A 141247-nucleotide genomic window follows, 5' to 3' on the forward strand; every position below is an offset into this window, starting at 1 on the left:
ATGGAGGTGTAGGTGGAGGTGGAGGTGCAGGTGTAGGTGGAGGTGGAGGTTCAGCTGGAGGTGCAGGTGTAGGTACAGGTGTAGGTGGAGGTGGAGGTGGAGTTGGAGGTACAGGCGAAGGTAATGTGGAAGTGGAGGTGGAGGTGGAGGTACAGGTGGAGGTGCAGGTGTAGGTGGAGTTGGAGGTGCAGGTAGAGATGGAGGTGTAGGTGCAGGTGGAGGTGGTGGTGTAGGTGGAGGTGCAGGTGTAGGTGTAGGTGTAGGTGGAGTTGGAGGTGTAGGTACAGGTGGAGGTACAGGTGGTGGTGTAGGTGGAGGTGCAGGTATAGGTGCAGGTGGAGGTGGTGGTGTAGGTGGAGGTGCAGGTATAGGTACAGGTGGAGGTGGAGGTGTAGGTGTAGGTGTAGGTGTAGGTGCAGGTGGAGGTGCAGGTGGAGGTGGTGGTGGAGGTGGAGGTGCAGGTGTAGGTACAGGTGGAGGTGGAGGTGCAGGTGTAGGTGCAGGTGTAGGTACAGGTGGAGGTGGAGGTACAGGTGTAGGTGTAGGTGTAGGTGGAGTTGGAGGTGCAGGTGTAGGTACAGGTGGAGGTGGAGGTACAGGTGTAAGTGGAGGTGTAGGTGGAGTTGGAGGTGTAGGTGTAGGTGCAGGTGTAGGTGCAGGTGGTGGTGTAGGTGTAGGTGCAGGTGTAGGTACAGGTGGAGGTACAGGTGGTGGTGCAGGTGTAGGTACAGGTGTAGGTACAGGTGGAGGTACAGGTGGTGGTGTAGGTGGAGGTGCAGGTGTAGGTACAGGTGGAGGTGGAGGTACAGGTGTAAGTGGAGGTGTAGGTGTAGGTGGAGTTGGAGGTGTAGGTGTAGGTGGAGGTGCAGGTGGAGGTGCAGGTGGTGGTGTAGGTGGAGGTGCAGGTGTAGGTACAGGTGGAGGTACAGGTGGTGGTGCAGGTGTAGGTACAGGTGGAGGTACAGGTGGTGGTGTAGGTGGAGGTGCAGGTGTAGGTACAGGTGGAGGTGGAGGTGCAGGTGGAGGTGCAGGTGTAGGTACAGGTGGAGGTACAGGTGGTGGTGTAGGTGTAGGTGCAGGTGTAGGTGCAGGTGGAGGTGGTGGTGGAGGTGGAGGTGCAGGTGTAGGTACAGGTGGAGGTGGAGGTGGAGGTGCAGCTGGAGGTGAAGGCAGTGCTCTCTGAGGCACAGTGGACAGGGCTGAGAAGAGAGGTGCAGCGCCCCTTGTCTTATGTGCCTAGCTGCAGGGCACTGCTCTTCCTATGTGGACCTAATGGAAGACCTTGCCATTGTCCCCACTGGTTACAATGGTGAGAATTTTGAATACTGCCCACTTTACCCCATGGGTCATTTTAAATGCTGAACCCGTGGCGGAGTCATCATGGTGATAATCCTCAGTGGTGGGAACTGTCATGGGGATGGGACATCATAATCAGGGACGTGACCAGTATCCTCTCTTGTCCTCCAACAGTGACCTTCTTATACTCTGCCATCGTCTTGGTGTCCTGAAGTCCTACAGAACACCCACACACCCCAAGTGCTGTGCCTGCCTGTGACAGAGTTTCCAGGAATCACCGACCTTGCCTTGGGGAGGCCTCTTGGGTTAAGGAACCAGGTGGAGCATGTTCCGTCCCCAGTGACTGGGCTGGGCCACTCCATAGGGCTGCTGGGATGGCACCGACTCTGGTGCACCTGCTGACACCATCCCCCAATCCTGGTTAGAGTTGCCAAGTTCTCTCTCTCTCTCTCTCTCTCTCTCTCTCACACACACACACACACACACACACACACACACACACACACAGTCTCAGCACCCTGGCAGACAGCAGCCTTCACATAGAGTCTGTCACAGAAGGACATCAGCATCTTCTCTTAGTAAGAAATTTCATAAAAACAAGTGGCTGAGTCTCACGGGATGGCCCACACCACCTTGACATTGGGGTCGGCCACAGAAACCAGGCCTCAGAACTTTGTCCATAGACCCAGGATCAATCATAGTTAGTCAGGAGGCTGAGGCAGGAGGCCAGCCTCAGCAACTTAGTGAGATCCTCTCTCAAAATAAACAGGCCTGGGATGCAGCTCGGTGGTAAGGCACCCTGGGATCAGTGCCTAGTACTGGGCGGGGACAGGTGGCTGTGACCTTTGCCTCCTTGTCTCCACACATGGTACCACCGAGAATCCACGTCTCAGAGAAGCCATCCAATGTGTAAGACAAGGCGCCTTCCAGAAAGCCGGGCCCAGTCGGGGCCTCGCTGAGCCTCCACGGCCCCTTGCCCACCTGCCTGCCCACCTCCAGGTGTGGCTCCGGAGTCCTGGGACCTAGGAGGGGCTGATGGATTTCGGAACGACTCCTTGACAAGGAAGCGTGGACCTCCACCCCACCCCCTCCCCAGCTTCCACCTTGGAAAGCCAGCACCTGGGGTCCCCCTTCTCCAGCTCCTCCGTCCATGCAGGGCAGGGGGACGGGAGACGCAGCATCCTGCCAGGAATGGGGACTCCTGATTCCCAGGCCAGCTCTAGGAAGGCTGGGCTTTCCCCGGGCAGGGGCTGGACAGGCGCTTCCCACCACAGCGGGAGGGGGCTCGGCTTGCTGCTGGGTGGGGGGCAGCGGGAGGCTGGGCACGGACAGCCCTGGGCCCGGGACCTGCCGGACAGGGGTCTCAGAGTGGGGGAGTCCCAAGATGGACAGTGGACTCTCAGCCACCACAATGAGACCGACCTTCCTTCCTCTTTCTTTCTCTCTCTCTCTCTCTCTCTCTCTCTCTCTCACACACACACACACACACACACACACACACACACTGTCCAGGGCTCTGCCTCCCTACAAGGCCATCTGCTCCCTCAGACAGCAGGTCCCCCGTCCTGTGTCCTGGTAACGTCCGTCTGAGACCCGCCCACAGGCACATGCTCCCTGCACAGAGGGGTGGCTGGGTGATCCTGGCACAGGCTCCAGGAGGTCAGGGCTGCAGGGACCGTGGGCACCATGCACTCCTGGGCTTGAGCAGGTGGAGTTCCATGGCCAGATACACCAGGGACACGGGTGGTCCCAGGAGAGCAGCTTCTTCACGGGACTCTGGCCCTCCACGTGCTGATGGGCATGGGGCCTCTCCAAGAAGGGGCAGAGGAGCACTCACCCCAGACTTCAGGAGACCATAGGCTCTCCTCAGAGACACAGTGCATGCTGGGAAACGTGGGTCCAGCTCCAACTCACACAAGGAAACCTGAGGACCATGTCGCAGAGGGGACCAGATTAAATGACCCGTCACCAATAATACGGCATCTTTGTAAAAATAGAAAAGGGGACTCCCTCATCCCCAGTCACCTCCGTCTCGGGGAAAATTGACAGCACTGTATTGATTTTATTAGAACAAGACTCTGCTGCCATCTGCTGGAAACAGTCCATGCACAGCTCCCTGCTGCCTGTGGGTGGTGCCTCGCCTGCTCGGTGGGCTGCTGTTGTCCAGTGCGTAACCAGCCCAACCATGCATGGCAGCCCTTCAGCCCTGTCGCCCTGCATACTCTTCTCCTGGCCCAGGTGAGGGCTCTGGACTGACCCCTCCGCTTCAGCCCCGGGAGGTGTCTTCTGCACGGGGAGGCAGGGATGCTGGGGCCTCTCTCAACCCATGACCCAGCCCCTGGCAGACTCAAATGAGCCTTGAACAGATCCATGATCCTGCATGCGGGCAGCCCGACAGCACAGGGCCCAGGTGCAGAGCCAGGGGACTCACTCTGGGTCGTAGGGAAGTCCTTTTCCCTCTCTGTGCCAGTTTTCCGTTCTGCACAATGGGTGTGATCATGTGCAGGGCTCAGAGCTGAAGACCCACAGTGCCGCCCCTGGCCTTACAGAATTCTGAGAGGAACAGGACAGTCCTTCCCGATTGCTGGTGACAGATGTCAAGAAGACAGCACACGACCTGGACGTTTTTATTAGACTAGGAAATATAATTTATTTCATAAAAATCAATTCTGTTACAAGAGGAACGATCAACGTTATGTACAGGTTGGAGTTTACAGAATCAACACGGGGGGTGGGGGCCGTCCCTGGGTCCTGTGCCCCTGGGGACATAGAACGGTGCCCACGGCCCAGGCAGGGGTCCAGCCCTTTGTCCCCAGGACAGCGGCCCCCTTCCCGGGCTCCCGGTCACCTGTCCTCAGAGGCCTGGGAGCTGGGGAAGGGGACTGGGCGGCCCCTGGCCCGGGTGCCAAAGCCCGGGGCAGGGAAGGCAGAGGCACGTAGGAGATGCACTGACACCCTGTGGACTGGGGGACAGAGAAGGTCCCCACCTCCAGGTGTGCAAGCCTGGGGCGGAGAGGAGGCCACGCCCCCACGCAGGTGGGGACAGGCGCAGCTTCCCAGAGGGGCATCCTCTGTGCCCAGGGAGAAACGCAGGCGCACACACACCGGAGGGACGAGAGACGGGACACCCCTGTGCGGCCCTGAGAGGCCCCTGCGCCCACGCTGCTCCTCAGGAAGGAGTCAGAGCTGCCTCCGACCCCACCCCGAGGCGGCCGTGTGGGGGCGACTGCTGGAAGGGCCCGGCCGTTGGTTCTGAGCTCCAGGCGCTGGTCCACAATTTCTGGAAGTCAGATTGGAACTGGCTGGCTGGGCCCCCCCCACCCCCACCAAGATCCCCTGTCCTGGGAGGCGGAGGGGACATAGCAGGCAGATTGTGGCAACTTTATCCATGAGGGGTCACTTCCAAAACCCAGAGAAGGGTGTGGGCCCCAGACAGCTGCAGGGCCTTCGAGGCATAAAAAGGATGTTAGGCCCAGAGAAGGCAGTGATGTGCCTCAGGTCACACAGCAGTTTCACGGCAGAGATGAAACTCAATTCCTGCTCTTGAGCTGCAGGTGGGTGTTTGGAGCCTGTGAGGGGGCAGCACCAGCAGAGCCCACCATGGACTGTGACCTCCAGACAGAAAGAGGCCCTCAGCTGTGCTGGTAAACAGTGGCGTGGGGCGGGGACAACCCACAGGAGCGGGTTGGTACAACAGGCTCACTGCAGCCCTGAGGCAGCACCACAGAGCCACCTGGGCCAGAGCCCAGAACCCCGCCCAGGGCAGGAATCCCCTCGACAGCCTCCAGCAGGCCTCCCCTGCCTGTGGCCAGCCCTGCTCCAGTGGTGGGTGGAAGGAGCCCCAGGAGCTCCCAGGTGCACTGCCGGGAGGCCAGGCTGGGGACACCCTGGGACCACAGCCCTAACACCTGCTCCCCTCTCAGGAGACCAGAGTGGCAAAGGCCGAGGTGCCAAGACTGGCCCCTGCCTTGCCTCCGGGACCCAGGGGGAGCAGCCTTGGATGAACCCCCTGTCCACTGTGAGGTCCTGGTCCTTGCCCTGTGGTCAGGCCAAAAGGGGCCGGGAACTTGTTTCTCCTTAGAGGCCCTTGGAACATTCCAGAACAGGCTGGGGGGGGCAGCTCCTCCATCCTGGGAGCCCCACCCACTTCCACGCAGCAGTGATGGGGGTTGAAGGAGGCGCCTGCTGGGATCAGAGGTGGGGCTGGGACTCCCTCCACACTCCTGGGGACACGCGGTCTCCCCACCCAGGCTGACAGCAACACCTGCCCCAACGCCACCCCAGAGCCACGTGGGGTGACAGGCCTCTGACAGCCCCTTCCGTGGCACGGGAGCAGAGGCTGGGCAAGGGCAGACCGTGGGTCCTGGGTGGCAGGAGTCCCCTGGTCTGAGGCTGCTGGCTGGGTGGGGCTGTAGTGACCCAGGCTCAGCTCCCGGGGGCCACGCCAGGCCACACGCCTCCCAGGAGCCACCAGACCAGGAAGACAGAAGGGCCTTCGCCCGGCCACAGCTGCCCGGCCCCTGACCTGCTCCTCCCGGGGTCTGCGGGCTGTGGGAGGGCCCTGTCCTGGTCCCCGGGGGCAACTCGGGCCAAGAGCCTGCCTGACCGCTCCCTTCACCACTGGGAACTGAGGCCTTTAGTCCAAAAAGATCCCTCAGCAGCAGAGAACCTCAGTCTCAGAGTCCACTCAGTCTCTCCCTGACACACGCACACCCGCGTGCACACACACACACACACACACACACTCGGCCAGAACACACCCACTCTCACCTGTACTGGGGGAAAAAAGTTTTCCATTTTTTTTTGTTCATTTTCTTTCTTTCTTTTTTTTTTTCTTAAAAAGGACCTATCCAAATATCTGGATAAAAAATGGTTTGCGTTTCCTAAGAAACTGGGCTTTCCCTTCCCTGGGGGGCGTTTCTCTTCCCTGGGCCCCGCTGGCCGGAGGCGCCTGCTTGCCCTCCTTCCCTTCTTGCCTGTGGATGGGGAGCGTCGGTGGGGACCTGGGGGGAGAGGGTGAGGGAGTGGGCTGGAGGAGTCCGCAGCGGAGGGAGAGGGAGAGGGAGTGTGAGAACGGAACTGACCCCGAGGGACCTGGAACAGGGCAGGAGGTGGGTGGAGGGAGGGCCACCTCCTGGCCCCGCGAACTGCCCCGGGCCTGCCCCAGCTCCCACGGGGAGTGAGGCCAGGGAGGAGCACCAGCCCTCTGGGCAGCGCAGGGCGTGGCTTTTCTAAGGCTGGTTGTGGTCGGACGGGGGAGGAGCGGGGGCAACTCCAGCTGTCAGCCTCCATGAGGAGGCTGCCCCGGCCTCCAGGCACGGCCACCACCTGTCTCTGATGGCCCGTGGTTCTGGGCACTCAGCAGTCCCCGTCAGTGGCCATGGCCACCAGCATCTCGCTCTTGCCCATCTCCTCCAAGGCACTCGCCAGGCTGTTGAGGTCCCCGTCGTCCTGCTGCAGAGCTTCCCAGAGGTCCAGGATCACGCCCGTGGGGCTCGCTTTGGTGGCAAAGTAATTCAGGTACCTGGAGTGGGAAGGAGAGGGGCATGTGGCACGTGGAGCGCTCAGTGCCTCCCAGGAGCCTGGGGTGGAGGAAGCACAGGAGGTAGGGAGACTTGGGCTCCAGTGTCCCGTAGTCCTGGGTCTGAATCCCAGCAGGCTGAGGGGCCCTGGCAAGTCAGTGGCCCTCTCGGAGCCTCAGTCTCGTCTCTTAAATGGGAACCTGTCAGTCAACTCCCGGCATGGCAGACAGGATCCACGCTCACACAAAGCAAGGGTCTAGCCTTCTCTCGTCCTGTCCACAGGACAGGCTGGGGGCGGGCTGGGGGCGGGGCGACACGGCCAGTCTCTCCTCTGCCTCTGCCCGGTTCTCTTTTGGTACCAGATATTGAACCCAGGGGCTCTTTACCACAGAGGCGCATCCCCAACCATTTTTATTTTGAGTCAGGGCCTCACTAAGTTGCTGAGGCTGGCTTTGAACTTGCGATCCTCCTGCCTCTGCCTCCCAAGCTGCTGGGGCGACAGGCCTTCGCCATCCACGGGGCTTCCTCCCCCTCATTCCCTGCCTGGTCTTGCCCCATGGACTCCCGAGAGCAGGAACAGGGCCTGCGCCATCTGAGAGTCCCACTCGTCATTTCCAGTAAGATCTGGTCTACAGCACCTGCTCGGGGCAGGGTGGACATTGAATGAGTCACTTTTGTCATCACAGGCCTCTAGCATGGGAAGTTCTCACAAAGAGTTTTTTTTAATTAAAAATATTTGTTTTTAGTTGTAGGTGGATTATCCTCATTTATTCATTTATTTTTCTGTGGTGCTGAGGACCGAACCCAGGGCCTCCCACGTGTGAGGCAAGTGCTCTACCACGGAGCCCCAGCCCCAGCCTCACAATGAGTTTGACACCGAGGTGTGTTCTGTCACTGGGCAAGTGTTTTGGGGACATCTGCTCTGTCCCTGGCACTGAGGTGCTGGAGGTGACCCCACCTAGCTGGTGCCTGGGCTTGGTCTGATTCTCAGGTCGTCCCCCAGATGGGCAGGTGGGGCGTGTTGCAGACCACGGTGGGAGGGCACAGCCTGGAGAGTGAGGTGATCTGCAGCCGGCCTGGCTCGGAGGCTGGCGCTCGGAGCTCAACCCTCCACCCTGGAGCAGCACCCCCAGACTTAGCGCCTCCACACGGAGCTCCTGACCTGCCATCAATGGTGGAGACTGATGCCACCCCTGTCTACCAGACCGAGGACGAGGCCACCTGGGCTCTGGTCCCGGACACTCACCGGTCCATGGAGAGCTTCTGCGCCAGCAGCCGCCAGTCACTGCCCCGCGAGCTGGGGGCGTCGAGGCTGTGGCATATCTTTTGGCGGATGGACAGCGGGATCTTGAAGGCATAGGGTCCCAGCTGGGTGGTGACGGCGCTGCCGGGCGCAGAGCAGAGGGCGTCCAAGGAGCCAGCAGGAGTCTGGAGGGGAGGAAAGAGGGCCGTGGTGCTGGGCGTCTGCTGCTCTGGGCTCCCTGCCCTGGCCAGCTGCTCAGGCCAGGACCTCTTCCCCCAGGAGCAGGCTCCTTCCCAAGCCCCAGGACGTGTGGCTGCTCCCTGGCCCTCAGGGGCGTGTCATAGGCTTCTATTGTCACGGTAGGTGTCTGCTCCTGGCTAAGGCTGACGCGTGGTCAGGAAGCCTGAAGAGCCCACTGCAGTGCAGCCCACGCAGACCAGTTTCTATAATGAGGAAACTACAGTCCAGAGGGGGCAGAGCCCAGGGTCCCCTGCGAGTGGGGGGCAGAGCTGGCGCAGGGCTCTTTCTACTGCACTGAGAGGAGGAGCAGCATTGTCACCCTGGGTGGCCTGGGCTTTTAAACCTCAGTCTGGTTGTACAGTGGCTGAGCACGGTGGCTCTGTCCTTGTGCCGACCTGGGTCCCATTGCTGTCGCGACTGTGGGATACCTGCCCTCCCTAAAACCTGCTTCCTCCTCTTCCAGACGTGGACCATCAACGGTCTCCCTGGGGTTGTGCCGATTTAGTGAGGTGACGCGTGTCACCTGGTCACATGTACCTTGCACAGGAATGGCACACAGTGATGGCTGTTAACCAGTGCTGCTCTGACTTGGGAGGTGAAGGAGAGGTCTTTGTGGGAGACGCATTTCTGCCCACGGGAGGGGACCCTGGGTCCATGTGCCGCAGCCCGCCTCACCTCGGCCAGCGTGGTGTGCAGCTGGACTATCTGGCCCTCCCCTTCCACCTGCCGCACGCAGATCTTGCAGGTGAGCTCGGTGGCGGCCAGGCTGTGCCGCTCCAGGGTGAATGTGCAGTGCAGGGCCTTCTGGCTGCCACTCCAGATGTGACAGAAGGGGATCTCCTGCGGGAGGCAGGGGTCAGGGCCCAGCCAGTACTCTGGGGCCTGGAGGCCAGGAGGGTGGGGCCCTTGGGTGCATTCAGGACTCCCCTCAGAAGGAAAGGGGAGAAGAGCTGTGAAGCGCCCCGAAGCTGGCTGGCTGAGGGGGTGCCGGGGTGCCGGGGTGCCTGAGCCGGACACCTCGGGGTCCCCCGCTGCAGGGTGGGGCAGAGGCTGTCAGGACAGTTGCACACTCAGGTGGCCAGGCCTCTTTGAGCACGATGGGTGTGGGCTCTGTGTGACATGAGAGAGTGACAGGCTGTCACGGGCCCAGAGGCTGGGGTGTTCCTGAGGACGCATGGAGACCGGCCGGGCAAGACAGAGGGCGTGAGGGCCGTGAGGGGCGAGGCTGGGACGGGGGCAGGAGCAGCCGGGTGCCCCCAGGCCCCCCAGGCCCCCCCCCGCCGCCTCACCTGGTACTTGGCCAGCAGCTTGCTCCTCCAGTGGGCGTGGGGGACGTCGTGCAGGGAGAGGCGCAGGTTGTGGTAACTGTCCTTGAACAGCAGGGGCTTGGGCTCCTCCACCAGGTAGCCCCCCAGCGTCCGCTCCAGCTCTAGCACCTCCTGCGCCGGGGCGGGGGCAGGGACTGCATCAGGCTTGGCCTTGGGCCTCTTCCACTAGCGGCTGAGGGGTGGGGCGCAGGGACCCTCCTGAGCACGTGCAGGACCCGGGGGACCCGTGAGCAAGTGCTTTGGGTGAATGGACGTGTGGGTAGATGGATAGATGAACAGGACAGCAGATGGACAAACAGACAACCAGACAGTGGGAGAGGGGAATGGATGAGTGGACTTAGATGGCTGGGCGGTGTGGACAGAGGGATGGAGAACTGTGGACAGACAGGAAGAGAAAGAAGGCTGTGGAAGTGGGTGTGGAAATGGGAGGAACATGAATAAAGGGATATTAAGCGGATGGAAGGGAGATGGCGGGGGACAGTGGGCTGTCACCAAGTAGGCCCATGAACAGAACTCAACATGGATGGACAGACAGACGAGGGGTTTAAGAAGCAAGCCCATCAGTAGACCTTTCGTCTTGATCTCCACACTTCTCTGGCCAGAGTGGACCAGCCAGTGCCCAGCACCAAGAGACCCAGGCCTAAGAGCATTCCCCAGCAGCCTCCAGCCCTTCCCGGGCCGCCTGGGCTCCAGACGGGTGGTCCCAGCAGGAGACCCTGTCCCCCCGGCCCTTCACCTATGGTGCCTCAGCCCACAACACGGGACGGACCACAGCCCAGGGAGGGAGGGGCAAGGGGCTGGCATTCTGCTCAGGCTGGACGCCACACCTGGGTGGCAGCCCTGCTCTGTCTGGATGCCCTTCCCTGCTGTCTTGGGCTCAGGTATGGTCACCCTCCCCATGTGCCCTCCTGCAGACCAGGAGCCCCGAGAGCCTCTGCCTGTCTCCCGCTTGAGGCTGCGGCCTGGTGCTGCGGCAGGAAGGGAGCCGGCAGCTGGCTGAGGCCTGGCCGTACCTTCAGGGCCACGGGCGTGTCCTCGAGGCAGTAGACCCTGAGGCTGTACTCCAGGGAGGTGCACAGGGCTGGGGCGAAGACGGCCAGCTGCAGCCGCTTGCAGGCTGCGCGGGAGTAGGACTCGCCCGTGAAGGCGTAGGTGCCCAGCTGGTCCAGCAGGATGTGGCAGGACCTGGCCTCCAGCTGGCAGTAGCAGGGGGTGTTCAGGGTCTCCTCGTCCAGGGTCACCACCTCCTGCAGGGCACAGAGGGTTGGCGTGCACAGGCCCTGGGCATGCTGGCGGGCCTCTGCGGGCCTCCCCGGCAGGTCGGGCAGCCTGCGCTCCTCACCTCCCAGTGGCCCTGGTGGGCCTGGGTCTTGAGCTGGAAGATCCAGTCACCAGCAGTGACCTCGGCACAGTGGGGCACCGTGAGGATGACCGGGCGGCACAGCAGGAGGCCCGTTGGCCCGCAGGTCACCGCGGGGCTCAGTACTGTCTGGGTCCCTTCTGACAGGGGGCTGGGGTCAAGCAGAGGGCAGAAAGGAGGCTGTGAGAGGAGGCTGAGGACTCTCAAGGGCACAGGCTGCTCTGGGCCTCCAGCTCTGCCCACAGCCTGGGCCGAGGGCAAGGCTCTGCCACCGAGCTCCAGACCCCGAGGTTTTGGGGACGGAGGAGGCAGAGGAATTGGCGCACCCTTAAAGCTGTTTCCAGAGTTTTGCGGTCACACCAGAGCACTCTCCACCAAGCCTTAGCACACGGCTTCAAAGGTTCTGCAATTTGGGGAACTTTTTTTTTTTGGTACCAGGGATTGAACCCAGGAGCGCTTAATCACTGAGCCACATCCCAGCCCTTTTTATATTTTTATGTAGAGACAGGGTCTCGCTGAGTTCCTTAGGGCCTCAATGATAAGTTGCTGAGGCTGGCTTTGAACTCATAATCCTCCTGCCTCAGCCTCCCAAGTGGCTAGGATTACAGGTCTGCGCCACCGCACTTGGCGGGAACGTTCTTAACAGATATGGCTACATCACCCTCCAGAGGGCTGGTACCAGTCTGTGCTCCCACCATCATGCCATGGAGGGCTAAGTGCCTGGGCTCTGGGAGGATGAAGATATTATTGTTTGGAAAAAAAAAAAATCCTTGTGAATTCCTTAAGCAAAAATAATTCCCAATATCTCACAGATATTCATTAATTTCCACTACGAATTAGGTAGAATGTTTTCTCATAAACTACAGGTCACTGTGTGTGGTGGGGGGGAGGAGAGAGAGATCCCTGGTTCATATCCTTTGCTCATTTTCATCTTGAGATATTCAATTTTTCTTATTAGTTTATAAAGGCTTTTTACATAGTGAGGATATTAGCCCTTTGTCCTATTTGTAACCTGTCTGTCAACCACTCTCCACTTCTATGATTTATGGGCAGGTGGTGGGGAGGGAGGCAGAGTCGGGCAGCCGGGGTAGGGTGGTTCTCTACTCACAGGGTGCTTTCCGCCTTGTTGATAAGCAGGTACATCTCGTAGAACTTGCCCTGGGGAATGGCTCCATTGGGCACCAGCAGGCTGACCCCTGGGGGGAGAGGGAGGTCAGCAGGGAGGGGGCAGGGGGGAGGGAGTCAGGAGAACAGGGCTGGGAGGTGGCTAGCACAGGGCAGAGAGGGAAAGACATCCGAGTGCCAAGCAGTCACCAGCCAGCGTCTGGGGTCTGGGGCCTGGATGCAAGGAGAGGCCCAGTCATGGCCTCTGCGGGCCTGTCCACTACACAGGGCTGCCGACACTGCCTGGGGCCTGAAGGTGTCGGCCCCTCACCCCTAGCTCAGGGCAAAGGCGGGACGGTGCTGATGACCAGTTTTGCACCGAGGTGGGTGCCCTTTCTCCACTGGAACCTGGGACAGTGCTCTGCAGGGCTGCTGAACTGTCCCTGACCAACAGGATGGTGAGGCTCTGCGAGTGGCTGACCCAAGGTGCCCCTGGCCTAGAAGGAGCAGAGGAGGACTGAACCCTGGGTCTTCCAGTTGGCACCTCTGTTTTACCGTCCCCTCTTGCCCTTGAACCCCACTGTCCCCATCTGAGAAATGGGGGGAGGGAAGCCCTGTCCTCTGCTGGCTGGGTGGTGAGCTGTGTAGGGACCGGCCGAGAGGCAGGGGACAGGCCCACCTGTGCCCGGGATGCTGAGCCTCCCGCCCAGGCAACCGAAGGTGCCGCTGACACTGCTGCCCGGGTCCCGGGGCAGGCCCAGGGGCTGCTGGGAGCCCAGGCTGGCGCTGCGCAGGTGCAGGAAGTGTGCGTCCCGGGAGAAGTCGCCAGGGTAGGTGCCCGGCGGGTAGGTGACCCCCAGCAGGTCGGCCCCATCTGGCCGGCCGGGCCCGGAGCTGGTGGTGCTGGAGCTGTAGACCTTGATCTTGAGGCTGGGCAGGGGGTCGAGCAGGGGCGAGTTGGTCATGGGGATCTTGTCGGCCGCGTCCTGCAGGGCGTACACGGGCCCGCGGTAGGCGCCGGCGCTGGCTGTCAGGTCGGGGGGCACCGAGGGGTGCAGGAGCTGAGGGTTGCCTGTCGGAGGGGGGTGACGGTCAGTCAGGCATGCCCCGCTGGCCGGGTCCTGCCCTGTCTGGGCTAGGTGCCCTCCTGTCCCACCCAAGGTCCAGCTGCAAAGGCTCGACGGCCACCCACTTTGGGAAGCTCTGGGCAAGCTCCGGAGAAACCCTGGGAGGGAGGAGGCAGCCCAGGCTCTGGTCACCCCTGGGCACCCCCAGGTCCCCTGCCTTGATGCCACCCCGGCTGCCCGGGTCCTTACTGGGCCTTGCTGTCTTGAAGTTGACTGGGTGAAAGCCCCCAGTGAGGGCAGCAGACGAGTCCGTGATGTCCGTGTCGAAGTCGCGACAGTTGCGGCGGTACACCACTGCGCCCACGGCCATGAGGACTGCCACCACCACCAAGATGGCCACCACGAGGCCCGTGTACAGGGCCACATCTCCCGAGGCCTCCAGGACTGCGGACACAGGAGGGCTACGTGAGGGGCAGGCCCGCTGGTCCCGTGCTGAGGTCAACTGAGGTCTGCCGTGGCAGGCTGGGGACTCGGGCCAGCCTGGGAGCCTCTGAGTCAGTCACTCTCTCTCTCTCTCTCTCTCTCTCTCTAAGTATTTTTATATGTTTTTAGTTGTGGATGGACCTTTATTCTATTTACTGACACGCGGTGCTGAGGATGGGACCCAGGGCCTCCCACAGGCCAGGCAAGTGCTCTGCCACCGAGCCCCAGCCCAGCCCCCAGCCCGTCTCTACACTAGTAAAATGGTCTCCAGACCCCGGGCAGCCTCCACCCACCAGTGAACTCACTGCTTCCTGCTGGGGAGACAGGGACTGTGACTCGGTGACACAGGGAGTGCGACTCGGGGACGCTGGCCACCTGATCTGTCCTATCAGAGCTGAGGCTGAAACCACAGTCTCACTCTGAGCCTGCTGCACTCGCATAGAACCAAGGTCCTGGTCCTCGGGATCTTCAAGTGCCCTTCCAAATGCTTTGCTGGGGGCGGGGGCGGGGGGGGGGCTGTGACATGAGCCATGGAGTGGGAGTGGTGGAAGACGGATGGGATGGAGGTGACCCATGTGACACGGGGAGGCTGTGGCTGGGAACACTCTCCAAGGCCATGTCAACAGAACCTTCCATGATGACGACAATGTCCTATGTCTACAGTGTCCGCCCACAGCCACAGAACATGTGGTCCCTGAGCAACCGAACGGGGCTGGAGCAAAAGCCCCATCGGTTCACTAAAGCTGACTGGGGGCTGGGCGCAGCGGCAGACACCTGGAATCCCAGCAGCTCAGAGGCCGAGGCAGGAGCATGGCCAGTTCAAAGCCAGCCCCAGTAAAAGTGAGGCCCTAAGCGGCTCAGCCAGACCCTGTCTCTAAATAAAATACAAAAGAGGGCTGGGGAGGGGGCTCAGTGGTCGAGGGCCCCTGAGTTCAATCCCCGGTACTCCCCTGATTTGCGTTTAATTTATTTAAATTTATTTAAATATAAGCTTCAAGAGCCACATGTGACCAGTGGCTATCACACTGGCCAGCTCAGGCAAAGCCAAGGTGGCAGCCGTTGACATGGCTGCCCTTCCGCTGGCCCTTCTGGGAGCTCCAGGAAGCACCCTGTGCTGTGGGCCTCAGTTGTAAGGCCACTTCCCTCTCCGATTCCCCCAGCCCAGGGGTCAGCTCGAGCCTTATGTCGCAGTAGGCCATGGCCTTCCGCCTGGACGTCTGCTCACTTCCGACAGCCGCCTGGCCCCTGCCCCCCAGTGGTCCACATTCTTGGGCTCCCCCGTGGACCACAGGTCCCTCGAAGGCCTGGGCTCCTACTTCCCGAGGCTCCTGCACTGCTCCCCACGTGGTGCGGCTCTGAACCTGATGTCCTTGCCCACACTGGGGCCACTTGCCTCGTGATTTAAACTCTGGTCCCCTAGGGGGCTGGCCAAGGGCCTCACTGCTGGTCTCAGGATTCCAGAATTACGTGGACGCTGTACTTTAGTTACCACGGCCAGCCTGCCGGACGCTTTACTGCTCTGGACTGTGCAGTTCCGTGGCCATGGGGACCCGTGGGGCGGGGGCACAGGGCTCTCGGGACACAGGGCAGTGGGCATCTGGGGTGACTTGGGAGGTGCGGCCCAGCTGCCAGGTTGCAATACAGGGCACTGGGGTTGACAGGTGGGGCCCTGCCCGCTGGCCCTGCCCCACGGAGGGAGGCCAAGGGCACAGGGCTAAGAGCACCAGCTTTGGCCACATATTCTGGGCTCAAGCTCTGGTTCTGCTGTTTCCAGGGGGTCCCCAGGTAGGTCCCTCTGAGACTTGGTTTCCTGCCGGGCACGGGGGAGCCAGGGGTCTCTGGGGGCCTCCCCGTCAGCCCAGGGCCCGCCTGCCTGCCCACGATGGAGGGCAGATATGAAGCGTCCAAAGCAGGAGGAGCCCCAGGAGCTGGGCACGGTGGGTGCCGTCCACCTCCCTGCCCTGCCCCCACACCTGGAACCCCAGCCAGGGAGGACCGTGGGGCGAAAGAGGACAGCCGTGAGATGCACTTACGGTGGCTTTTGGGGTCGCTTAGAGTCCTCTTATCTGTTGAGGGAAATAAAGGGAGAGCCAGTGACACAGATGACAAGAAAGGATGCAGAGAGGGCGATAGACACGGCGCAGGTGAGGGTCAGCTGTGGGGGCGGAGGCAGGGCTGGCACCGGGGCGGGCTGGGCGTCCTCCCCGGTCCCTGCCTGGGACTCACTCTGCATGCACAGCCCGTCCGTGCAGTTCTTGGAGTCCAGCAGGGTCCCGCTGCAGTCGCGGCCTCCGTTCTGGGGCGGGGGCGCCATGCACTCGCGGCTGCGCCAGTGGGCACACTCGGTGCTGCAGGCCGACCACTTGCTCCACTCTGTCCAGGCCCCGTCCACTGCACGAGCAGGTGCAGGCGCGGTCACCCCGCAGCACACACACAGCGGCGCTCACGCACACACCTCCACGGCGGGACAGGGAGACAAGCCACAGGCAGGCCACTCAGAGAAACCCACACCACAGCCACGCAGCCTCGGGCCAGCAAGTGGCCACGGGCACCAGGTGGACAGAGAACACAGAAGTGCTCAGACACAACCCGATGCACAACTGCAAACCCAGAGGACAAGCCCCGCCGCCACCTGGATCCACAGCCACAAGGAGAAAACAGCCAGACACGCAGGGGCAGGCAGACGGGGATGTAGGAGACAGAGGGTTAGACTGCTAGCAGGACAGGGCCCCGCGGACGGAGTGCATCGACACTTGTATATGTCAGCTCTGGAACCCTGGCCAGGGGCAGGTAAGAGGCCCAGGCTGCAGCCCAGAGCCTCCACCTCAATCTCAGCTGCAGCCCAGGCCCAGCAAGAGGTCAGAGAGGGGAGCACTGGGCCAGCCTGGGCGGCCCCCTTCCCTGTGGACACAGGGGAGAACGTGGCCCTGACTCTGGCATGTCATGCAGGTAGGTGGGGATGGGCGGGCTGGTGTGGGCGGGGTGCCACCTGGCCAGCGGCCCTGACCTGGGCACACGGTGGTGCAGGCGGTTTTCTGGAAGGCCTGGCCCTCGCAGAAGGCACCTCCATTGAGCGGGGCGGGGTTGGTGCAGGTCCGGGTGCGCTTCTGCCAGCCTCGGCCACAGCGGTTGGAGCAGGGCGACCACTCGGCCCAGCTGGACCAGCCGCCATTCACTGTAGGGACAGCAGTCGTCACCCAGGTGGCCTGGCTGTGGGTCACAGTGGCCCCCAAGCCCATGCCCACTCCCGGTGAGGTCTCTCTGCTGAGACCTCCATGGGGAGGCTGAGCCGTGACACGGGCACCAGGAGGACCTGGGGGTCACTGTCTGCTCCCTGACCCATCATGCCGGGAGAAACAAAGGTCCAGAGGCCAGCACTTACTCAGGTCACCCACTCACAGCGGGCGACCTGGGACTCTTTCTAGAACATTCTAGAACCACCCTAGCTGTGGCTCTTTCCCTTGCACTCCTGAGGCCAAGGGGTCAGCAGAGAGCTGCACACAGTCCCGGCAGCAGTCCCCAGTCTGCCAGGACAACAGGCGGGGTGTGGGGGTCCTCACTGGGGCCCCTGACCTGGCTGCCTGGCAGAGGTCTTCTTCAGGTGGCCAGGGGCTCTGGACCAGGGTCCAGTTCCGACTTGGAACCCAGGAAGGTCTGGCTTGGCCACTAATTTTTTGCTGTGTGACCTCAGGCAATTCACTTCCCCTCTCAGGGCTGCCCCCTCCCCGCCTGTTCAGGGGTCCCGCTGGCCTTGGGTTGGGGCAGGGTGGTGGGACATAGAGCCCCAGGCCCTCTCCCCCCCTTGGCCGTTCGCTCCCTGCAGAGCCCCACCGTAGACGATGACGGTGGCGGTGGTGCTCCGGCGCTTGGCCACGATGTTCTTGGCCACGCAGGTGTAGTTGGCCGTGTCCGACAGGCGGGCCTGGCGGATGATGAGGTTGTGGTCGATGGTGATCAGGAAGTTGGTGTCCTGGGTGGGGTCGATGACATCCTCATTCCTGAGCCATTCCACCTGTGGGGTAGGAATGGGGTGGTGAGGACTCAGGGCCTGCCCCCTACGGGGGTGGTGTGGACCCACCTAGAGGGACAGGAGGGGTCTGGCCACCAACAGAGCTGCAGTCCTGTCTGTGTCCATCCCACAGTGCTGACCCAGGGAGGCACCTCCACCGGGCCGGGCACCAAGCTGGGAGCCCCGTCCTCCAGCGAGGCAGCCTGGGAGGAGACCCACCCCCAGGGCCCGAGTGAGGACAGGGAACGTGTCTGGAGCATGAGGACGGTGGCGTGAAGGGACCCAAAGGGGCACTGCCCTGGATCCAAAGGCCGTGTGGCGAGGGCAAAGGTCACCAGCCTTGGGGCTGGTGCACATGGGGACACACTGAGACCTCTTGGTATCCATAAGTCCGGGCCTTGGCTCTGGGTGGGAAGGCCTACTGGAGATGGGGCCCAGGTGCCCAAGGAGCCCTGGTGTCCCCACCCGTGGAGGGCCTGCTGGGGTATGGCCTGTGCCACCTTCTGCAGGGGTGATGGCTCCCCTCTCAGTTCAGAGCCTCTCCCCACCTGTGACATGGGAGGCTGAGAGGCTATGGGCGCAGCGGCTGTGGCAAGCGTGAGACTCGTCTGCTCTCAGCCTGACCTGGCATTGCCACGTCCCCACTCACCTCGGCCACAGGCACCCCCTCTGGGGGGCGGCACTGCAGGAGAACCTCGTGGTCCAAGGGCACTTCCTTGCCCAGAGGCTCCTGGTCGAAGTTCTTGCGCAGGTCTAGAGGGCAGAGGGCACAGTCAGGTGGGGGGCAGAAGGGCACCCGAAGTACCCACCATGGCCACCAGGGGGCAATGCAGCCAAGGGAACGGCTGACTGCGCTGGGGGAACTGGGTTCCCTCCCTGAACTGGGGGTCCCTGGCCCAGGCGGCCCAGGGCGGGGAAGAAAGCTGGCAGTTTCCCTCTGTAAGATGAGGAGGGCCACCGGGAATGCCCAGTTCTGGGCTAGGAACCCTGTGAGCTGCGGGCGGGTTCCCAATGTCCACAGAGGGCATCTCCAGCCATAGAAGTGGGCTCCTCCTCTGGCGTCCAGGGGAAGGGAGAGGCCCTGGAGGGGCCAGGGAGCTTACAGGCGATGCGCACGTAGGCCCGGCGACTCTTGGTGGTGCCCGCGGAGCTCCAGGCCACACACTGGCACCAGTAATCCTCCAGCCCAAAGAGCTCCTCCACCTGCTGCCGCGACACCTCGATCTGCACCTCGCGCACCCGCAGGCCTGGGGGGGGAGCGCGGGTCAGGGGCAGGCCACACTGCCACAGCCACCAGCTGGTCACCGCACCAGCTGCGACTGCCCGCCTGGCCTGGATCCCGCATGGACCCAACAGCCCAGAGAGCTGGCACTCACCCCGGGACTCATCTCCAGACTCTTCAGCAGAAGGACCCAGACCCTCCATGTGGCCTCCAGGCCCTGCAGGTTCTACTCCCTCTGCAAATCTCTTCCCCAAAGCTCGGGGGAGGACCAAGACCACCTCCTCCAGGAAGCCTCCCTGTCTGCCTCCTGTTTCAGAATTCCTAAGGCTGCACCCCCTTACCAGAATGGATCCTACCCAATCCTCACATGGATTGTTAAGTCCCTGAGGACACGACTGTAGACCTTGCTGTACATGGCATGGTGGTTAGATGGCTGGCCAGGTTTGAATCCAGGCCCCATCTCACTCCCCAGCTGTGTGACCTTCACTATGTTACTTAGTCTCTCTGAGCCTTGATTTCCCATCATAGTAAAACACCAAGGATAAACTCTAAATGACTCATGGCAATTAGCTTGTCAGAACCCAGCCCAGCTGGGCACAAAATGACTCTGGCAAGTTGTTTGGATCTTATTTAGCTCTTCCTTTCACATCAGAGAAACCGAGGCCCAGAGAGGGTAAGCGGCAGGCCCAAAGTCCCCCAGCAAGCTGCCAGTGGAGTGGGGGTCAGCTGTCTGGTATCTTGCCCAGGTTGAGATCTGTCCCCTAACAAGCTACTTCTCTGGATCCATCCCAATAAAGTCATCGCTGTCACTCTCCCATATTGTCACAGGTGGGCTCCCAAATAGCAAGGAGAGCCCCAGTCCCAATGGCAAAGGAGGTGACAGTGGTGTGTCAGAGAGGGTGGCCTGCCGTGCCGGCTGCCGGCTCTGAGATCAGAGCTGCAGGGCCCACAGAGCAGGCCGCACCCCTCCTTCGCCAGCTGGGAATCAGGTGCAGGCCAGGGTCGCCCAGTGGAGGAGGTATCCGCCGCACCCCGTAAGCCTGGCACCCTGTCCATGTCTCCCAAGCATGGTAGCTGAGTGGCAGGCCACGTGTGGCCGGGACACCCAGGGGGACCACCTGCCTGAGTTGGCAGGAGCTGGGGAGTCCCCTCCTGCTGGCCTGGCCCACAGCTCTGTGCTCCCAGGGCCCCAGGAGCACGGCAGGGCTGGGGTGCAGAGCAGGAGCCTCGGCCAACCCAGCCTCACTGCTACCTCGACGGTGGCCTGTGAGCTGCATCCACAAGTGCAGCCGATGGGGACAGTGTGCCCCAATTTCTGTGTGCCTGGTGGCAGGGAGTGGGGGCCATGCCGTTACCGTTACCCACAGCCACGGGCCGTTATGACTCCTGCAAGTCATCCGAGAGGGGCCCAGCAGGCAGGAGGCCGCCAGGCTTTGCCTGGACCCCCTGGCTGACCTCTAATAAAGGCCAGAGGACAGAGGAGACTGGCGTTCAGATGCCTACCATCTCTTGTGCTGGATATGGTCCACTGTCACCGGGGCTCAGATAGGTCGGTGACTTCCCCACAGCCACACAGCTACAGAGTGAGAATATCTGGGGGGTGTGAATGTGTGTGTGTGTGTGTGTGTTTGCACGCATGCCTTTAAAGTGTTTTGATATGGGGTAGGAATGGTAGCTTCAATCTATTTTTTATAAAAATGAATCGTGGTAAAACGCACATAACCCACAATGTGCTGTCGGAACCCTTTTCAACATCCAATTGGGCAGCCTTAGTACATTCTGGGGTTTTTAGTCTAGGTGAACCCAAAATCCAGGTTTTTCATGCAAAATAGAAATCAAAGGAGGGAGGAAATAGGAGGGAACAGGGAGAAACAGAGAGGAGGAGAGAGGAAAAGAAAAGAGAGACACAAGGCAGGCTGGACAGACACACGAACACACACACACACACACACACACACACGTCAAGGGAGGGCCGGGCAGTGGGGAGGAGCTGGGAGCTCAAGGAACCTGCAGACACCACAGTCCACTAGGGCCGGGGACACCCTTGGCCTGGGGCTGCTGCAGGGACAGCAGTGAGTGTCCCCTCGGGGTGCCAAGCCTGTCACCCAGGCTTGCTGCGCTGTGGACGGGGCTGCTGGCCCCGGGTGTCCTTGGGAGGTGAGGAGCGGGCTCTGCCACCTCTCCCTCCTTCCTTCCTGGGATTTGGGGGCACCCAGCACCACCTGCACGACGTCTGCTTCTCATCGAAGCGTCGCGCCTCCCAACACTCAGGAAGTCTGGGACTTTGGGAGACGCTCAAAACTGGCGACGTCCATGTAAATCCCCAGCCCCGCTGGCCCCGAGCACAGAATAGGGGTCTGTCACTTGTGTGCAGGGAAAACAGTCCCTTCCATCACAGGAAGGGCCTGGAAAGTTAGGAGGGCCCTGGATTCTCTTGGGTGTCCCAGGGCCCAGGGTTGTGGATGGGGCTCCCCTCTCTAGGTGGGGGCAGAATCTCAGTCCCCCCTGAGCTGACCCCTGACCTGAGAAAGAAGGTGGAAAGAAAACGCAGGTGGGAAGGGATGTGGCAATGTCACCCCAGGCCAGGCGGGGACGCGTGGCCTGTCTTTGGGGAGATTCCCATCCAGGGTGACGCCCAGATGGGAATCTGAGGACGGAGGGACGCGGCTGGGTCAGTGCGCGTGGAGCCCTGGCCAGAGCCTGGGCCGCGGGACCCACCGGTGGCCTCGTCCAGCCCCTCCTGCGTGGCGTGGTCCTTCTGGCCGACCCACTCGCCGTTGCACTTGAAGTAGACCTGCGTGGCGGGGCGGGCGCGGCAGCGCAGCTCCACGGGCTTGCTCTTCACCAGGTAGGCGTCCTGCGGCTCCTGCAGGAAGTGGGGCAGCGGCTCGGCCGGCGCCGATGGGAAGGAGTCGGGCAGCACCTGGCTGCCGGGGTCAGGGCCTGCGGAGTGGGAGGCAGACGGCCGTGAGCCCAGGGTTGGGGCCCGGGGCCCTCTGACACCCTGGGGACTCGGGGGAGGCAGAGGACCCGCTGAGTGACCTAGCGAGCTCTTCATGCCTCGGGCCTCCGCCTCCCCATCGTCCTGCTCTTCAGAGGCGGAGCCTCTGGCAGTCCCAGGCTCCAGCTGGGAAAGCCAGGCAGCCCAGGGAGGCCGGCGCAGGGAGGCTGGCCCAGGGAGGCCGGCAAGGGCAGTCCCCAGGACCCCCCAGCGGCCCCTGCCCTGGCCTGCCGGGCCTCGCTTCCATTCCCCATGGTGAAGGCACAACACGGGAGCTGGAAACCCTCGGAGGCTGGGACTTAAACCAGGCCAGCTCTGTCCTGGAGCCACAGCTGCCCTTTCAGCCCCAGCCAGCCCGATGACGAGGTGGGGACAGCCAGGGCCTGCAGGGGCGTGGCGCGCTGGCTCCCTGGTGCTCAGCCCCCACAGGCCTCCTCCTCTAGGGAGCCCCAGAGGCAAGGCCCGTCCCCATGGGACTCCACCTGGAGCCCTGCGGCTGGCCCCTCCCAAGGTGGCTCCCACCCAGCGGGTCCACGCCCACCCACGTGGATGAGGAAACTCCGGAGAACAGGCGAGGCTGTGCCCAGGGCAGGGCTGCCCAAAGAGGCCAAGTGGGAACGCCTGGGTCCCTGGAAAGAACAGCGCCTCGGGAGGGGACAAACAGGAAGGGAGTGGCCAGGCCGCGGGAGGAGGAGACCAGGCCCAGCCTGCGATTGGCTTGCCAGGCACTCAGGAAACTGGCTTTCCAGGGCCAAGTGCCAGACCATCAGGAGGCTGGGACATGCCGTGGGGGGCCTGTCCTCTGGCTAACTGCTCCAGAGGACCCAACAAAGGACGCCGTGGGATGGACACATCTGCCCGGCCCTCCACCAGCTGAGCCTGCCTCAGCCAGCACTGGGGTGGGAGGCCAAGAATGGACCCTGACCTGTCCACTCCAGGAGGCTGTGGTGACCTTTGGGAGTCTCCCTGTAGGCAGGGCCTAGGGGACACCTGGTTTTCCAAGAGCAAAATGAATAAAGCAAGTCTGGAGACCCCGATGTCACTGTGCTCCTGTCACTGGCTCCAGGCCCCGGGGGTGTGTGTGAGAAAGATGGACAGATGGACCCAGGGACCTGAGGGAGGGAAGGAAGCCAGCCAAGAGCCGTGTTCCGGGTGACCCAGGGCAAGTGCCTGAATCTGCCCTGTCACCTCACCTCTGAAGAGGGCCAGGAGGCAGGGGGGCACTCAACCTCTCTGGGCTCTGGAGACCCCGTGACTGCCTCAGAGAGGGGCTGGACACAGGAGGCACCTGCTGCTGCATCTGGACCACAAGGGCTCTCCAGGCAGCAGGCGCCGTTTTCTGCCCTTTCAACAGTTAAATCATCTCGTTTCTGAACAACCCTGTAAAGTGTCCTCTGTTCATCCCTATTTTATAAATTGAGGCTCAGAGAGATGAAGCAACTTGCCCAAGGTTGCACAGCTAGCAAAAGGCAAGGTTTGAATCCAAGAAACAGACTTCCGTGTTTGGGTGTCACCCAGAACTCCTTGCCTTGTGGCTGAGGTAGCTCTGTGACACTGTGGGTGTTCCTGCCCTTGGGGATCCCAGGAGGAGCACCCTGACACTGGCCGGGACTTGCAGCTGATGGCCTCTCTCATCAAGAGCAGGGCTGGGACCATCATTTTCATTCAAAACTGGACAAACTGAAGACCACACAAACAGGACCAGTGACTTGCCCTAGGCCCCCTGGTCTGGGGGGCAGCTAACCTGGAAATGGCACTGAGGATTCCTGAGCCCAGGCCTGGCTTCCCGCACCTGCTCCCCTCTACAGGCTGTCTGTCGGAAGGCGCGTCAGCAGGCCTGGGGTGGCTGGGTGGCCGGCTTGGCCGCGCTCATCCCCCTTCTAAACACGCTGCCCGGCCCCCGGCTGCCTGCTCTCTGCGGCACTGCAGGCCGTGTTTACGACGGTTTTGTAACCCTAATGCCGCTCATTTATAAAGCGGGCGCAGATGCGATGGAGGAAGCAAACATTAGACATCCATTAGCGCAGGGCCGCGCCCGCAGCCCCGCCCCGCCCCGCGCTCTGCCCGGCGCTGGCGCAGACATTCATCTCTGGCTTGGGCAGGGACACAGCCCGAGCTCTGCCTGGTGGCACGGGATGGCTCGGTATGGAGCTGGCTCCCCCTTGCCCACATCCCCACGGTCCAGGGGATAACGAGGCAGGTGCAGACAGGAGGCCAGGGAAAAGAACCAAAGGACAGCCAAGATTCCTCACCAGGGGAGCCTGCGGGGACGCGCTAGCTGGTACACAGTAGGTACGCAGCCGGTGGAAATAAAGCGCCCTGTGGCTGAGGGAGGCTCGGCCAGTGGTCCAGGTGGAGGTGACCTAAGCCAGGCCATGTGGTGCTGGGGCGGGGGGAGAGTAAAGGTGCCCAGGGGCCCGTGGGCCCTATTTTGCAGGGCACCATTCAGAGGACACGTCCTGTCCCCTTGGCGCATCCCAGGACAGCCCTACATGGAGGTGCTCGGAAGTTTTTGTCTTTAGTACCTCAATAAGTTTTTACGGCGTTTCCAGGTCCCAGAGAAAGTCCCCAAAGCTGGAAACTGATTAAGTAGCTACATCCCAAGAGAAGTCTTTATATCCTAAACGCTAAGTAGCCTTTTGGAAAATGCTTAAATTGAGACAGAAACAGAATGTTTTCGCCCCATTCCTAAGTAGTCACAATGACATGCCGACGGGGATGTAGGCGCCCATTGGGCACAGTGCCACCTCCCAACCACAGAAGCAGAGTGGACACCGCCACCCCTACGACTTGGGTACTCCAAAGGGCCCAAAGCTCAGCTTTACAAAATACGGTGCCAAATCCAGGAGAGCAGTGACATAATGCTGAAACTGGGAGCCACCTTCCGAGGTCGTTGCTGCAGAGTCCAACAGTGTCCCTTGGAGTATGGAAATACCCTGTGGCACCCTGGGGTGCCGTGGCATACAGCTTGGGAATCAGAATCCTGCGGGTATGGCACTGTGATCATCCCATCTTACAGACAGGGAAACTGAGACCAAAGTGTCTAAGTCATCGGTTGGGGGCTATGACACTGGCAAGAACAGAGCTGGGGGCAGATTCAGGGAACCTGTCTTCTAAACTCCACTAGGTGGAAATTGGCACTTGTGTGCGCAACAGCCTACGTGCTGCGTGCCTACGTACCCGTGGGCCTACGTGCTGCGTGCTTACATACCCGTGTGCCTAGGTGCTGCGTGCCTACGTACCTGTGTGCCTAGGTGCTGCGTTCCCACATACCTTTGTGCCTACGTGCTGCATGCCCACATACCCGTGTGCCTATGTTCTATGTACCTGTGTGCCCATGTGCTGCTTGCTCACGTACCCGTGTGCCTACGTGCGGCGTGCCCACGTACCCGTGTGCAGGGGCTTCAGATACTCTACCTCCTCCCAGTCCTCAACGTGGGGATTATGTGCCCATTTTACAGAGGAAGGCACAGGCATCGAGGGACTTCAAGGGTTCCCCGGCCAGTGGGACCAGTTCCTAATAACACAGCTCACTTGGGCCTACGTTGCAAACCCCTAGCCGTTAAAGTCACCTGCGGGCTCGGAGCCACACGTGCTTGTTCCCACCTCCTGGCTTGGGCACACCTCTGCGCATCTTTACTAAGGGCGCCCCCGGGAGCCGGCCCAAGCCCCTGCCAGGAGGGACATTTCCCACATACAGCGTGCGGCTGCGTGTGTCTCCGCGAGTGTCCTAATAGCAGTCCCAGACACAGTGACAGACGGTGAAACACAGGCAACCCAGCCCTGAAGGACGGAGCCCCAGCCTGCATCTCAGGGGACTGACACTGCCACGTGGCCTTTCCCTCTAAGGCCACCACCTTAAAACGAGGAGGCGGGCCAAGTCACTGCCTCAAGGCCCCCTCTGGCTCTAACGCTCCCAGCTCTTCAGACCCCACGTGGGGTCTCTGTTCCCCTGGGAAAGCGTCCTCCTTCACAAAGCACGTGTGCACAAGGTTGGGTGTCTTTCCTGCCATCGCCACTCCTGCGTGGCTCACCAACCCAGCAGGCTGGCTGGCCCGGAGGCGGCTGTGGGTGGCCCTGGAAGGCGACAAGAGGCATTTGCAGCAGACCCTCCAGCCACGCCCCACCGCCTCCCAAGCCTCAGATCAACATGAGCACCAGGGCCTCTGGGTGCTGCCTCCTAACTCACCTGTACACCTGCCTGTGTCCACAGAGGTGACTTAAAGGGCCAGCTCATCCAACATCCCCTGCCAAGCCCCCATCCAACTTTAACTGGCACACCCCGGGGCTGGGCACGCGCTGCTGCCCTTCTCAGCCAGGTCTCCTCCGGTCGGACTCACCAGTTGGAAGAGTCTTCCTCGCTATGGCTGCCACCAGCCACTGCGACCTCTCACCTTCGAGGTCACACTGACCTGCACATCCTCTTGCCTGGGACAGTGCCCAGCGTCTGGGGGAGTAGCTGGCCCTCCTGACCTGCCCATCTTCTTCTGAACATACAAGACAGTTTTGCACGCCCACTCTCTCCTGGCTGCATCATGGCCAAGGTCCCCGACTGGGGAGGGGAGGTGCCAGGATGCATCTGGCCGTCACCTTCTGCTTCTGGCAAGAGCATTTGGAATGGGGAGTTCCAAGGCTCCTTAACGATTCTGGTGGCTGCTCTTGGAGCGCAGGGACATACCACAGCCTTCTTGGTATCCCATGAAGTCCAGGTCAGGGTACCTGTCTGGAGGGACCGTGGAGCTGGCAATCACGAAGGACAGGGCTTCTTCCCAGGGGCTGGCCTGAGCCGCGCTCACAAGCCCCGTGGAGCAGAGGTGGCAGAATCCAAACCCCTAGAGCACGCAGGCCGAGGACACATGCAAAGGGGACTCTGGGAGGCGGAGGCAGCCCCCAAGGTTCTTTTTTAAAAAAAATTTTTTAGGTGTAGATGGACACAACACCATGCCTTTATTTTTATGTGGTGCTGAGAATCGAACCCGGGTCCTGCCCGTGCTAGGCGAGCTCTACCGCTGAGCCACAATCCCAGCCCCAGCCCCAAGGTTCTTGAATGGGAGACTGTCACAGCCCCTAGTGAGAACCAGAGGGGCCTCCTTCCATGACTGAGACTTGACCCCGGGGCCCAGGCTGGGTGGGTGTGCAGCAGAACAGGCTGCCTGAAGCATCACCAGACCTGGCTCAGGTCCCAGCTCAGCCCGGGGAGGTCTCCGGAAGGTATTTCCCCTCTCAAGGCCTCAGTTTCCCGACCTATAGACAAGGGGAGAGCAGTTCCTGGCCTGTCAAGTTCAAGGTGCTGTTGTGAAGGTCATCTGAAAAACATGTCAACCTGCAGCAGTGTGTGCACCAGAGAGGGGCAGCAGGCAGCCGCTGGTCCCTCACTGAGCTGTGTGAGGGGAACCCTCAGAGTCCACACTGCATGTCCCTTAGTCTGCTGTCACCTGAGCCCCCAGGACCCTGTATTCTACCTGCTCAGAGAGGGAAGGTGACTAACGTGACATCACACAGGAATTGAATGGTTCAGCGCTAGAACCCAGTTTCTGATTTGGGGTTGAGGTAGGAAGATCAGATCCAAAAGTAAGTACAGTCACCGTGGGACGGGGGACAAACGCTTGGGCTCTTTCTATTCCAGGTCCATCTCTGGTCGGCCCTGATGTCTAGGGCAGAGGCCTCACTGCGAGGCAGCAATTGTGGGACAGGGAGGGCCTTGGCTGGACAACCCCATGGCTGGCTTTTGTCCCTGGTCCCCCAGGCTCAGCACTGGGGGGAGCAACCTGGGGCTGAGCAGGACAGGGAGGGGAGAAGGGGGCCAGGCGGGGGGTGAGGAGAGAGAGACACCCCTGCTGGGCACATTCATCATGGGCAGTCACAGTCTTTCTGGAGCCCCTGGACACCCGCTAATGCTCCGCAGACTGACCTCCCACTGCATGGAAAGTCTCCTCCATTCACCACGAGGCCGTGTGCGCAGTGGGGGTGCGGGGAGCTGGGGGAGAGGAGCCCGCTGATTATTATGTTTTAAAAACACACAACCCCACGCGGTCGGACCCCTCCCTGGACACAAAGCCCTTCCTCCATCTGGCCCTGGCTCCTGCGGCTGTGGGGTTCGGGCTGGGGCCCCCTCAGAGGCAGCTACAATGGCCGCTACTGATGACAAATGGGGGCTGGTGAGCCTGGGGGGCTGAGTTTTTCCTAACAAAGAAGGCCCCTAGCACAGCTCTTTCCCACACCCTCCACAGACCCGTCCATGCCCAGGACGTCACTTCCTGTGCAGGCTGCAGGAAGTGGCCCAGCCAATGTGGGCAGCTGGGGCAGGGGCGTGCATCCTGAAGGGGGGTCCAGACGCTCCTGGGAAGCAAGCCGCTCCCTCCCAGGATCAAGGGGCTAGCGAAGGTGTGGACGGGGGGCTGGGACTGGACTAGGCCACCCACTCACACTGGTCTACCTGACTCACGGTGGCAGCTGGGGAGACTGACCCCCACGCTCTCCTTCTGACTCTCAGCCAGGCCTGGGCCCCTAGGGCCATTTTAAGGCCCAGGTCTGATGGGGTCCCCGCAGCTGGAGGCCTGGGCCCCGAGAAAAGCTTTCTGTCCCCCTGTCCCCATCCCCTCCCAGGCGAGGAGCTCGGAGCCCTCTGGTCTGCCCCGCTCTGGATACCGACCACCCATCCCACACCTGGCACTAAGAACCTGGGGCGGCACACATCGCCCACACCACAGGCTGCTCCATTGTACAGAGGGGGAAACTGAGGCTCGGGGGAGTCAGAGGCATGCTCAGTCAAGGTCACAACCACCAAGAAAGCCAGCAGCTCTTGCCATGAAGCCATGATGGCCCCGAGGGACCAGCAGCTGCTCCCTGTCCTCCCAGGAGTTCCCAAGGGGAAGGGTCTCAGTTTCCTAATGACCCCCCACGGCCTGGACTGGTTGGGAGTACCCGTGCCCAAGAGGTCTGTAGGAGAGGCCTGGTGGCAGCCTGGTGCAGCCCCCCCAGGGAGCAGCTGGAGGAGGGGGACACTGGTTAGGCTCACTGGGCCACAGGAGCCCGTCCATCCTCTGGCATGCCACTGTCTGATGGAGCGTCTCCTAAACACTGCCCTCTAGAAAAACTGGGCACTAGACTCCCTGGGGAGGAGAGGGAGACTTCATTTTTAAAATCCTTCCTTTGCCAGGTGGGTGCACTGGCACACACCTGTAATCTCAGCAGCTTGGGAGGCTGAGGCAGGAGGGTTGAGAGTTCAAAGCCAGCCTCAGCTAAAAGCGAGGTCCTAGGCAACTCAGCGAGACCCTGTCTCTAATAAATACAAAATAGGGCTGGGGATGTGGCTCAGTGGCCGAGTGCCCCTGAGCTCAATCCCCAGTACTGCTCCCCTCAAAATCCTTCTTTAGCTTCTAATAAAAACCCCAGCCCCTTTGTAATTACAAAGAAAATAACCTGGTATTGTCATCAATTTAGAAAAGATGACCATGAAAATAAGTCACCCCACTCCCAGCACAGTCGAATCAACACTGTGTGTTGATGCTGTGACTTCTTTTAGGTGCCCAGATATTATTTAAACGGGTTCCGACCGCGTGCAGTTGTGTAGTCCACGATTTCTTTTCAGAGCTCTTCACTAAATTAATAGCTATCAGCTAAGTTCAGCTGTTAAACCGAGAGCAAGGTGCACGGGGATCTTGCTGTCCCGTGCTCTGGGGGTCCCTCCATCTCGAGGTCAGTGGCACACATGGGGGTGAAGGCCTGCTGGGCTGGCTGCTCCTGACCTGGCTCTGGGGCCACTGAGCTGCGGCGGCATGCAGAGCCGGCACGGGAACTGGCTGGGCAGTGACCTGACAGTGGCAGGTTTGGGTGCTGGGCAAAGATTCCCTTTCTCCTGGCAGAGTCAGACCCCCATGGAATGTCCTCTGACCCAGCAGCTGCCCAGGGCTGGGCTGAGCAGGACAGTGGTTCCACGCCCTCTCCACACCACCTGGGAAGCCCAGGGTCAGCCTGCCTGTGAGCGCCCAGCACAAGCCCTGGGAAGGAGGCCCTTCCTTGCAAAGGGAGGTGACCTCCAGCATGTCGCCCGGTGGAGGAACGCTGCCCTCCTTGCCCACTGCACCAGGCCCTGGGCTGCGGGGTCCTCAGACCCGAGTCTAGCGCCTTTGCTTCAGATGGGGGTCCTGAGGCCAGGGAGGGTTAACAACTGCTCCAAGGCAAACAGTGGCCTGCGGCATCACAGGGGCCTAAAGGAAGACAGAGGCGCCCCGACCCCAGCCTTCACCAACCTGTGGGAAGTGGCGTGGGAGAGGGGGACCAGGGGGGCAAGACGGGCAGAGGCAGAAATGGAGTCACGGGAGAGGGGCTGAGAAAGAAACCCTGAGAGAGCCCGGCAGGGGCAGGGAGTGGGAGGGGTCTGCAGAGCTGGGGAGCAGCCTCTCTTCCCACTTTTCTGAACCCAAATCCATGGCTTCCTAATCGGGCCCCAGGGCAGAAAGAAGAGGGCAGACCTCTCTGGTCTCTCTCCACAAGGTGGGAACTGGGATGCATGGGCCCTAGGAGCACCTGAGACCAGAGGAGAGGAGTAACTTGCCTCAGGTCACACAGCAGGTTGGAGGCAAAGCTGGACTGGGCGGTGGCCACCCCGGAACCCAGTCTCTCTCTGATCCCATGGTGGGGCAGACCCTGGCCCTGGGTGTGGGTGATGGGCTAAGTCTTTGGCTGATGGGGATGAGGAGGCGGTGGGTGGCGCTGGCCAAGGGGAAGGCCCCTGTGGCTGTGGAGATGCCTAGGAGGGGTGGGGGTGGGGCTCGCACTTCAGACATTTCCTGAGGGTCCTGCTCCACCAAGCCCACAGTGGGACCCAGAGCCACGCCCACACCAGTGCTCAGTCAGCCTGCGGCCCAGCCCCGCGGTCACAGGTGGTCCCTCTGCCTGCCGGCCACCACCCTCGCCAATTGGTGCAGCTACGTCTCAGTGTCCTCCTGGGTGGCAGCCGGGCGCCCTCCTCTGGCTTCCACAGCCACCACCTGGGATTCCTTGTTCAGGCCCCCCACACTCTGCCACCTGAAACGCACTGCTCTGTCATGACGAACTTGGGGACACCACTTCCCTCTGGGCCTCAAATTTTTTGGGGATAGGGTACCAGGGACTGAACCCAGGGGTGCTTAACCTCTGAGCCACACCCCAGCCCTTTTAAATATTTTATTTAGAGACAGAGTCTCGCTGAGTTGCTTAGTGCCTCTCTAAGTTGCTGAGGCTGGCCTCGAACCTGTGAACCTCCTGCCTCAGCCTCCAGAGCTGCTGGGATTGATTACAAGTAGGAGCCACGGAGTCTGGCTGGGCCTCAGTCTCTTGGGGAAATGAGACCATTTCTACTTGCTTTGCCTCTCAGGGCTGTTGGGCACATCAAGGTCACAGGTGTGGAGGTATTTCGCCAGCTGGGCAGCCCCGTGCCTGCACTGGTTTTCATGATCACTTCTTGTGGTGGGAACTCGTGGGCGTGCCCTGGGGGTGTGGGGTGCAGCCTGCCATCTTGACCAGCGGCTCCCCACCCCCACCCTGCGCTCTCGGCTGGCCACCCGGAGGACAGGAGCTGCAGAGGCTGATGCAAGCTGGGAGGAGGGAAGGAAACAAGACTCGCGTGGGGGGACAGCCCCGGGGGACGCCGCTGCCCTGCCCCTGGCTTGTTTGCTCCTGCTGATGTAACCAGCCGGCCTGCTTGGCTCAGGGAGGCCGCTCCTCACCCCCCAGCCGGCAGCCAGAGGCAGGCAGGGCAGGGGGCGGTGTGCAGGAGGCAGAGGGGCCCAGGCTGGCACGGCACAAGGTCATCCAAAGAGCAGGACCCTGGGGCCGGTGGGAACCACCCTCAGGGCTGTCCCTGGCTCTGAGCCTGGGACCTAACAGGCCCTCAGGTGGGGTTCCTTCCCTGGATTCTTGAGGGGATAAGGAAACCTGAGGGGGAGGGGAAGAAAGGGTGAAAGCTGGATCCTCCAGAGGAAAACCCCAGTGCCGCCCTGGGTCAGCCGCCAGTTCCCTGGGCGCCGTGGGCCAGTGCCTGACTCCCAGGCCTTGGTTCACTTTCTATAGATCTTAGTGGCGCTCCACGACTAAGCGTGTCCCCAGGCCCCTTTGTTTTCTATTTTGAGACAGGGTCTTGCTAAGTTGCTTAGGGCCTCCAACCTGTGATCCTCCTGCCTCAGCCTCTGGGATTACAGGCATGTGCCACCACACTGGCCCACTCATCTTTAGAATGGGCATGATGTCACTGTGCCCACCTCAGAGACATATGAGGCCAGAAGTGTAAAAGGGTGACATGACACTAAGGTATGTAGAGGGCGAGGGACTCAGGGACAGCTTGCAAGTCGGGTGGGTACTCACTAGGAGCCTGGGACTCTCTGAGGCTGGACAGGGGAGGCAGGGCCCAGCAGCCATGCTCTCTGCCTGGCCGGGTTCCAGGTCTCCCCCTTTGGGGAGGAAACCTTGGAAGAGGAGCACGTGGCTCCCCAGAGGCCTCCAAGGAGCCATGGAAAACAGGCAGGAGGCGGGGGTGCCGCTGCGTGGCAGAGCACCTGCCTTGACTAGCTCATGCACACACATCCCATACTCCCCTCCACACACACACCACACCATACACACACACACACACCACACATACACACACACACACACCACACATACACACACCACACCACACATACACACACACACCACACACACACACACACACACCACACACACACACACCACACCACACATACACACACCACACATACACACACCACCACACACACACACACCACCACACACACACACACACACCACACACACACACACCACACACACACACACCACACATACACACACACACCACACACACACACCACACCACACATACACACACACACCACACATACACACACCACACCACACATACACATACACACCACACATACACACACCACACCACACATACACACACACACCACACACACACACACACCACACACACACACACCACACCACACATACACACACCACACATACACACACCACCACACACACACACACCACCACACACACACACACACACCACACACACACACACCACACACACACACACCACACATACACACACACACCACACACACACACACCACACACACCACACACACACACCACACATACCCACACACACCACACATACACACCACACCACACATACACACACACACCACACATACACACACACACCACACATACACACCACACCCCCACACACACACACCACACACACACACACACGCACCACATACACACACACCACACACACACACACACACACCCCCACACACACACACCACACACCACACCCACACACACCCCAAACCCCACACACACACCCACACACACACCACACACCCCAAACCCCCCCCACACACCACACACACACACACCATACACCACACACACCACACACACACATAAAACAACAAAGGAAGACTGAGAAAGCACAGGGCCTAGGGAGCGGCCTGGGTCTGTGGCGCCCATGCCTCCCGCCTGCAGTTGCCGAGGTCGGCCTCCGGGTGCCCCCTCTGGCTCTCTGGCCCGGGGTCTGATTCTCAGGCCTCTCGCTTGGCGTCCAAGCTCCCGAGACAGCAAGCCTCTCCGACCACCACAGGCCCGCTGGGAGGGGGTCCCGCTCAGCCGTCCCCAGCCCCCTTCGCCTGGGGGAAGAGCCCCTGTGCCCCCTGCCCGCCTTGCCCAGTTCTGCCGGGCTGCCCCGAGGGAACTTGGATTAATGGGGTTCTCAGGCCACGAAGACGCCCCCTTTCTTTAGCCGTCCTCGGGGCTGGCAGGGGTCTGGCTGACCAACTGCAGCTGGTGGGCAGCCCTGGCCAGACCCAGGCTCTGTGCCAGGACTCCAACAGGATCCAGTGGAATCTGCCCAACGACCTGCGGGCAGACGCTCCTACCCTTGTCCCCAGTGTGGCGGGTGAGAGAACGGCGGCACGGGCCGGTCAAGACGGTGCCTAAAGTCAGGGCCGGGAGGAAGGCTTGCAGCATCTGAATCGCGGTCTCTCTGACCCATGTTCTTTAGCCCCTCTGCAGTGGTACCCACTGGGCTGTGGGCTCCCGCCCCGGCTGGGACTCAGGGGTGCGCTGGGCCTGAGAACGTGGGTTCCCCATCTGTCCCCAGGGCTGCCGCCTGTCCACCGTGAAGCCACGGAAGCCTGGGTGCCCACCAGGGCGCTGAGCGCAGGCAGCTCCCCCTGGGCCCTGGAGACTTCTCCCAGGGACGGAAGGAATCGCAGGTGGCTGGCGGAGCCGTCAGGACCCAGGTGTGGTAACGCAGGGTGATAATGACAGCCATCGCCTGGGTCTCACCTGAGCCTCCGGCTCATCTGCAGGCAGGGGACCGCACTGTGGTGTTTCTAGTGGGGACCGAGCGCGATCACACACGTGAAGGGCCAGGGCACTGCCTGGTGCGTCAGAAGCCGCGCCGCCGTGATACGATGACCAAGGTTTATATCTACCCCTGCGCATCACCACACCCCAGACCCTGCGACACGGGCATCAGCCACCGCTACTGTTTACCCAAAGTCACATGGTTACTAGGTGGCAGAGGAGAGAACTTAAGCGGGTCTCCACCCCACTGGCGAGAACAGCCCTGGCAGAGGTGACCCTGCCCGCCTCCCCGGGGAGGGTGGGTGCTGTTTTCTTATATTTCCTGCCACCTTTCACCTTTCAGTGCACCCCACTCCCAGGTCACCCAGGGCACCATGTCACCCGTGAGGGGAGCACATCTGAAGTGGGGGAACCTGAGGCTGGCAGCCACCACCCTTGGTGGTCCTGGACGCCAGCTTCCCTCCCTGGCCGTGTTCCCTGGGCACCTTGCTGGGCATCCAGGAGGGGAAAGAGCTGGCTCTGCTTTCGACCCCCAGGTCACCAGTCTCCTGAGAGCCCTGTCCCCAGGCTCCTGGGATCCCAAGTTCAAAACAATAGCGGCTCCAGGTGGCCCTCCTGGAAGGGTTTCCAGGTGGCTAATTTTAGCTGAGGGACAGCTATTTTCCCAGCCAGCGCACCTCACTGGACAAAGGGCCTGGGGTTTCCTCCCTGATTGTTCTCAGCCGGGGGCTGGGGGCTGGCTCCAGCTCCAAACAATTCCCTTTGTGTCTGCTTCCGGGTGGCCCTTACTCACAGAAAGGAGACACCCTTAGGTTCTCAGCCCCCAGCTCGCTGCCCCCGCCCGCCTGGGTCCTCCTTGCTCCACAGTCAGGGACCTCCCCCCAAAGTGGCTCTGTAGGTTGCAGGATCTGCAGTCTCCACAAATCCTCAGGATTGGGGCAGAGAGGAAGGGAGGGCTCCTGGCCTCAAGGCGCCTCCCTGTGGACAGATGGGAAAGCTGTGGCCCAGAGATGGTGTGACTGGCCTAAGGCCACACAGCACTCTGGCAGAGCACTCTTGGACTGTGTGACCTGCAGAACTCCCACTGCTCCCACCCAGCGCAGGGACACCTGGGAGGACACCTGGGTCCTGACAGGCTCTGGCCCAGGCTGCAAGCCTCCCGTGGACACACCTGGAGTCTCAGAAGACCTAACACCCGTGTGGGCACCACATAGTCCACCAGGGCTCCGGGCAGGGTCCTGCCGCCCCTGCTGTGCTGAGCCCAGCAGGCCCCAGGGGGGTGACTGGAGTGACGGGGGGGGGGCACTCAAGGCAGGGGTGGTGGCCCTCTGCCACCCAGGGTGCGTGTCTTCAGGTGTTTTTACCTGGGCTTTCTGCCTGGACTCCATCACTGAGTGCCTAATGTTGAGCCCCCAGGGCCAGCTGTGCACACAGTAGATGCTTAATGAATGCTTCTTGAGTGATGAATGTCCTTCCTGAGTTCCTCTGTGTCCTCTTCTCCCTGAGCAGTGGCCTCAAATCTTCCCTTGCCATGGAAGCCCGAGAAATGAGGCCCTTGAGGAAGACCCCGAGGCCCAGGGTGGCCCCCACCCCCAGCTCTGCCCCTGCTCCCCCCAAGCTCAGGGGCCCTCCCTGCCTCCACAGGCCTCCTCTGTAGCCTCCCTGAGCCGAGACCCAGCACGCTATAATTAGAGTCCTCCTTCCAGGCCCTGGTAATGAGGGGGTGTCGGGTGCCAGCCGTAATTACAGCCTGGTTAAAATGAACAGGAGCCGCCTCCCGCCAAATTACAGAGTCTGCAGCCGGACTCCCTCCTGCCCGCTCCCTTTTTATGGGGCTGGTTAAAGGAGGGACCGGAGTTGATGGGGAACCAGCTCGGGCCGGGGCTGCGGTCTTGGGAGAGTCGGGAGCTGGCAGTTTGGGCCTGTGCTGCTTTGAAGCCACCTTCCCACCTCCGCTGGCCCCACCCTGTCAAAATTCCCACGCAAGAGGCCGCCCAGCTGACTCCCGGCCTTCCCGCGGGAGGCCCCAGCGAGGGGCTGTGTCTGTTCCGGCCCGGGTCACGGACTTTACAGTGGAGGGGCACAGCCACCCACAAGTCAGGCCCCCACCCCGTCTCACCAGCCAGGGTCAGTGCTGCAGTCACTCGCCCTGAAGCGCACGGTGGGCGAGGGACACGTCAGTGCTCGGGCCAGGCCCCGCGGGGGAAAATGCTGGAGCGTGGGCACCCTGCATGCTGTGCCCCACTGCAGGGCCCGGGCGTCCCAGTCATCCTGAGAGGGATGCAGTCGGCAGGCTGTGGCCCGAGAGGCCCAGGGGGGTCACCCTTCCCTTTTAGGGATAGAGCTCGGGCTGGGTGCAGCTCAGTGGGGGCCCTTGCCTAGCTGGAGGCCCTGGGCTCCTGCAGCTCTCCCATGCCACCTCAGGATCCATGGAGGCCGCACTGCCGCCCGGGGGGGGCGGGGCTTTTCCACCCCAAGCTGGGCCTTGGCTCAGAGCTCCAGGTGCCAGGGCGTGAAGGGCGACGCAGAGCACTGAGGCCAGGCTCCTGCCCGGCACCCCCAGGCTGGGGACTGGACAGGGCCACAGACTCCCGGCAGAGGACGCTACAGGGCCACGTGGGTCAACGTGATGGAGAAGGGCTTCTCCCATCCCTGGCCTGGCTGGTCCCCGTCCCCCAGGGAATGGCGACCTCTCCCCATGGCCACCAGCGCCTGGCAGCCCTCCCTGCCTCTTGGCCGGCTTTCCTCCCAGCTGGAAGGCCGGCTCCTGCCACCCACTGCCCACTCGCCACGACCGGCCCGGGGTGACTCAGTCTCCCAGTTGCGCCTGCTCCTCCTCCCCCTCCTGTCCTCGGCGCTCCCGGGCTTCAATAGCGCCTTTGATCCCAGCTCCCCAGGCCCCTGAACCAGGGCAGCCTGTCGCCTCAGCAAGGTGCCAGGGACAGAGCTGTGACGAGGACAGGGTGGGCACAGTCCCCCTCACCGGGACGGCCCAGGTGCTACACCCAAAGGTGGCCCTGTTTAGAAGGCCCGAGACTCTGGGGAGGCGCCTGGCTCACCTGGCTCTTCTGGCCAGGACCTGAGGGCATCTGCAGAGGACACCTTAATTAGGGAAGAGGGCGGACAGCCAACGGGCTGGACACACCCACACCACCAGGGGCCTCTGCACGTCCAGCCCGGCCCGGCCCTCTTGCCTGCTCCTGCGGCCTCCACCTTGGGTCTCGGGAGGCCCCCTGCAGCAGCCCTGCTCGCCCACCTGGCGGGAGGCCCCTGTGGAGAAGTCACTCTGGACAGGGGCAGAAGCAGTGGCCAACCTGTGCTGAGTCACAGAGGGGATGGGCACCGTGTGGCCACCCTGCAGACCCCAGCGCTCTCCACCAGAAGGAGCAATGGCCAGAGGCCTGCCTGGCTCAGACTGCTCGGTCCCAGGAGATGTCCCCAGCAGGCCACCCTCCCACTCCCACGTGAGGAGGGCAGACCCAAAGCTGCCCTGGGCTGTCTGCCCCCCAACGTCAGGAGGGAGCCGGGGCCTGGCTGGGAGTTGGCCGTGGCACTGTGCTCCACCCTCCTCCCTGTGTGTCCCCAGGCAGGTCACAGGGCTCCGTGCCCTAACTTCCTCCTCTACAAAGTGAGGTGATCCAGTGTCTCCCAGGCTTGATGTTAAGGTAAACAGAATCACAGGTGAAGGTAGTCAGTACAGGGTCTGCCCAGGCACTCGAGAAGCTCATGCTCAACTTGGTTCAGGTTCAAGTTCTCTCCATAGACTTCTGTTTGTTTGTTTGTTTGTTTGATACCAGGGACTAAACTCAGGGGCACCACTGAGCCACATCCCCAGCCCTATTTGTATTTTATTTAGAGACAGGGTCTCACTGAGTTGCTTAGGGCCCCTCTAAGTTGCTGAGGCTGGCTGTGAACTCATGATCCTCCTGTCTCAGCCTCCCGATCCACAGGATTACAGGTGTGTGCCACCGGGCTGGCTCTCCATAGACTTCTAATGCTGTGTGATCCTGGGCCAGCCACTTTACCTCTCTGAGCCCCACTTTCTTAATCTTTGGATATAACTTCTTATGGATACAAAAGTGCTTATATAAAGGGCTTTACGAACTATAAAGAGCTGTCATTACTCCTTTTCTAATGAACACTTCACCTCCCTCCACCCTGCCTGTGAGGGAAGGCTGGGCCATTTCTACTCCAGCTCACCCTGGGGGATTCTGGTGACACCTGGCTCACGTGGTCACACATGGGTTGCCCACCCTAAGCTCAGCTCCTCCTGGACAGGGAGGTGACATCCTTGGGCAAGAGGAAGAAGTGGGGCTTGGGTGCTGGCTTGGAGGAGCACCTTCAGCCACGAGGAGGATGACCCACAGGGCGGGGCCCCACCCCTTGAGAAAGGGCCATGTTTCGGGCGGGGGTGGGGACACCTCAGTGGCCCGGGGGCAGGCAGGCCTGGGCAGGAGCTGCCTGGGCACAGCCATCCTTGCTTCTTTGCCCTCCTTTGAAGAACCCCACAAGTGTTCCTTTGGAGGCCCCAGGCTGTGTGACTCTGGACAGGGCCCCTCCCCTCTGGGCCTCCTCCACGCTGTCCCATGTGTGGCTTGTCCTGCTCCCCTGGGCTGCTCTGAGCAGAGGGTCCAGGACTGGCCCAGGGCAGGGGGCCCCGCTCACGGCTCAGAGCAGGCCAGGCCACCTAGAAGAGCTGCAGGCTGGGTGAGGAGGGCGGGGTGGTCTCAAAACCCCCCAAAACCAGGACCCTCAAAACAAGAATGGGGAGCGGGCACAGCGGCGTACCCCTGAAACCCCCGCGAATCAGAGGCCGAGGCCGAAGGATCACAAGTTGGAGGCCAGCCTCGGTGTTTAAGTGCCCCTGGGTTCAATCCCTGGTACAAAACACACACCATACACACACACTCCAAGAACGAGTGGCAGCACCAGGCCTTCCCCAGGCTCCCTGACCTGCAAGCTGTCCCCTGCCACCCTGGCTGGGCAGCATGTGGTCACCCGCAAGTATGAAGCCACATAGGTTCCTCCAGCCCAGGCCGAGAGGAGGGAGCCCGGCCTCTGCCCTGTGCAGGACTGAGGACACCCATATCGCCCGGAGGACTGAGGGCCGGCTCTCGGTGGAAAGGCCCGACACGCTCAGGACAGAACCTCCACATCCACAGGTGGCTTCGCCCCTCTGGGCCTCAGTTTTGTTTCCTTTGGGCACCAGGGATTGAACTGGGGTGCTGGACCACTGACCCGCACCTCCGGCCTTTCTTTTGTGTGTGTATTTCATTTGGAGACAGGGTCTCACGGAGTTGCTGAGCACCTCACGGTTACTGAGGCTGACTCTGAACTCAAGAGCCTTCTGTCTCAGCCTCCTGAGCTGCTGTGCCTGACCGGGCCTCAGTTTCTTTACTTGTGAAATGCAGCTAAAGGGAGAGGGGGAGGGAAGAGTGCGGGCTGCAAGTCTTACTTCAGCAGCTGCACAAAGAAAGCTCTCACAGTGGTTCTCGGGATGGCATGCTTTCCTGGGGAGTGCTGTCCAGGTCTCTGGCCTCGGTTTCCTCATCTGTGAAGTGGGTATCAGAATATCGCCTACTCCATGAGAACACTGGCCTGGCTCCCAGCCTTGGCAGGCGCTGAGTGTTTGTTGGAGTCACTGAGACCAGGAGACCTGGCGGAGTCTCCTGCACACCTGGCCACAGGCTGCCCAGTTCCAGGGAGGGACCCAGCCTCCTCTCTGCCCTGCAACAGGCTCCTTGTTGTCGCGCCACAGATGGCTGCAGGGCCCCAGCCAGGGACAGCACCTTCCACACCCACACGGCACCCCGAGCAGCACCTGGCATGAGGAGGAGGAACGGGCACCCTTGCTTCTTCCCATTCCGCCGTGGGGACTGTCACCGAGGGACACTGTCACCGAGGTGACTGGTCGGGAGGCCTGCAGGAGACAGGGCTGAGAGGTGGAATCGTAACTGAAGCCAACATCTCCTTGCGGAGGCTCAGAGCTCTCTGCCCAGGCTTCCCAGTGCTCTCCGGGCCCCCTGCCCCGGGAGGTGGCACAGGGTCCACTTAACAGAGGAGAAAACCGAAAACCGAAGCTCAGGACAGGCGGGTGGGGCCGGCTTGCGCCCTCGCTGCCCGGGGCTGGCAAGGCGCCTGGTGGAGGCTAGCAGAGAGAGAAGGCTGAGCCCCAGGGAGCTGGTGGCCCTTTGCCTGTGCCCCTCTGCACTGGGAGGGGCACCCGACAACAGGTGCTGGACCCCTCCCAGGTCCTCCTGCCAGGCCTCCCAAAGCCTCCTCCTCAGAAGGCACCTTAGTCCCTGCCTCCCGCCTGGCCACCGCCCTCCTCTTTGACCTCCTAAGGCCTCCCTCTGCCCCACTGCTCTCCATGTTGCCTGGAGTGTTCTTGTGACACCCCAGGGAAGTGAGGACCTGGGCTCCTGTCTCAGCTCAGTCATCAACATGCTGTGTGACCTTGGACAAGTCCCTGACCCTCTCTGGGACCTTAGTTTTCCATCTGTCATTGAAGGGTTGCACGAGAAGCTTAGATGTTCCATGAATATCAAAACCCCCTCACCAGGCACGGCTGGGCTGCTGCTGGGCAGCTGGGGCCGTGGGCTCCTGGCTCACCTCTTGGCTCCCCACTGGGTCCCTGAAGAAGCTGGTCCAGGCACCGGGCTGCCAGGCCCTGCCACCCTCTGGACTCCTGATAACCCCCTGGGCTCCGCCTGTTCTCTCGGAGCCTTCTGTGCCTGTCTCTGGCCTCTGCCCAGGCTCCCTCCCTCCCCAGCCCACCCTCGCCTGGGGCTGGTGGTCCTCCTGTCTCTGGGCCAGAACTGCAGTTTCCATCGGTCAGTAAGTACAGCAGGTGGGGGGCGCACGGGGGACAAGTGGCCATAAATCACGCACCCTGCCCCCAGCGGCTGCCAACAGTCCAGCGCACCCAGAGTGCTGCTGGCTCAGCAGGGCCTCCCTTCCTGAGGAGCCGGCGGGCTGAGTGCTGGGTGGGGGGCAGCGGCTGGGAGGTGTGACAGAGGCAGCCACCCACCTGGCCACCTCTGGGCATGACACGGTGACCACAGCATCCTGGCTCCCTCACAGCGTCCCCTGGCTGTCCAGAGGAAGAAGCAGGGGCCATGGCAAGTTACAGAGGCTCAGCCTCAGTCTCCTTATCTGGGAAATGGGTGGCTGCCCCAAGTGCAGAGGGCTCACGGGAGATAACCTGGGACTCTGTCGTCACCAACAAGGCCCAGTGCAGAGCCGGCCAGAAAGGCCCAGGACGCCACGGCTAGCCTTGCCCCAGGGGACTGGGCAGCGAGGGACCACCGATGTTTAAAGCCATACTTTCACCCCTTACTTCCCGCTTGCCTAGCTAGACAGGAACAGTGCTTCTGTTTTGGGATGGGAGGACCCCGGCAGAGCTGTGGGAGTCAGACCCACCGCGGGGAAGGGCGAGGATGCCAAACTGGTTAGCGGCTGGCGGGGCGCAGGCGCCTTGGGCTTCCTCCGTGAGAAAAGTTTGGTTGAAAAAATTAAATGAGATCACAGGGGTGAGATTAAAAGAGCAAATTACTCTAAAGGGCTTCCGCTCATTCCAGATCCGGCTGCAGATGGATGGCGCTAATTACCAACGAGGAGTGGCCCGCCCTGCCCGGGCAGCGGTCCCCAGGGTGCGGGGGACTCTGGCAGGGAGAACCCTGAGTTCCTTTGGTCTCCAGTCCACATTCCTCCCCAGAACCTGGGCCGTGGGGAGGCGGGGAGGCCTGTGCTCTGCAGAAACCCTTCCTTCCGACCCGCTCCCAGGCGGGCTCATCTGCTGGGACCCCTGAGAATGGCAGCTTGGGGGGACTCCTGCTCCAAATCCACAAAGCAACAGCACGAAGGTGGGCTTTTGTCTTCATCTCCTAACGCTGGTGTCCACTTCTAGGACGCTCCTCCTGGGAACTCCACTGGGCCCTGGGCAGGAGATGTCCACTGCAGTGTTATTTACCAGAGAGAAACACTCGAGCCCGGGCCACAGGCCAGGTAAAGGACACCCACAGGTGGGTCACCCTCGGTCAACGTGCCAATGAGGAAGTCACTAGTTACCCAGGAGAGGCTCCTGGGATAAAGGTGACTGAGGAGGTCACACCGTAAATGGAACCTGTACATGCCTGGGAGGAAATGTCGCCCTGTGCGCGCAGCGGCGGGGTCTGGTGGGATTGTGGGGGAGTCTTTTCCAGATGCTTGTTTTCCGTGTTTGGGGAACTACTGCAACATTATCTGGAACACAGAAGCCAACCCACTGACCACTCTCGGACCAGAGGTGAGGCGCAGAGAGCCAGGCCTGGTGCTGTCTCAATAGCCCCGGGGACTCTGGCAAGTGACCCTCAGGCTGCGGCAGTGAGGTCCAGTCCCAGACAGAGCTGGTGGGGGTGGCGGGGCTCCTGCACCTGTTGCCACGGGAAGGCCTCCCTGGGGAGGCTCATTGTTCTCCGCCAGGAGGAAGGTGGGGGCAGGGCCGGCGGCTGGCTCCAAAGCCAGGAAATAGATCTTCCCCCAAACCCAGCATCTCCATTCAAGCCAGCTTATTGATGGGGACCCGGGGGGCCTCGTGAGAAAATCTCCCTGCTCTGGGCTCATGGCGTCTGGTGGACCCTGGGGACCCATCGCGAGGTTTCCTCTGGCTGTTTCCTGGTATTGTCAGCCCCTTGCCCCCCACAGCAGCAGGACACCAGGCGCCCAAGGCCCCAGAGCCACCTTCTTTCTAGTCCTCCCTGGTCACCACAGACCACACGGGTCCAGGCCTTGGTGTGGGGAGTGGGTCCAACAGCCATAGGCCATGTGGGATGTGACAGGCTGTGAGCAGGGGACATCAGTCCACCAGGGAGCCCGGCCCCCTGGGCCCCTGTGCTAGGGGTGGGAAGCCACGCCATCTGCACAGAACGCACATGAATTTGCACAGCCACCTGCTGCAGCGGGAAGAGCCCTGAACCAGAGTCAGACCCTGGAGTCAGTCCCCAACACTAACTTGACAGGATCTCTAACATCCCTGTCCCCTCTGGGCGTCAGCTCCATCTGGGGAACGGGAGCAGGAGACCGCTGGTCTGCCAGTCTGGGCGTGATGGGGCATGGTGGAGCTCATGTGATATGGTGGCAGGAAGAACACCCCTGACGGTGGCTGGGAGGGGTCCCCAGGAAATCCAAGTGACACCCACTTAGGGTAGGTGGTCCCTGAACACTCCCTGAGAGACATGCAGGAGCCGGCCTCTCCAGCCTCCGGGCTTCCTGCCCCATCCACCGTGGTGCCCACCTCCAGCCCCAGGCTGAGGGGCATCCAGGGAGGGCGACGCACAGGCTCCTTCCCACCTCTCCCCCAGCAGCCCTGGGGAGGCCAGAAGCTCCTGGAAATTCTCTCAGCCAGGTGCCAGGGGGTGTGGCAGGGCCCCGGGGGTGGAGGGGACTCAGGACACTCACATAAACACGCCACAGCACCACCACTGCTCCCAGCCCCTCAGTGTGCCCTCCGCCGCCCTGGCCCTCCCTGCAAGTCTGCCCACCGGCTCGGGCACGTCCAGGGCAACAGCCAGGGAGGAGAACCTCATCCCCAGGGCCTCTGCTCTTGCTGCCCCTTGCGTCAGGATCCCCTGGGCTTGGTGTCAGAGCTCCAGGCACTGCCAACCCCAGCAGGGCCTCGCAGGGGGTGGCCGGCAGGGCCGCGACAACCCAAGGGGCAAGGGGGCGGTGGGGCCACTTTAGTGACACTCCATCCTAGGGAGTGGGCCTCTAGGGGTCCTGAGGCTGAAGTCCAGTGAGCGAGCCGAGGGGGAGGGTAGAGGCCCAGGTGGTGGCCTGTAGGGGCTGAGGGTGGGCGGGGTGGGCTCTGAGCTCACAGGAGGGGTGGGAGTGCCTTAGCCCCAAGTCCTGGGGCCTGGTCACATCTTCTCCCCTCTTGTCCCTTGGGTTCTCCTCCTGGGCCCCCAGTGGCTGCCCATGGAGAACAGTCTGCTGCGCTGTGAGCTGGGCCTGGCCTGCTCTCAGGCTCCGGGGGTCACTTCCTTCCCCCTCTGCAAGGCCCTTCCTGGCTGCCAATGCCCACCGCTCCCTGCAGCTCAGGTCCTGTCTAACACGGGAAGTCCCAGGAGAGTCCAGCCTGGCGAGTCACCTCCCCGAGCCTGTCTCCCTCACTCCAAAGGAGAAGCGCACCCACCTCAGAGGGCTCTTCTGGGGTTCCATTAGCCCATGGATCCATCAACCACCCAGCACAGATCCCTGCCCATGATCAGAGCAGAGGACGAACAGCAGCTGTCCCTGTCAGCAGCGCCCAATCTCAGGGGAGAGTGCTCCTGAGCCAGGAGCGCTCTCAAGCCTCTGTGGCAGCAGTGGGCACAGGTGGACGCTGGCTGGCCTGATGGGTGGCAGATCAAGCCCTGCCCACCCAGGTACAGAGCCATAAAGTGAGCCAGCTCTGTGGCCTGCTCTTCTATCGCAGTTTCTGCTGCCCCAGACCCAAAGTGGTCCCGTTTGACAGATGAAAAACTTAGGCCCAGGGAGGATAACAGATCAGCCCGAAGTCACACAGCGTGTGAGCAACTCCGAAGGGGCTAGACCTGGAAACATGAAACTCAAGATTTGGACACCACTGAAGACTGTGTTCACACACACACCTTTTCTTTTTTGAAGCACAGACATTTGAGGAAATGTTGTAATATAAAGAATACCAAGAATACCTACTTTAATACCGGGATATTTTTTGCTGGGGGTGTGCAGGAAGGTACGACACAGCACCATTTAACCAAATGGTCACTCTGATACACTTCGAAGACACAAAGTCCTAGGAAAGTATGGTCCTTTTGAGAGGAAATCAAACGAGTGGCTTGACATATACATCACAACAACAACAACAACAACAACAACAACAAAAAAGAAAAGAAAAATAAATATCACGCTCAATTCTTCCCTGCCGGTGCGGGGCAGCACCATGCGAGGCCCTCGAGGGTGGGAGTTGCTTCTTGGTTCTTTCTTTTACCTGCTCAAGGTTGACTGCGTGGCCAGGTTCAGACGGGACGGAGCCCAGGGTCTGTGCAGGGATCGGGCACAGACTGCAGTTTTAATCTGCGGGCGCGTGGGGAAGGGCCGGGAGACGGCTTTTAAAAGCAAACTTATTAAAGTGGAGGCCACCTTCCCAACACGATTCTCATTTCCCACCGTGGGGCAAATGGAAAATCGCCCTGTACCATGGAAGGTCAGCTGTGCTCTGTGACCTGCAAGTCTGAGTCCAGGGCAGCTGACAGGAGAAAATCCAATTTGCCTTTAAATGTCATTTCAGAGAGTTTCAAGCACACCAACTACTTATGGTATGAAAGGGGAAAGGGTACAGATCTAAAAGCTACACAAAGACTTAGGGAAGCCAGATGCCGTGGCGCACACAAGTAATCCCAACGGCTTGGGAGGCTGAGGAAGGAGGATCACAAGTTCAGCCAGCCTCAGCAACTTAGCAAGACCCTAAGCAACTCAGCGAGACCCTGACTCTAAATAAAATATAAAAAGGGCTGGGGATTTGGCTCAGTGGTTAAGCACCCCTGGGTTCAAAAAAAAAAAAAAAAAAGACTTAGGAAAACTACAGTCATAGGGATGAGTCTCAGACAGACACATCAACAGTGCACTTGCACAGGTTTTCTTGGGCTATCCCTGGGTCCCCCAGGACAACTGAGAAGGACAAGGCTCATCACATGTGTGGGCATATGCCTTCTGGTGAGTGTGAGTCTCACTTATTTTGCTCTCTGTGGTTTCAGTCACCACATCTGACTGAAAAACTATTAAATGGAAAAAACTAAAAATAAACACTTTGTAACTTTTAAATCACACACTGTTCTGAGCAGCATGATGAAATTTCACACCCTCCCCCCTGGGGTGTGAATCATTCCTTTGTCCAGTGTATCCATGCTCTATATGCTACCCGCCCTTTTGTCACTCAAGGCCACCTTCCCAATACGATTCTCATTTCCCATCATGGGGCAAATGGAAAATTGCCCTGTAAGATGGAGGGTCGGCTGTGCTCTGCGACCTGCAAGTCTGAAGTCCAGGGCAGCTGTCACCTGTGCCCTTCTCCAATATCAGACTGGCTGCCATGGCGCCTACCACAGGGCTTGTGTTGAGTAACTTGTATTTTCCTGAATCGTGCGTGGCCCTGAAGCGCAGGAACAGTGATGCTGAGGATATGGAGGTGACAAGGAGCCGTAAAGTGCTTCCTTGAGGTGAAAAGGTGGAAGTTTTCAACTTCGCAAGAAAGACAAAGAATCATTCGCTCAAGTTGCTAAGATCTATAAGAAGTCACTGCTGTTAATCTCTTAGGTGCCCAGTTTATGAATTACACTTTGCCACAGGGGTGTGTAACCGATGTTGACCTTTGCAAATGAGTCCAGATGAGGCCCTGGAATTTTCAACCCAAGACAGCCACCCTGGGCTTTCTGAACATCCCCTGAGATGGCCGCTGCTGCCCTCGGTGTGGAGGTGCAGGTCTGGGAGGCTGGGTTAGAGAAAGTCAGGGTCAGGCTGGGCCCTGAGGAGGCTCCGGACACCCTGCCACCCCTGCCTGGCCACACCCCTGCCAGGCCAGATGGGTGAGGAGGAGGCGGCTGAGGGAGAAGGGCACGGGTGGGAATGCCCAGGACAGGGCCGGGTGAGCAGCCAAGCAGGGAACATCCTGTTTGGGTCCAGCAGAATGGCAGGGGGCTTGGGGGTGCTCAGAGGAAGACCAGAGAACCAGGGGACAAATGTCCAGCCCATGGCTCCCGGGAGCAAGGCCATGGTAGGATGCCGTCAGCAGCCAGGTGGCTCAGGCCCAATAGGGCCCTACTCAGGAGCTGTGGGGTGCCTGCTGCCTGCTGCTGCAGCCGTCCCCCCACAGGACAGAGAGATGCCACCTGTGGCCACACGCTGAGCACCTGGCTTCTGAGCATGGACACCTGCTTCCCACCCTCTGCAGGCAGCAGGACCAGAGCCTGAGCCCAGCAGGAGCAGAGGGGAATCCTGGCACGGGAATACAGAGGCCAGGGCCCTAGGAGGGGCCTCTCCAGAAGATTCCATCAGCCCTTCCCCACAACCCAACGCCTGCAGGCTTGACCCCCTGTGTAACGGACCACCCCTCAGCCGCAGGCCTGTGCTGCCCCCGGACACCTGCCCCCTTCCCTCCTAGTTCTCTTGGGCTGTCGGGAGATGAGGAGGGGGCTGGGGACATGCCAGGGACTCTCCTGGAGACAGGGATGACAGCTGGGAAGCCACATCTTCAGGGACGGCTCCAGACTCAAAGGGCCTCGCCTGGAGGGCCAGGGTCCTGTCTCAGCTGAATAAGCTCAGAAACACGCATAGGGACATCACTCTGCCACCATTGTTCCCACTCCCTGGGAAGGTCTCAGCCCTTGCAAGCTGGTGTGGGGCAGTAGGGCCAAGATTCGGCGGGCAGCCAGGAGCTGGCAATCCCAAATGGGCTCCCCTTGACAGCAGGGCCAGGTCAGGGCAGGAGCTCAGGCTGTGCCGGGTGCTGGTGCCAAGGGCTGGTGGGCAGGGCGCCCGAGAGGCAGGGGGAATGGCAGGTGGTGCCAGCCCGTGGCACGTGAGCAGGATGGACATGTGACCGGGGCCATGTTCTCATGCTGAGTTCAAGCCCAGGGTCAGTGCAAGGAGGGACTGAACCCTCGGACACAGAATGGCCTGTCTGGATGTCATTCAGAACCCATGCCCTCTTTGCCAGGAGCTATGCTGGGACCACCAGATGACAGGAGCATGGTGTGCTCCATGGGCCTTGGGGACGAGTGGGAGTGGAAGGACAGGACTGGCCAGGTGCGTGCTCTGCCTCTTTCTGTGCATGTGAGAAGCTGTACCCACAGCCTTGTGGGTGCGGGTCAGTGTCCACGGAAAGCACAGACGTCCTCCTGTGTGACGGTGACGTGTATGTGGTAGTTCTGGGTAAGGGTGTGAGCGCAAGAGGGACTTTAAACAAACAAACCCCAAAAGACCTCAGGCTGAGAAAGAATGAGACTCTCAGGAGCATGGAGGGCGGCGGACACAGCGGATCTTCTGGGGGCAGCCACACTAACCGTGTCCATTCTGCCGGATACATAAATGACTAATGTAAATTAAAGGATAATTGAAGCCCTTTAGGCCCAAATATTTAAATTATTTAACAGGAATAGGAGGGAGAGGGAGGGAGGGCTGAGTGTGACACCCAGAGAAAGTGCCGGCTCAGGGCAGGCGAGGAAGGCCTCCTGCCACCTCCCTCCTCCCTGGACTCTGTCTGCCTCGCCTCCCTCCTGGCTGGGCCCCGAGAGGCTTTCCTGCTGGGTAAGCACTGCTGAGCCAGGCAGGCTGCGGACCCAGGGTGGGGCCTCTCGGTTGCCTTTCTGCTCCCTGAGGCGGGGCCCAGGAAGACCCCAGGAGCTGAGGGCTGGCGCCAGGGGACCTGGGTGGCTCCAGGAGACACGCACCCCCTTCCCTGAGATACCTGGACCTGGCAAGGCAGTGTTAGAGATGGGGGGGTCGCTAAGCCCACCCCCACCACCCAGGGAGGGAGGAAGTGAGGCCACCAGGAGGGGATCAGCCACTGGCCAAGGGCACATGGGAGGTCCCCAGCCTTTCTTCCTTCCCCTGAGGTCCTCAGATGGGTCCCCCAAGTCACTAGGAAGCCTTACTGGCCTGGTCCCCCCTCCAGGGCAAGCCTGGAGAGGGAGCGGGGCTCTCCCCTGGCCTCCGCCAACCTGCGGGCAGCCCGCAGCCTGGTTCTCGGGGTTCTGCAGCAAGAACTGGCCACGCAAAGGGCCCTGTGGGGGGTGTGGTCACTGCTCATGTCCCCTGACCAGGGCCTGGGGACAGAAGGTAAGAAGGCCCAGACTCGGGCCCCTGAAACAGCCAGATTTGGCTGGGCTGGGCAGGAGGTCAGTGCGCACAGGGTCAGGTCTGGGAGCTCCGAGGCTGCGGCCTCAGGAGGACAGCAATGGCAATGCTGGGACCCTCCATCAGGGCAGCCCTCAGTGGGCGGAAGGAAGAGCCAGGGCTGCTGGCCACCTCTCCTCTCCTGCGAGTCTGTGGAGAGGCTCCCTGGGGGCCGGCCAGGTGGACAGCACCTTCTCCGCGGCTCACTCTGCACATGCAGCTCTGGCCCGAGACGCCTTCCCTGGTGTTCTGGAACATTCACTCTGCCATCGCTGTGACCTTCTGTCCTCAGATAATGGCGGTGCCGTAGGAGCAGGGATGGACCTCTGCTATCCTTGCTGTCTCAAGAAACCAGCGACAAGCTTCCTGAACAACCCTGCGGGGCCTGGACATGACCCTGGTGGACAATCGTGGCCATCAACTTTGCCCTGGAATCTGGGCAAAGAGGCTTGGGGACGAATGCTCTGAGAGCAGGGGCAGACCAGACGGGTCCCAGACGGCCTGCAGGGTGAGTCCCGGTCACACAGGGAAGAGGCAGGGGAGCTCAGGGCCAGCCTTAACCATAGGATGGACACTCATGGCCTTTTCTCCCTCAGAGGAAGAGGGAGGGGTCCACGGGGGTGGCCATGGGAGGCTCTGGACAAACAGTGTCAGGAGGAGTCCCTCACCCTCATCCTCCACCTCTCCTCAAGTTTGACACACGCTGTCCATCCAGCTGTCCACCTGTCCTTCCCTCCTCTCCTCCTTCCTGCCTCTGCCAGCCCGCCACTCACCTGGTCACCCATGCCCTGGTTATGATGGACAGGAGCTGACCATGCACCTGGAGGACATGCCACTTGGCCACCTCCTGTAGCTCAAGGGGCTCAGGCAGCCTCGGGAGGGCTCCCCTGCCATCCTGAGCCCCCTGCTGTGGCCTCACCTGCCCTGGGGCTACGAAGGCCACCAGGCAGCCCTCGAGAAGGAACCCGGGGATCCTCTCCCCTCTGCCTTGCTGGGACCTCTCCACGCCCTCCCCCTCCCCTAGGCTACAGTATGACCCCGCTGCCCACCACCTTGTCCAAGGATGACCTGCCAGCTCCACCCTTCTTGGAGGCAGCCCCACCAATGGGTGGCCCTCTGAACGGAGGCTGCTTCAAGTCCCCACGGTCAGAGCCTTGTCTCAGGGCATTTGCAGCTCAGACCCAACCTCCGTGGGCTCTGGCTCTCAGGTGGCACCAGCAGACTCTCCGGGGCTCTGTGGGGAGGCCTGATGGGGCCCGTCCCACTCAGCTCACATCAGCCTTGGAGCTGGAGTAGGCAGCAGCCTCGGGATCCTGACAGCCGGAAGCTGCCGCCTAGGGCTGGGGCAGCGCTGCCCTCAGCACCCCACCACTTCCAGGTGCAGCTGGCTCCCAACTGAGCCCCATTTCCGACTCCTTCAACACCAGACCCAGCTTCCCACAGCCAGCGTCCCGGACAGGGTGCACATCATGGAGGATAAAAAGAAATCTTTTCAAAAGTGGTCCCCAGGGTGGGGGATGGGGGTCCAAGGGAAGGGATCCCGGGACAATAGTGAATGGAGCTGGGATTATTTCCTGAACTCTGACTCCTCGTGGGAACGGGGTTATGAAAAGCTTTTCTCAAAATGGTCATTATTGAGGGGGCCGTCCAAAATAAACACACGCACGCACACACGGCACCGGCAGGAAGTGGGAGACATCTGGGAGACATCTGGCTGCGGAGCCGGGAAGCGGGTCGGGGAGGGCAGAGGGAGCTGGGGACGTCTGCATGCTGTGGTCACCCACAGTCACCCACGGCCATGCCAGCACGCCCTGCCCGCCAGCCCCGCTGGAGACACGCATGCCCACATGCCCACGAACCGTGGGAACCCTCGGGAATCCGCAGGATGCGCACTCTGGGAAGCGGACATCCTGGCTCTCAGCACCCTCCCTCCTCCCTCTTTGGGCTGCTGTGGTCCTTCTGACTCGCCTCCACCTCCAGGAATACACAGGCCAAGTGCTTCCCCACCACCTGTCCCTGGTCACCTCGAGGAGCCGCCGGGGAAGCGCAGGGAGGCCCAGCAGGACTGGGGCAGACCTGGGCAAGTCTCCAGGCAACCCCAGGCCTCAGTTTCCCCCTCTGCCTGGCTCCCAGGGGAGGGAACACTAGAGAACGTCCACCCAGCTGACATCTGCCAGCCTCCGCCATGCTGGCCCGTGGGGCTAGGTGCCGGCTGGCGGTTTGGGGGTCATGACCAAATGCCAGCACTCAGGTTTCAGGTGTTATGACACCCGAGTGGTCCTGGGGTAGGGAGCCACCCTCTCCCAGCAGGGGCTCCTCCATGCTGCAGGTATGGGCCTGTCACCATCCTATGGAGACCAGAGCTCAGAGGCTCTTGCTGATTGGGGGTCCTTTACTGTTTCCGTGCGACAATGTGATGTGCAGAGGGTTCCTCCAAAGACACCTGGATGGCAGAGACCTTGTTTTGTGCAATTACAAGTCCCCAAAAATTATGCAGCCCAGTACTGGACCTGACAGCATAAGTAAAGGGTCGATAGGGCCATGTGGGTTTGTAAGAGAACAGACTCCGCAGACAGATTCTTTGGTGTAGATCCTGGTGCTGCGACCCACTAGCTGTGTGAGCTTAGGCAAGTTGCTTTACCTCTCTGGGCCTCGGTGTCCCCAATTATAAAATGAGAAGAACAATGCTGAGTTCCAAGGGTTAATTAAGTTAAGTTAATGACATGTCAACTCCCTCACACAGTGTCTGGTGCTTGGTTAGCATTTAATAAATAGAATAAGCTGCAGATTTTAAAAGTAGTCCCCATCCTGTGGCCTTAGGTGGTCACCACTGCTGTGTCACTTCCCTCCACACTGCACCAGGCAGCATGGGACAGACAGACTGGGCTTTCAGGCCACAAGTCCAGGTGGGATGGCCTGGGAGGAGGGGGTGTAGTCCTGGCTAAGGGCTGCTCTGTCCCAGGCACTTGCTGGCTGGCATCTCCCCAGAGGCTCTGAGAGCTGTGCTGTCCAGCCCAGGGCCACCAGCCTCGCGTGGCAGCTGAAGCCTTAATTAAAATAAAAAAACCTCTGTCCCTTCAATGCACTAACCACATTCACAGGGTGCAGCGTGGCAGTGGCTACCATGGGGACAGCGTGGCCATGTCCAGAAGCCCCTGGACACTGCTGCTCCTGAGTGTGGTTTGATGGCCTCAGTGCACAGGGGAGGACACGGAGCCCAAAAGCCCACTCTTTCTGCTCAGCCCGTAAGTGGCCCCAGCAGGTTGGGACAGCTGGGTCCTCATCAGGTGCTCCCCGACCCACCTGCTGGAAGGTGGGGACACACCTGGTGCTCTGCTGCTGACATGGTGGAGCCCATGTGGCCCACTGGTCCTCGTCCAGGCTCACTGAGGTGCCTCCCTTACTGTGTGCAAGATTCTGGGGCTGTCGACCCTGAGCTCAGATGTAGGGACCCTGGGGACAGAAGTGGCATGAGGGAGCCATGCCAGGGCCTGCCAAGCCAGTCCCAGCTCCGCAGAGGCAGCCAGGCCTTGTAGGGAACAAGAGCCACAGGACGCCACATTCCAGCTGCAGAGGTCCCCCGGGGGCTTGTGTCCACAGGCTGCATCTGTGTCTCTCAGAGGGCGGGAGGGGACAGCAGCCCAGGCGCTCTCCCTCCACCCCCGCAGGGAGCAGAGCCCTGACCCCGTGGCACAGAACCCAGGTGCGCCCGCGTGGCTGCTCCGTCTGCCCCCTCCCTCGGTGGCCTCCCTCTTTGGGCTGAACTACCTCTGGGGACTTCCAAGTGTCACATCAGGGATCTTACTACTTCCTGCTCACGTTTGTTTTGCACCCTGAGTCTCAGTGTCCTCATCTACACAAAGTGACTCGTCCCACCTGGTGGCAAGACGGGCTGTGCCCCTGTGTGTGTGTATGCGGGGGCTGGCTCTTGATCCATGGGCACAGAGAGGGGGACAGAGGATCTCACAACTGACCTACGGGCGCCCGCTCTCCCCGACGCCTCCGCCCTGCGGGGTGGGCCCAGGAGGAAGGGCCTGGGCCTTGACAGAGCGGCGGGACAGGGTGGGCCTCTCCACAGGTCTCCGGCACCAGGATGTGAACCCAGCCAGCCAGAGAGTCTCCCTCCTGGCCTGGGGACTCCAGGCAGCCATGTGGCCTCTCCAGGCGAGGAGGGCATTCAAGGCCACTGCAGGATGACAGGCAGCAGTCTGGGCCATTATTATCCCTGTTGCTAGAAGTCACGATTCCTGTACACCTGGCCTTCCCCGGCCCTGTTGGCCAGCTGTGACACTGCTGTGACACTGTGTCCTGGGGCAGCCCTGAGCGACCCTGGGCCTCACCTTGGGCCTGGGAACAGGAGGCCCCTTCTGCTCCTCCGGCCTGTGATGTAGAGATAGAGACCTCCTGGAGATGGCCAGCCTAGGCCTGCTGTCTTGGTGCCAGGGACCACAGTCAGGAGAGCCCATCCTCCAGGGACAAAGTGAGATAAGGCCACTAAACACGTTTCTCCCTCGGGCCCTCTCTGGCTAGGATCCTGCGGGGCTACGGGCTACCCGGGCAGTGCTCAGCAGGGGAGGAAAGTGAGGGAAGCGGAAGGCCCAGCTCCTGCCCACTGCTCACTGAGGCCTCCGGCTCATTCCTGAGCAGACCTGTACCACCTTGGACACCGGCTGTCACCAGGTTCCAAGGTGCAAGGTGGTTCTGTGACCCAGAGCTGAGCTACGGCGCCCTGGGGAAGGACCTCAGCCTCCTTTGCAACAGGCCAGTGTGTGTAGACCACTGGGGGGGCGCCATGGCAACGGCTCCTCTAGGGACCCCTCTGGCCTGGGTGAACCACCGAGCTTCCCTGGGCTTCGTGGGTGACATCCCTCCAGCTGAGCTGCATCACAGCAAAAGGGGCTCAAGAGAGAGGAGACTGGGCTGGGGATGTGGCTCAAGCGGTAGCGCGCTTGCCTGGCATGTGTGCGGCCCGGGTTCGATCCTCAGCACCACATACAAACAAAGATGTTGTGTCCGCCGAGAACTAAAAATTAAATATTAAAAATTCTCTCTCTCTCTCTCTCACTCTCTCTCTCTCTCTCCCCCCTCTCTCACTCTCTCTTTAAAAAAAAAAAAAGAGAGGGGAGACTTATGAGGACATGAAACCCCAGCCGAGGCCTATTTCTCTGGTACTCAGTTTCTCCATCTGTAAAATGGGGACGAATCTTCCTACTTCAGGAGGTTTTGAAGATTAGTGGCCCCACACAGTAGCATGCTGGGAACCAGTCCCGGCACACAGGTAGGCCACCATGATGATGGACCTGGACACAGCAAGGCCAGAACCAAAGAAATCACAGCTTCTTGGATTCCAGGCGGGTAAACTCAGAGAGGCTTGGAGGCCAGCCCACACCTGCCCTTGAGGCAGGAACCTACGGAAGCCATCCTGGTGGTTGGGGACTGGTACCGGGAGCCCCCTTTCTTCTGAACTTCTTCTGACTTCTCGGCCACAGGCACTTCAGGTGGGACAGGGGGATGGCCAGAAACACCAAACACCTCTGCTGCCCCTCCCCCGCCCTCCCCAGGTCTCTTAAACAGGAGCAGGAGTAGCCCGAGGCGGGGGTGGAGACAGGCGTCTGCTGGGCCCAAGGAGGAAATCATCCTTGCTGGCCTCTGCTTAGCCGTGACCCTAACAGGAAGTGATTACGTGGGCCCTTGGGAGGCTGGAGTCTGGGGGAGCAGAGAGCAGAGAGCAGGCCTCGCTGCCCACACCCGCAGCTGGCCCTGTGCCCCGGTGTGAGCCCACAGAGGCCGCGAGCGCAGGGTCCCATAGCACCGAGAGCCGGCCCTCCTTCCCTCCAGGGTTCCCAGGATCCCCCTGACTGAGAACTCAGGAGGTGACGTCCAAAAGGAACCGAGTGACCTTGGTGCCTGCTGGCCCGGGGCCAGGGAACAGAAGCCAGAAGATACAGAACCGCGTGCCACACCGATGGCTGTCCAAGTCATCCCAATACGCAGGGCCATGGCAGGAGGCGAGGGTGGCTGGGAGACGTGTGGCTAGCGATCTCTGGGGCTCCTGGGTGCAGGCAGGGCTTCCCGTGGGGAGGCTCAGCAGGGGCAGCGCCTCCATGCCACCCTCTCCCCGCCTGCAGCCCCTCCGGCTCTCACCAGCGGCAGAGCTCCGGCAGCTGGAGGAGTCCCCCCAGGATGGGCAGCTCCCCAAGGGCAGGCCTGGGAAGGTTGGCTCTGGGTGAGCACCAGCCCGGGAGACGGCGCTCACATGGAGACTCCCGGATGGAACTCTGAAAGCTGCCCTGCCAGATCACCCAGGACCCTGGGCATCGCCACCACATAGGACCCACTGTCTGCCTCCAGGGGACACCTCGCTCAGGCACTGGGGGACGGCTGGGCCCTGCCATGCTCAGCACCAACTGCAACAGCAGCATCAAGAGGAACAGGGCCTCTCACTGCCCCTGGGACCTCCCATGAAGTCCCCGGGGTTGGGGGAGTGCTGAGGAACACACCAGTGAGCCCCCAAATGTCAGGACCACACCCTGCCGCCCAGCCGTCCTGCCAAGCCCATCCCTCTTTCATTCCCATGCCTGTGTCCAGCCCTTTGACCTGCAGGAACCTTGGGGGACATCTGAGTGGGTGCTAGGAGCAGGGAGGGAGCAGGTGGGGTGTGGGCTGGTCAGCCCTGGGGGGTGACCCACACTCAGTTCTGTGTCTCAGGTTGACAGGGCCAGCCCCGCTGGGTGGTGTGGGGGACCCTGCCAGGCCTCGAGGTGCTCCCCAGGACAGTCTACCCCTGCGACCCTCCTTCCACCCCCCAGGGACCCCCTCCCAGGCAGGCAGGCAGGAAGCAGGCTCTCCCCCTGGGCTGCGCCTGTGGGGAGCAGTCCCACCACTGTTTACTCAGTGTCTGAAGGGCCCAGATTTCTGCCTGAGGGAGTCCCAGGCGGGGGCTGTTTGTGGTAAAGTTAATGAGGCGACTCTGGTCCCCTCTGTGGGAGCTCCCGTCCCCAATTACCTGCCTGCAGGGGCCTCTCCCGCTGTCCTCACCTCTCCCAGCTCAGTTTCCCTCTCCCCAGACCCACGCAGCTGGCCAGATGAGGGAAGTGGACAAATGGACGGGGCGGCGGGGTACTGTTTTCTCTTGTCTTAAGATAAACACTGAATAGTCCCCTAAGAGAGAAGGAAGGAACGTGTGAAGTCCAGGTAAAGACACTCGGAAGCCCAATAAAGCTGCGCCCTCCTGACCCAAGAGGCCACAGGCTGAGGACGGTGCACTCCCCGCAGGCTACTGTGCACTGGGCCCGGAAGCATTCGCACAGTGACAGCTGTCACTCACAATAGCAGGCACTCAGGACGGGCCAGGCTGTGTGCCGAGGGCCTTCTGGGTATGTGCTCAGCCCACACCGCCTGAAGCCGCCTGCCCCTCTACCCATTCCACAGACAGGAGGCCTGAGTCCGAAAGGTGAGATAAGGGAAGTGATCAGAGATTCAGATCCAGACCACGGACCCCAGACACCCTAAGCCTTGAGTGACGCTGCGCTCGGGAGAAAGGCATTTGAACTTCGTGATGGCGTTAGGGGGCAGACTGCTATTAATTCCATTCTGTGGTTGAAGATGAGGCTCAGAAGGGCTAAATAACTTGTCCACGGTCGCGCAGTTAAGATCTCAAACAGTGGGCTTTCAAACCGGTCTGTTACCGAGCTGTCCACATAAACATGAGTCTTGGTGCCTAAGAAGAAGGTGCCCAGGTGGCCTCTGCTCACCAGGTGGCCTCTGCTCATCAGGCTCCTCGGTCTCTGCTGCTCCACACCCACTGAGGCCTCCTGGCCTTCGTCACTCTTGACAGGCCCCTCTGCCCCTCACCCCCACTTCCCTTCAAATATGCAGAGACCCCAGCCCCGGCCACACCCTCTCCCTCCTCTGGGCCTCCTCCTGGAGCTGGGAAGAACTGAGCAGTCTCCGCCTGTGCCCGCCTCCCCTCAGCTAAGCAGAACTCTGTGAGCTTCTTGGGGACAGTTTTGGGTCCCTTTGGGGCTTGGCAAAGAAGGGAACTGTGACTCGTGGGGCTCCTGTGCTCAGGAGCAGGCCCCTGTGGCCTCTGGAGGCATCCACAGAGCTTCAGGGCCCAGCCCGGGTCTCCAACCGCCTCCAGAGGAGCAGCAGGGACTTCCTCTGCAGGAGCCAGCAGGAACAGCAGCAGTGGACGCCGGGCTGCACGTGGGAGCTTGGGCAGGGAGGCCCTGTACCGAGGAGGCGGCCACTGTTGGTCTAAGGCCCAGCTCCGAGGGGCACTTTACGGTCTCTAAGTGGGCCCTCTGCTGACAGCTTCTCCGGCGGCACCTCCCGGCCCCGGCTGCTTATTTACGAGCTGAAAGGCTCCGAGGGGCAGGCTCAGGAATCCAGCCCACACCACCTGATCCTCAGCGCTGGCTCCGGGGCCAGGAAGCCATAAAAAATGATCTTGCCGTCCCTTCCCCCAAATGGGGGGTGGCAGCAGAGGCTGGGGGCAGGGAAGGCACAGGGTCTGTTTCAAAGCCTGCAAAAGTGAGCAGCCATGAAGGAGACCGCTGACCCTCGGCCTCCTCGAACCGCCGGCCCAGGTCCTGCACCAGGCTTTGCCCAGCCCTGGGCTCTGGGCCTAAGCTGCCATTGTCAGCTGTACTCATATTTATGGGGCATCTACTTCAAGCCCGGGGGTCAGCTCCAACATCTCATTCAACCTTCACAGCATCCATGGGTGGCATCTGTGGACTCAGGTCTCCGCTGTTCTCTGCTGTCCCCACCAGGCCTCCTCAGTTGACAGGTGATGTGTGTGTGAAGCCCAGAGAGGGAAAGGAACTTGCCCGAAGTCACACAGCATGGTAGTGGCAGAGCATGGGCCTGAACCTAGCACTCCCGACCCCAGTGCTCAGGGCCCACGATGCAGACTCCAGGAGAGAGAAGGGCAGGCGATTGCAAGATGGAGATGGGATGCTCCCTTCCGGTGGGAACTGGTCTATACCCTGCCTGAACATGGTGGGGCACCCTGCAGGGCTGGAACTCTGGGATGGTGCCTGGTCCCAGGCCCAGCTGGTGGGGAGCTGCCCCTCCTTTCCACAGCAGCCCTGGCCATCCTTTAAGTCCAGTCCCAGAGCCGCAGGCTGGACTGCAGGAGCCCTCTAGCACCCCCCCTAAGTGACCTCAGCCCCCATCTGGCTTGGGAAGGGCCAGCGTCGCACAGGATGTGGCCGTCTGGCTGACTGCAGCCTCCACCACATCCCCTCTGGGCACCATCCAGGCCCAGTGCTGAGGAGCGCTGACCACGGAGTGACCCCGCCCTCTGTCCCCATCCCAGCCCACTCTGGCAGGGCCTCCAGTGCACATGCCCCTTCCTTCCCCCTGCAGAGGGTCAGTTCCACCCAGAGAACCAGCGCTCAGCCTGGGTCTCCAATTCCGGTGGCACTTGCCATGGGGCAGATGGGGGTAGGGGGTGGGCGGCTGCAGGCCTCGGGGAGGCCTGGGCCCCCTCCCTGGTGGCTCCCTGGTGAGGGGCTGTCTGCAGATAATCAGGGAACAGATTCGGAAAGAGGGAGGGAGAAAAAGCTCTCCGGCGCCAGAGGGGATCCTTATCTTCAGGGGCAGAATGTCAGGGCGGTGGTGGCGGGAGGGCAGGGAGTCCAGCCAGAGGCCCAGACTCCTGTTTCTGCAGCCAGGGAAGGCAGAGGGGACCCTCGGGGCCCTGGGGGAGCTGGGGTTGGGGTCAGAATGTACGTGGGGGTGTTCTGGGCCAGAGAGCAGGAATCTGGCCCCTGGGAAGGGGACCTGGATGTCAAATCCTGCCCTCTCTGGCCCATCTCTACACACAAGGGTCTCGCCACGTGTTTGGACTGGCCCTGGGAACTCCACAAATGAACACCCTGGAAGGGACCCAAGGTCCCCAGGTCCCCCAAGTCACCAACAAAGCAGCAGGGCTGCTGGACGCAACCATCCCAAAGAGCTAGCCCTGCCTGCGCCAGGAGACCTGGCCATGTTCTCTGAGGAGCTGCACCTCTGCACTCTTACCCAGAGGAACAGGGACCAAAGTCCACCTGGGAGTATCCGCAGATACCATCAAGAAAAGTGGAGGGAGGGCTGTCCTGCCTAGGGCCTCCTGCCCCAGGGAACTCCCAAGGAAGGGCTGAGGAGATTCACTCGGGGCTGGGCCCAGACATTTCCCATGAAACCCCACAGGAAGCAGGCTCTGTGCTGGGCACTGTTTCCCCAGGGTGGCCCCAAAGCCACAGAACCAGGCAGCACTGATTCCTTAGCCGGGACTTCCCTGGGTCTGGGCTGATCCCAGGGAGGAGGCTTCATCTCCGTGTGGGTCCCCAACCAAAGCTGGGCATGGTCAGGTGGGGGTCAAGGGCACAGGCTCCAGACCTGGATTCAGATCCAGCCTCTACCAGCTTCTGGCCGTGTGACCCAGGACACGTGTGCTGGACGCCCCAGCCTGGCTCAGCCTGCTCGTCTATGACACAGAGGAGATGTCCTTTGGGTCTCATGTAAACCTGAACCCTAACGAGAGCCAGGAAGCAACACATGCGCTCAGCTCAGTCAAGGAAACGGCGAAGTGTGCCCATGTGTTCTGGGGCCACCTGAGGCGGACTCTGGTCCTCTTTGTTCATCTCCCAGAGGGGAAAATGCCAGGAAGGGTCCCGACAGAAGAGAAGACCCAGGCTGGTTGGGCTGGGGACTCAAAGCAGCTCCCCCTGCCCCACCACCCGCCCAGGAGGGCCTGGCTGGCCTGTCCCCCAGCTGTCATGGGCAGGGGCTGGTCCTCATTAGCTGCTGTGGCAGCCGAGGGGACATGGAGATTGTGCAGGCTTCAGCTATGAACCAAAGCCAGGCCAGGCCAGGCTGGTCGTCCCCTTTGGGGCCCGCAGTGCTGGACTGGGGGGCTGGGGAGGAAAGGGGAGGCTAGGAGGTGGGGGTGGGGTGGACAGCTTGGCGGGGGAGGGGCAGGGGTGAGAGCTGGCTGGAGCCTCTAGCATTTTCCGGGCTATTATTCTGGGCAACTTTTTATTTATTCAGAGGTTGGGGATGCGGCTTAGCATCTGTCAGCTCAATATTTATTACCGACGCATCAGCCCTGGACTGCGGACCCCGTGATGGGGGCTGCCACAGGGCCCCCTCCCCCATCGTCTCCTCAGAGTCAGGACACACTGGAAACTCTGCAGGGAAAGAAGAGGGGCCTTTGCTTCCTGTCGGAGAGCCGGAAGCTCACTCTTGGTTTACCTTTGGGAAAACCGAGGTCTAAGGCAGGGATTGCCTTGCTCAAGGTCACGGGGCACACCGATCCTGGGTCCCTGAACTCTCTGCTTTCAGGCCATCAGAACAAACGCCGTGGAGTGAAAACACCCCAGGTCACAGCCAGAGGTGTGACAGTGACCTGCCCACCAGTCCCCAACCAGGTGTAGACAGAGCTGGCAGGAAGCCTGGTGTAAGGTCACAGCTTTGCCTATGAAGTCCTCGAACCCCCACGGCACGGCAGGGTGACCCCCACGCCCACCTCACAGCCTGCAGGGACGGCAGGGAGGCCAGGGAAACTGTAGAGTGCTGTGCCGCTGGGATCTGTCACTCCTTTACATGCTGCCCGGGCTGGACTGGGAAGAAGAGGCGGGGCGGGGACGGATGTCTGCCCACTGTCACCAAATCCCTTCTTACCACGGTTTCCAAGGCAAGGCAGGAGGTGGCTGGCTCATTAATCAGCAGCAAGAGCCCCCTGTTAATGACTGAAGCCATATAAATGACCCAGAGCAACGCAGGGGGTGCCAACTGGCGGAACTCACGGTGACATCATACACCCATCCGGCTCCAAGCCTTCCAGCAGCCTGAGGTCAGCTCGCAGAGCCCTGCTCCTCCCCCACCAGCCACACGCGGAGCCAAGAGGAGCCTGGCACTGCCAGGGCTGGGGCCGGGCCACCAGCTCCTCCTTCCTCATGCACCGCCCCCCACGGTGGCTTCTCCTGCAGCCCCCCGACTGTGTCTCAGCCCCGCATCCCCCAGGAACAGGGCTGCGGCTTCTCATGTAACACGACGCTGTGGTGTGAACTTCTGGTAAATGAAGATCTTATTTAAAACTGTGTGCTGTCAGGGGAGGAGAAGGGAGAGCTTCCAGCAGCTCTGCCGTCTGGCCAGGAAGAGGAGGTGCTGGGGGTGTGGTGCCCAGGGCCACCAGCTGTTCCTGGGGTGTCATCAGGAAGGGACCACAGGGTCCTGGACTGTGCTCTGCATCACCTACGAGGCTCAAACAGGGTCTCCCCTTCTGGAGAGTCCGACAAGGAGGTCACCTCATTGGGGAACTTAGCCGCGTGGAACAAAGTGGCTAGAGTTTGTAGGACTTCCCAAGAATGGCAGGACTCGGTATAGAGAGCCTGGGGGTCAGCGGAGGCTGGGGTCCTCTACCTTAGCTGCCCAACAGGCCCTCAGAGGGAGCTCTGAAGGATCCCAATGCCCAGCCAGGCCTTACAACCAGTTTCCGTGCAGCTAGGGCTGGGAGTCGCTCACCTGGAATCAACTTTGTCAAATCCACAGGCCACACGGGGCCTGGACCTGCCAACCAGAGCCACCCGCCAGAAGGCCAGGCACCCTGTGAATTCTGAACAACTGCTAGGAGTTCCCGTGCACCATGCTGGTTATTCATTCACTGGGCACCTGCTCATGGAGGGCCCGCCCTGCACTGGACACACCATTCTGGGGATCAGGGGGACATCACTGAGTGACATGGCCCGGCCCTCCTGGAGGGGGAGCCAGACCAGAAGCCCACAAACACATAATTCCAGTTGGGAGTAGGTGCAGGGGGAGGAGAGGTGTCGTCGTGAAAGAGGCAGGAGATCAGGGCAGAAGGCTCTGAGGAGGGGACATTTGAGCCAAGACTGAACCATAAGAAGGAGCCGGCCATGCCCAGGTCAGCGGGCAGCACTCCGTGCCGGGCCAGGTTCACAGATGTGGGGAGTGATTCTCCTCTCCACGAGTGTGGAACCCACACTCTCGTCAACCCCGCATGCCTGGCTGGATGGGAAGTGCTCGGGAGAGGCTGGCGGGCATGAGGGTGGCACCCGCTGCCCCTCAGGAAGTTCCTCATATTGCTGGGCCAGGAACCAAGATCACGGGTTCAACCCCCTCATTTAACAGGTGGGGAAACTGAGGCTCAGAGGGGACGATGCCGTCCACTGTGGAGCTTGCTTGCTGCTGTTGAGTCCCCTGTTGCTGGCTGCTCTCTGTCAACAACCCGCGTTGTTCCAGCCCAGGTACAGCCTGCAGCACAGCCGGGAGCTGAGCTGGTGGGAGGTGGGGGCCCCCCCAGGCCTGTATTGGAGGGCACAGAGGCCTTTCCTCTCCACCAGGAGGCACATCAAAGGCCAGACAGAATGGGGCCAGATAAGGTGATGGAATCTGGGATTTGGTGGGCTCTGGAATTTCCCTTACGGGGAAGGCGGGTCCCAGCTGTCCACCCGCTGGGATCATCCAAGGGAGAAAATGACACAGAGTGGGTGGTCCACGTCCCCAAGTCAGACCTGATATGCACTCATGGACAGCGTGGCAGCAGGAAAGCAGGAAGGTGACTAGCCATTGGAATGTCCCTGCTCAGGAGAGGCAAGCTGGGTCACATGGGGTCACGTGGTGGATAGACCACTGAAACTGCTAGCTAACCTGGCCACCGGCCTGCTCTGGCTCCGCCCCGACTTCCACCTTTGCGGTGGAGCCAGGTCCAGCCTGCCTGGCCTCTGCTGTATGGAAACGTGGGGACAGCCACTTCCCTCCCAGGGCCACACATTCCTCCTCTGTCTGACCAATCAGAGCTAAAGGCCCCAGGCTCCTCTCTAATCCCCCGCTGCGATCCTAGTCAGTAACACTCAGGTGGACAGGTGTCCTCCAGCGGTGATCCTGAGGCTTTTCTTCATCCTTCTTTCTTTCTTTTTTTTCTTGGTACCAGGGATTGAACCCAGGATCACTCAACCACGGAGCCACATCCCCAGCCCCTTTTTTTTGTATTTTTATCTAGAGACAGGGTCTCACTGAGTTGCTTAAGGCCTCACTAAGTTGCTGAGGCTGGCTTTGAACTGCAATCCTCCTGCCTCAGCCTCCTGGGCCACAGGAATGACAGCCGGGTGCCATTTTCTTAACCTTTCTCAGCCACCAGCAGCCCAAGTCGTAGGTGGTAACTCGGGCAGGTTGGCTCTCTCCCCTCTGCCTCAGTTTCTCCATCTGTAAAAGGCAGGGAACACTTGTCCTGGCGATGTCGTGGGGTTGGTGAGCAGCTCAAGCCAATGTAAAGGTGCTCTTGTACCATGGGGTCCTGCTGTGAGGACCGGGCACACCTGACACGTGACGGGTGGAGGGCAATGCTCATGCCGGCTCTTACCCAGGCCAACGGCGCACTGGGCCCTCCCGCGCCCCCTGGCAGAGTGAGCCAGGCTGCAGTTCCTAGGAAGCTCTGAGGGCCGCACCTCCTGCCCCGTAAGCACTGGAATTCCCTGGAGGAGCCCTGGACAGCAGGGAGTTCAGGGAGTGAGATGGACCTGCCCAGGCCCCACCCTCTCCAGCCGAGATGGGCCTCTGGGGGACAGATGGGCCTCTGGGGGACGGGCACTCGGGTCCATGGGGGGCCGCGACTGGAGGGCAGGGGATGGCCTCCTATCCCTAAGAGGCCAGACCCTCTGCTGGCCCTGCCCCCTCCCTCTGCAAGCTCCACAGGATCCAGGGGCGGGTGCAGGAGGACACTGTGGGGGTGTAATAAACGACTTAGTGACTGGTGGGCAGAGCTCTCGGGCTCCCCGACCTTCCTGCGATGGTGCCCTCGGCTGGCCTGGGCCCCTGCAGCTCTGGAGGCGTGAGGTCTGGCTCAGCCCCTTCCCCCACAGCCTGCTGACTGCCCCTGGGCTGCTGACCTTGCTCTCCACGCCCAAGAACACTCTCATGGTGACAAAGCGGCTGGCTGATGGCGGCTGGGACCCACCAGGAGGAAAGCGCAGGCTCCTGCTCTGCCCGCTGCCCACAGCTCCTTCCTGAGCCCATGACCGCCCCCCTTCCCCCAGGAGAGCACTTGGTGAGGCAGTGCAAAGTTATTCTACTCACTCAGCGCCCAGGCACTCCACCAGTGACCGCTGGGGGACATCAAGGGAGGTATGTGGGGGAGGCGAGGGGACCCTGTATCAGAGAGCAGATGGGAGGGGGGGTCTCGTGGAAGCAGTACTGAATCTGGAGTCCAAGGCTCCTGGGCGAGGCTCTGGCACTAACGGCCAGGAGATCGGGGGTCACCCGGCTTCCCGCAGCCCCACCAGGTCTTCTCCTAAGACCCCCGTCCTCCCGGAGACACTGCGAGGACTTGACGCAGCAGCAGTGTGGGCGAAATGGCCACGTCACAGAGCAGGCCTATTGGGTGTCCCTCCTGTGCCCACGCTCAAGCGGGGGGCCTTCCACACACCTGGTGTGCAGGTGGGAGGCACTGAACAGACCCTCCCAGGTCAAGGTGACCGCAGGGAGCAAGCCTCTTCGGCATCTTCTGTGGCTGTGTGTGTGTGTGTGCGTTTGTGGAAGAGAACAAGGAACTGGAGAAGCAGGACTGAGATTTCCTGAAGGCCCCCAAGCCACCTGCAGACCCTTCAGGTAAATAACAAGTGAAACCTCACGGCACAGCCCACCTCCCCTTTGCACACACGGGCTAAGTGTGACCTCGGTCCCACCCTCGCTCATGAAGCGAGTGGTGGACCCACTGTCCCCATTTCACAGAAGAGGAAGTAGAGTCCAGGTGCTCAGCGATGTGCTCAGGGCCACAGGGAGGCAGAAGCCATCGTCCATGCGGGGAGGGTCCTTGTGGGCAGCAGGGGGAACCTGTGAGCAGAGTTGGGGGACACCTGAGGAGGAAGCAGGGTGGGGTCCCCAGGCCATGGACAGGGCGGGGATGCAGCTGAGGGTGCAGAGCCGGCCCGCATTGATAAGGGCCTGGGTTTGATTCCCAGCACACACACACACACACACACACACACACACACACACACACACACAAGGTATTGCCAAATTTCCTATCTAAAGGGTTCTACCAATTTTCCTCTCTAACTGAACCTGGGGGGGACTGAACCCAGAGTCTGATGCAAGCTAAGGTCACGCTCCACCCTGAGCCACACCCCAGTCTAGTCTTTTCACTTTATTTAAGGTGTTTTGTAAATTATTTACCAAAAAAAAATCTAAAGTATACAAAAAAAAATGATCACTCTTGTGTTGCCTTGGACTTGGGAGTCATTGTTAGAAAGCCTTTTGTATCTGAAGTTGAAGAAGAGCTCACCTGTGTTTTCATTTGGCAGTTGTATCCCGTTCACAGTTGTGCATCCCTAATCCACGTGGAACTCCTGTCTCAAGTTTCACTTTTTGCTGAATGGTCACCATTGTCCCAGCACACTCATTAAGAAATCTTCCTTCAGCCCAAGATCTGAGTAACTGCCTTTTTCAGTATACCTCCACACGTGTCTGGGTCTGATTCTGAACTTTTTATTGTCTTTGTTCCATTTGCCAATTCTTGTATCATGTCACATGGTTGAAATCTCAGGGGTTTTGTAAAATGTTTTACTATCCGGTAGGAATAATTTTCTTTTCTTTAGCTTTTTATTATGCTTCTAATTTATTTCTCCTGCTCAATTGCATTGGCTACAGCGTCTAGCACCGTGTAGAACACTAGGAGAGGTGCTGGGAATCTGTCCATTATGGTCTTGATGGAAATGCCTATAGTGTTTGCTTCTCAAAGAAGACACTGACTTGAGGCCTAGGGTGTGTGTGTGTGTGTGTGTGTGTGTGTGTGTGTGTGGTGTATTTTTTGGTACCGAGAATTGAACTCAGGGGCACTTAACCACTGAGCCACATCCCCAGCCCTTTTCATATTTTATTTAGAGACAGGGTCTCACTGAGTTGCTTAGGGCCTTGCTAAGTTGCTGAGGCTGGCTTTGAACTCACGATCCTCCTGCTTCAGCCTCCCGAGCTGCTGGGATTATAGGCCTGTGCCACCTCACCCAGCTTAGGGTATACATCTTATCAGTCTTAAGAGTAGTCCTCAATTTTCTTGAGTGCTCGTATCATGAATAGGTACAGAATTTTGCCCAAGGTGTTTTTAGCTCCTATGGAAATAATCATGATTTTGTTTCCTCAGGTTCATTAATAATGGCGCCTAAGCTGGGTGCGGTGGTAGAAGGGTCACAAGTTTGAGGTCAACCTGGGCAATTTAGGGAGATCCTATCTCAAAATAAAAATTAATAAAGGGTTGGGGATGTGGCTGTGTGACAGAACGCCCCTGGGTGCCTTCCTGGGGTGCCCTTCATTTGGCTGATGTTAACGATATCGATGGGTTAATTCTGAAGCACCCTTGAATGCCTGGAATAAGCCAGACATGGTGGAATGTACCGTTTAAAAGAGAAAGACAGAATGGGACTGAATCCCAGTGACCACAGCACCTTTTCCCTGTCCTCTAGGCAAGTGTGAGTCCGTCCTAAGGTGGTCTGTGCAGCAGGCTTCCTGACTCTCACTTCTTTTTTTTTTTTTTTTTTTTTTTTTTTTTTAGAGAATTTTTAATATTTATTTTTTAGTTCTCGGCGGACACAACATCTTTGTTGGTATGTGGTGCTGAGGATCGAACCCGGGCCGCACGCATGCCAGGCATGGCGCGCTACCGCTTGAGCCACATCCCCAGCCCCTGACTCTCACTTCTCAGATGAGGAAACCGAGACCTGCCATAGGAAGCAGCCTGGTCAACAACTCAGAGCTGGCAGATGAAGGAGTCAGGATGCGACCCTGGGTCTTGGTGACCCCACAGGCCCTGATGATACGCAGGTAGCATGACTGTCTGTTATTTGGAGTCATTTGAATGCACCTTCTCTGATCAGCTGTGGGAGGGCTATGTCTCTTAGGAATTAGGGGGGTGGAGAAGGGGCTCCCTACTTTGCAGAAGCCAGAGTGCTCCTCAAGCCAACCCAGAGAAACGGGGTGAGGGGCTGACGGGGTGCTGCTGGCCGGGCGTGCTGTGGGCAGTCTTCGTGCCTAGGGAGCCGGCACCTCCCCTGGGCGCACCTGCACCCGCCAGCCTCAGCCCCGCTCTGCTGGGCCTCTCTCTGCACAGCGGGAGGGCCACTAGAGAATGACGTGGTCCAGGGCCCGTGGGCTGGGAAGGAAGCAAGCTCTCCTGCCTGCTGGTCCTCCGGCCCCGTTTTCTAAGAACGGGCGACCGGCCGAGGCTTACGTAACCTGGAGTGGGCACGGCAGATGGCGCCTGCTTCCAGCCCAGCGCTGACACTAACGTCCCCTGACGTGGCACCCGGCCTCCTCTGCTCCGCAGTCCTGGGCACGCGGCAGGGCTCAGGGCATGGAGAAGGACGGCAAGTGGCCCAAATTCTTGTGATCGGGCTCAGGCCCTGGCCGGCCAGGAAGGCGGAGAAGCCAGAGCCCACCCTCCAGGAGGCAGGTTCCAGCCAGGGAAAGGGACACTGGGCCCCTCCTCACCGTCCCCAGCCGCCAGGTCCTGCAGGATGCACCGCACAGTCCCTGGGCCTCCGGCCCTGCTGGGCCAGCCTCCTGCCTCCTCTGGCACCGCACCGCCCTGGCCTTTCCTATCCCAGCCCGCCTGCCACTCAGCCTCTTTGGTTCCTTTTGCTGTAAGTACAGGGAGGCTCAAAGAGGGCAGGTGACGGTCCTGTCACAGACACAGCTGCCTCCAGCCTCCTGGTCCAGGCACTCTCCAAACCCCTACGGAGGCAGGCCCTCCCCTTGCTGATAACCCCGGGCGGTCACCAGGTCACCTCATGGGCCACAGTGAACTCTGATGACTGGAAAGGGTCCCAGAACTCCCCGCGATGACCCTGGGCCACCTGGGGCTAATATGTTCCATGTCGAGCGGGGAGCACTAGATAGAAAGAAGAAAGAGGGGTGACAGCGATTTGTGGGTGGATTCTCTTCCAGGCAGGAAGGGAAGGAACCGGACCTGCCCTGACCCTCTCACCAACCTCCCCAACAGGGCACCTCGTTACAGGGCCCCACGTTATCCCCCCAGGCTTGGGGAGGTACAATGTGGGAGGCAGCCAGGGCAGGGTTCTAGGATTTCAGGGTGACCCTGTTCATTTGGATTGAAGAAGCACAGAGAGAGAAAGGGACTGGCCCAGGGCCACACAGCAGATTAGCCATGTGGCTGGGATTTGAATCCAGTTTCCCAATTCTTAGCTCAGGGCTTTCTTTTGCTATTCCTTGATGTTTGTGTATGTGTGTGTGTGTGTGTGTGTGTGTGAGAGAGAGAGAGAGAGAGAGAGAGAGAGAGAGACAGAGACAGAGAGAGAGAGAAGCGGGGGTGGGGGAGACAGAAGCTGGATAGACCAATTGGAAAATATGGGGCCAGATCAAGCTTGCAGTAGGGGTCACTGTGCCCAGCAGGCCTGGCTGTCCTGGCTGCCAGGCAGGGACACCAGATCACCCTGCAGCAGGGGCTCCTGGCAGAGGCCGGTGGGTGCCCAGCTGTGAAGGTGGCACCTGGGCCAGGCTTGGCACCCGGGGACGTGGAGTCTCCAGGGTGCTCCCTGCACGCTGGACATGGGGCCATGGAGAGCCTGGAGTGGCTAGACCCACGGCAAGGACCGCTCAGTTCTGCCAAGAAGCTGGTGGCAGTTGCCAGGGACGGCTGGGGCCTGGAGTCAGCCCCTGGTCCGGGCTCCTAACACCCGCTCTCAGCCCACACCTGCGGCAGGCCAGAGCCAGGGACCGTGCAAGGGGCACTCTCTGGAGTCACCTGGAGCGGTCAGCGGGCTTGGGCGTGTGAACAGGCAGAAACATTCTGATGGGGGCAGCCACAGAGAGCCGCCCCACAGGGGCCAGACCTGCTGTCTGCACAGGAAGGGGCCTAGGGCACCTGACAGGGAGACTTGGTTCATTCGTGGTGGCTTCTTGGGATTTAGGGATTTAGGGAGTAAAGTCTTTCCTACCTAGGGGCTTGTCCACAGGAGCTTCCTGGTGACAGGAAGTGCTCGAGAAAGACGGCAGGGGGAGGGGGCGGGAGGCAGGAGTGGGGGGGAGGGGGAATGAGACTCCAGGTCCCCTGGCTGTCCTTGCACAGCAGCAGGTCCCTGCCTGGCAGCAGTCTGGCTCCAGGGTGTGCAAGGCTGCGCTGGCTGCTCACTCTGCACCTCCTGAGCACCTGCTGTGTACCCAGCGGGGTGCTGGAGCCACAGGTGAGTGAATCAGACAGACACTCCCTCATGGCTCTGGGCCCCAGCAGGTCTCCCTGGTCACCTCAGCCCACCCGCCTCCAATCCTGTGGCCCCAGCTCTTGACAATGACGGACCCCCAGCCCATCTCTGTCACTGCTCACTCTGCCCTGCTGGGTCACAGAATGACCTTAGGTGGGGCGGGGGAGGGGCCGGAGCAACTTTCCTGGAATTTCTGACTCAACTTCTTGGAAGCCCTGCATCTCGCTGGGTGCCCGGGCGGCGGGTGGCAGGCGCCTCTGATCACATTACAGGGCTGCTTCCCTCCGCTGCTCCAGAGCCGGTAATGCCTCCCGACGCCGCCTGGGGCCTCTGGGGGCTGCAGGCTCCTGGGGATGGGAGCAGGGGACATCCCTCCCCGCCCTGGAGCCTCGCAGGGCCAGGGCCTGCTCAGTGGGCGCCCAGGAGCAGGAGACAGCCCCTCCCCTCCTGCGCCCAACCCCCAGCCCCCACTCTCTGGCCTACGTGGAAGCTGCCACCAGGCACCAGGGCCTGTCCTCTTGCTCTCCGGCCACACGAGGCCCAGTCCTGGCCGGGGCAGCCAGGGTGGGGTGGTGAGGCAGAGGGGGTGGCAGTGGTGGTCGGGAGCCCCACTCACAGGTTGGCTCCAGTCACATGGCTTCATTCCAGGAAGGCCAGGCACCGGCCTGTCCCTCCATCTGTCCCCAGGAGGGACACTGAGGTCCCAGGAAGATTCAGTCCTTCACTGCAAAGCCCTGGGCTCTCTCCACTGCAGTGAGAAGAGACCCCTGGGCCAAAAGTCTGGCTTTGCCAGATGATGAGACCCGAGCCAGCTGCTGGAGTGTGGGGGTGCCGGACGCCCCTCCCTGCACCTTCACGTACCCCCGCCAGCAAGGTCTTCCCTCTCCATTTGCCTCTGCTTATCCCCCAAGGGCTGGTCAAATGCCATCGTTCCCTCCTCCAGGAAGCCCTCCCTGACCACCCAGCCTGTGAAAGCCTCCTTTCAACACCAGAGGCATTTTCTGTTGTGCCATCCCACAACTGGCACCGATGATGGTGGTGACAATGATGATGAAGACAGTGAACATTCCTGAGCACTTTAGACCGAGCAATGCACTTTATCATCCCTGTAACAATCAGATGAGATTGGTGCTATGCACAGATGATGAAATGAGGCTCAGGGAAGGTAAGCAACTTGCTCTAGGACACACAGCCAGATGGCAATACAGTCAGGAGTTGATCCCAAGTAGTCTGGGTGCACAGCCTGCCCTCCAGGTGCAACACCAGAGCCCTTGGAGAATGCACATCTTGGGTCACTTATGCTGGGGCCCTCCACCCCACACCCCTTGCACCTAGTATCACAGGACTGGCACATGGTTAATACCGGCACAATTTTTCATACAAGCCCTTCAATTCTTAAAGGGCCAGAGCAAAGTTGTCCATCTCTGACCCCAAAGTACAGCACTTTCTCAGAATGAATGAAGGAGCACACGTTTTAGGGGCTGGAGTTCCAGTATCTGATGTGAGGACAAGAGTCCTCAGCCCCTTTCCCGAAATTGCCCTCCCTTGTCCCTGAGAAATGAAAGTGAGTCTGGGTGGTTGCTTCTATCACACCCTCCACCTGAGCCCCAGGAGAGGTGGGGTGGGGGCAACTGCCTCTGGAGGGGGCGTGTCCTTCTCTGCCTCCTGGCCCCACCTGGACCTGGGGCTCTTGGTCTCTGAGGCAGGAGATGCTTAGAGAGCAAGAAAAGGGACGGAGGTCTCCGAGGGAGATTTATGGCTTCAGAGAGAGAGAGAGACCCAGGGCCGCGTAATGCACACAAGGGTATTCCAGTCAATATACTGACTTTCCGGAGGAGCTCTGTAAACATGGGGCTCTGGGCCTCAGCAACCTCTGTGTCTTGCTGGCAGCTGGGGCCTCTTCCAATAGAACCAGACAGAAAAACACACAACTGTCAAGGATCCGCCTTCTACCTCTCCCCAACTCCAAACTCACAGACAGGGGGGAAACTAGCCAACCAGGACCCAGAGAGGGAAAGGTACTGGCCCAAGGTCACACAGCACAGTGAGGGCAGGAACGATCTTTCCTCCTTGGCCATGGGCTGCTGGGCCCCACCACTCTCCCTTCAAGGGCTTCCAGACTAACAGTACCAGGGGTTGCTATATGCTGTGCCATGCTGAGGGCTTTATGGTACATCAACTCATGGACCTGGGGGCAATCCTATGGCGATAACATTGGCACCCTCATTTTATAGATGAGTAAACTGAGGCACACAGCATTAGGTGAGCCACCTGAGGCCACAGAGACGCCTCCCAGGCCTCACCCCAACACCATCCCGACTCACGCCTACGAAGTATCTGCTGGTCCCCTCCACTTAAGGCCACTGAGAGACTGAAGAATGAGAAGCTCTGTCCCAGGTCCCAGCCCATGGGGCCAGCGAGAGCTGAGGGGGCACATCCCATCAGCACAATCCAGAATGCCAGGAGTGGAAATGGGGCCACACAGTAGTTCCCCAAGGAGTGCCACCCCAAGGTGGCAGCCAGAGTGGATGCTGACAGGGCCACATTTCCTGACAGTGGGACAGGTGGGGATGGCCTCCCAGCTCTGTGCCCCAGCCAGCCAGCCCCATCCCACCCTCTCCAGGAAATGTTCTTAGAAAGACCAGAAAAGGACCAGACTGTATCACCTGCCTGTAATCCCAGTGGCTTGGGAGGCTGAGACAGGAGGATTGCAAATGCAAAGCCAGCCTCAGCAATAGCGAAACCCTGTCTCTAAATAAAATACAAAATCGGGCTGGGGAGGGGGCTCAGTAGTCAGGTGCCCCTGAGCTCAATCCTTGGTACCTCCACCCTCAAGAAAGGTCCAGAAGAGGGGAGAGTGGCCGCTGAGGGGGTCACCACCCCCAGGAAGCCTTGAGGCTTAGATGGTTTTACTCTTCCTACAGGAATTGTCTGTTGCCCTCAGGTGACACCTGAGACTCTCTGAATGCCATTTAGCATTTCTGGAGTGGACATCAGCATCCCCCACGGATGGCGATCTCCTTGAGGCCCAGAGCCAGAGCCATTGTGGCTTTGACCAGGTTCCTGTCCTCAGCTTCCTAAGGAGCCTCCCCTTTCCAGGTGGGGTTCTCCCAGGGACAAAGTGAGTCCCTGTGACAGAGTTCTGTAGACTCCAGAGCAATGCGTCTGTTGGTGGGGCTGCTGCTGAGTGACACAACTCAGTCGGCAGCAGTCCTCGGTGGGGACAGAACTAGGAAAGCCAGGGAACCCTTCTGTGACCCAGGAAGGACAGGGGGGCCCAGCACGCAGCTCCTTCAGTTCCACTGCTTCCCCCAGGGCCTGCCTAAGATGCTGCTGGCCCTCAGAGAGCCCACCCCCTCAAGGTCCACCATCTCCCTTTCTAGAGAATTCTATAGGAGATCTCACCCACCCTTCTCTCCTTCCCAAGGGAGGTGAGCCTCCAAATCTCAGCCTCTCCCACTTATCTGACAGGCCAGCAGGGAGCCGACTGTAGGGACCCCAGTCCTCTTGGGGCAGGAGCCCAACTCCTGAGTGGACTATGGCCCACCAGCCTTCCTTCATTCATTTACAGCACCAGAACCATGCTCAGGTAGACCTCAGGGGGGGTGGGCAGTCCTGCCCTTCCAAAAGCAGAACCCGGGACAAACCCTGCTCCCAGCTGGAGGGCAAATGGCCTGGGTCCCATCCTGAAGAGGAATCCCCAGCAGGACGCAGTGGATGGAGCTTCCCATGCCTGGCGGTGACTCACTGTCCCCACTTTACATACACCTATTTATACACAAACACAGCACAGACTCCCACACACACCCAAACACACACACACACACACACACACACCCTCCTGTACAGAAGACACAGACCTCAACACACCCGCCTCCTGCACCTCACTTCCACACACACCAACACCCCAGAGCAACAGGTCCTGCCCACCCCTCCTCCTTCCTCCTAATTCATATTCTCTCTCTCTCTCTCTCTCTCTCTCTCTCTCTCTCTCTCTCTCTCTCTCTCACCGCCCCCCTCTCTCTGGTACACACCCTCACACCCCCAGCCGCCTTCCCAGAGAAAGGAGCGCAGCGCGGGAAGTTGCAGGAGCAGGGCGCAGCCCAGTGGAGGTGAGAAAGGGGGGTCGCGTTCGCTCCCTGCTAGGCGGTGGCGCTAGAGCTCCCAGGGCTCCAGCCGAACCGATTTAGCTTGGCTGGGGAGGGAAGTGGCAAGAGGGAAGAGGGGGACAAGAAGGGGCGGGAGAGGGGCGCGCGAGAGGGGCGCGCAAGCTGACACCTGGTGACAGCGCGCGCGGGTGCAGCGGCGCTGGATCCAGCCCCGGAGCTGCGGAGCTGCTGATCAGGCGGCTTTGTGGAGAGGGGACCACGGGGCTCGGAGCTTTGGGAGCCGAGGGAGAGAAACAAAAGGGGTGGGGGCGGGGGAGGCGGCTGATTTACAGCGCACTCCGGCCAATGTTTTCACTGCCATTAGCATGCCCAAGACCGCGAGCAGAGCAAGGGGTGCCGCGGGGACCTGTGGCTCAGCGCGCTCCGCCTGGGCCTGTCTGCCCGCGGGGGCGCAGCGGCTGGGGCGGCTCTGGCCTGTCAACCAACTCCCAGCGAAGAGCCGCAGCTGGATCCGGGATGCCAGGCTTCTCCCCAAAAGCCCTAGGAGGGGGTCCCCATCAGGCCCCAAGGGGCAGGAGCGGGTGCCCCACACCCGACTCAGGAGTCCAAGGAGCAGTGCTGAGAGCCCGCCAGCCCTTCCTCACCCGGAAAGGGCTTTCCTTGTATTATTCTAATTACAGTATTTTAAATTTCCTTTAAAAAAGGAAGAAACAAAAGCACAGAACGCATTGGTTTCGTTTCATTTCGGCTTCCCAGCTTTAATGACTCCATTTGCGGAGGCTGTTTAGGAAACTGGGGAGGAGGAGGAGGAGGCCAGCAGAAGTGCCAGCTCAGGCCTGGGCCTCTGGCTTTCTCCGCCCTTCTCCCTGGGGGCCATCTGCCTAGGCAGCAATTTCTCTGGGCTCAGGGCCACCAACCCCAAGTCCCTGCCTAGGACCTGTCCCTTGGCCCTTTCCTATAGGCCTCAGCAGGCTTCAAGTTATCTCTTTTCCACCCCAATCCAGGTCTGAGGTTCAAAAGATGGCACTGGAGCCTGCAAACCCTGCGGAGACCTGTCCATTGGAAATCGCTAACCATGTTCTCCAAGCAGTTGGGATGGAGGGGATCAGCTTATCCCATGCCCATCCCCCAAGTGCTAGGCAGCCTACACCCATGAACAGAAACCCTGGTGGCTCAGGGTGCGGGCCTGATAGATAGGAATGGGTGACTATCTCATTGCAGGAAAAAGTCCAGGACAAAGTGGGCTGGGGAAGGTTGGGCTCCCAAAATGTCAAGACAAAAAAAAATCAACACACATTCTGTCCCCAACTTCGCAAAGGGACACAGAGCTCTTAAATGTGAAGGCTCAGCCCTGCAGTCCTGGGGAGCTTAGCTTACCTTCCCCAGGTCAGGCTGGGTGCTAAGATCAGTGCTGGGGACTCCTGTGGTGCTACACAGGGGCACTTGCCCAGTCTGAGGCCTTGTTCCTGACCTTTGGCCTCGCCTGGTTCCATCCCTTGTGGTTCCAACTCTCCAAATGCCCCTCTCTCAGTCCCCGTCTAACTCAGCTGCCAAAGCAATGTCCCCTGCTGTAGGTGGTGCCTCAATTTTAGCATCTCAACCCCAGACCAACAGTGAGGGGTCTCCAGCCCCAAGGTGAGGTGGGAAGAAGGAAGGAGGCAGACGCACTAGATTGAGGTTTGTGGGCCTGAGTGCAAATCCTGACTCTGTCCCTGAGTCCCAGTATGACCTTGGGCCTGTCACAAAGCTACCACAGTTAAATTAGTGGAGTTAAATTGGTGGATTGGAAACAGGAGGATTTTTGATCCTGCAGAATTCCCAGTTGGTTTGGGGGAGGGGACAGAGCCTGAGGATAGTGATTACAGCAGAAATTCCTCCCCTCTCCCCTGCAGTGGTGCTTTCACTTTAATGAGAAAACCCATTAAGACACTTGATTTTCCATTTGTTTAAGTGAGATGGGTGCTTGCTACAGTGTAGAGGGAGATAAGGACCGGCTGGTGTGTGCACACACACCGCACACACACTGCGCGTGCACACACTGGCACACAAAGCTAGACACTAGGAAAACTCTGATTAACTGCACCTTCAAAAGAAGTATTATCAAGACACTCCGACTCTTTCCCAACCATCCCAGCCAGAGGCCCAGGAAAAGTTCATTAAAAGCTCGGGAAAGGTCGGAAGTGGTGGTACACACCTGTGATTCTAGTGGTGCAGGAGGATTGTGAGTTCAAAGCCGGCCTCAGCAACTTAGCAGGGCCTTTCTTGGAGAGGCCCTGTCATAATTAAAATACAAAAAAAGGGCTGGGGAGGTGCCCCAGGTTTCAATCCCTGGTGCTCCCCCCTGGTACACCCCCCCTGCGCCAAAAAAAGCTCTGAAGGGGTGGAGGAGAGGAGATTCTTAAAGCCAACTAGAGCATTGAGTGGCCTCCCGGGGCCAGCCACTTGCTGACATCTTCTTCTAAGGTTCTGGGGGGTCCTATGGTTCCTGTTTTGATTTCTCTACCATCAAACTTTGTGGCTGGAAGAAATTCTCCGTGCTGAAAAGGAAGCTCATCATTCTTGGGATGGGGTTGGGGAGAGGAGAGAGGCGCCTGCCACTTCAAGGGAGCCTGGGTGCCCTCAGGAAAGAGCCCTCTGTAGGCCCAGCTTCCCCTGCCTTAGTTTGATAGGAGGCTCAAGGCAGCAGGGTAGATGGGGATGGAGGGGGGTCCTGCATGGCTTGAATCAGCCTGGCTCCTGGACAGGGGCCCTACATACAAGGCCTGCAATCTGTGTAGAGTGAAGGCAAAATTTGGGCAAAACCAACACTTGGGACTTGGTTTTCCCCATCAGTGAAATGGGACTCATGAGAGATCCATCACAAAACCCAAGCAACACTCCGAGAGAAAGATGTTCGGTGCCCTTGGCATTGGGGGGAAAGGCTGTGTAGGAGGAAGGGCCAGGTTCTGCTCCTGAGGCAGGTTTCTAAGGGCGGCACATTCTGGGCAAAGGGAAGGCTGCAGGCCGAGCCCACCAGTTGGCCCCTCTCCAGGCTGGTGGGCAGGCAGCCCCTGCAGCGCTAAGTAATGAGCACGATTCCAACACGGCTTCTCCTCACTAGTGAGAAATCAAAGCCGGGTATTAGAGGCCATTTCTGTCTGGGCACGGTTTGTGCCCAAATCCATCAAAGCCCCGGGCCTGGGGTTTCTTCTGGGGAAAGAGGGGCTGGATGCTTTGTTAAGCAGAAAAAGCAGGCCACCTCCAGCCTTCCTGGCCCAGCCCTCCCACCCGGAGAACACCAGGTCCGCCAGTCTTGGCTCTCTCCTGGCGGAGCCCTCACCCTCTGTAGCCTTGGTATTTATTCCCGATCCCACTGCCCTGCTGGTATACAAACAGCAACCCTGCCCATGTGCCACTTGAAGTCTTCAACTTACCCTTCAATCACCTCCTCAAACACCCTTAAACCAGAAACCAACACCCCAAGCCAGCACTCCCACATCTAACTGCACCCTTTAAAGCATGGTTGGTCATTCAGCCGCCTCCCTCCCCCCTTCCCCATCATTACCTTCTAACTTCAAAACACTGCTTTAAATACCAGAGTCTGCCCAAATCATAATTAACTTGGATCAAATGGTTGTGTGTCGTAACTTTTCAGCACACAGCTTGGGAAAAAAAAAAAAAAAGGTGGGGGATGTGCTAAAACCAAGCCCTCACTCCTGGCCGTGGGAATTATTAATTCCAGAGTGAGGGATCTTTAGCTATTGGGGAGCAGAGGAGGAGAGCGGATGTCAACATCACAGCGGAAAGGGGGGGGGGAGCTGCGTCATCGCGTCCACTTTCTGCTCCAGTTTTCCTGCCTGATTCTCAGCTTCAACTCAGAGAGGAATCGGTCGGTGCAGATTGTCCCCTCCTTTCCCTCCCCTTTCCCAGAGTGGGCGCCTCGGATTAGAGCCAGTCCACCTGCTTGGCTTAGGGTACCAGAGAGGATGGCTTCAGTGCGTCCATCGCCTCCCTGCCTAACCTGGAAGAGTCAGTTCACTTGACCACGCCAGTCCCGCTACAGGGCGGGCGAGACGCGTACACATCAGTGCAGGTCGGGGGTTTTATATCAGGAACCCACCAACCCCCTTAAGGCATTTTCCTGGATCTGGAGCAGGTGCTGTACCGAGAGGCAAGCGCACCTGGCCTGTTCCCTGGACAGCAAGAATGTCAGTGACCCATTTAAATGGAAACTCAGCAGGATCTCTACGTACTCCCGCCCTCCTTCAATACACACACCACACCCGAGGCGGGGGGACTTCCAAACCTGCGAGCCCACCATCCCCGGAAAGCTGTGTGCAGGATTCAGGCCCTCCCCTTTCAATAGCCAAAGCCCTTCGCTCTGGCCTCCCCGGCTGGCGGAGCGCATCCTGCGCTTCCCGTACTGGGCAGGACTCTCGCTGCCTCCCTCTGGTCTGCAGATTCCAGGCATAGGAGCCTGGGCGAGCTGGGACCTGGACTAGGAAGTTGCAGGCGAACGGCAGACGGCGCACACCTGGCCCGCGTAGCGACAGTTTTTTTTTTCGGCGCCCTCGCCGCACGCTGGAAGGCAGGAGTCCCTTGGAGGTGGTTCCTCGCGGAGGCTCTGACCCCGAATCACGCTACCGTTCAAGGGGAAAGGAGCGATCCCTCCCAGGCGGGAACAGGAAGCTTCCGACTTACTCTAACCCACCCCTGGCCAGCGCCCCCAATGAGGTGGCTGCGCCATCTACCACTTGAGTGGGGCAGAAAAACCAGCGTTCTAACTTGGGCACCCCTGCCGCTTTCCCGGTGCACCCAGACTCTACCAAAAACCACCTCAACTTTGGGGATGAGCGCAGTGAGACTCCAGGGTCCTTTCGTCCCCAGCCCCGAAGCCGGATCACTCCCTACCTGCTTGGCTCAGCCTCGGGTCCCAGCAGAGTAGCAGCGCCAGCAGCAAAGCGCCCGGCGTTCCGCTGCGGGCCCACATGATCCCGCGGCCCGGCTCGGGTGCCTCTCCCCCAGGGCTTTCTCCCTGGCCCCAGCCTCGCCGCCGCCGTCTCCGCCGCCGCCGCCTCCTCCTCGCCGTCCTCCCCGGCGCCGGGCCGAGCCAGCCCGAGCCCTCGGTGGGAGCAGCGGCAGCCACGCTGCGCGGAGGGCCGCCCGGCGCTCGGAGCTCGATGGGTGCCGGGCGCCCACTCCGGAGCCAGGCTCCGGCGCGCCCCTCTTTGCGCTCCTGCGGCTCCTGGGCTCCGAGCGGCTCCGCGGGCTCCGGCGCCCCGGCAGAGAAGTTGCGCGACCCGAGAGGAGTGCGCTCAGTGGCGCTCGCAGCGGCCGGCGCCGCGCCGTCCGAGTCCCGGAGCGCGCCTCTCCGAGCCCAGCCACTCCTAGCGGCCCCGGCGCCCTCACCGGCCCCCTCCGCCTGCCACAATGCCCAGCGCCGCTGAGAGTCTTAGAGTCCGCCAGCTGAGGCGGGGACCGCGCGGGGACGGGGCGGGGCCTGGAGGGCAGGGGCGGGGCCGGCGGGGCGCCCTCGAGGGGGAGCCCGACGGCCCTCCGCGTGGCCGAGCAGAGCTGGGGGTCCTTCAAGGGAGGTCCTCGAGAAACGCTGGACCCAGCGCATTGGAAAACCTGGCTGCTGGAAGAGGTCTGGAATCGGAGTCCACCCAATTTTCGTTTCCAAAATCTGAGCTAATGTACCACCTTCACGCCTTCCTTTAGTTTGGCTATATGTCAGCCTTCGCTTCCGATGATTAAACTCTGGACTCTCCCTTTTTGCATGGTCTATGCCTTCCACACCACGTGGAGGTCTTTACAGAAGAGGCTTCCTCAGACCTCAAACACCAAGTCCCGCCTAAGCTGGGGCTTAGAACTGTGGATGTGGGCACATATTAGGATCATCCTGGTGGGTCCTACTTTTCTATATGATCTTTGGCAGACCTGTTTGCCAGACCACTGGGAACCCCTGCGGCATCTGATCCTAAAATTGCAGTGGGGGGGGGAGGGGGCGTGGGGAGAGCTGTTTGCTGCTCAGGGCAAACTTGAACTCTCCCTTACCTGTGTGACTGTGAGTTACTTAACCATTCTGAGGCTCCCTTCATCTTGATCATCTGTAAAACGGAGAATAATGTAAACTATTTCACAAGAGAATGTAAAATTGAATAAGGAGAGACAGACAGATAGATAACAGAAACTGCTATAGGAATGTCACAATCTATTTCTAAGATCGTCCCCTCCCAACCAGTCTGATTCTTGGGGGGGGGGAGTCATGACCTCCCAAGAGTGAGGTGGGAGGTCAGGTGAGGTTTGGCACATGGGTGGTGCCTTAGGATTGAAACCCAGAGACACAGGAGTGGATCAACACCACCAGCAGAGAGGTTCAGTGTGCCAGGCCCAGGACTAAGCACTTTATATGTATCGTCTCAGTTAATTTTCACAACTCCCTGAAGCCAGAACCATTTATAGCTCCATTTTACAGATGGGGGAACCGAGGCCCAAAGATGTAAAGTCATTTATTCGTCAGCTGCAAATGGTGAAGCCAAGGCACCACCGGAGATGGGGCTGGGAAAAAACCCCCTGAGCCGGGCTCCTCCTCCTGACACCCTCCAGGGGCTGGATCAGTTCTGATAAGGGGCTGGCAGCCAGCAAGCCGGTCCACGCTGCCTAGTCCTGAAAGAGATTTCCCTTGTCCCAGAGCTGGGTCTGGACTCCCTCTTCAGGTACAGGTGTGGCCTGCGAGTCAGGGAGGTCCAGCCAGGCCCAGGAGGGTGGGCTGCTGTAGGAGCCAAGTGACCCAGGAGGGATTGGAGGAGGAAGGGCTTGGGGCCAGGCCTGCCGACTGTAAGGAGATCAGGCAGAGAAGCAACCAGGACCTGTCCTAGCCATGTCCCCAGAGGGAAGATGAGAGCAGATTTGCCCCGACACCTCCTCCCCTCCCCCACAGTCAAGGGTCTGGAGCCTGGGGGGGTGGGCACCAGGCATGACTTCAGTCTACCTCTCCAGTCCTCTGGCTGGGCACCCAGAATCAGGAAGGTGGATATGGGTGGAGTGGGACTCTCTGGGGAAGGACTTTGGTCAACTGAGAAAAGCCTCTGTAGGCCAAGGTAGGCTGGTTATTTTTAGCTTGGCCTGGAACAGCCCAGGCAAGAGCCGTGGATGAGAGCCCAGAGCGCCACCGCCCCACCACACCCAGCCCGCTCCAGTCAGCCACACGCTGCAGGCACACAGCAGACACACGACCCTAGACACAGTCCCAGGCACACCCCCAGACACACCTACACGAGCAAACATACTACAGAGACATGCAGGTGCACAGTGAGCTCCCTCCCAGGAAGGGCACATGAACAAATAGGCATCCGACCACAGAAACACCCACGGCCAAGGACATGTGAGTCAAAAAAGCAAATACACAGGCACACACACATCTGAGGACACCAACAGCACATGACTCTAAAGACACATAGGTATTTAGCTACTTATGTGCCGCCAGGAAATAAACAGGCGTGACCCAAGACCCACACCGGTTCATCATCCACCGGACACAGGTGCATGGTCAAGGACACTGTGCCGGAGAGCCCAGCAGGGACCTCAGCACAGCCATGGCGTTCAGGGACTATAGGCACCACCTCCGTCCCAATCAAGGCCAGTGGGATATTGGAGACTTTTCTAAAAAAGTTGCAGTCCTTGGAACTTTGTTGTTCAGGCTGTGACTTCCACACCAGCCCAAGTATCAGGTTTCTGGCTTTGTGTAATTCCTGCCTGGGAAGAAGGGGGAGGGGCAGCAAGCAAAGGCAGAGCAGTCGTTTTCCTGTCTCCTGCCAGACCCTGTCCCACTTTCCTCTCTCCACTCTGGATATATGCTTACAGAGAGTCCTGGGCTCGCCTCTCCCTCTAGGACTCCAGCATGGAGCGGGGAATGTCCGCATTATGCTCCAGTGCCTCTCCAGTCTCAGGGACCTTCCTTCTCCAGCCACCTGCCGCCCAGCCACACTGCAGGTGGGGCTCCGCCCCAGCCCAGGCCGGAAGAGCACCACAGGGAGTCAGACTGCCCAGAGTCACACCTCCACCTCCCAGGACTGGGGAATGCAAAGCCCCCTCTGCTGGGGTGACAACTTCAGAGTAGCTGTGTTAGGACTTATTCCCCAACCTGTGCCCTGCTCACTGCAAAGAGCCACTGCTGTGACTTAAGCAAGAGAATGGCACAGGAGCTGCTGGAGGGTGAGGGCTCTGACTTCCAACCCGCGGCACATAGTAGGGATGTGGTTGATATTGGTTGAGTGGATACATGAATTATTGGTCTCCTTGAGGCTGGAGGCCAGCAGCCTCTGTGTGATACCAATGCTTTGAAGTCGGTTCCAGAGCCAGTTCTGACCCTTTGCGGAGCCTGCAGACCCTTCCAGGGGTTACTTTCATTTTTTCCCAAATCAGAAAAGAATACAGGAAACAGAGAGATCTGGAATCTGGAGTCAAACCCACAAGAGTGGCCCCAGCTCCAGTTGCAGGGAGAGCAGGGGTCAGTTAGGGAACCACTCCAAGAATCTGTTTCCTTCATCGTAAGATGCAAATAATAAATGCCTCATAGGATTAAAGGAATATGCATAAATCCTCTAATCTAGCGGAATAAAAGCTACCTATGTTATAATAATTATTTTTGAAAGCAATTGTAGGGGCTCCCTGCAGGAGCGGCTGGAGCTCGGGATTGGCGCCTCCCCCGCAGGCCGTTTCCGGCCAGTGCCACTAGGCGGCGCGCTGCCGCTTAGGCCTCCCCAAGGCCGCCGCCGTCTTTCTTCTAATGCTATGGGTCTGGGGAGAACTGTCCCCAGCCAAACCCTGCCTGAGGACCGCCCCGGGTAGTCAGGGAAAGAGGATTATCAGACTACATGGTTGGCAGGATCTTGAGTGGGAAGGTTTAGAAATGAGCCTCTGTTGACCTGCCCGGGAAGAAGGGACCCCAGATGCCTAGACCCCGCAGACGGCAGGTGCAGTCGGGCTGAAGTCCTGGGTGACAGTGTTATCACAGCTAATGATGAGCATCGTCTGCATGTAAGGTTCTGCCTTAAATCCTCCACGCGACGGTGCGTGTGATGGGAACCGTCTTGCCCCCCTTCACCAGATGAAGGAAAGGAGGCAGGGACAGGCGACCCGCCCAAGGTCACTCACTGCTATTAGACGCCGCAGTGGAGACTCATATCCAGAAGGAATGGATCACAAGCTGGTCTCTTTTTTTTTTTTTTTAATTGAGATAAAACTTACATAACACAACATGTACCATATTAACCATTTTAAAGTGCACAATCCAGTGGTTTTTAATATACTCATGAGTTTTACAGTCATGCTCACTGTCGAATTGGAAAAGATTTTCATCACCCCAAAAAGAAACCCCACAAAGTTAAGCAGTCACTCCTCCTGGGCCCCTGACAACCGCTAATCTACTTTCTGTCTCTATGGATTTGCCTCCTCTGGATATTTCCTATAAATCAAGTTATACAATATGTGGCCTGGGTCATTACACGTGGACTCAGCCTCCGCTAAATCTTTGACAATATTCCTTCTCCAGCCTGTCTTCCCCTATCTTCTCTCTGCCTCTCACGGGAAGGCCTTCTCCTGGGTACTCAGCAGTTAGTCACCAAAGCCTAGCGGTCAGGCAGATTGGGGTTCAAATCCTGTCTCTATTTTGGGCAATTTATTCGTTGTCTCTCAATTTTTTTTAACTGGTGTTAATTTACAAAAGGTAACTGTTTATGTGAGAACACTTTTGGATTGACAGAAAGACTACAAATATTGTACAGAAAGTTCCTACGGGCCCCTGTGCAGTCAGTAACCTTTACTGTAGGGTGCTCACGGTGATCGGGGGACCAGTACGCATACATCATCACCAGCTCAAGTTAGTTCAGACTTTCTTAGTTGTGGTCCAGTGACCTTCTGTCCCGGGATCCTCATCCTGGGCCCCACATGGCTTCTATGGTTGTGACTCCTCTGGCTCCTTGGGGCTGTGGCAGTTGAGTCTGCCCTTGTTTCTGATGACCTTGACAGTTTTGAGGGTTATCTGTCAGGTACTTTGTACTGGGATTCGTTATATCTTGACATTCTTCATGATTTCGAACAAGGGACCTTGATTTTCTTGTCCCTCTTGGCCCTGAAAGTTCGTGTAGTGAATCCCGGTTTGGGGTCTGGGGCAGGGGAAAGGCAGGCTGAGCCTCGGCTGGGACATGTGTCGGGCTGAGCCAGCAATGCTCCGTGCTCCCTGGGGGGTTCACTGCTCTGGAGAGGGGGTGCTTGGAACTAGACCTGGGGTGAGAAGGAGACTGTCAACATGGAGGAGGCCCAAGGAGGAGTTTCAGCATCCGGAACAGGGTGAGCAAAGGCCCAGGGGCAGGAATGGGGTGGTCAGGAGGCAGCCAGGTCCTGGTCCTTTGACTCAAATAGAGTAACTAGATGCCACAGGAAGAGGAGGCCGAGAAGACAGGAGGGGACTCCCTCAGGCCCGGGTCAGCCCTGCCATGCCGGAGATGAGCCTGGATTCAGGAGAAAGCAGGGAGTCCCAGGTGCTGACTGAGCAGGAGGGAGGCCTCCTCCCCCAAATGCCAGAGAAGCATCTTTTGAGACAGGTGTCAGAGCACAAGGAGGGGGACAATTATTGAAGTGGGACAATGGGCCCCTGGCTGGAGGCTTCAGAGGGCGGGCCTGGGGGCTCTGCAGAGGGAGGTCACCGTCTTCAGAGATGCACTTGGGCAATTACAGGGAACCAGGCACGGAGCCGAGAGCTCTGCCTGAGCTAACCCCGTGCTGACCCAGGGTGGGAGCAATGACCCCATTTGAAAGCTGGGAACACTGAGACTTGGGTTTCCCTGCTTAGGGAGAGATAGAGGCCAGATTCAGGCCCAGGCAGCTGGTTTCAAAGTCCGCACATCTAATAATCCCAACCAACACAGCACGTGGCTCCCTAAATACCCTCTGTTTGGTACTTCTCATCTTTTCTCTTTGATCCCCTCAATTGTTCTTGGAGGTAGGTGTTAATCGTGGGCACATTAAAGTAGAAACCAGGATTGCACGTGGGAAAGGGACTTGGCTCAGATCCCATGGTGAGTGCGGATTCTGAGCTTGAGACGGGGTCCCATGGCCAGGCCACATCTGCAGCCTTTCCCAGGTCTTGTCCAAGTCACCGATGGCAAGTTACCCATGTAGAGGAGAGGTTTAAGGATATCAGGTTAGACCTTTTAACCCTTCTCATGCTCTACTGTTTTAAACATTCCAGCTTCAATGCATTCGGGTGAACATCAAGTTCCTTTATCTAGGAAAAACATCTACAACTGGGCATGGTGGCACATGCCTGTAATCCCAGCAACTCTGGAGGCTAAGCAGGAGGATGGAAAGTTGGAGGCCAGCCTCAACAATTTAGTGAGATGCTAAGCAACTGAATAAGACTCTGTCTCAAATTAAAAAAAATAAAAAGGGCTGGGGATGAGGTCCAGTGGTCAAGTGCCTCTGCATTCAATCCCTAATACCATATACACACACACACACACACACACACACACACATATGTACATATGTATATATACACACATACACAGATAGCACTACATACTTCATATTTGTCTTAAAACTGTAATAGTACAGCTCTTAACACATAAAAACACCTTTTACCATTTCAGATATGCCCAATATCTGTATTGCTTATGTGATGTTTCCAATATTGTTCCTGTAATAATGGACTTTTAATCAAATGGAACTCAATATTTATGCTATCCAGAGAGAATAAGGTAAAGTGTGATAATATGAGATTTATATTTAAATAAACATTACTTACAGAATGCTACCTTGAGAATTATAAGTCTGTAAAGCTTTCATTTAGGCAGAAGGAGGATCACTTGAGTTATAGAAGTTCTTTCAACTAAAAATAAGAGAAGTCATTGATATTTTGGGATTGAACCCAGGGGCGCTCAACCACTGAGCCACATCTCCAGCCCATTTTTTTATATTTTATTTAGAGACAGGGGTTTCACTGAGTGACTTAGGGCCTTGGTAGGTTTCTGAGGCTGGCCTTGAACGGCAATCCTCCTGCGTCAGCCTCCCAAGCTGCTGGGATCACAGGTGTGCGCCGCCATGCCCTGCTAGTGGGAAGTGTTCTTGAGGAGATCCACACGTGCTTCTGAAAGGGAGGAGAAAAAGAGGTCCTGGGCCATGAACTATCTTCTTGGATGCATGGGCTATTTTTTTTTTCATTATTACTATTGATAAAACAGATAACGAAACATACATCTTGGAAGAAGAGCAGAGGAAAGAAACTCTAGGGCAAAGTATAGCAGGCGTGCATGTGGGTTTTTGTGTGCGTGTGTGTGCACGCGTGTGTGTGCGCGTGTGTGCGCGTGTGCTGTGTGCCAGTCCCTCGGGGGAGTCAGCCAGAGACTTCCCTTTCTGTCTCCTGACCCCTTGATGAAGGGCCACGGTGGAAGCGCTCGTGCCATCCAGCCTTATCCGGTCAACTCGTCCGGTTAGGAATATTGAGATGTCTCTTAGCTTTCTGCTAAGGTGGCCCTGTCCGACCCCTCATCTGTGCGTGCTGCTCCGATTTCTCCTGTCGTTCGGGCACCTCTAGCAGGACTCGAGCTGTCAGCAGGAGCCTCCGGCCAAAGACTCTCAATGGGACTGCGTTTTCAAGATTTTTACCTTTTCTTGCTCTTAGCTTGGTAAGTTGTGTGATCTGGTATTTTTCCCTGAGTAGAAACATCTACTCCAAATTTAAGAGATCTATAAAAAAAAATTCAGTGGCCCCTGCCCAGAGCAGCATTCCCCAAGGACACATGCGGGATGGAGGACTAGCCTGATGGGGGAGGGGGGGGATGGGCCTGAAGGTCAAGGTCAAGGAAAGGAAGGTGCTGGACCAGGGCTTCCTCTTTTTAAAACTTTGAGATTGAGGTGTAATTCACATACAGTGGATTGCACAGATCTTAGGGCACAATTTTATGAAATTTGACAGGTGAGAACACCTAGTAACCGTGACCCTCATCAAGATATGAGCCTCAGCATCCTTTCAGGAAGTCCCCTCCTGTTGCTTCCCAGGTGACCCTCACCCCGCTAAGGCAGCTGTCCTCCTGATTTCCAACACGACAGGTGGGTTTCTCGGGTTCCCGAAGGTCACATAAACAGAACCATATGATCTGTCTTCTCTGGGCTCCTCCTCTCTCTCGGTGACATGACAGATCCATCCGGATTGTTTCCAGGAATAAAAGTTCATTTTTCGTTATTTCTCAGTTCTGTTGTTCGAATCACCACAACCTGCCTACCCGTGCTTCTCTAGACATTTGGGTTGTCTCCCATGTTAGCCTAGCGTGATCAAAGCTGCTACGAATGTTCTTTTTGGTACCAGGGATGGAGCTCAGGGCACTAGACCGCTGAGCCACATCCCCAGCCCTTTTTTGGATTTTATTGATAGACAGGGTCTCACTGAGCTGTTTAGGGTCTCACTAAATTGCTGAGGATGGCTTTGAACTTGTGATCTCCTGCCTCTGCCTCCAGAGCTATACGAATATTCTTATGCAAATATTTTTGTGTGGACATGTTTTCATTTTTCCGCAGTGAATACCTAGGAGTACATTGCTGGGTCATCAAGTAAAGCATATATTTAGCTTTATAGAAAATTGCCCAAACTGGTTCCCAGTACCAGGTGTTGTGACCCATGCCTGTAATCCCAGCAGCTCCGGAGGCTGAGGCAGGAGGATGGAGAGTCCAAAGCCAGCTTCAGCAAAAGTGAGGCGCTAAGTGACTCAGGGTGACCCTGTACCAAAAAAGCAGAATTCAAACAAACAAAATCCTATTTTCCAAAGTCACTGTACTACTTTACACTCCTACCATCAATGTATGAGAGCCCAGTTGTCCCCCATCCTTGCCAACATTTGATATTGTCCGCCTTTTTCCGTATTAGCCTGTGGGTGGGAAGTGCTCTCTTGCTTTAGTTTTATTTGGCGTTTCCCTGATGGCTAGTGAAGCTGAGCATATTTTCATGGGTTTATTATCCATTTCATAATCTTATTTTTGTGGTAGGGTAGCAGGGATTGAACTCAGGGGCACTTGACCACTGAGCCTCATCCACAGCCCTATTTTGTATTTTATTTAGAGACAGGGTCTTGCTGAGTTGCTTAGTGCCTCACTTTTGCTGAGGCTGGCTTTGAACTTGTGATCCTCCTGCCTCAGCCTCCCAAGCCACTGGGACTATAGGTGTGTGTGCCACTGAGCCCCACTGATAATCTTATTTTAAAATGAAAGCTCTGTTCAAACCTATTGCCCATTTTTTATTGAGTTGTCTTTTGATCATTGACTTTTAGGAGTTCCTTAAATATTGCGAATGATACACACATACTGCTTTGTCAGCAGTAGGTACCGTGAATATTTCTTCCTGTAGTCTGCTTTCCATCTGGTTAATGGTGTCCTTCTTTCTTTCTTTACATTTTTTTTTCTTTTGGGGTACCAAAGACTGAACCCAGGGGTGCTCTGCCCCAGAGCCACATCCCCAGCCCTTTTTAGTTTTTTTATTTAGAGACAGGATGTTTCTAAGTTGCTTAGGGCCTCACTAAGTTGCCTGGGCTGGCCTCGAACTTGCGATCCTCCTGCCTCAGCCTCCCTAGTTCCTGGGATCACAGATGAGTGCCACTGTGTCCAGCTTAACAGTGTCTTCCAAAGAATCAAAGTTGTACATTTTTACAAAGATCAGCTCTTTAAGTTTTTCTTTTGTGATTGGTATATTTTGTGTCCTAAAGATAGCCTCCTGCTTCCCCTTTCATCAGTTTATAGTAATCAGCCTTGTGCTGAGGTTTATTATCCACCGGGAATTATTTGTTTTGTGTTCAGCCAGGGGAGGGACTTTTCTCCACCTGATTATCCGGCTGTTCCAGCACCATCTCTTTGAAAAGACTTTCCTCTCCCTGTTGAATTGCTTTGGCTGCTTTTATCGAAATCAATGGTCTGTGTAAGTGTGGCTCTATTTCTGGGCTCTATTCTGTTCGTTAATTCGTCTGTCCTGACCCCAACACCACACCACCTTTATTACTACCGGTTTATAGTTCATCTTTAAGCCTCTAACCCTGCTTTTCGCTTTCGATATTATTTTGCCACTTCTAAATCATTAACATTCCCATTACCTTTAGAACCAGCTTGTTAATTTTTATAAAAGCACCTTTGGAATTTTGATAGGATGGCACTGAATATATACACAACTACTTGGAAGAATGAACCTCTTGCTATTGAATTTTCCAAAGTGTAGAGATCATGCCCATTTTTAATTACACTGGTGTGTGTATAAATTGATTTTATGACATCAAAATGTCTTTAATGACTAGTTAGAAACAAATTATAAATACAAAATTAAATTAAAAAATAATAAATGTTTTTATAATTCGCATCTTTTAATTGTTAGTCTAAAAAGACAATTGGTTTTATACACTGACCTTGTCCACTGTAGTTTACTAAAGTCACTAACTAATACTAGTTGTTCTATCCTCTGTTCCTCTAGATTCTAGACAAACACAAACATATCGCCTATAAATAAAGGCATTTTTAACTCATTCCCTCCCAAGGCTATGAGTTGCATTTATTTCTCTTGCCTTATTGTACCGTCTGGAATCTCCGGTTCAACACTGAACAGAAGTGTGAGAATGGACATTATTCACATGTGCGGGATCTCAGGTGGAAGGTTTTCAAGTTTCACCACTTTGGCTCTGTATGTGTTAGCTCTGGGACTTTCAAAGCTGTTAGCATATTGAGGAGATTTCTTTTTATTCTATTCCCACTTCATTGAGTTGTTTTTAAATATGAATGAGACCCAGGTGAGTGGTGCATGCCTGTAATCCCAGCAGCAAGGGAGGCTGAGGCAGGAGGATCACAAGTTCGAGGTCAGCTTCAGGAATTTAGTGAGGCCCTCAGCAACTTAGCAAGACACTGTCTCAAAACAAAAAAAATAAAAGGACTGGGGATGTGCCTCACTGGTTAAGTGCCCCTGGGTTCAACTCCCAAAAAACAACAAAACAAAACCTCAAAATATCAAAAACTATAGATGTGTATTAGATTTTGTCAAATGCTTTTCTGTATCTATTGAGATGATCATTTCTCTCTCTCTCTCTGTGTGTGTGTGTGTGTGTGTGTGTGTGTGTATGTGTGTGTGTGTGTAATTCCTTTTTTTTTTTTTTTTGCATGTTTGGTATTGGGGACTGAACCCAGTGGCACTCTACCATTGAGCTAAAACCCCAGCCCTTTTTGAGACAGGGTCTCACTAAATTGCCAAGGTTGGCCTCAAACTTGTAATCCTCCTGCTTCGGCCTCCCAAGTTGCTGGAATTATTGTTTTGTGCCACTGCACCTAACTTTATTTATGTTTCAGACTTGGTCTCTCTAAATTGTCCAGACTGGCCTTGAACTCATGATCTTCCTGCCTCAGCCTTCTAAGCAGCTGGGTTTACAGGTCCGTGCTGCTGTGCCTGGCAAAAAGATCTTATATATTTGCTTCTGCTAATAACCTGTGAATTGCACTGATTAATTTCCAAATGTGAAACCAGCCTTCATTCCTGGATACATCACATTTAGACATGATAAGTTTTCCCTTTTATATGTTTCTGGATTCAATTTGCTAACATATTGCTGAAGAGGCTTGCAGCAATGTGCATGAGGTATATTGATCTGTGATAGTTATTATTTTTTTGTGAGGTTTTGGTTTAGGGTCATAAAGTGACCAGTGGAGGGCTTCCTCCTTTCCTGGTTTTCAAAGGAGTTTACGTAAGATTGGAATTGCTTCGTCCTCATGTACCTGATAGACTCCACCAGTGAAGTTACTTGGGACTGGTGTTGCCTTGTGGAAGGTTTTCATTACAAATTTAATTTTTAAATAGATTTTGAGCTATTGCTATTTTCCTCTTCGTCTTGGACCAGTTTTGCTAGGTTGTACTTGGATGGAATCGATTACCTCATCTAAACATTACACACTTAAGTGCTCAGCTTTGCCACGTCTGGAACCTGAAAGGTGACATTCCTCTTTTCCTTCTGATAGTGACAATTGGAGTTTCCTCTTGTTCTCTCCCCTCCCCCTTTGTTAAATCTGGTTAAGGGCTTATGGATCCTATCAAATTTTCCAAATAACTAGATTTTTTTTTCTTGTACTGGGGATTGAGCTCAGGGGCACTCGACCTCTGAGCCACATCCCCAGCCCTATTTTCTATTTTATTTAGAAACAGGGTCTCACTGAGTTGCTCAGCACCTCACTCTTGCTGAGGCTGGCTTTGAACTTGCGATCCTCCTGCCTCAGCCTCCTAAGCTGCTGAGATCACAGGTATGTGCCACCATGTCCGGCTCTAAATTGGCCTTTGATGCATTTTTCTTTAATCTGTTTTCTGTATTTTTGCTCTCCACTTTTTATTATTCCCTTCTACTTCCTGTGGGATCAATTTGGTCTTCTTTCTCTTCTGTCTTAACATAGATGGTTGGACAGTTGATATTAAGTCTTCATTTTAGAAGGACCTCACTTATATCTTCTAAATTTTTATATTTTGTTTTTATTTCACTTAATTTATTCAAATAACCTACAAAAGGGGGAAAAAAAGAAGAAAGTCAAGAAAACAAAAAACAGAAAGAACACATGAAATAAACAATAAGATGGCAGACTTCAGACGTACCAATTATTACTCTGTGTGTGTGTGTGTGCGTGTGTGTGTGTGTGTGTGTGTGTGCGCGCGCACTGCTATGGATCAAACCTAGAGCTTGGTTCAAGTACTTCCACCACTCTCCCCCTGAGCAACACTCCCAGCCCCCATCGTTACTTTAAATGTAAATAATCTGCATATACCAATTAAAGAAGAAACTCAGGTCAAAGATAGCAATAGAAATAGCCAAAAGTAAAAAAAAAAAAAAAAAAAAAAAAAAACAAGGGGAGATACATACAGCATAAACAATTTTTAAAAAGCAGGAGTGGCTCCATCAGTATCAGATATAGTCGACTTCAGAGCAAAAAAATTACCTGGGACAAAAAGGGACATAAAATATTGATATTAAGAAATAATGCCCCAAGAAGACTCAGAGATTCTAACTGCATATCTACAAAACAGCAGAACTTCAAAATACACAAAGAAAACTGATAAAACTGGGAGGAGACAGAGGAACAGACAAATCTGCAATCAGAGTTGGAAACTCAAACGTCCCTCTCTCAGCAGCTGGTGAGACGCAGACAGAGATCCACAAGGACTGAAGGAACCAGGAACGGAACACCACCATCGGCAACAGGATCTGATATTCATAGACTGCTCCATCAACATCACTGCAGCCACCATTCTCTCTAGTGTGCATAGAAAATGTGCAAAAATGAACCACATTCTAGATGATAAAACAAAACCAACAACGAAAAGAATTAAAATCAGAGAGTCTGTTCTCTGACCACAATGGAATCCAACTGCAAATCAATACCATAAAAATAACAGGAAAACCTCCTAACACACAGGAATTAGATGCTTTAATAATCCATAGAGCCTACTGGAAGTCCTCAAAGAAAACATTTTTTAAATACTTCGATCTGAATGATAATGAAAATATAATAAACCACAATTTGTGAGATGCAGCTAAAGTTGTGTTGAGAGGGAAATCTATAGCACTGAGGACTCACGTCGGAAAGATCTTAAATCATTTCACTAGGTTTGGCCCAGGAATTATTTAGGAGTATGTTATTTAACTTCTCAACATGTGGTATTTTGCAGAGAATATTTTTTTGTTATTGATATCTAATTTACCTAAGTGTGGTCACAGAATAAACTTCATGATTTCAGTCTTTTAAAATTTATTAATTTGTTTTCTGTATGAACATATATGCTCTACCTTGATGTGTGCATATCTAAGTAATGGATTTTGAAATCAAGTGTAATATTTTATAAATGTCAGCTAGGTTGTTAGTTGAAAATAACACATTGATCATTCAAACCTTTAACATCCTTATAAAATTTTAAATCTTATTTCTATCAAATATTGTAAGAATCGTGTTAAAATATCCAAATATAATATTCTTCCTTTATCCTGTGAATATTTATTTCTTGCATTTAAAGCTCAATTAAGTAGATAGACATTCAGGGATGTCTGGTCTTCTTTTTTGCAGGGGCAGGGAGAGGGTACCAGGGATTGAACTCAGGGGCACTGGACCACTGAGCCACATCCCCAGCCCTATTTTGTATTTATTTAGAGACAGGGTCTCAATGAGTTTTTAGCAGCTTGCCATTGCTGAGGCTGGCTTTGAACTTGCGACCCTCCTGCCTCAGCCTCCCAAGCCGCTGGGATTATAGGCATATACCACCACACCCAGCTGTGTGTCCCCGCCCCCAGGCTCCGCATACTTAGTTTGAGATTCAATCATATTGTTGGGCTGTTCAGTAGTTGATCTCCATGTATCTATTTTTGCTGAGTAGTGATCTATCATATGGATCTATCACAGTTCCCTTACCCAGTCACCTGTTGATGGACATCTGGGCAGTTGCAGTTTGGAACTCCAATATTTCTCTTGGGTGAATTATCTAGGAATGGAATGCCTGGATTTATGGTAGGTGCTTGTTTTTTTGAATTTTGAGATACTAACAAGCTTTTTGCTAAAGTTTGCATTTGTTTTATTGTGTCCCCCTGAAAGTTCATGACCATAGGCTTGGTCTCCAGGGTGGAGGTGTTGGGAGGGGCTGTGGGCCTAGTAAAAGGCCTTGCTGGGGGGGGGGCTGCCTTCAGAAGGGTTTAAAGTAGCTCTCTGTGATCCCCTGGGTGGTCTCCCCAGAGGGTTGTTATAAAAGGAGCACCATCCCCCACCCCCGCTGCCTCCTGTCTGGAGATGTAATCCCTTGCTCCTGCCCTTGCCCCCACCATTCCCCAAGGAGCCTTCACCAGAGCCTGCACCATGCTATCTGGACTTTCAACCTCTAAAACTGTGAGCTAAAGATGCCTCCTTTTCTTCATAACTAGTCTGTGTCTATTCTAAGCCTTGGCATTTCCATATAAATTTTAAGACAGCTTATGGATTTCAATGAAAGAGTCTGTTGGGGGCTTTATGATTGCATTGTTTCTACATATCAATTTGGAGAGAACTGATATCTTAATGGTATTAGGTCTTTAACTTCTGTCAACATTTTATAAGCCTTACGTGTCCAGGCGTTTCACCTCTTTTATCAGATTTATCCCTAAGAACCTCCTATTGTGATGCTATCGTACATTGCTCTTTAAAAAACTTAATTTACAATTGGTGGTTGTCAGCATATAGAAATACAATCGACTTTTTAAATGTATTGATCTCCTATCTTGCAACCTTGCTAAACTTACTTATTAATTCTTCTACCTTTTTTTTTTGTAGATTCATCAGATTTATGTGTTTTTTACACAGACCATCATGTTGTTTATGAATGAAGACAGTTTTATTCATTTCTCACCCACTTGGTAGCCTCTTATTTCTTTCACTTGCCTAACTTTGCTGGCTGCACCTGAATGTTGACTGAAGGGGTCAGAGTAACACCTTTGTCTCATTCCTGGTCTTCATTTAGCCCTTCACCACAAAATATGTTAGCTGTCATTTTTTGTAGTGCCGTTTATCAGATTGAAGAGGGTCTCTTCTATTCCTTATTTGCTGAGAATTTTTAACAGAAATGGAGGTTGCCATCCTACTGCCTCAGCCTCCCTAGTAGCTGGGATTACAAGCATGTGTTGCTGCAACCATCTTAATAGTCTTTGTTCTGAAACCTACTCTATCTGGTGTTGAAATAGTCACTCCACAAATCTAGAGAGACAGAACATAGATTAGTTATTGCACAGAGCTTCAGGGTGGTGGTGGTGTGTGTGGTTAAGGGGCACTGGAATAACTACCAGTGGATATGGGATTTCTTCCCCCCACCCTGCCCTTGGAACTGGGGATTGAATCCAGTGGGGCTCTAACACTGAGCCACATCCCCAACCCTTTTTATTTTTAATTTTGACACACTAAATTGCTTAGGGCCTCACTAAGTTGCTGAGACTGGCCTTGAACTTGTGATCCTCCTGCCTCAGCCTCTCAAGTCATTGGGAATACAGGTATATGTCACCTTGCTGGATGCATATGGGATTTCTTTGTGATTTGCTTGTGGTGATGGCTGCAAATACTAGAAATGCTTGAATTACATATACTTTAAGTGACTTGTCTGCTGTAACTATCTCAATAATATATGTGTATAATGTGTGTATATGGTTATATACCATATACATATGTTTGTGCGTAGTCACTAAAGCTTTCTTTTGGTTAGCATTTGCTGTTTCAGATAATTTTTCACTTCTATTATTTCCTCTTTTCATTTTAGAATTACTATTTATTTCTCCTTTGAAATATTCCATTCCTAAACCCTCTATGCCCACTTGTCCTATAAAATATTTGTAATAGTTATTTCAGACATTTTACAATAGTTATTAGAATGTACAAAAAACAACAAAGTCATCCATGGGTCTGCTTCTAGGGACTATGTTTTCTCTTAATGGCGGGTCATATTTCCGTGGTATGTTGTAAATGTTTAACCATCAGTTCTCTGAAGAAAAACAAGAACAGAGGATGAAGAGGTGATGGCAATAGCAGCAGCAGCCCTGATGGGTAGCACTTGTCAATTTTCCTCGTGTAATTACTCCCTCCACAGCAGAGTTGAAGCCACCCACATAATGCAGCTTCTCAGCAGAGCTAGGAGCAGATGGGCCCAGTGGCCTTGGTAAACCGAGATGGTTGCAGCGTGCCTTTGCATATTTTCCTATTTCTTCATCTATATCAAAATATTTGTTTATTTTCTAAATACCATCTATATTTTTCTTAAAGTAGGGACTAAAATATAATTTGGCTTTTGTTTGCTCATTTCATCCACACAGAGGAGGAGGACTGTCCTCTGTCTGAATTGCAGGGCGAGGGGCAGATCAAGTGGATTCTTCCCAGATGGCGTCGATTGCTGCTGGGCTTCGACTTTAGGTGGAGTCCACCTCTGATCAACTCTGTCCCCAGCTCCGTGGGCAGCTTTGGGTCCTGTTGTGTGAGCGGGGAAAGGGCCGGGCTGCCATTTCAGGTGGCCTTCTGGTTTACCATTGGATTCAACCAGCAGGCCCTTGAATTGGAACGCTGGGGCAGTGCCTGACACCTACTCTTCCCTGCCCAAGAGCAATGGAGCCTAGGGGCAGACCAGAGGCTGGGGGAGCTGAGGGTTGGGACTGGATGGCTCTCAGGCCAGTCGTCTGGCCAATGGCTGCAGATGAACAGAGAGCACACCAACTGGCTGGGTCTGGTCTCCCTTAGAACCTCTTCCCCACTCCCCAGCCAGGGACCCTTTAAAGTGCCACCCAGATTTGCCCCTCTGTGAGGGCCTTGCTTGTTTACCTTGTGTCCCCCCTGGGCAGGGGGCCTGTTTGTCTTCCCAGGCTGCGACTCTGCTCAGGGAACAGCTCCTAGGAACCAGGGCAGTGGTTATGCACGGGGATGGGGGGGGGGCAGCCTGGAGCATGAGCCTGGGGGTGGGGCTGGGTGGGGTGTGGGTGGGGCAGGGATGGGGGAGGGGGGATAGGGGAGGGCTTGGACAGGGACAGGGGAGGGGCGGGGCAGGGACAGTGAAATGGTGGGGCTGGGGTAGAGCGGGTGGAGCAGGGTGGGGCCAGGGTAGGGTCAGGTGCGAGCTGTGGAGCCAGCTCAGTGGCCTGGGCAGGTGGTGCCTGAGGACGGGCTGAGGTTAGGTTCCTGAAGAGGGCTTTGGTTCCCAGGCCCATGTCCCTGATCGTCATCGCAGCCCACCTGTCCCGGAAGCTGGCTTGTTTCACCAAGGTCTTACCTGAGGTGTGGACCTGCATTTAACCAGATCAGAGCGTATCCTGAAGTATGGGGAGCCAAAGGCATGGGGGGCTGAAGATGGCATTTTAGACACTGTGAAACATGACAGGAGAAATATTTGGAGACACTTTGTGCCTAAGCAGAACCTCAAAGTCTTCCTGATACGCAGTGTCCCGCTCCCAAGGGGGACAGCCACCTGAAGGGATGTGGCTGCTCCTAGGTGTCTGTTGTGGGAAGGGTAGGACTCTGCCCTGCTCATGCTGATGGTGACTCTCCCCTGGTCTCTGCTGTAGGCTTGTGCCCATTTTTTAAAACTCATCCATCCCAACCTCCTTATTTGGCCAAAACAGACCCGAAGCCCAGAGAGGGCTGTGACTTGCCTGAAGTCACACAGCTACAGTCCTCCGGACTCCTGGTCATTGCTGCACCCCAGTGTTTTCCAACTGTGTTCCAGGGAGCCCCAGGTTCCCCAGCAGTGTCTCAGAAGCTGCTGCAGAGGGAGGCCGGTGCAGGAGGAGGCCAGGCTCCATCTGCCTCCTTCTGACAACAGATCTCTGTGGAAGGGTCTGTGTGAAGAAAGGATTCTAAGACTAAAAGAAAAAGGTTTTGGAAACCACAATGAACCTGGGCACCAGTGGCTGGAGACTTGGGAAAGGTGGAGGAGGCAGGAGGACGGGCCCTCAGAGTCTGTACTGACAACATCCACACCATCCCTGGGACAGCTTGGTCCAGGGAGGGACAAGTGAGTTGATGACCTCCTGGGGAAGACGGTAGGGGAAGCGCATGCTCAGCACCTGGTCCAGGAGGAGGGGGAGGAGGAGGGGGAGGAGGAGGGGGAGGAGGAGGGGGAGGAGGAGGGGGAGGAGGAGGGGGAGGGGGGAGGGGGTGGAGGAGGAGGAGGAGGAGAGATTCGTCATACAAAGCACTTTCCTAGATGTTTGTTGATTGAATACATTAACAAGACGGCCCATTCCTGTAGAGACAGGCGGTGCTCAGAGACAGATGGCTGAAGAAAAACAGGAAGCAGGATGCTGGCAGCTTCTGCTTCACATCTGGATTTGCAAATCCAGCTCTCCACCAAAGAGCCATCCCCTTACTTGGTCTGTGGTGTCACCACTCGTGCTGAGCTCCCCTACCTTCAAAGGGTGGCACAAGTGACAATATCATCTTGCATCCCCTCCATAAAGATCTGGCAGGGAGTGGGAGATCAGAGGGAAGTTCCAGGTGTCTTCCTACTTGGGAAAACAGGTACAGAGAAACAAATTCATTTTCCCCAGGTCACATGGCCATTCCAGGTTAGTGCTACAGTCTCTAGAAACTGCCCTTTTCAAGAACTGGCCCTCTAGATTCTCTATGACAAGGACCAAGTCGAAGGTGACTTCAGGGACTGGGTCACCACCTCTTTCTTGAAAAGCACCCAGAGAAATTAGTGACAGAGAGAACCAGACAGGCTGGGCAAGCTGATCGGGTCCTCCCTGGGCCTTGGGAGAACGTAGCCCCAGATCCTCTGCCTCGGGCACCCCTGTGTGGCACTGGAGTTCCCCGCAGACCTGGGAGCCCGCGGTGGGTTCTGCACACTGGCGGCCAGAGCCCAGACATTTCCAGGAGGGAACGGGGTCAGGTTTCCGTGGCAGTGGTGTTCCTCTGCAGCACCAGAGGAAAGGTCTGACACGTGTCCCATGTAAAGAACTATCCCAGCTCTGTGCTCCCCTGGGGGCCCCTGCCAGCATCCAGCCAGTTAGCGGAGACTGGTTGATGACACCTGCCTGGCCTGTCTGCACCGGGACTGGGAGGTGCGAGAGGAGGCAGGGAGAGCGGGAAGCTGGCTTTTCACGCCTGGCTGAACTTAGCGCTTCTCTGAACATGGGGTCTGCTGCACCTGGAGGGGAGCAGAACCTAGAGACAGCGCCCCGACTCGCACACCCCATTCCTGGACTTGGGGCATCTGGAGTAGAACATACCACATCCTTTGCCTCAAAGCACATCTGCTTCCAAACTTGGGGTGAACACAGGGTGGTCTGGCAGCCCAAAGAGGGCCCTCCCCACTCTTGGGGAGCCAGAGGAAACCTTCCCAGGGCCACATTGGTCTGAATCGCTTAATGAGTGATGTCTATTTTAATGCTAAATTTAGTCCTGCCTCCAAGACCTGAACCACTGTCCAATAGAAGCGGAGTACAAGCCGCTCATGGACTTTTTTTTTTTTTTTTTTTGGTCACCTACAGGAACTATTTCTTCCTTCAAGAATTTGTTGTTACCTTTAGTTAAAAAAGAAAGTGCCAGGCATGGTGGCACACGCCTGTCATCCCAGCAGCTCAGGAGGCTGAGGCAGGAGGATCCCCAGTTCAAAGCCAGCCTCAGCAATGGTGAGGCGCTAAGCAACTCAGTGAGACCCCGTCTCTAAATACAATAGAAAGTAGGGCTGGGGATGTGGCTCAGTGGTTGAGGGCCCCCCGAGTTCAATTCCTGGTACCCCCCCAAACAAACTACAATAACAAAAAAGCCCGTGTGCGGCTTGTACTCTGTTTCTGTTGGACAGTGGTGCCCGCCTTGGACGCAGGACTGAATTTAGCTTTCGGCTGGTTGGCGGCTCTGGCCGTTGCTGGATGCTCAGTGGCTGCTGGACTCACGGCGCAGACCTCCAGGGCGGTCTTCAATTTTGCCTTCAGCCTTAAACACACACCTCTCCTTCCCTCTGGCCTCTGCAGAGCTCCCTGCCCAGGGCCTTCCCTCCCTTCACAAGGCTCCTCCTGAAGATGCGCCGGTCCCTCCTGGCTGCATGCCTAGGCCCTGTCCCCAGACCCCGTCTCCTCCGAGAAGGCTCCTGGTAAGGGAGCCTGCGTGGAAGGGGCTCCCCATCATTCCAGAGCCCCAGGCCTCGTCCCTGCAGGAAGGGTTGAGCCAGATGGGCCCCCACCCTGACAGTCTCCGACTCTGGCCTCTGTCATTTCCTGTCCCTCCAGCCTGGGAGGACTGCTCTGTCACCACATGGAAAGTTGGCAGCAGAGGGACCCACCCTTCCCTTTCCCCTGAGCTCTGCCCATGTCCCCTTGTCCCTTGCAGGGAGGTAGACACGGCCACTTTGTTCTTAGACGTCCTCACCGAGCCCTTCTCTGGAGCTGACCAGGCTTGTCAGAGTGTGCCTGGGGGGACGGGCCAGCACAGCCTTGCTCCCCCTCTTCACAGAGCTGAACCCCTTGGGAGGAGAGCAGCCAGGTGTCTCAGGAGGGCAAGCCAAGAGCACGAGGACTCTCCAGGAGCAGGAAGGGCACTTGTCCCACGAGAGTCCGCCTCCACTCTAACTCTGGGCCTCCTGAGCTCTCTGAGCCTCAGTCTTCCCATCTGCCCAACGGGATATTCTAATTCTTGGAAGATGGTGACCTTTGAGAGGACAGGAGAGCAAGCTGGCAAATCCAGCCACACCTGGGCAGTCCCTGCACCACCTGGAGCACCACCCAGCCACCCCCTGATGCCAGCCTCAGTGCACGGGATTTGAGCACTGTGCATCCCAGGGACCCCACATCTCCACCAGGGCCTCCCCTGCCTACTGCCCGTCAACAGAGGGACCATCTCTCTGTCCCCCAGGCTCTTCTCCGTGGGAGGCTGTTCACCCCATTCGGTCCTGAGAGCTGACGATGTCCTGGGAGCTTGGAGGCCGAGTGGACTGGCCTCCCCAGCTCTTTCGACCGACTCCATTCCTCTGGGCCCGAGGGGAGGCAGGACATCCCAGTGGCAGGGTATGCCACCCCACTAATCCCTGTGGGTGGATCAGTGCACTGACGAGGTGAAGGCGCCCCTCACCCATCGCTTCTCCTCTAGGCTTGCATTCCTCGCACATGGGCTTTTGGGGCCACCTCTTACCTAAGCCACAGCAGGCACAGAGTGGGAACGTGGTAGAAGGATCCAGAGAGGGAGGCTGCACTTAGGAGGTACCTGGTACGCACCTGTTGAACGACTGATCACGTCTTCTAGAGCTGAAGCCAGGCCTGTGAAGCAGCCCTGGGCCACCCTAAGGCCAGGGGTGTGCCTGACGCTGCTTGGAAGGAGACCCTGCTCTGGGCAGGGGTGCCTGGGCCCTCCCACCAGCCCTAGGCTCGCCCTGTGTCTGACGTACGGTCGCTCGGGTCTGGTGGCAGGAACGTTTCCACCGTGCTTAGTTCGTTTTAGAGTTTTTTTTTTTAATAATAGGTAGAAAAAAGGGCGACCTATAACCTCATCACTTGTTTAGTTTTCAATTTATATTTATTTATTTATTTTTTGGTAGGAGGGATTGAACCCAGGGGCACTTTGTCACTTAGCCACCTCCCCAGCCTTTTTTATTTTTTATTTAGAGACAGGATCACACTAAGTTGCTCAGGGTCTTGCTAAAGTTTGCTGAGGCTGGCTTTGAACTCATGATCCTCCTGCCTCAGCCTCCCGAGCCACTGTGACTACAGGCGTGTGCCACTGCGCCTGGCTGCTTCTTTAATTTTTTAGGTGATGGAAAGCAAGATGTGGTAATGAGTTGACAGTTTGGGGCACGTTTCTCCATCATGACCTACAATGGGACAGGTAATTTGTATCAATATGGCTAACATATCTAATTTTAAAAAATGAGTCTATGCTTTGTTTGGGGGTGGAACTTGCCTTTCCACTTAATATTACAATGTTGGTGGTCTTCCAGGTCCACACACAAACATCTTCAGCACTTGTTTTTCTTTGTTTTGTACTGGGGTGCTCAAGTACTGAGCCACATCCCCAGCCCTTTACGTTGAGAGAGGACCTTGCCAAGTTGCTTAGGGGCTCACTAAGTTGCTGAAGCTGGCCTTGAACTTGTGATCCTGCCTCAGCCTCCGAGTCCCCTGGGATCATGGGTGCACCACGGTGCCCAGCAGATCCCTGCCATTCTGCTCCACAGGAGTCCCTCCTGGTTTGCCCCAGTTGGACACCCTCATTCCCTCCACCAGTCACCTTTAACACCTCCATGAATGATTTTTTTTTTTTTTAATATTTCAAGTTGTTGATGGACCTTTATTTTTTACTTGTCTTTGTGTGGTGCTGAGGATGGAACCCAGTGCCTCACACATGCCCAGCCCCTGAGAGGTTCTTAAATATGGGTTCTGTGTACGAGTGAACAGAAACCAGGCCTCAAGGCCACCTAGGCCAGTCAGATTCATGAGATGGGAAATGCCAGGTCTTGGTGGCACTTGGTGTCCCTGCCACCCCAGCCTCGTGAATGGGGTGAGGATCTGGGTGAGACTCTGGAGGGCATAGTGCCTCCTCCCAACTGCTGGGAAGGTGGCCTGCCTAGTGTCAGATGGTGGCAGACCCCAGGTTCCCCCAGGACCCTCTCCTCCCATGGTGCTGCCCCCATGTTCCCAGGTGAGCCAGGAGCCGGGGAAGCCCGAGACACTGTCACCTGGGGGCCTGTGGGGGAGAGCAAAAGCAGCACCCCTGCAGGGGGACCCGGGAACACCCATCCATCCAGAGGGCTGGCACCGCAAGGGCCTTCTGGGGGCCACGGGGAATGTTAACTTACCAGGGTCCCTTCCACGGCACTGGCCTGGCCCTGGCCCAGCTGCCGGCCCAGCTGCCGAGAGCAGATAGAGGTGAGGTGTGGAGGGGTGGTTTGGCGCTGACCCCAGTCCCCGGGGAGCCCAAGAGGAGCGACAATCCTGGCCGAGGCCAGAGGGAGCCGCACGTCAAGGGCCGTGATCACAGCTGTGGACTTGGACAAGGCCCAGAGGAGGCCGCACGGTGCGGACATCCCCCACCTGCCCGCAGGGAGTGAGGACCCAGCCCCCTCCCTTCTGCTCCAAGGACGGGGCTGGGCTGCCAAGGGAGTGGGGGTGGGAAAGGTTGGAGGCACCCGGGGACTGAGGAAGGAGGGAGATGCTATTAAAAATATAATTTGTTATGTGTGTTTTTTCTGATTACAAAAGCAATGCATATTCATTGTAGAAAATTTGGAAAATAGAGATAAGCGCAAATAGCAAATAAAACCCCCTCCTAATCTCCCCGTTCAGGGACAGCCACTCATGTCCAATGTGAGGGCTGAGAACACAAGCCCAGGGCCAGACTCCTAGGGCTGAAGTCCCAGTTCTGCCACCACTGGCTGTGTGACCTTGGACAAGTGCCTTAACCCCTCTGTACTTCAGGGTAGACCTACAGTGTGTCCTGCCTGGCCTGGCTGTGAGGGTGAACGGGAAAGGCCTGAATTCTGACTCAAAGTGCCCAGGGACCCTTAGCCCCAGGTGTGACACAGATCCTGGCCACCCCCCCCCCTCAAACATAACCTGGCTCCAGGGGGACTCTTGGTTCCATTCTGCACCCCTAAGTGTCTGCCCACCAGCATCCCCCCATCTTGGTAAACTCTACTCCCGGCCCTTGGGGGGCCAGGCACTGGGCTCACCCCTTGGGCCTCCACGGGATCTTGCAGAAGAGAAGCGGGGAGACGGGGTTGGGGATGAGCCTGTGGGGAGGGGCATGGCGGCCAGGACCAGGAATTGCAAGGGGAGGGGAGCAACCCCGTTTGCTGCCTCCTTTGGGGTGCTCCTCCCACCCTCCCCAGGCTCCAGCCGCCTCCCCGTGATCTCGGCCTGTCAATAATTGATGGCCCGCGGCACAGGACTATCAATAATGCAGGGCAGGGATGCTCAGCGGCTCTCCACACCACCCCTTACTCCTGCATACCCGGCGGGGCCCAGGCCTCCCCTCACCCTCCTTCCCCCTCCACCCAACAGGACCTCCCGGCTCAGGAGTGGGGCTGGTGAAGGATCCATCCACCAAAGTTCATTGAAATCCATTTGTAAAACTTTTTTTCAAAATCTCAGTGGGGCCCAGGCTGGGGAGAGGCTCAGGCAGGAGGCCAGCTCTGCCTCCCGCCGAGCTGCCTGGCCACACCCAGGGCCGGGCCTCAGGTCCCCCAGGCAGTCCGTCTGTCCGTTTCCCTGCCTCTGGATTCCACTACCACTCCAGTCAGGCAGGGAGCACCCCCAGAGCCTGACCCAGCAGGCAGCTGCCGGGTACAGAGTTTTAATCCCGCCACCTGCTGGGAGTGTCCTCACCCGCAATGACACTGTAGTCTCTGCTGACATCCTCTCCACCTGGCTCCCAGATGGCCTGGGAAGCAGAAGTGGCCTCGGGAGCTGGGAGAACATTTTGCAAACCCACAACAGGACAAAGTATGGGGTGGTCACTGTTGCTGGGCAGGCAGTACCTGAGGCCAGGCATTTGGGAGAGAAAGGCTTGGGGACACAGAGACAGGCCTGTCTCCTCAGAGCTTCCTGTAGAGGACAGGCAGGTGACAGAGGGTGAGTGAAGCAGGCTGAACGTGAGGCTACAGGGAACGGTGGGGAGAACTGGAGATGTACTTCCCGTCCAAAATAGCTGGTGACCACTGGACAGCGGCAGACAGCACCGTGGAGACCTGAGCCTGGGTCCCCACAGTGCCTTACCTGTCCAGAAGATCAAGGAAGGGGGACGTTTCTGCCAAAACTCCCGATTTTTAAATATGGGTTAGAAATTTAAAATGCTGAAAGCAGAAGGGGGCGGCTGGCCACATCTGGAGCCAGCCATTATTGGGCCTACACACTGGTGGCTTTTCCATGATTTTCCAAGAAAAGAGCAGTTCCAGAACAGCTCAGGGGCCGAGGGAGCTTTGGCCGGGAGCCGGGGGCCTGGATCTGGGCCCGGCCTGCTGGGTCTCCACTGCGTGCTCCCCTCCTGCGAGTCTCCCATCTTCCATGCCAAATAGGGGTGCTGGACTAGGTGGCTGTGAGGCTCCTTCTGCTCCACAGCGTGGGAATGTTCCCAAGTCTGGGGACTGGACCCTCACAGGTGTCATGGGCCAGGGGACTCAGGGGAGGAGAGGCTTAGCGTGGGCCCAGCCCAGTGGGGGTCACACACCCAGGGTTTCTCTTTGGAAGCATAACCCAGGTGAGAGCACCTAGGTCCACAGTCCCTTTGGCCTTTGGTAACTGGGCCTCTGGTGGGGTCTCAATCAAGCTCTCCAAGCTCTCCACCCACTGTTTGTGGCAAATCAATGCCATTAACGCTGACATCAGTGGTGGGATTTCCACCTGTCAAACGTTATTCCACGGTTATTTGACGACTCAGAACCACCCCATGAGGTAGCATTATCCCTCTTTAAGATAAAATTAAAATAAGCAAAACCAAACCAAACCATGAAGGCTCAGAGAGGTTAAGCTACTCTCCTCTGGTTACACAGCCAGTGCACCTGGAAGCCACGATTCAAACCTAACTCTGTGGAATCACTCTCCACCCCTCGCCACGCTGTGATCCCAAGTGGGTTTTAGAAGGACCCGACACGCCGCTGGGGTGGGACCTGCCTAGGACTGCAGGGCAGGGAGAGCCAAGTGCTGACCTGGGATGAAGCCACCAGGAACCTGGGGTGGGGGTTCTCAGGTCACCTGTCCTGAGCTCTCACCACACCCACAGTCCAGGGGGCTGTGGGGCCAGAGAGGAGCTTAGATCCGATGGTGGCAAAGCCCAGGACGGCTGCCGACAAGCTCATGGGGATCCTGGTCCTGCAGCTCGGTGGCTCCCAGGAAGGGCTGCCAGAGCCCCCAGGTGCCCCTCTTCAGCAGGGCTGACCTGCAAGTGCAGCCATGGTACCTGTGGAAGGCCTGGCTCAGGGAAGCCCCCGGGGAGCGGGCAGCTCAAGCCGTTTCTCCTCCCCACTGCCCTGGTGTCTGGGTGGTGGGCAGAGGCATTGCAAGAGGCCACCACAGCACTGGGTGCGACGAGATGTTCTGCCTGGCGAAGCGGTTTACAAAGCAAAGTTTGAGAAGGAAAAGCAAACAAGTCCCTTTGAGGCTCCGCTTCCCATTCTCTCTGGGGCAGCGTTGAGGATCTGGATCGGGGAGGACGGGAGGGTGGAGAAAGAGACCTAGGCCCTCAGTGGACCTGTGGGTTCACTCCTGGGCTCTGTAGACACCAGAGAGCCCATTCTGGGGACAAGCTTTTTCTTGGGGACAGCCAATCCCCAGAGTTGGGGCTTAAAGGGGGACTTGTCCTAAACCAGAAACTGGAACCGGGCAGGTCAGACAGGACCAGTAGCCAGGCTGCCCTGGACAGAGCCACCTGGGCAAGGGTCCCACAGACCAAGGATGGGGGAGGCCAGAGTCTCAGGGCTGGGGGGCTCGGGGGTCAAGAGAATCACCTGGAAGGATCCTTGTTATTTCATCTTTTCTCGTCGTGCCACTTTACACCACCAATCTCATCAGAGCAACCTGTTAAAGACTCAAGCCAGGGTCCAGTCCTAGCCTAAGTATGGGGAGCAGATGAACTAGCTCTAATGAGGCCCAGAGAGGACCTCACGTGCACAGATCACACAGCAAACCTGGACCCTGAATTCAGAAGAGGAAACTCCTGGCAACCATCCGGCATCGCCCCGCCCCTGGATCCTCAGCTCCCTCCCCTTAAAGCCACGTGCGCAGCCACTTTGCAGATAAGCCACACCTGGGAGGGGCACGGGAGAGACAGGCCTTTCTCCACACCTGTGGCCTGGCCCCTCCTGCAATATTAATCTCGCTCTTATCAATGTTTCATCTGTTTCTATCCCGCATCGTCCTGCTCCCGTCTTCTCACACTTGAACTTGGGAGCATGAAAAATAGATGTGCTTGCTCCGCGGCCCTTGTGCTTTGCCCAGGTTTGGCACCTAACAGGAATCTATTTTGTTCATATGCTCTTCTAATCACCCACCTCCTGGCTCAGTCAAGGATGCTAAGTGCACCTTGCTTCCTGGCACAGCATGCTTCTCTATTCCTGTTTTATTGTCGGGGGCTCAGAGATGCTTGCCGACTGGCCCAAGGTCACACAGGGAAAGCTCATTCATTATGAAGGAGCAGAAACCACCTTAGATGGTTGTTACTCCTTTAACCTTTTAGCTTAGGGGGTCTCTCCTTTTGTCTCTCCACAGTATCACCCTAAAGCAGCATCCTCTATCAGAACATCCTCCAAGGCCCAAGCCCTGTACTTTTTTTTTTTCTTTTTGATACCAGGGATTGAACCCAGGGGCGCTTAACCTCTGAGCCACATCCTCAGCCCTTTTTTATATTTCATATAAAAATATAAAACAGGGTCTTGCTGAGTTGCTTAGGGCCTTGCTAAATTGCTGAGGCTGACTTTGAACCCCTGATCCTCCTGCTTCAGCCTCCCAAGGCACTGGGCGACAGGTATGCACCATCAGGCCGCGCTAAGGCCCCCCCCCCCCTTTTTTTGACACATGATGGAAATAATACAATCTAGGAGAGAAGTGGAAGGAGATAGGAGAGGCAGCTGTGGCTTGTTCGGCATGCCCCTCCTCAGAGACCACGAAGAGAAGCCCAATGCCTCGGTTTTGTAAGAAAGGTCCGTGGCCACACGTGCACCCCCTTCCCACCCTTCTCCAACAGTCATACGGGGATCCAGAGTCCCTGCTGGAGCTGCCCTGCCCCCATGGGCTCTTTGGAAATCTTTGCTGAGCCAAATCAGCTATTCTGCACAGAAAGCCACTTGAGGCGTGGGTCTCGCCTTAGCAATTCTGCTCAACTGGTCTCAGGTGGACCCTGGGGAGACCGCTGCCCGACCAGGGCTGGGCCAGCCTCCCCCACCACCAGCCGTCTGGTTGGGGCTGGAAGGAACAGCAGAGGGCAACGCAGAGGTGCCCTGGTTCTCCAACCCCCCCGGCCCGTGCCCTGTGTGGGGCTCTGCATCTCTGTCTCCCAGGCTCCCCAGTAGGGACGGGGGCTGCAGCACTGCCCTCCACCCCCTAGCACAGTGCCGGGTCCTCCATTTTTGTCGTCTAGACTCAAGGCAAATGTGGTTCAATCTCAGCACTGAGGCAAGACTCGATTCAAGGAGGACTAGGGACTCACTGGAATCCCTGGGAAGCTGGCCACAGAGCTGGGCCTCGATCCCGGCTCCTTGAATTTCTAGAATGTGCTGGACGTGCCCACACCTGCCCCTCCTTTCCCCCACCAGGGGGACCCAGGTCCAGGGAGCACCTAGCACTGCCTCCCATTCCCTGAGGTTTGCTGAAGTCCCAGGGACCCCAAAGCCCTTCCAAACCATGCCACACATCCTCTGTAGAATCTCCAAAAGCTGACCTCACAGGAGCAGAGAAGAGTGGCATCAGAGGCTGGGGGCGGGGGGCGCTGGCCAGGGGAAGAGGCTGGTGAGTGGGTACGAGGTTAAAGTTGGGAACCAAGTTCTGCTCTTCTATTGCACAGTAGGGTGGCCGTTACCAGTGTTATTTCTAATTAGCTAGAAGAGAGGATAGCACATGTTCTCACCAAAGAAATGACAAATGCGTGAGGTGCTGAACCTGCTCGGTACCTCCAGCTAACTGTGACCACATTCCTACGTGTATGAGAGCATCCTGCGTAGCCCATAACCGCGTACACTCTGAAGTGTCCGTCAGCACAATCCCCACCCGTCAAGTAGTTCGTGTTAGCTTTTTTTGTCACTGTAACCAAAATACCTGACGGGAACAACTCAGAGGAGGAAAAATGTATTTTGGGCTCAGGGTTTGGGAAGGTCTCAGTCCATGATGTGCCAACTCCACAGCTTTGGGTCCCAGGTGAGGTGGAATGTCATGGCAGAGGGCAGGTCAGAGGAGAGCTGCTCGGCTCATGGTGGCCAGAAAGGAGAGAGAGGGAGAGAGACAGAGCGCGAGAGCAGGGACACGCCTCCAGGGATCCACTTCCTCCAGCCACCCCCCTCCCTGCCTATAGGGACCACCTTGTAGCCAATCAAATGATCAAGCCAGCAAATAGATGGATCCAATGATTAGGTGACAGCTCTTACTTCACCTCTGGCATTGACACAAGAGCTTCTGGGGACGCCTTATATCCAAACCATATACCCTCTAATGCAATCCTAAGGACCCCCCCCCCCATACTAAAGCTGTTCCCCCAGGAAGCTGCACCACCCCTTCACTGATGGGGTGGACGCATGGGCCCTTTATGTTCTAGAGAGCCCAGAACAGTGGTTCTGAATGTGTGGGCCCAGGCTAGCAATATCGGTGCCACCTGGGAACATGTTCAAAGCTTCTATTCTCCAGCTCAGACCTAGTGACCTCCGGAGCCTGGCAGTAGTTCTTTCCCTTTTCTTTTGGTTAGTGGCACTGGGGTCACACGCAGAGGCATTCTGTCACCAAGCCACACCCCAGCACAGCATCCCTGTATTTTGCTTTTTTTTTTTTTTTTTGAGACGGGGCCTCGCTAAGTTGCTGAGGCTGCCCTTGATCTTGAGATCCTTCTGAGTTGCTGGGGATTTCTGGTGTGTGCCATCATACCTAGCAATAATAACCCTTCACGAGCCTTCCAGGTGCTTCTTGTTTTCTCCCCGTGCTGGGGGTGGAACCCCAGCCCTCGTGCATGCGAGGCCAACGCTCTGCCGACCACTCTACAGCTGAGTCCAATGCAGGCCACGGGGTGGAGAGCAGCTGATCAGAGGAAGGCGCAGGAGCAGGTCCCTATAAAAACCTCCCTGCGGGCCTCACCTACTGCCTACGCAGGCCTCTGGAGGGAGCGGTCGTATCTCCACCCACCCGCGCACATCCCAGGCTGACGCAGGTCTCCCGAGAGCTCGGCTGAAGCGGTCTTCCTCCGAGTGAGCTAACCGGCACCAGGGCCTTGGTCTGTGGTGAGCTCTGTCCCCTGCGAGGAGAGCTGATGGAGTGGGAAGTAGCCCCGCCTGGCTGGGTCCATCCAGAACTCCTGCCTTCCGAGATGAGCCACAGCCCAGAGGATGCACGTGTGCCAACTGCAAGCAACGTCTGGGTGAGGACTGTCCACTGTGCCTGCTGCCACAGCTGCCTTCCCAGGTGACGGACTGGCTCTGGTAGGAGGAAGAGGACGCTTGTTCTGGGGACTGGCCGTGCCCTTTGGCTTCTGGCGGAGGTCAGGGTGCTCTCGTGGGGGGCGGTTCCTGGAGGCCAGGGCTGAACTGGGCCCAGCTCTGAGTGGGGTAGGGGTCCTGGGAGCCTCCCTGGGGCAGTGGGGTCCTATACCATGCGTGAGGGCAGGGAGGGGCTGGGCAGCCATCTGGGGAGAGGGTTGGGGGGACTGGAGGCTTCTAAGGTGTAACGCTGCAAGCTTAGCACCATAAGTGGTGGAGGAACGGGGGAGGGCGTGCTGGAGGGAGGCCTGGGTGCAGGGGAGGCTGCTGGGGGAGGGACTGTGAGCGCTGCATCTTCTCCGGCCCCAACCCCAGTTGCCTGGCGCAGGATTCCTACGGCGCCTGGGCCTGTCTGGGGGCTGGATGAGACTTGGATGGTGAGGAAAGGGGCAGTGCTGGCCTTGGCCACTAAAGCAATGCTCGTAGGCCTTAACCCCCAACTCCTGGTAGGGTCCACCACTACCCTGGACGTCAAGGCGATGTCAGACGGGACCCCAAGTGACATGGCAGGGCTTGGCTGTCGGAGCTAAGGATCGTCTTGGAGAAGCCCTAGGCCCCGACAGAGCTCGGGGCCTCCCTGCGGCAGTCTGGCTGCCTCGAGCTGGCTGCTGAGTGCTATGCACTTTGGGCTGCAGTCTCCATACCAGCTGCACCCCTGGGTCGGCTGTGCAGACCCGGCTCTGGTGTTGGAGGCTGGCGGGGTTTGCTGACGGGGTTTGCTGGCTTGGGAAGGAACGATGACCAAGAGCACAGTGGGCACAGGCAGTGGGAACGTGGTGTTCCTAGAACCCAGCTAGGGCTGGGGGTGTTGGCTATTGCCTAGAAACCACCTTTGGGGGAGAGCAAAGCCCAGGCCTTGAAGACTGTTCCCGAGGGCAAGCCTGGGGATCACAACTGGCAAATGGGCTAACCTTCACCCTTCACAGGACTCCTTGAGGTAGGGCCCCCCTTGGCTTCAAGCTCCCTCCAGCAGGGTAAGTCTGTGTGGAGAGAACACTGGCCAGATACGAGGGGAGAGAAGGTGCAAGTGGCCTGAGGTCACTGAGTAGGGCAGCTGTGGGTAATAGGAAGAGCACAAGCTACAGGTGGGAAACACGTATTCTCCCCCCTCGTGGAAGCCGAGGGGGTTAATGACTCCAGGCAGTGGAGAGGGGCCAGGCTGTGATGAAGAGCTGAGGTCGGGCGGGGAGGCCTGGTTACAGCGGGGCCTAGGGGAAGGGAACTGGTGTGCTGAGCTCATGCTGGGGGCTGAGTGAGGCTGATTGAACATCAGCCAAAAATCCACAATGGCGCCTCCCCCTAGCCTGACCCAGCTTGTGTGGACCTCTCTGGCTCTCTGGGATCCTGTGGGTCAGGCTGCTCTGACCAATCCCAACAGGTCTCTTGACCCAAGAGACAGACGGGCTTTCACCAGCGAAGGCCTTTAAGTTCTCTGGATCTTGCAAAGGACTTTGGACCTTCCCTGATAGTTGGACCCCTGCTCTTGCTGCAGCTGCTCCAGGGAGTGGAGATACTCCTGCCCTGGCCTCAGGACAGGGCGCTCCGAGCACCCCGTGGCTGTGACGAATCCTGCCTGTTTACTCTGGAGGAAGTACGCCTCCCTGTGGGCACCTGAGCAGCCTCTCTGGCTCTAACCTCTAGAAGGTTGTCTCATCCCAAGAGCCTGGTCTCCCACCCCACACCAGGGCCGCGAGGTCCCGCTAGCCCCGTGTCTTCCAACCTCGGCCTCCTTCATAGTGAAGTACAGCAGGAGGAACTCGCGGGGCTTCTGTCCTCCACGTGTCTCTGGAAGGCTCCCCAGGCTGGCTGTCTCCCCTCACTCCGACTTCTCCTGGGGATTGCCTCGAGTCAGCCAGCTTGTTCCTCGGCTCAACTCTGTCCCCTGGCTGCTGCACCCTGTGCTTGCACTACTTTCGTGGCCGACTTGGTAACGTTGTCTATGCAGCCCTCGGTCCATCTCCTTGGACCGTCAGAATCTGATCTGGCTAACGACCCTGGAGTAACGGCTTCTGAGGTCTCTGGCTGGAGCTGGGCTTCCCGGGGGTGTAGGTTACTGTCTGCACCTGCCTTGAGGGAGGACAGTCTTCAGTAGTCCTTGAAGGGGTTCCATCCCCAGGTGAGAGTGGGGGAGAGGAGCTCTAGGGCGGAAGAGCTCTCCACAGCTCCCTACCCCCCCAAACGACCTCCTGGGGCAGAGCCTTCTCTACCAGGTGGAGGGGCCCAGGAAGCCAACCTCGGACAGTTACCCGCCAGCCCTGGGGTGGGGGCGGTGGGGTGGGAGGCTTCCTTGCCAAGTAGCGAAGTAACTTCTCACCAGTTGTTTGATGCAAATCAAGATGGCGCCTGGCACTTTGCCAGGAGGAGTGGTTTGTGAAGCAACGCCAGCGAGCCATTAAGATGGTGAGTCCTTATTGGCTGACTCAATCTAGATGATAATTGAGTTAAGCTGTGTGTAATTAGTTAAGTATATGTACCTCTGCTGTCCCGCAGAGAAGCGGCTCCTGCTACCTTGGGTGCCTGCTACTTTGAGTTCTCACTCAGTTCCCGCTGAGTTCACTCACAATAAAGTAGTTCCCGCTTCAACCTTCAAGTTGCTTGTCACCTCTGGGTTATTTTGCCCAGCCAGACTGCGGCATAAAACTTAACCCTTCTTACGTTAAACTTTTTATCTTTGGGGATTTATACCCCTTCCTAATTCCCTTTGTTTTAGTAAGTACACTTTAACAGTCTGAGCTCTTTCAACTATGCCTTGTCCCTGTGGATTATACGGGATTCCTGTTATGAGTAATGCCAAATGATGAGCAAAATTGCTTGAAGTATAGCCAGGGCCATTATCTGTTTTAACTGTCTTGGAATGCCCACAGTGGCAAAATCTTGTAAACAATGAGATATAATCTTTAGTCTTCGGTATGAAGGGAGCCCATCAAATATCTGGAAGAAATATCAACTGTAACATGCAAATATTTTAACTTTCTAAATTCTGGCAAAGTGCCAGAAGCCATCTTGGATTTGCATCCAACAGCCCGTCTCCTCCCCCTTGGCTTGGGCTTTCCATCTGGGTCTAACTGCCTGAAGATACCTGGTGAAGTCTGACTCCCTGCAGGTATGGCAAGGGGCCTGGCTGCATACTTGGGGAAGCAGGCTCTGGATCGCCTGGGTCCCTGACGTCTTCATTGCTGTACCAAGTTGCCCTGTTGACCTCTCTGGGGTAGAGCCACCCTTGTGTCAGGTTAAAATGGCCCCCAAGCCAGGGGCTCCTTCCTTGTTCTCCCCCCCCCCCCCAAGTGCCATCTCTGTCTCTGGGCTGCTCCTGCTAGGAGCCGGCAAGTGATCAGCATGTTTTTAGCTACAGCTAGTCCTAATCTCCAGGAGTCTGACAGAGAATAGGCTGACGCGGCAGTGATGGCTGTCAAGTCGTGGATTCTACTTGACTAGAGAATACCATCACTGGTAGTAATCGGGAGCTAATCGAGCATCCAGCGAACTGGACCAGCAGTTCCCAGGTCTGTCCAGCACGGCCCGTGCTGTCTTTGCCATGTTTGTTCCCCTGCCTCGGCAGCAAGGCTGTCCTCAACCTGGATGTCTTATTCCGTTCTCTGAACTTTTTCTTTTTTTGCAAGAGTGGAGTTGCTGTGAGGATGTCCAGACCAGCTTCTGGGATCTCTTGAATGTAAAGACTGGTCAAGGGCTGTTGAGGGCCCTGGGCAGTCTCGGGGACAGGGTCTTGGGTCAAAAGCAACCTGCAAGATCCAGAGTACTTAAAGGCCCTTGCTCCTGGAAACCTGCCTCAGTCTACTGGGTCAGAAATCTGTGGGTCTGTCACAGTATCTCCTATGCCTGGAAGTGCAAGGAGTTGTCTTGACTGACAGATGCAGCCAGTTAGCCTTAGTCGGGACTGGCTATACCTGAGCCATGTGGTCTGTTAGCAGCTGAGTGTAAGCCAGGCTGCTTCTGAATCTCGAGTCCCCTGACTTTCCCTGTGTCCTTCATTCCCACCCCAAGTCTCAGGAATGACCTGGATCTGCTTGGTTTAGGGACTTGCTCATACTGTAGCCAGAACATCTGCTAGTCTCTAGCTTTCATCTGACAGCCTTCAATTCACCTTAACTTCTGAAGGCATGCCGATCAGGTATGGAGCTCTTGGTCGATTCCTTCCCCTGTACACCGGCATCGAGGATGTCCTCTGGCCTGTACTTTGAGACCGAGCTGTGTGCCTTGCTACTCTGGGCTCTTCCTGATCACTTCTGGGGTTCTTAATCCATTGGTCTTCAATTGGATCTCAGCTTGAGGTTTGCTTGACTCCTTGGTATCACGTATCATTTGGAAAACTCTTGATCACTGTTTCTAAGCTTTCCTCCTGCTTGGAGCTGAAGTTATTCAGGATCCTGGAAACATCTCTGTCAAAACGAAGTTGCACAAAGTGGTTTCTGACCCTGGGTCTTGTTGAACCTGTCACTGAGGATATTTGGCTGTCCACGGAGTCCAATGCAGTGAAGGCTGATACTGGGGACAGCTGGGAAGCTCGGCCTTGAGCTTGGAGAGCTGCGTTGGAGTCGGGATGGGACTGTTGCCCGCTTGGCGGTCAGGGAAGGGAAAGTGTCTAGGCCCAGGCTCCCACATCTTTGGAGACTGAGATGGGCACTTCATGTGCCTGTTCAGCTGCTGTGTTAAGAATTCCCAGCTGGGCTGGGGACACCGCTCAGTGGGTGGAGTGCTTGCCTTGCATGCACAAGGCCCTGGGTTCAATCCCCAGCACCACCCCAAAAACTCCTGGGCAAGGGAGAACAGAAGCCCTCTATCACCTGAGGGGAGGTGAAAGGGTATAGGCCAGATCGGCTTGATATCATGGATCTTCATTCCTGAGAACTCTTAGAGGGGGCCACATTCTAGCAGCTGTGCCTAAGACTAGAAAGGAGACCCTAGATCAAATACTTTACTTTCAGAAAAGATGAAGTGTCTGGACCACCCCAGCCCCTAATGTAGGGCTGTCTATACCAGGAACAGGAGATGGCCCAACCCAGTGCTTTCTGGGCTCAGGTGGGTGGATCAAATGTCATATCACTGACAGGCTGTTCTCTGTCTGAATACTTGGATGGCAGGGAGGAAAGTAGACTTAAAAAAAAAAAATTTAAGAAGTTCCCTTTTCCCTCAGCACCAGATTTCTTGGTTGAAATCTGACTTCAGTACCAAGACTTTAATTCTTGATCATTCTATCTTTACAATTTCCAGCTCGGTCCCATCTAGAATGCTGCCTTCCTGATGGGAAGGTCGGACTCTGGAAGAGGGTGAGGGGAGTGGACTTGGGAAGAACCCCAGGCTGAAGTCCCACCAGGCGCTCGGTGGCGGTCTTGGTGAATCTCGATAGCCTGATTCCCCAAGTGGGAAGTAGTGGGAAGTGTCTCCTGGGCCAGCTTGGGCAGGCAGGGCTGGAGGCCATCTGGCAGGAGGACACCAGGCTTCCTTGGGCAAGTTGAGTTGCCTCTTGAAGGCAGCTGAGCCTTTTCCACCCTCCGTTGCAGAGAGGGCTCGTCGGGGGTGACATGGTGTAGGCCTGGGCATGTTGAATGCCTCTCGACAAAGATGGATGGAAGGGCTCTAGGTTCTCTAAATGGTTCTGCCATCAGGAACTTGGGACACCAGAACATGCTACAAACCTAGCATAACCGGGATTCTGGGAGATTCCTGTTCCACCTGTCAACTACATAAATGTTTTGTCATCAATGGAGGTCAGCTACAGGTGAGCTGACCTTGGCTGTGAGTGTAGTACTGCAACCTGCTGCACCTAATGAGGACAGTAGCCTGTCCGGGGCTCTAGAGCCTAGGATTTTCCACTTCAAGGACGGGAAGGCCGGTCGGCAGGACGGCACTGAGCCAGAAGTGGAGACTTGGCAAGGAAATAGTGCTGATTGCCAAATAGAGGAGGGTGGGAGTGTGGAAGTGGGAACTAGATCTTCCCCTTGCCCCTGCATAAGACTTGGAGCTCAGCATGCATGTGGTCCAGGCCCTGCGTCTCCATTGGGATGAACTCCCATCTGAACTGGGGGTGGAGGAGTGGGAGGAAGACTGAGCCCTCACTTGAAGTCTGGAGGCTGAATCTGCCTGTCGGACTCTGGTCAGCTTCTTTCCCTTCACATTATGGGCCCTGTTTCCGCGGTGGCTGTTCTACGGAGCTATCAAAACGCTTGTTTCCGACTGGGCTCTAGTGCTTCCTTTCAGTCCTTTCCTGGAGCTCACCTTTGCTTATTGTTGCTTTTCTATATTAGATTTTAACACAGTACTCAAAATCCCCTGTATGATGAGATGACTGGTCCTGGTCATGTGTGCTTTGTCTTTTTAGACTGGTGGGTATGCCTTAGCACGTCTCTAACTTCTAGTGAAAGATGGAGATCCCTTACTGGATGATGGGGACTGAGGGTATGGAGCTTTAGAATAAAGGCTTGTGTATCCAGGAATTGAGTTTAAAATGGTAGCTTTAAGGACCGGAGACCCTGGTTTTCCAGGGTTCCCTAAGAAATCTTCAAATGATCGAACCTCTGGGGCTCAGACGTAATCCACTGTTATGCTGGAATCCTGTGGTAAGGTTACCCAGTGCTTCCCTTTGACTCCTTATGACCAGATCCTGAGTGCCTGAGCCTTGAGCATCTTGCCCTTCTGAGACGGGAAGGCTGAAGGGGTTGGAGCTGGCTGGCTCCTGCGGGTCAGAGGCTCTAGGAATGTTATGGCGAATGCTATGTCCTCTTCTTCCTTGCCTGAGGCAGGAAGTCTCTCACCAACCTGCCCAAGAGCACTCTGTGGGCTTCCTGGAGGCAACTCGCAAACCTCTCCCTCGGATCTGCTCAAGGTAGTTCCACCCGTCAGTTCTGACGCTCCTGACCAGGTCACCTGGCTCATGGTATCGGCTACGGCAGCTTCCGCAAGCGAGCTGACGCTGGCCAAGTCTATCTGCCTTTCTCAATTCTCGGGCAGCAGTTTGCCTAAGACCCCAGCTTTCTAATAGACCTCAACTTGTTCAGCATCTCCCATTTGGTATCGGGGAGTGTGACTTCACGCTCCCCGCACTCAGTCTACCCTTCAAAGTGACCACAAACTTCCTAGGACTTCAGACCTCATTCTTCCAAGTCTCGAACAAAGTCTCACTGGCGAGACTTGCTGCAGGTAGAGCTCCTTCCCTCTGCCTACCCCTCAGGATAAAATGGGGGTTCTACCTTGGCCGTGGCGTACTAAGAATTGTGGGGGCCATGATAGCTTTCAGCTTATCAGGCTTTTAGGAGAGCCATGTTGAGAGGCCACAGTCATGTGAAACCCTTGTCCTGCCAAGTGCCTAGGCGCTCTAGAGGACTGGTTATCTTGCCAGTGATCTGGAACTTGGAACCTTCCAGGTGAGCAAGGGGAATAAGAGTTTCTTGGATGGCGTTAGTGGTTTTTGGCTTGACTCCAGTGGACCTGGCTCCTTACTGAGTCTCCATTTTCCGTGCTCTGGGTGAGACTCAGGAGGACATCAGGTCTGTAGCTCCATGTACTGAATGACTTGAACTTGAAGCCTCTGAATTAGTAAATAGGACTAGGCTAGCTCCCCCCCTCCCTTAGATCCACTGACTGCAGGATCTATTTTGACAGTCAGCCTTCCCTTTTTAAAATTTTCATTGGTTGGTCAAAACATTACAAACATATTTGACATATATTTCATACATTAGATTCAAGTGGGTTATGAACTCCCATTTTTACCCCAAATACAGATTGCAGAATCCAGCCTTCCCCTTTTTGAGGCTGTATGATGTGGGGTTTCCCTGGCCATGTACTTGCATAGGAACATAAGCATGTCCAACTAGTCCTGCCTCTCCATCCTCCCTCTTCTGTTCATTTGTCTAACCCAATGAACCTCTATTCCTCCCACCCTCACTGTCAGCATCTGCATATCTCAACATCCAGCCTCTGCCTTTTTTGGAATTCTTCCACTTAGCATGAATCTCCATCCTCCTCCATTAGAGGACAAATCTTGCCCATGTCACACGTGGAATCGGTTTGGGATTTTTGAATCGAGGGTCTAAGAGGTATGGTTTAGACTCTTCTAAGCTCCTGTAGAAGCTTCAGGAACACGTGGCCATTGTGCATCAAATACCAGATGGCCAATCTGACGGCATGTGGCACTAAAAAGTGAAGTCTCTGCAAAGCCTGGGCTCTGAGCCTAGAGGAGGAAAACATTGAGTCAATGAAAGGGACTCGTGTGGCCCTAGAGGAGGCCTGTGTTTTGGTCGTGGTACACCAGCCGCAGGACTTGGATTGCTATGTTCTAGACACCTTGGGCAGTTGGATTCTCGTGTTACTAAAGTCCCCGTCTTGTTGGGGGAAGGTGGGCGGGGTTGAAAAATCACTGTCACGAGTGGTAATCCCCTGGACAAAGGCCTCAGCTTTGCCATGCTCTGTGGGGCGGAGGTTGAAACCTAGCCAGGCCTATCGGTCACATATTGAGTTCCTTGGGAAGCAGACTTTGAAATTCACATGCAGCAGGCTTACTAGGTATCTTCGTGGACTAAGGCCTATAGAAGAAAGGGAGATGAAGGGAAGGTTGGAGCTGGGGTGCAGTCATCACTGTGGCCAGTCACCCAAACAGGGTGTTGTGCCACTGACAGCCTGAGAGCTGTCCCAACTTGGGGCAGAAAAACTGGAGGTCCCATCTCCACAGGTATGTGGACTTCCAAGCTCGATAACCATTGACAACAGTATCTTAAAAGACACTGCGAGTCACTTGACTTCCCATTTCTGAACTGCTGTACTTCATATATATCTTCAGGCACTTTTTCTCTTAACATCTAGGTATCATGCTGACAAATCTTGCAGGCATGGGTTCAGTTCTGACATGGCCTATAGGAAACTATAAACTAGTTGACCATGACCCTCATTGAGGAGGACTTAACCTCCATCAAACACTTCTAACAGTGTACTCATGTTTGAGGTTTACCATGTACTGGTTTGGCTTCTGAAACTAATTCTAATGGGAGCCAAAGCGACCCTGTTCTTGACTTGTCTGTGGCTCTCAACATTTCCCCCTTTTGTTTAATTTAAATATGCCAGGCAACATCTTGATGTGTTTACAGGATGTTAGGGTCTGTAAACAACTGTCTGGACATCTTATCTGGGGGGGCGGTAAACGGCTCTGCCCAGAGGGCTCTGGTTCTACAGTACTCTCCACTAGGAGAAACGGGCATGTGTCTGGGCCACGAACTTGGGTGTGGAAGCGCACCCAAGGGAGAACGAGGGTGAGAAGATGGAAGGGCTCCGTGAACTATGGGATGACCTAGAGTCCTAAGTTAGGCATCAATGGAAAGGGCCACCTGAAGGCTGGGTGCTCTTGGAATGCCTCAGTAGGCTTCATGAGGGATAGACCGACCCTGCCCGCAGCAGTTGAGAAATGCCTCTGCTCGCCTTCGTCAGTATCAAGACTCTTGTCTCAAACACCCATAGGCTTATGTGACTTGGGCTATATCATAAGGACCTGAAGTCAAAGGGTAGTGTCCACTGCTCGTGCAGCCTGGAGACGCCTAGTGTAGCCTAGGCTGCCACTGCAGGCTTGGAGGGATGGGCAGGGTGCACTGTGGGGGTCCAGGGCCCTTGTGGGCAGAGTGGGTGCCATGGCTTGGCTCCTGTTGGCTGGGCAGGCCTGGGCTTTGAAGTCTGTGTTGTTCTTCCTACTCACTTTCCCTCTACTATAACTTGATGGTACTTAAACCTGTAGTATCTCTGAATCGTGAAGCTTGATGCAAGCAACTCCTGAGTGAAACTGGGAAATGAGTCAAACGAACAGGGCTTGGGCTGGGGATGTGGCTCAAGTGGTAGCGTGCTCGCCTGGCATGCGTGCGGCCCGGGTTCGATCCTCAGCACCACATACAAAGATGTTGTGTCTGCTGAAAACTAAAAAATACTTAAAATTCAAAAAAACTGAACAGGGCTTCTGGGCTGGCTTCTGGGCAGCGGCGTGAGAGCTGCTTGGCTTCTGTCGGGTTTAGTGCTTGGCAGTGAGCAGCCCCTGGGCATGTGGTCTGCCTCGTGTGTCCTCGGGAGGATCGGTGCCCATAGCAGCACGTGGCTGGAAGGTTCACTGGAAAGCTAGGGGCGGCTGCACTGTGGGTTCCTGGAAGCTGGGGAGTCACCTGAACAATATGGTCCCTCTAATCTAAAGTGTCAAAAGCAGCTGAACTGAAAGATGAGACTGTGATGGAAGGTTTTAAGGTCTTATATTCATTGTCTGTTTCTTTGAATAACTCGTCTTCCTGGCTGAGATTACTGCTGAGGGTCTCGTCACTCTAGATGTCGCATCTGGCTGTCATCTTAAAGTATTCGTGCTAAACATGCAGAACTGTCATCTACTAGTACACTGAAAACCATTGACTTCCTTTGCTGAATTGGATGCTAACTGCAGCTGCCAACTCCAAAGAGCTAATGGTCTAATTCCTAGGACTGCTGTTATTCTACTGCTATCCCATGGCTGCTGGTTCTTTCTTGGATGCTGCAACCAAGCCCTAAGCTTCTCATATCCTTGCTCCAGATATTCATTAATATCAGACATGTCCAGAGTAACTTCTCTAATTTCAAACGGGTCACAGAAATGTGACAAGTCAGACATCTACACATATTTCTTGCCATGCTGGGGATGGGACCCAGAGCCTAAACGTGTCAAGGCTGAGGATCTAGTTCACCTTACCTTTAGAGTACATACTTGAGGTTCAGGAACTTGGAACTTGGGATTGTAAGAGCTATCAATCCCAAGAACTAACCTACAAGGTGAGCAGAGCCTAGAATAACCCATGGTGGTGCAGAATGCATAGAGATCACCTCTGGGAATTCTCTTGTGCCTGAAGATCTAACGATGAGGTCTTTTTTGAACATAGAGCTGATTATTTTATTCCTTCATGAACTAAGCACCTTCAATATCCAGGTTGACTAGAAGGAAAGATACAGTGCTTAATAGACTTTCTCAAGTCACCAGTGCCATAAGTAGAGAGATAAAACACAGTTTCATGGAGAAACCTGGATCACTTGGTTTGTTATACTCAATGGCTAAAGGTAGACGATGCCTAAAGTTGTCTTGATAGCTTCACTACCATGTGAACTGTCAGTGGTCAAGTGAAGTGACTTGTAAGCCACAGTAAAGTGTTTTGCAAGTTCTAAATGCGGTTCTAGGGAATAAGGCCGCAGGATCTGCACGGGGATACCTCCCACCTGCTGTTCACAGGCGGTAATGTCAGTTTACAATCTCTTAGAAATACTTATGGCTTCGAAGCTTGGAGAGCACTCTATAACAGTACATGAAGGCTGCTGAACCGGACAACCACGTTGTGGTTGGGGCATATCGCTCCTTCCAGACCGACTTGGCTACTGTCTTCGTTACTCAACAAACTCGGAGTTGGACCATTTGGACTCTTGAAAATGTGACTCCAGGCCAGAAGGCTGACTAAAGTGGGTGAGGTTTCACTAGATTAGAAGACAAACTTGACCTCCATGGCTAATGTGGAGCTAACAAAGTCTTATGTCACCTACTCCCTTTAGAACACAGGCTGCCAAGTCTTGGGACGAGAAGCAAAACTGAGGCCATAATGGAGGGACTTCTAGAACTTCCACAAGACTTGACCAAAATGTAACTGAACACAATTTCATACAGGGCTACTAATGAGGACTTGTAACTATTTTGTGACAACTTTTAACTGGTTCTCGTCAGAGCCATCACTGGTTCAATCTATCAATGACTACATACAATCTTAAATATGTAACTTGAGCCAGTATCTGTTCAGGCAGAATAGATACATACTGAACTTGTTAGTGGATCTCTATTAGAAGATGCTATCTTGAATGGTCATGAGTTGGAGCATTCGGCGGAACTCATGTCTTGGTCCCGAGTTCAAGGATGTGGCTGCCAGGAGGCAGGACAGGGATAAACGGGAAATAAGGCACATTTACCAGGGGAAGAATCCATAAGGGATCAACATAGGCAGTTGGAAGATAACCATTTCCTAATCAGCAGGCTGGCAAGGACCGAAGATGGGCATTGGAAAGGATATAGAATAAAAGATTTTCATCCTTCTAGGCCATACAAATGGGGCAGTTGCTTAAATATTTAGCAACTTAAGATGGCAGAGTTGCTGTAAAACGGTAAGCATCCATGTCCCTGGCCACACGGGTGAGGTATCTGAATAGTGCTCTTGACCCAAGGTGGGACTAAGCCATAAACCCTAGGTCACAAACTATTGCTGTCAGGATTTGGAAGACTTGGACCTACTAGGACCTTTGGCCTTGGATATGTCCCTGAGTCCTGAATACTTGGGAAGTCTTCCAATTGACCTGGTTGGTCTAATTGGAGTTCAAAAGTAAACCTGACTCTACATGACACCTGAGGCATAAAGGTGGGGGTGGGACGGGGTGAATCGTCCTGACGAATAGATGAGATGGGAATGCAGAAGGGAAGGTTGGGATGCAGCATGGTAGATCGCGCTCCTCACTGACCAAGCTGCCTTCTACACACAACAAATTATTCCCGTATCCTATGATTAAGCTAGATATAATCAAGTTCTGACAATCGGGTGTCTGGGGCTGTGGCAAGCTAGGCTCTGGAGAGCATGTGTTTACAGAGGTGCTCTAATATCTGGTATTCGTCAAGGTGGCTGTGGCTTCCAGTTCCCTGTGTCCTACCTAGTGATGGAGGTATTGGATCCCTGGTGGACGGGATCCATGGGGGGAGGGTTGCAGTTGGGCTTGCAAATTACCTCAAAACCTATTCAGGTGTCTGCAAACTTATGACTCAACGTCCTGTTTCTGCCAGGTGCCTAGATTGCTTTTTCTCAAACCCAGACTCCTACCAAGAGTTTAAGGTCATGTTGGTAATGCATAGCCATTGAAACAAGGGGGTATCATACTTTCTTAAAGGTCACTCTAGCAGCCGAATAGATAAAGCACTGTGGGGGTGGAGTGGAGGTAAGTAAAGAAACCAGGTCATCTGAAGCAGTGACTTAATAATGGAGACGGAAAGCTGATGGGTTTAAAATTGGGAGAGAATGAAGAGCAAATAAGAAACCCAAGTATCCAACAAGGATAACTAAGACGAATGCACTCGGCTACACTGGCTAGGGACTGTTGCATGTAGGCTGGAGAGTCTGGGGAAAGACTGCCAACGCAGTCTGGCACCAGCTTTGTGTAGCCTCGGGGGCATCCAAGAATGGACATCCAGTCGGTGTCCAGACAACAGCCGGGAGCTCACCCAAACCAGAAGAGGGTCGGCAAGACTAGCTCAGTTTCCCATCTAGGGATGGTAGTGGCAATAACTCCAGAAACTGCCCATGTGCTCAAAAGGGTACCCTGAGGAGCCCTAACCCTCGACAGCTGGGAGAAGTAGAGGCAAGGGGGTGCCATGAGGAGTTGGTATTGGTGACCGAGTAGTCGGGAAGCACTCCTGACAGGTCAAGAGTCCAAACCTTAGTAAGGTGAGCATAGAACACCTGTTCTGATCAAAACACTTCCCGATTAACAGATGGATGCCACCCAAGGATAACTTGGTGTCCCTAGAAACAGAAAATAGTAAACGAGACACCCTGAGGAAATGGAGTAGAGGGGACTTGCTTGAATGGCGTAGCAAGGGAGGAAAAGTGGCTTCTAGCGTCCTCAAGGCAAGAGCACCTATCTTGACAGACGAGGGTGACCCAGTCTTAAAAGCTGCCCGTGCCTTATGGGACCACAAGAGGTGCACAGTGTGCCTTTCTGCCATGAGCATGGTTAAGGCACAGATGACGAGCCAGCTCGTAAGCCTGCAACTAGAAGCTCCTGCTGCCTTGAGCCCGAGAATGAAGGAGACGGGCAGTGTCCTCGCCTTCCACTCCCCGGTGACCTGTTCACGATCGCCAGGGCTGGAAGGGAGGGATGCTGGGGTAGACTCCAATGCTGTCTGACCCCGGAGGCTCTCTGCTCCATTCCTGGAGGTGTGCACAGGATCCAGGCTCAGCTGTTTCTCTAGCTCTTGGCTGTCAGCAGGAGAGAGAAGTGGGATCTTATTGTTGGTGTACAGAGAAGGTCTGACTTGGGCCCAGCCGCTGTTGACCTTCCTCTTGACCCTTGGGTGGCATCAATCTGTTAATCGGGAAGTGTGTGACCTCTAGGACTTCACAAGGAGCCTCAGGAAGGGACACTTAGGAGGTAGCCAGTTAGACATCCTCTAGGAACGTAAAAGCGGACTGAAGGTGTCCTTGCTTCAGAAACAATACTAATAGCTGTTTCTTTTCCTTAAACTTCTAAATATTGGTATATCCCAAAGATGGGGACAACACCCCCACACACCTAAACAAAACATAGAGCTCATGGGAGTTCTGATTCTCGCCTCTCATGTGAGCTAGGATCAACGTAAGATCCACTTGCCTCAATGGTTGGAGTCTTGTGCTTAACCTGTGGGGTTCTCCATCTTTCCTTACAAACCTCTTGGTCTGTGTCCCCAAAAAACCACCTCAAATGGGGTTTTCTCATTACATTCCTCTGGTACAACCTTGTTCCTATTGCTTGTGGTTCTTGTAAACATGTATTTGGCCCTAGATCAGACTCGAGTATCTCTTTGAGACCAGCTGTAGGTGGTTGCAGGCACTCGAGACGAGTGTCGCATCTGTCTGTGGCCTGTCGGTGAACATGCTGCCAGGACCTGGCTCTGCAAACTCGGCAGGGACTGACGGCATGCCAGAACTCCAGCTCGTGCGAGGGTCGTAAAAACAGGATAAACGAGTTTTTCCTTAAACCTCAACCAAAGGTGGTCTGGCCCTTAAACCTAAATGAAGAAGCAGACTGGGACATTATCTTCAGAGGCTACCGGCTCACGTGGCAGATATCCTGGAGATTATCCTGTAGCTGTGATAAGACACTACATTGCAGGTGTCCGAGTGAATCCAAAATGGTGCTCATGTGGACACCTGCAAGGTGGGTAGACGGGCGCTAGTTAACATGGGTCAAGGCTACCTAGGAGTACTGTTGGCCTTTGATAGAAAGAATGGGTAGGAGGTGGGCACTTGCCAAGACTGCTATCGGGCTTAAAGCAGGGCACCTTCTCAAAGATCTTGACAAAGGTTGAACACTAAGGCAAGGCGGGAAAAGGCTCTGGGGAACTGGAGACGTGTGGTCCTGACCCCTGAATTTCCTTCATTGTGGGCACTAGCTAGACTGTATCTAGCTTCTCGCATCTAGAGCAGCTTGTGTGCCAAGGTCAAGCCAGTAGAATGACCTAAAATGGCGTACTTGCAAGCCCCATAAAGACTAGGGACCTAAAGGAGGGCAAGAAACGATGTGGAAGTCTAGGTCACTGAACGGGTCCTGGGAGGCCCAGCCAGGAATGAACTTGTGTTGATTAGTGAGAACTTGGCCTCTGGGCTTTAATCATGACTGTTCCAGGTGACACTTGGGAGGGGACTGCTAAACGTGAGCAGCTCACTTTCCCTATGCTCCACCAACTCCTCTTCACCAAGCTGGTCACTCAACTGTAAAATGCTGACGACTAAAGTAGCTGCTGTAAGGATGCCAGCTGAGCGTCTTCAGCGGGAGAAGTTGATCCAGACCATGTCAGTGGGTCTGGTGTACCCTGGGGGATTGACTGGTCTTCTGTCTCAATTCTGGAACCAACTTTGTGAAACTCTGAAGAAGGCTGGTTTGTATATAAAGGATGGCTACTTGGGAATATTCCCGTCTCGTCCCCCCCCCCTTAGAATCCAATAGAACAGGAAATGCCAAACTCGGTGCCAGCTGAGTAGCTCCTGAGGGCATTTTTAAGGAAGACGCTGAAAGGAAGCTTCTGTGAATTCATGGGTAGCTACTGGACTTGCTCCTACTTCAAAGGAGCAGCTAAACAGGCTTGGGTGACTAGTCTTGATGGGCTGAGGGGCTAACTGCAGTTTGAGACAGTTTTCTACTTAGTGCTTCCTGTATTCCAGCTCAAAAGGAATTGGTCTGAGCTGGAAAAGGGAATAATGGTGCCCCAGGTAGTTTCAGATAGCTTCAAAACCTGCACGTTCGACACACAAGTCCTGTCCTTGCCCTATGCCTTCCAGCCACGGGGCATGGTAGGCATCTACTTGGGCTTCCTGCCTCATTGTCAGGACAGCATGGAACATGATCAGAAATGATCTAATTCGGGCCCAGCCATTGTTGACCTTACTCTGACCTTGGAAGGATCATGCAATTCCTGATGACAGGGTAACGCAGGCATTTGGGGCTGAAGCAGGCATTCAAACTGCTAGCCCCTTTGGGAGAGCTCACTAGAGAACCTTCTAGGAAAGGAAGCGCGAATTCTCCCTAATCACTGCATCTAGGTCTTGGCAGGAATTCACAGCAAAATTCTTGCTGTGAATTTTGAGGCCATCAAAGTCTGGAGCTCGGGGAAAGCCCTCTGTTGACCACCTATGGTGGCAGACAGGGCCGAGGACCTTGGTGAAGACGAGAACTTGGAGGCCACTGGGCGCTGGAGTTTCTCGGGGTTAGTGCTTTACTCTGAACATGAGAAAGTTCCACGTCTGTGGTCTTGTAACTTAGACTGAGTTCTTACAAGCCAAGCCTGCTCAAGGAGCAATGTCTGGTCAGCCACATGGGGCAATGGGAGCCCACAGGCAGAGAGTGTCCCCTTTGCTGTGACTATCTGGCAGGAAGCCACCAGTAGATGCCAACATGTCTAGAGGGTGTGTAAGGCAAGACGGGACCTGTGAGACGTGCTTCTGAAACTATCTTAAACTCTAGGCATCCATTACTGGTCTCCTGGGAGACCCCCACCCCAGGGAGACCTCGCCCTGTTACCTGGTGTGCAGCCTTCCCCCTGGTACTGGGTGGAGTCGGAGCTAAGGCTGCCCCCAGCTTCTTGGATTTGCCACGTTTCCTGCCCATGAAAGCAATGGGGGCATTTTGGGCTGAAGCGGGCATTCAAACTGTTAGCTCCTTTGGGAGGTGCTCACTGCTTGAGAAACTTCCAGAAAAGTACTCCTGAATTCTCCCCAACCACATCTAGGTCTTGGTGGGAACCCTTTGTTCACTAGGGAAGTCACACTGGTGAGATCTTTCAGACTTCTGCTTGACGTGGACGTCCGGCTTGAGCTGGTAGGACACCCCCAAGGGCCTGTTTGGAGGTGAAGGAGGCATTGATGTCTCCCCATTTTCATCTCTGAACTGCATCTGCTCCTGGGCATGGCAACTCTGATCTCATAGGTCTACTAACCTGCGTCTGGGCTGATCAGTGACGCTGATTGTCTTGCAACCTACTGTAACCTTCAGATTCTACCATTATAGGTTTTGGTCTTGGTGACAAAACTTCGGAATTTCCCCCTGAAGTCGTCTTCATGCACAGTGTGGTCTGGAAGAGAAATCCAGTTTATCAATGTATCAATGGTCTTGCCTGTATCTCTGGAGCTCACTAGAATCATGCCACTGGTATAGAGCAATCGTGTCCACAGCTATTGACAACTCTGTAGGTAGTTTATAGCCAAGTTACCACCAATGGACTCTTGGTTTCTAACACGTTTCCCGCAAATGCTCGGCACTGCTCGAGCCTGCTCAAGCAGGTGTGAGCCTGGGTCCTGAGCCCACTTGCTCCCTGTTCCTGGGGGTCCCCTGTTCCTGGGGGTGCTGACCCTGTGAAGGGTTCTCTTACTGACAGAGTAGTCTGGAAGGGGGGGGGTGAGCCTCTTCCTGGCTTCCTGAGGAAGAATCGGGTATAAGATTCCTGAGACCAAATGAGGGTCTTCACTGATCTGCCTTGGTCAGGGGTGACCCATGTGGGGCTGTCTGGGTCCTCTGTCTAGGTGGACCTCGGAGTGTGGGCTTTAATGGCCAGATGGGTAGGTTTGTCACCCTTAGCACCTTTCTGCGACTTCTCTTGTTGGGGCGGGCTACCTGTGGGGCTGCCCTGCTGATCACCTGGTTGATCCTTGTGTGTGTTGCTGGCTGCAGAACCTCACCTGGGGTTCTCACTGTTCTCTCCCTGGCCCTGCTCATGTCCAGTGGGTGCTCAATGGCCTGGCTCCCTAGCACTGGCCACGGCAACTAGCTCCCCCACCAGTGGCATGGTGGTGGGCTATAGGCTGGTGATCGGTCTGAGCATGGGTCAAGTCCCCCCAAAGGAGGAGGGTCTTGCCTAGTTGGGACAGAATGAGCACTGTTCCTCGATCTGTCCCCATGGGTATATCTTCACACCATTGGTGAATTGCACCTTTAGCGCCGCAGTCCGGCTGGGCAAAATAACCGGGAGGTGACAATCAACTTGAAGGTTGAAGCGAACTGCTTCCTTTAATGCCCAATATATTTATGGGCCCCGGGGCATCGGGCCCCCTTGTCCATTTTTTGGCAACGGACTACCCTCTACAGTAGTGTGAGAACGGCATTCATAAGCCCAATGTTCCCCTTACGACATCGTGGGCAAACACTCCAGGATCTGGGACCTGGAGTGAATGAATCTTGCCCGTGTTTTTGCACAGGGACTACAGCTCTTGCTACTAGACTGAAATGGAAAACTTCCTGGCCCTGTGAGGGCAATGGCCCTTCTGACATCTTTCCTGTCCTAGACCTTGGACTGTCCTAATGATCCTTATCTGCTTGAAGGCAATGTCCTTCGGTCTCTGACCAGAGAGACTTTAGGCAGGAAGCCCTCTTTGCTCCTGGCTGGTAGATCCATCCTTTCCGGTTTCCTTCTGCTGGGGTCTGTCAAGGATCGCTGAGCAGGTCAGATGTTCTGACACCCTGGCTGTGCCCATGCCAGATTCCTGGGCGCTGGGGAAGTGTGTACTAGATCAGCAGGTGTGGTCTTGCTTCACTGTCACTGTACAGCAGTGCTGGCACCAGTCTGGACAGGCCCAGGGGATCACTCGGCTTCAGAGTGGCTTGTACAGTATTTTTTCTTCATGCATACTCCCAGGCCATGAAGCATGCAGGCGTGAGCCTGGGTCCCCAGCCCGCTTGCCCCTGTTCCCAGGGGGAGCTGGAGGTTCTCTTCCAGTGTTAACGTCATCCTCAGCTCTTGCTTCCCCTTCCCCTTCATTTACCTTGGGTCACCGTCACTGGTCTCTCTGCCTTCCACAGGGTCTTGTAGACCCGGAAGCTTGGCTTAGGACTGTCACTTGGACCCAATCTGTTATGATCTTCAGAACATCATGTGCATCTGGCTGGCTCAGTCCACCAGTTGTGCTCACTAGTTGGCAGTGTCCCAAAGCTGTCCACAGAATTCCAGCAGGAACGACAGACGACTCCCTACGTGCTGCTGTATTTTCAGGCTTGGCTGTGTGCACAGTGGAGAACATGACAGTAAGCTGGCCGTCAGATGGCATGTGTGCCCTTTGAGGGAAAACTCGAGTTGACTGGGCTCAAGATTTCCTAGGACCTGGCAGAACCACTGTGCTCAAGTGTCCTTGTACTCGAGGACTACAACAAGGTCCTGGTATGACCGCTGGGTCCTGGTATGACCGCTGGGTCCTTGACCTGATCTGTGAGCTGCTCATCTCTAGGGGCCTCTTGCCCTATGGCATGTTATTGGTCCCTCCTACGTGGGACAGTTGTTCCCCTCAACTAGACACAACTAGAGTGGCCACTGTAACAGAAGTGGAGGCAGTTCCAGCTCCTTGCTACACATAGGGCCTAACGCCTTCTTGGTCAAGGCCACATCTAGTCTGACGCCTCTTGACCTGGGCACAAGGTTTGATAGTGGGCTGTCTGCCTAGGCATATAAAATGGACCAGAGTTGTCTGAACACTAGTTCTGAGCACGGTGCTTGTGATGCTGGTCAAGGGCTTGCTGCCTGATGGGCATAGAAGCCAAAACTTGGTCCTAGTTTTTGCAAAAAGGAATCTCCTTGTAGATCAAGGAGACACGCTCAAATCTGTCTGACCAATTGGCTAGTAGTGAAGGAATTCGAGCACCCTGTGATCAGGGGAAATGACACCTGACTGCAATTGGAGTTTAGCTGTTCTGGTCTGTTCTGCAAGTGTCACGGTACCTCCCTCTAATTGAGGTCTGGAAGGAACTGTTCTCGTAGTTCAGGTTCCACTGGTCAGATTTGCTTTCCAGGCTCGAGCTCACTTGGGGGAGGTCCTAGGGTTCTGTACCTGGGTCCTGAAAAATGACGCGAATGGTCCGCTAGAAGCGGGTTTAGTCGCTGTCTCGTGGCCCAACTTCTCGACTACACTGGAATTTCTGGGTGCTCGTTCAAGGCCTTGGCTGCTCTGGAGGCTGAGGGCCAGTGCAAAGATTCTTGATGGTCTCTGGCCTTGGCCTACAGCTTGTCCCTCCCCCTGCCCCCCCCACAAAAGATTCCCTCAGACAGCCTCTGTCCTTGAACCACCTTCTGATGGTTGTCCATGGAAGCAGCCCAGGGCCTTCCTCGCATGGGGGAACTGAAGGATTAACGGGACTCGGCAGTGGAGAGTCCCCAGGCCCAGTTGCTTGTCGCAGGCCTCAGGCAGAAGCTTGAGCTTAAATGCACTGAAGGCTCACTCTCGTATCAGCATATCATTGATCTTATCTCAAACTACCAGAAGTAGTCTAATCCCCCCCACTAAATCAAGGAAATGTACTAGTCTGCTCAAGTTTGCCAAAACTTGCTTTGGCACACAATTGTGCTTCACCTGGACAGTGTACGACTGACAGGCTACAGACTTTAGTAGGAGGTGATGGACATACCTTAGCAGTTCTGAGAAGACTTAAATTCTGAAAATCAACGATAGTATCTCTACTACGCAGTAGAACACTCTAGAAATTCCTAGTCAACTTTGTGTGCTGACTATCCTTACTCCCTTCTCCCTGCTTCTGACTACTAGCCTAAGACCGGCTTTAGATTCTGAGTGGAATCATTCCTTTAGTTGTCTGTGCCTCAACAGACAGTGTCCTCCAGGTTCATTACAGTGTATCTGGTGTTCCATGGAGCATAGACGTGGCATCTCAGCACTGAGGGGGCCCTCGGGCTTTTGCCACATCTCCGCTGTCGTGAGCAGGGATGCGGTGAGCCTGGGGTGCAGCTGTCTGGCATGACTGGCTGTGTACCTGGTCATAGGATTGCTGGGTCCCACGAGAGTTCATTTTTAATCTTAAGAAGCATCCATGCTGACTTGGGTAATGGCTGTTCTAGCTCTTTCCACCAACAGTGTGTAAGAACTCCCCCTTGCTCCATCTAGACCATCTGTAACTCTGCTCTTTTTAAACAAGAGCCATTCTAACGGGGTAAAGTGATCTCATTGTGGTTTGATCTCTTGCCCTGACTGAGCGTCTTTTCACATACTTGTTGGCCACTTCTGAGAACTGTCTACTTGAGTCTCTTGCCCATCTTAATTACTACTGAGTTGGGTTTCCCATATCCTAGATATTAAACCCTTCTGAGATGCCTGGCTTATACCTTTTCCCATTCTGTAAGTCTTGTTTCCTTGGCCATGTAGAAGCTTTAACGTGATCCTGTCTACGCTTTCTAGTCTCCTGTGCTTTTGATCATCTTTGAAAGATGATCCTTGTGTGTTCCAGCATTAGTCTTCCACCTATAACCTATAGGTTGAGCACCCCAATCCAAAACAGCCCCAAACCCAAAACATGGAGTGTTGATATGATGCCACACAGCAAAATTGACCTCGTGGGACAGGCTATAGTCAAAACATGGGCATACGAAAAAGGCATAAAATTACCTTCAGACTACATAAGGTACATGCTGAGCATGTGAATTTCACGTGTAGACTTGGGTCCCATCCCTAAGATGACTAACAGTATACAAACTAAAAATCTGACACCCCAAACGCTTCTGGACTCCAGCCTTTATCTAAATCTACAGGACAATACAATGGATCTTGACATACCTACATGGAACGTAACTTTGCATTCTTGTGACTGTACGTGATGTGGAGTCGCCCTGGTCATGCTTTCCTATAAACGTAGGAAAGCTATCCAGTCTCTCCCTGTTCCCGTTTGTCTGCAGTACTTCAGCAAAGATGATTAACCTGTAATCCTAACAGATGTGAGTGGTCTTTTTTCCATTCCTATCAGATTTCTCTTCACGGTGCTTGGGAATTCAGAAGTTTGCTCTGTGTATGGGTCTACTTCTATTCTCTACTGCACTAGTCTGCTCTTATGCCAGTACCATGCTGTTCTGGTTACAATAGCCCTATAGTGCAACTTGGTCAAGTAGTACGTTTCCAGCTCTGTACTTATTGATCAAACTGCTTTGGCCACTTGAAGTGTCTCGTGGGTCTGTACAACTCCTAAGACTTCTGTTCCTGTGAGAATATCAGATTAAACTGTAGCTCACTTTGGGGAGTATAGTGCTACCCGGACACCCCTGATAGCCCAGATAGTATATAGAAACGTGACCATTTTAGTTTGTATCCTGCAACTTTAATTGAACTTTCCCTTTAGCTTCAGTAAACTTTCTTAAAGTGGTCTTTTAAAATGACAAGTCCTCTGGAATTAGGGGTACTTCATTGATTCTTAAGCAGACTGGGTCAAAGGAGTTCTTTTAAAGTACATCTTTATCGGTGAATAGTACCCATGGTATGTCACAACACACAGCTTGTTCAGTCACTCCATGGTGAAAGACATCTGAGCTTTCTGGGAGCCATCATGGATATGTTTGCTATGAATACTCATGTACAGGCTTTGGATAAGCACAAGCTTTTATTCTAGCACAAATGCCCAAGAATATAATGGAGTTATACAGTAATCATCTTTCAGTTTATAAGAAACTGCTAACTGGCTTTCTAGAGGAACTATACTGTGTTACATTCCAACCCGAATGTTAGTAACAATGCTGAGAATGTGGAGAAGCTAGTTCACTATCTTGTCACTACTCTTTATGACCAGTATTTAACAGGTACAACAACTGTACACTTATGGAGTACCATGTGATATTTCAACACATGTATGCACCATATAATGTTCAAATTGGGTTGAGATTAGTATCAAAACTATTCTGTTTAAAAAAAAAAAAAAAGCCTAGACTTGAAGTGTTATTGCCTGTAGGCACCCCACTGTGCGATACAACTCCTTACCTTTATTGAACTCTAACTTGGTACCCATAGACCAACTTTCTTCCCTACCTCCACGCTCTACTCTCCCTGGCTTCCTGTCAAATATCTTGACGTCATACACGGAGTAAAACTTCATGCTCTTGGGTATATTCATGTATGAACCTAAGGTTGTTATGGATTCTATCCTGTTCCCATCCCTCCTCTCCCTTCTCAATGGAGTTCTTTCTCTGTACGCTCTGGCCAAGACTTCCAGTACTACGAAGAGTAGAAGTGGTGAAAATGAGCGTCCTTATTCCAGACCTTAAAGGAAACGCTCTGAATTTTTCCCTACTCGGTATACTTGCTTTGGGCTTCTCCTATGGCTTTATTGCATAGCCAATTCCCTTTATCATGAAAGGGTATCAAATTATGTCAACGCCCTGCATCTACTGAATGACAACCTGGCTTTATTACTCGGCTACTATCATGTCTGACCGTGTCAACTCATTCTTGTACCTCCTCAAGGCAGTTGACCTCTAGTGTGCTGTTGAATGTCTTATATGCTCTCGGGCTTGCTTCCAAAAGGATAGTCATGGAAGGTGACTGGGTGAACCTATGGAAGGAGTGGGGCTCCCACATGACGGACTGTGCCCTCTTGCTGACATCACTGCTCCAGGTTATCCTAAAGTGCTGGCAGCATCTCCCAGGTTGATCTTGAGAATGAAGGTCAAAGAGAATGCAGGTCAAAGGCTCAGAAGGTTTTGGGTGAGAAGCTCGGGCCTGAGGCCTGAGGCCTGTGTTCCAAGGCTGTCTGGGAAGCCTGATCCAAAGTCTTAAGACTAGAGCTTGTTCCTCTCCTGTACTGGGCCCTCATCTTGGAGTTGCTAGTAGCTGGTAGTCCTGGATGGCCTTGCGAGCATTGTCCTGGCTCCTTGGCCTGTCCTGTGCTTGAAAGCTACACATAGTCCCAGCAGGCCGGGAAAGTCTTCTGTTTCTCTCCTCCTTGGGTCCTTAGTCGAGGCATGGAAGCCTCAGCCTGTGGTCTGATCTCGACTTGGCTGAGCACATGGTCTGTCGACTCTTACTCCAGGGAAACAACTCCTGGATCCTGGTAAGGCCATCACACTGATACCCAAATACAGAGTTGGCTTTCCTCGGATCCAGGGTACCACTTAACCCACTCGGTGGGCTTTCTGCCTTCTGGTCTGCCAGACATCACTCGGAATCCGGCCTGGACTCCTCGTCCTAGGAGTCCCGCCAGGGCCCTGGCTGAGGGGTCTGGGCATGAGCAGAGCTCTTCTCAGTATCGTGCTCTTCTGCCAGATGAGCGTCATGGGGACCTCCTCCTGGGGTCGTCATGTCCATTGGCCTACTAGGGCTGCCCTAGAGCACCATAACTCGATGGCTCCAGGAGAGTCCCGCGCCTGGGGACGGGAGCATGAGGTCAAGGTGTCGGCAGGGCTGCCTCCCTGCGGTCTGTGAGGAAGCCTCAGTTTCGTGTCTCGTGCCTGGCTTCAGGTTCTGCCCTCTGACCCTCACCTACAGAAGCACCTCTCCATCGGTCTTCCCATCCTCCATGCGTGTGGAACCTAGTAGCGCCAGATCACAGCTGCTTGTGATGACCTCTTGATCACCTCTGTAAAGACTTAAAGGTACACTTAGAGGTACAGGACTTCAAAACCAGTCTCGGGGACGATCCCACCCATGACATCACAGGATCTGCCTCAAGCTCAAGGTTCTGCTACAGTTGAAGTCATGAGTACAACTCCCAGGCTGCTTTTCTAGTTGACCAGTGTCAAACTCTGGTCTGCAGAGACAATTCTGTAACTTGTTTGGCTTGAGTTTCCTGGGACAGATGACACTGGAAGTGGCATGGGGTGTGTCCAAGGGTGTCCTTGGCAGATGTGGGATGGGCTTGTCTGCAGAGCCCTGGGGGCCCTGAATGGAGTTCACTTCTCTGGAAGGTGACTCTAAACTCCTTGGCTAAGCTGTTGGGCTGGAATTTAGAAGATCCCAAGATCCTAAGCCCTGGTGGCTTGTCTCTAATGTTCCAGAGGAGCTAAAGAATGTCTCAAGAGGTGGGCTAGAACTAAACTCGGTCACCCCTCAACACTGACAGGACTGTAGAACCCTAGAAAGACAAGATGGCATTAGGATTCTGGGGGATTGAGTCCCTGTAACTTGGAGAAACTTGGAGACCTTGCCCAGTCTGTACTTTGGCAGGGGGCTCATGCTGAGGAAAGTGGGAGTCTCACTTGTCTGAAGTGAGCCAGTCGGACAGCGGGCAAGGTCAAGGGCTGCCGCCGAGCTGGATTCCCAGGTTGGAACCAGGCCCTCTATCTGGGGGCACCATACAACTAGACAACTCCATAATCCTGGAAGCTGGTTCTCGGCCCTGCCAGACACCGCCCTCTGACAAGGCGGTGTGTGGCAAAGGAACGAACTTCACTCGCCTTGAAGAATCGTGCTTTGGGGGCATCTGTGCTCTTCCCACTGCTTGGGTCGGGCGTGTACAAAACGGGTGTACAGCTGGAGTTCAGCCAACACCCTGGGCCTCCTGGGATTGTTATGTGGCTGGGCGGGGCCAGGCGTGTGCTCCTGGTGACCTGTTTTTGTGTACAACTTCAGGAAAGTGTCGCATGGCTCAGAACGACGGCTCCCCTTCCTCCTGGGTCTCTGGTCCTCCCTTCCCTTGTTCTAAAGGCTTCCCGTGGACCCACGTCTGGCAACGCTGCCTCTTCCAGAAGTGCCGACTCCTAAGTGGCACTCGGTCCCCTCCCTGGGGTCCATCTTTCTAGGCTTACCACTTTAAAGGTACACCGAGGTATAGGACTTGAAAACCAGTCTCGGAGGGATGATCCCACCCATGACATCCATCACAGTAGCTTTCGGCCTAAAGCTCAAGTTTCTGCTCTAGTTGAAGTCGTGAGTCTAGCCATAACGACCAGGGCTGGTCGTCCAGTTGACAAGTGTCTAACTGTGGTCAGCAGTGACGACTCGAACTCGTTTGGCTTGAACTTCCTGGGACAGATGACATAACGCCAGAAATGGCAGGGGCGCAACTTGCCGAGTGTCTGAACAGCCCCAGAGGCTCAAGCGGCCACTCTGACCCGAGCTGCGGCTTGCCTTGGCGCACTCTGCTCAGCTTGGGTCAGCCGGCCAAGATGACTTGGTCGGGTGAGCCTGTTCCTCCAGCCATCGGCCACTTATCCTGACGGGGGGGTTTACACTCCTGGGACCTAGCCTGCGAAGTTCTTTACCGGCTTACTCTGGAGCTGTCGCAACTGCTCTTCCGTTGCGACCTTCTCCCAGGACTACGTGACGGTTCGTCTCTCAACTGTGGGCCTGACCCTTGTGACAAGAGTGGCTCCCTCCTACCTGGCCCAAAGGCGGTCCTCTCCTCTGCCTGGGACTTAACAACTGGACAGACTAGCTGCATAGCTTATCTTGGTCTGATGAACTTGGGGTTTGACTTTGTGGGATCCTAAGTCCTACAGACTGTTTCCCAGACGTGTCGCATGGCTCAGAATGGCTCCCCTTCCTCCTGGGTCTCTGGTCCTCCCTTCCCTTGTTCTAAAGGCTTCCCGTGGACCCACGTCTGGCAACGCTGCCTCTTCCAGAAGTGCTGACTCCTAAGTGGCACTCGGTCCCCTCCCTGGGGTCCATTTTTGATAGTCCAGGCTTGACTGTCCCTGTCCTTAAGACAGAGGTCAGACATGACAATGTGGCCAGCCCTAAAGGGTTGAGGGCTACAGTATTGCTCTTCTGAGCTGCGGCCCTTCATCAGAAGGGCTCTGTCGTAGACTTCCTTGCGCGGTTGGATCTCCTTGCAGGCATTAGCCCTGTTTGCCAGGAGGTTCCTGGCAGGGAATGCGACATCCTGCCTGTGGCCCAGAATGCTGCCTTCGACCTAGGGCCCTTCCTACCCTCCCCCTAACGCCCTGAGTAATCGGCTCACTTAGGCACTTCTATGTCTTCAGATTCTGTCAACTTCTGGGGCCGTCGGGCTGGCTCGGGACTATTCTGTCTTGAGTGATGCCCGTGTGTATCCTGTGTGGCTTCAATGATAGTCTTCTAGGCTAGTGTCAGCCTTGATCCTGCCTGGTCCCGACGCTGAACCTTGGCAGAGACTTCCCAACAATGTTGAGTTGGAGTCGCATACTCTCCTGGCCCAGTCCCTTAGGCTGATGGATTCTTGCCTGAGCCTGTTCCAAGGCCCTGTTGGCTTTATCTTGCACCCTTGCTCTCCAAGTCTACTTTCTCCTGTATCTGCCCAAGAACTTGGACTCATTCTTCCATGTTGTCCTGGAGTTATATAGAGCTTTCTTACCATGATGGCGTCGTGCAAGGGCCTGTAGTCCAGTGACGACTCTCACATCATAAACATCCGTACTTACGCTGGTAGAGATCTCCTCAAGAACGCATTAGACTTCTCAATATCAATCATGCGTCTTACAACAAAAAGATGCAACCACTTTCCCATGGGACACACAGGTGACACTGACTAGCAATACTGGTGTTGGCCTCCATGACGGGATAAGTATGCTCTTCAGTAACTTTCCTGCTTGGATATTTCTGACTAGAATGACCAGGAAGCTGGCCATGGGCCTCCCTTGGGTTTGAGCCAGTGGCTGAATATTATGGAGCTTCTCTCCTGACTTCACTTCAAGGCCTGGTAGAGCTTTTCTCCCACTGTCCCTGGGATTGAGCAGGGACTGTCAGCTGGCAACTGCAAGGACAGGCTTTGGGCCTCCCGTTCATGCTGCGTTCCCTGCTTGCTCATACGTCTGGCCTCCTGCAGGGCCAACTTTCCTGGTCTAAGGCCCGTTTTTACTCGCCCACTCCTGGGGTCTCAATGGCCAGCAACTGAGGACAGAAGTGGTACCACAGTCATTCCCATTGGGACTATAGGTAGCCACATCCTTCTATGCTCAGCTGAGCATGGAGCCCAGCCCTTCTCCAGGAAGGTGCTTTGTTCTGATAAGGTGGGTCTTCAGTCTTGGACACAAGAGCTTATATGCTTTTACTTGGGATCCGAGACTGCATTTAAGTTCTCTTCTACAGAAAAATGGGCCTGTGACATGTTAGAGGCTTTTGCCTATGGTGCCTGGCTCTGCCACTTCCAGCTGACAGGGATGAGATGAATATTTACCTCTTGCTGCTCCACCACCTCCTCCTGCCTTGCTAACGAGGTCTTGTCTGCCCATTCTCAACACAAGCATGTTCCCAGGCTGTGGCTTCCTCTGAATTGAGCGCACAGGTCTACTGGGTCACTAGAAAACAGTGGCCTGGAGGACAGATGATCTGTTCTAAGGTCTCATTGACTTTATCGATTGGAGTTGACCTCTGGATCTGTTTTCCTGGACTCGTGAACCTATGCAAACGGTACCTCTGATAGAACTTGGGCTCTGCCTAGCAGAACCCGGGAGGCTGCTGACCCAGCAGGTCTTCTATCGTGTGTGGGCAGGGCCTGTGGGCTGCGAGGCAGGCAGAGGACTTGGGCTTGAAGGTGAAGGATGCTAAGGAGTCCTGGTACCAGCCACCCGTCAGAGGCACTGAGTGGGTGAGATCTGCGCTGCTTTACCACGGACCGGAATTCACAGGAACTGATGGAACGGCACCATGGGGATTCTGGGTAGTCTGGGCCAGTCTATATACCTGAAGATGAGATATACTGCAGGATCCTTGTCTGGTCCCTAGGAGCAGGGCACAAAAGTAAGAAGCTGCTAGTCTCCAGAGGAGACTTGTACTTAGGGAAACCAAGAAGGTTGCTCATATCAAATGAGACCACAGGTGGGATCTGAACTTTTGGGGCAAAGCATAGTTCATGGCCAAGAACGCAGGTTTTTGGGCTCTCTCATTTAGAGGGCCCTAATATGCATGAGCAGAGCTCCCTTGTCTAGGGCCATGTTAGTCTGAAGCTGTAGATTCTTAATTCTGCATGCCTTCCCTAAGCCTGAGTGGTAGGTTTTCGGCTCTGCCTGGTCAAGTTCAAGACTTAATGGGTGGAAATAAACGAGCTTTATCACAGCTGGGCCAGCATGTGGAATGCTTAGAGGGGGCTGGAGATCTTGGCCTCAAAGTCCTAAGGTACAGGCCAAGATGGAGACCAAGGGACATCTACCTGTCCCAGCACTGCTTGACAGCCACATGGCAGCATGAATGGCATGCGTCCACCATGGATCTTGGAGGGTTTCTCTTCAAACTGTCCCGCAGAACATGTACCTTAGGTTCTTGCATCTTTCTTTGCCTGGTCTTCCAACTTCTAGTGCCTTGGGGCTTCAGATGAGCCCACACTCACAGGGTTTTCCTTTGAACTCGCTCAAGTACTAGGGTCTCCTCAGGAACCATTGGTAAGAGCAAGGCTTTGAAACTGACCCAAGAAAGGAACGGGATCAAGAGTTCAAGGATTCCTTCGTAGTCAGTGAGGCTGAAGGGGAATGACGTAGGAATGTGAGATGCAAGATGGCCTTGCTAGGTGTGGTGCTTGTCCCAGACAGTGGGACATCTGCTTGGACAAAGTGTCCAAAGAGAAGCCTTATTTGGACAGACTATAAGCCAAGGTCCTGGGACTCTAAGAAACAAGTCCACAGTTCAGTCCTGCATCTTTTCATGTCATGGCACTTTGGAAGCCGATGCCTTTCCAAGCTGATATTCCCCATAGTCTCCAAGACAGGAGGTGATGGTTGAATTTGATACTACGAGATCATGGTATACCAGCACGATTGGGCTATTCAGGGAAACTTCTATTCTTCCTGTGTTCTCTGCTGCCCCCTGCCCCATCGCCCATCTGTAAAAAAAAAAAAAAAAAAAAAAAAAAAAAAAAAAAAAATTTAAAACTGTCAGCATCATGTCCTACGTGCATGTTAACTAGTCGCCCTCTCCCTGCTCGCCTGACTCTCCCCTGTGTATCTAGTCTGTTGGTCATCTGTTATTACACTCTGTGGCATGCTTCCATTCCGTTCTAGGAACGGATGCCCAGTTGGCTCCCTGTGTTGGGGTAGACAAAACTAAGTGCCACTTAATGCACACGTCCTTGTCTACCTGTGGGATGCCTGTTTCTCACCCCCTTCCAGGAACCGACTGGCTTAATTTAACCAATACCAGATTGTTCTGAAACGGCTGCCCCAGAATGGTGCCGTGATTCCCGTCTCCCCGAGTCTATCGACTGGCTGCAGACACCAGCTGTCTCTGCTGCTAGCCTAATAGGCACAAAGGGATCTCCTCACGTTGGCCTCAGAACTCGAGCACTTTCTTATGACACTTGGAGTATCCTTGACTTTGCCTCTCGAGGCTCCATCTGCCTCACTTGGAAGGAAATTCTGAGAATGGTCACTCCCTGGCTTCAGATAGGGCAAAAGGAATGAGATGCACTAACTTCCATGAATTCCACTGAACGGCACCTAATCTTGATCGAGCGTGGACCTTTGCTCTATGGCTTATGCTATCCAGCTTACAAAATCGCTTCCTGTCCCTGTTGCATGATCTACATGCTTCTTTATTAAGCTTTTGATTAACCTGGACTCAGCAAACCTTCCTGGTCATAGCTATTTCTAAAAGATAGGTACCATACCGTGGTATGGTCTCCAGCTTTCTCAAGAGTAAGCTGGCTCTTCTGTCCCGAGAAGAGCCTGTCCTTTATAACCACCATGTGGTAGCTACTTTATCACGTGTTCACTAGGGCCTTGCTGCTTTGGCCTGGTCCTGTTCTCACGCTGATACCATACTGCTCTCGTTACCAAAGCCTCCATTAGCGAGGGCAAGTCACCTTATACTTGGTGGTTGACGTGGTAACTTGTGGATCACTTTCTCCATGAGCTTCAGCGTAGGTAAAACTCAAACTAAAACTGGGGTTACTGTGGGTTAACAAATATCCAAAAGAACTAAAATCTCAAATAGCTTATGCTCCAAAAAATCTACCTAGATCATCCTACTAGACTTCTCAAGTCTAAGAAACCTAGACTTTTCCTTTTTTGGGGTTGCTAAACAAAATCCCTAACAGGCAACCTGCTCAGAAGAGAAACACTTGCTAAAGACTTGACTCACTTGCGTATGTGAACGTGGTAAGACTTTGGAAGACTTCACTGAAATTGAACCCTTCTTTCTAGGATATGAGCTACTCAACTTACTAGTACAAGCCTAGCTTGCTAATTTTAATCTGATCATACTGATGAGTGAAACTGAACCCTGAAGCCTCTCAGGCTAGGAACTAAATCTGATCTTTCACAGCCGGAAAAGAATTGTTCCATCACAGAACACGGATTGTTAATTCCTTAAACACCTTTTGGAACAAATGACCCTCTTACAAGAGGGTTAATTTCCAAGGCTAACTCCTTGTACATCCCAGGGGTAGGGGAGTAGATTTGAAGACCGTAGTAACTTCCTATTGGCAGAGCTGGTGTCCAAGACCTGCTGACCAGAGCCCTTCCACCCTATCCCCATAGAGGCTGTCCTGCCTGCACACCACTAGCATTACCCTCGGGGGACTTGAGCACACTGTTCTACATTAATCTGAACTGGGGGGACCCAGAGGTGTTGGGACCATTTCTGGGTGCTTGGGATCTACCCAAGTCTGACTCACCAGATGAGACTTACTATACTTCTCCAGAAGCTTCTGCACTTGCAATTTCTCTAGTAATCATTATAGAAGTATACCGTCATAGAAGAGCAACAAATGACTCGTTCCTGTCACTAGAGTACTATAGTGACAGTCTAGTACCTATCCTTCCAGATCTCCCCATACAAAATGGGATGGAGCTGCGTGTTGTGACCTGAGTTCCCCCTGTCGCTTATCTCCTTGCATCGGTGAGGGGGCTGTGTCTTAAATACTCCCAGGGACCCCAGAGTAGGCTTCATAGTCCAGTTCTCACCCACTAACATGCCTTACGTCTCTAGTCCAGCATAATTACGGCCAGGTGAACTGTCCTACAGGGGTTGCTTCTTGGTATACTCCTATCCTTCGTCCTGGAGTTTAGTTCGCATCTAAACGCTGGACAGATTCTCGTCAACTCTTGAACATGAGTCTACTGAGGTGGTGTGACATGCAAGACGGAACACTGACAAGAGGTCACTCACTACTGGTAGCCCTTCTACTGGATTAGGGTGGCAAGTCTCTGTACGTATTGCCTTATGA

At 56.1% G+C, this 141247-nt stretch overlaps 1 protein-coding gene across 1 annotated transcript; it reads right to left on the reverse strand.

Annotated features, from left to right (window-relative positions):
• Positions 1–5950: 5950 nt before the first annotated feature.
• On the reverse strand, positions 5951–78852 carry LOC113194642 (netrin receptor UNC5B). The gene is made up of 17 exons (XM_026405801.2): positions 78361–78852; positions 21593–21817; positions 18756–18899; positions 18302–18405; positions 17475–17655; positions 16651–16818; positions 15870–16034; positions 15677–15709; positions 13410–13604; positions 12773–13165; positions 12098–12185; positions 10972–11140; positions 10643–10876; positions 9591–9740; positions 8977–9141; positions 8065–8246; positions 5951–6820 (listed from the first exon to the last, which is right to left on the reverse strand). The coding sequence occupies exons 1-17, from the start codon at positions 78437–78439 to the stop codon at positions 6655–6657; spliced, it is 2841 nt and encodes a 946-aa protein (XP_026261586.2). The 5' UTR covers positions 78440–78852; the 3' UTR covers positions 5951–6654.
• Positions 78853–141247: the final 62395 nt, after the last annotated feature.

This window comes from Urocitellus parryii, unplaced genomic scaffold, assembly GCF_045843805.1.
Source record: "Urocitellus parryii isolate mUroPar1 unplaced genomic scaffold, mUroPar1.hap1 Scaffold_139, whole genome shotgun sequence".
In the NCBI taxonomy this organism is placed as follows: Eukaryota; Metazoa; Chordata; class Mammalia; order Rodentia; family Sciuridae; genus Urocitellus; species Urocitellus parryii.

What these genes read in the sequence shown, in the direction of transcription:
- LOC113194642 (XM_026405801.2), bottom strand. Translation starts at nt 78,439, where the DNA reads ATGTGGGCCCGCAGCGGAACGCCGGGCGCTTTGCTGCTGGCGCTGCTA. An exon ending in CCCGAGGCTGAGCCAAGCAG is followed by an intron (nt 21,818 to 78,360) that starts GTAGGGAGTGAT and finishes CCCACTCCGCAG; the next exon opens with GCCCTGACCCCGGCAGCCAG. An exon ending in AGCTGCTGGCCAAGTACCAG is followed by an intron (nt 9,142 to 9,590) that starts GTGAGGCGGCGG and finishes TGCCTCCCGCAG; the next exon opens with GAGATCCCCTTCTGTCACAT.